The 125,004-nt window shown below is 37.1% G+C and overlaps 6 protein-coding genes across 13 annotated transcripts in view; 2 read left to right on the top strand and 4 right to left on the bottom strand.

Annotated features, from left to right (window-relative positions):
• LOC113046023 (uncharacterized oxidoreductase ZK1290.5) overlaps positions 1–1,845 on the bottom strand; it is a 3,490-nt gene extending 1,645 nt beyond the window's left edge. Inside the window, exons 1-5 of one of the 2 annotated variants that reach the window (XM_026206848.1) lie at positions 1,414–1,845; positions 1,025–1,273; positions 820–921; positions 651–742; positions 1–91 (exon numbers count right to left, since the gene is read on the bottom strand). The exon at positions 1–91 is cut by the window's left edge and continues 92 nt beyond it. In XM_026206848.1, the coding sequence (XP_026062633.1) occupies positions 1–91; positions 651–742; positions 820–921; positions 1,025–1,273; positions 1,414–1,486 (607 nt within the window). In that variant the 5' untranslated portion in view covers positions 1,487–1,845. The remainder of the gene's footprint in view (positions 92–650; positions 743–819; positions 922–1,024; positions 1,274–1,413) is intronic. The other variant, XM_026206849.1, reaches the window with a different exon arrangement.
• A 203-nt stretch (positions 1,846–2,048) lies between these two features.
• extl2 (exostosin-like glycosyltransferase 2) lies at positions 2,049–10,553 on the top strand. The gene is made up of 5 exons (XM_026206851.1): positions 2,049–2,279; positions 2,959–3,386; positions 7,348–7,418; positions 7,533–7,648; positions 9,898–10,553. The coding sequence occupies exons 1-5, from the start codon at positions 2,275–2,277 to the stop codon at positions 10,289–10,291; spliced, it is 1,014 nt and encodes a 337-aa protein (XP_026062636.1). The 5' UTR covers positions 2,049–2,274; the 3' UTR covers positions 10,292–10,553.
• An 18,050-nt stretch (positions 10,554–28,603) lies between these two features.
• Positions 28,604–54,957, bottom strand: LOC113046027 (dual specificity protein phosphatase CDC14AB-like). 6 transcript variants are annotated; one of them, XM_026206857.1, is made up of 16 exons: positions 53,502–53,737; positions 53,303–53,422; positions 52,821–52,911; positions 52,631–52,706; positions 46,035–46,127; positions 45,766–45,845; positions 45,058–45,124; positions 44,417–44,479; positions 43,603–43,690; positions 43,242–43,472; positions 42,225–42,363; positions 41,970–42,135; positions 41,783–41,880; positions 31,089–31,217; positions 30,611–30,992; positions 28,604–29,544 (listed from the first exon to the last, which is right to left on the bottom strand). In XM_026206857.1, the coding sequence occupies exons 2-16, from the start codon at positions 53,346–53,348 to the stop codon at positions 29,515–29,517; spliced, it is 1,779 nt and encodes a 592-aa protein (XP_026062642.1). In that variant the 5' UTR covers positions 53,349–53,422; positions 53,502–53,737; the 3' UTR covers positions 28,604–29,514. The 6 variants fall into 6 exon arrangements, with proteins under 6 accessions (XP_026062642.1, XP_026062640.1, XP_026062639.1 ...); XM_026206855.1 differs by having other exon boundaries at positions 41,970–42,156; XM_026206854.1 differs by lacking the exons at positions 53,303–53,422; positions 53,502–53,737 and adding an exon at positions 54,726–54,957.
• Positions 54,958–57,226: 2,269 nt separating this feature from the next.
• On the top strand, positions 57,227–67,481 carry LOC113046028 (lipoamide acyltransferase component of branched-chain alpha-keto acid dehydrogenase complex, mitochondrial). The gene is made up of 11 exons (XM_026206859.1): positions 57,227–57,530; positions 57,867–57,990; positions 58,093–58,168; positions 62,871–63,052; positions 63,138–63,262; positions 63,366–63,591; positions 64,154–64,320; positions 64,946–65,023; positions 65,136–65,327; positions 65,717–65,788; positions 66,779–67,481. The coding sequence occupies exons 1-11, from the start codon at positions 57,480–57,482 to the stop codon at positions 66,944–66,946; spliced, it is 1,461 nt and encodes a 486-aa protein (XP_026062644.1). The 5' UTR covers positions 57,227–57,479; the 3' UTR covers positions 66,947–67,481.
• Positions 67,482–69,159: 1,678 nt separating this feature from the next.
• Positions 69,160–104,993, bottom strand: LOC113046031 (xenotropic and polytropic retrovirus receptor 1 homolog). The gene is made up of 15 exons (XM_026206862.1): positions 104,451–104,993; positions 95,357–95,408; positions 79,042–79,143; positions 77,966–78,186; positions 77,551–77,700; positions 77,358–77,441; positions 77,185–77,266; positions 76,790–76,986; positions 76,239–76,418; positions 75,947–76,115; positions 75,650–75,844; positions 75,215–75,375; positions 72,193–72,332; positions 71,573–71,794; positions 69,160–69,849 (listed from the first exon to the last, which is right to left on the bottom strand). The coding sequence occupies exons 1-15, from the start codon at positions 104,517–104,519 to the stop codon at positions 69,795–69,797; spliced, it is 2,079 nt and encodes a 692-aa protein (XP_026062647.1). The 5' UTR covers positions 104,520–104,993; the 3' UTR covers positions 69,160–69,794.
• A 371-nt stretch (positions 104,994–105,364) lies between these two features.
• On the bottom strand, positions 105,365–118,273 carry ddr2b (discoidin domain receptor tyrosine kinase 2b). Of its 2 annotated transcripts, XM_026206861.1 has the most exons (17): positions 118,157–118,273; positions 117,181–117,271; positions 113,562–113,664; positions 113,237–113,474; positions 112,432–112,579; positions 112,153–112,255; positions 111,890–112,073; positions 111,073–111,313; positions 110,847–110,912; positions 110,265–110,401; positions 109,580–109,784; positions 108,161–108,387; positions 107,961–108,082; positions 107,625–107,822; positions 106,781–107,015; positions 106,551–106,700; positions 105,366–105,819 (listed from the first exon to the last, which is right to left on the bottom strand). In XM_026206861.1, exons 2-17 carry the CDS (start codon positions 117,248–117,250, stop codon positions 105,694–105,696), a joined length of 2,553 nt encoding a protein of 850 aa, XP_026062646.1. In that variant the 5' UTR covers positions 117,251–117,271; positions 118,157–118,273; the 3' UTR covers positions 105,366–105,693. The 2 variants fall into 2 exon arrangements, with proteins under 2 accessions (XP_026062645.1, XP_026062646.1); XM_026206860.1 differs by lacking the exon at positions 118,157–118,273 and having other exon boundaries at positions 105,365–105,819; positions 117,181–117,250.
• Between the last annotated feature and the right edge of the window lie 6,731 nt (positions 118,274–125,004).

Genomic DNA, 125,004 nt, shown 5'->3' on the forward strand with positions numbered 1-125,004 from the left:
TGGCCAAAGGACAGTAGCCTTCAAAAACAATATTCTCCTTCCGGCAATATTCAACCAGCTCCAGTGGCTGCTGGAAGGGATGAAACTCCACCTCCAAATAAATCACACACAGCCACACGTTTTCATTTATATATACCCTTCTTTTCTGTAATTAATGTTTCATTTGGACTTAAAGAAACTACTTTATTTGTAGTAATGGCATTGAGAAATAAAATATACGAAAATATTTTTGGAATTTAGAAAATAAATGTATTGTTTAGGTTTTATCATGGTGAGTGAGATCAAATTCTACATAACTGTTTATGACCAAACTTTTATTTATTTATTTTTTAATGAAGTGAGATTATTGTTTTATTGCATATGTTTTACAAATAAAATGTCTAAATTTCTTTAATTTTGTTAACTTTAGATCAGGGAACACATTCACTATTAACTGAACATTTTCTCTCAATCTTATGAATCATAAACTCATTTATGAGTTGTTGCTTTTTGCTAGTAGTTATGAATAGGTATTGAGTAGGTGAAAGGGATCTAGAATATGTTCATGCAGAATAAGAAAAGCTAATTAACAGCCGACATGCTAGTAATACGCATCATAATAAGCAAGTAGTAAATAGTAATTACTGTTCTCTAAAATAATTTTACGATACCTGGTTAACATGAGGCACAATTCCAGAACGATCCTTTAACTCGTCTAAGTGGTGTATGAGAAAGTTACTCACTCCGATGGCACGACACAAACCTGTAACAAAGGAGAGGGGTCGTCACCTACAAACTATCACTTCTAAACTGTAGAATGAACGTAAAAAGAGTGTGAACCTTCATCATAAAGCTCCTCTAGAGCTCTCCACGTCTCTGCTCGAACCTCACGGCTGGAGACGCCTGGAACCATGCAGTCCGGCCAGTGCATCAGATAAAGGTCTGTGAAAAGAAGCCAATTCATCTCAAAAGGCTCTTTACAAAGAAATATGACACTTTCAGAGCCATAAAACTATACCTTTGACTTAACAAGTCACGCATTTACCTAAATAATCAACCCCCAGCCTGGCACACGAGTCCTGGCAGGCTTTTCTGGTGCTCTGGTAGCCGTAATCTCCAGGCCATAGTTTGGTGGTGATCCAGAGCTCCTCTCGTGGTACTCCACTATCAACCACAGCTTTCCCCAAAGCCTCTTCACAACCATAACGCTTGGCTGTATCTATATGCCTTATGCCACACTCCTGTAGAGCACAGAGCACTGCTTCATGGCTGTAACCTCCATCATGAGATGTTCCTGTAGTAAGGAAAGTAATTAAAAGACAGTAACTGTTACACTGTGTACAACTGTGGCCAAAACTGCCATGACGTGCAATGAGTAGAAACACTTAAGTTAGTTGTTGCAGCATGCGAGTGTCAGGATGAGCTTGTTCTCACCTAAACCCAGAATGGGAATGTTGCGTCCATTGGACAGCGGTACAGTAGGGCAGTTGCTTGGAACTGTCACCATATTACAGTCTTCAGCTCATGTGCTCTTCTGGAGAAGATTATTACATGACACAAAAGAAGGGACACATCTGGTGCTACTGCGCATGCGCACAACAATATAGTTTCTGTGATGCAGCTCGGTAGCTGGCTCACTACCGCTCTCTACTGGACTGAAGGCATGCGTTTCTGTAATATCGTGAAGGGGATACATTAAAAACCACCTCAAAGGATCCACCTACCAAACTTTTCTCTGCTTTAAAGGGTAACATAAGCGACGTTAACGAATCGTTCTTTTGAGTCGAATCTCGTTCATTCTTTGCCACGAAACGAACAGAAGGGTATCATTCGGACATTGTTGTTGACTCGCTGAATCAATGAACCGACAATAAACATAATTATTTATTATAAACTCGTCGAAATAGTAAATAAAAGCTATATTTCCTCTACCCTCAGTCTTTTGAATCGCGTTTTGAACCGGTTATTAGGGCTGTTTTTGGAATCGATTCCTCACTGTTGTTTTCGAATCTTTTCCAACTCTGTATCAACATTAAAAGGAACCTAATCTCACCATGATGACTGCAGGATATGTCGTATAATGTATCCTTCCTATAATATGAAGCTGAAAAAAATAAATAAATTGAAGATACGAAAATTTAACTCCCGACTCTCGATTCCCAAACGCCTCTTTTTTTAATCGATTCCCAGCCCTAGTTCTTTACAACGAACCGACTCACAGCTGTTCACTATTATAGGCTCAGTGCGCTTGCGCGAGAACATAAACTTCCTTCTGGGATCCCGTAAAATTGGAAAATGAGGTACTACTTGCTGCTTTGTCTCGTTTCAGAATGTTAATCTACTCATACGTGTTTGTCATGACAGATCTAGTGAGATTATTTACTAAATGCATGCGTTAAATCGTTGCATGCAGTGTTTGCTAAGTATTCCAGCTGTCAAGCATGAATCAGAATGTTTATGAGTCACACAATAATTTAAGTTACAGTTACTTCAAACTTTTATCATGCATGTATTAGCACATTACTCTTTGTTTGACGTGTTTGCTCGATATGGAACTTTTTAATTTGGGCTATTAAACAAAAACTTTTAATGCATGTGGAAAGTTTGGGAAAAAGAACCTGCAAAGAAATGGGTACAGTGTATTGTATAAATTGTATGAGAGTGCTATCAGTTATATATCTATCTATAATAAAAATGCTTGTCCCTTTAATAAATTCCACCAACGAATCCAGACATTGATCATTCTGTTTTCCACTGTGTCTCCTCATTAGACAGAAGTCCCTTATGTTTAATTGAATTTGTGTCATATTGTGATGTATAAGTGTTCCTTTTATTATTTATTTAATTGAACTGTATATGTGTGTATATACTGCAAAAATATCTTTTTTTTTCTAATAAAGAAAGAAAATCTTAACAGGTTTGCAGGATCATGAAAGTGAGTGAGACGTCTGTTTAAACCTCTTGTCTTGTCCTCGTCAGGATTCGTTGGTGCTGCTGCAGGTCTTTGGGCCGTGTGCGGACACACTTCATCATCGCCTCTATACTGTTGCTACTTCTGGCCGGAGTCTCTCTGACCTTCTTATTACCTAATAATGAGGACCTCGGCATTCTCCTCAAGCTCCGTCAGAGCTCTAACAACTCCCTCACTCTGCTAGACCCCGAGGATAGTTTTACTATAATTATGCAAACCTATAACCGTACTGATATTCTCCTCAAGCTGCTCAACCATTATCAGGCTGTGCCTCACCTGCAGTGCATCATCATAGTGTGGAACAACCCTTTGGAGTCGCCGCCCAGGGAACTGTGGGACGCCCTCGGCCCACACCCTGTGCCTATCATCTTCAAAGAGCAGAGCTTCAACAGAATGCGCAATCGTCTGCAGCCGCACTCCGAGATCAAGACTGATGGTGAGTGTGTCATTCTCACATGAACGAGAGCTGCTTCGTCAGATCATTGACCCAAAGATTTCTTAACCTAATCACCTTTTCCATTTAGAGACAATGACATATTGCACACCAATATAAAATAAATGATCTTTTAAAATCTCAATTGAAACACGAATGTTAATTTTAATTTTTTTTTTTTTTAAAGGAACAGTGCTGATTAACAGAACTTCGGTAATTGGTAAAAGATGAAAGGTCCCATTTTGGTGTTCACATCAAATTAAATTTACAAAAGTGATTTTATATACATAAAAAAGGATAATAAATGTCTGCTTTAATGTGATCATACAAAATTGTATAATATTTTAAATGATTAAAAACGTATTGATGAAATATGGGTAAAACTAAAACCCAGTTAGTGGTTTGAAAGATATTTAAAATTACAATTCTTATTTTAGCGCTGCACTGTAATGTAACTTAAATATAATCTTTTAATATCATCAAATGATTATTGTTCTAAATAAGCCAGACATTTTAGTGGGTAAAATAAATGTATGCTGGTCACTGTATTTTGCTCAGAAAAAATTAAACAGGACACATTCTGAAGAAATATGGTAGTGCTCATGAGTTTACATACCCCTTGCAGAATATGCAAATATGTTAATAATGTTAACAAAAATATGAGGGCTCATGAAAAGTGCATGTTATTTTTTAATTAGTACTGTCCTGAATAAGCTGTTTCAACATAACAGATGTTTATATATACTCCTCAAGAAAAAAATAACTGAATTTATAGAAAGGACCCCATTCAAAAGTGTACACACCCTTGAATCTTAAAGGGATAGTTCACCCAGAAATGAAAACTTAATGTTTATCTGCTTACCCGCAGGGCATCCAAGATATAGGTGACTTTGTTGTGATATTTGCTCATGAGTCCTGTGTTGGTCCTGAAAGTTCCTGCACATTATTTGGTTTTCCAGCAGCTTCTGCATAATTTAACCTTTTCCAAAAGTCACTTTATGATTTTGAGATTCATCTTTTTACACCGAGGACGACTTCAGGACTCATGTGCAACTATTACAGAAGGTCCAAATGCTCACTGATGCTCCAGAAAGAAAAACCATGTATTAAGAGGGAAAATAGAAAGGTGGTAACCAAACACTGTTGATGGCCAGGAACTATCCTTTTATGTCTTTTATGTTCAAACAACACTTGTTTGTTTACTGTGTTGAGACGTGCTGCGTTTGGTCTCGTACTCTATCGCATACCTTGTCAGTGTTGTGCGCTTGCTTAGACCTTTGTTGTGATAAACAGTAAAGTACGTTCAGCTGAATTCAATTTCCGTTTTGTCGGGTTTAAAAAAGATTAGTATACCGCGCCAGTTAAGCCCTCCTCGTGTGAAGACCGAAGAGTGTAAAGACCATCGACTCTACCGTGCGACTCCACAGGGCAGGGACACCGGCAGGGAATATAAGTATTTTTTTGATTAATCTTTTTCCTTTTCCTTGTTTCATTTCTGTTTCAGTTGTTTTTGTTTTTTTTGTTTATAACCAAATCTTACTATGTGTTTCCAGATCCCTACTATCATTACCACTCGTAAACCATGCAACACACAATGTAGACAGCGCAATCTTAACAACCTGCATACTTTGCCTATGTCTGCTAATACACTACTTTCTTTTCCTGTTGGTCTCTGGAATTGCCAGTCTGCTGTAAACAAAACCGATTTCATTACTTCTATTATTAGTCATTCAAAGCTTAATCTCATGGCCCTAACAGAGACCTGGATCAAACCAGAGGACACTGCTACACCTGCAGCACTCTCCAATAATTTTTCATTTTCCTACCCCCCCTCGTTTGACTGGAAGAGGTGGAGGTACTGGTCTGCTCATCTCTAATGATCTAAAAATTTAATCCTTTACCATCTTTGGGTATAAACAGCTCCTTTGAATCTCATTCAGTTACTGTTACCTACCCTTTTAAAATAATTTTTTTAGATGTCTATCGACCCCCAGGACCACTGGGTAACTTTTTGGATGAATTAGATGTGTTGCTCTCAACCTTTTCTGAGGATGGTACTCCCCTAGTTATGCTTGGAGATTTCAACATCCATCTAGATAAACCTCTGTTTGCCGATTTCCACACTCTGCTTGCCTCTTTTGATCTTAACCGAGTATCAACTACTGCTACTCACAAATCAGGCAACCAACTGGACCTTATTTATACACAAAACTGCTCCACTGATCATGTTCTAGTTACTCCACTGCACACGTCGGATCACTTCCTCCTCACTCTTAACCTCAACATGATCCCAGACACATCACTTACCCCTCCACATGTCATCTTTCAACGTAACCTACGCACACTTTCACCCTCCCGGCTGTCTGCAATGGTTTCATCTTCACTTCCTTCCCCTAAACTGTTTGCATCTTTGGATTCAAAGTATCTTGGAGAGGTGAGGTGTCCAAGTCTCAACATCTAACTACTGGGGTGCCTCAGGGCTCAGTTCTTGGACCACTTCTCTTCTCTGTCTACATGGCATCATTAGGTTCTGTCATTCAAAAACATGGCTTTTCATACCACTGCTATGCTGATGACACTCAACTCTACCTCTCATTCCATCCTGATGATCCGACGGTAGCTATTCGCATCTCAGCTTGTCTAACTGACATTTCTTCCTGGATGATGGACCATCACCTTCAACTCAACCTTGCCAAGACTACTGCTTGTGATTCCAGCAAACCCATCGTTCCATCACAATCTCACCATCAATTTAGGCACATCAACCATAACTCCTTCAAAAACAGCTAGAAGCCTTGGAGTTATGATTGATGATCAGCTGACTTTCTCAGACCACATTGCTAAAACTGTCCGATCCTGCAGATTTGCTTTATTCAACATCAAGAAGATCAAGCCCTTTCTTTCGGAACATGCTTCACAACTCCTTGTTCAAGCTCTTGTTCTGTCCAGGCTGGACTATTGCAATGCCCTCTTGGCAGGTCTTCCAGCCAATTCTATCAAACCTTTACAATTAATTTATTCTATCTGTTTTCTTTTTATTTATTATATTAGTTAAAATCCCATGCTACGTGTACTGTGTTAACCTAACTGAGACTTGTTATAGCACTTATATATCATTGCTCTTTTTGTTGTTTTTGATTGCTTCCACTGTTTTCATCTGTAAGTCGCTTTGGATAAAAGCGTCTGCTAAATGAATAAATGTAAATGTAAATGTCGTTTTAGCTGTGTTTATTGTGTGCTTGTCTGTAGGCCTGTCACGATAACAAATTTTGCTGGACGATAAATTGTCCAAGAAATTATCCCGATAAACGATAATATTGTCGTTCTAAGATCAGTTTCAACCAATATATTGATAATGACATAAAAACGCAGGTACACCTTCTCAAAGATCAATAAACTTTTATTTTATGGCAGATTCAAAGCGAGAAATACCAGCATGTTGACTTTGTGTGGCTTAAAATTAAATAATTTTGTATGTTTGTATGTTATATTATGTCTATATGCCAGTTAGGGATGCTCAAATTGACCGTTTAACCGTTAACCGAAAGTAAACATTTGTGTGTGTGTTAACTCACTGGGCGCGTTGGCACATGCAACGACACGCCTACAGACATATTTAGCTGAGCAAGACAAATGAAGCGAGCTAAAAAAGTAGGCCCATTTCGTTAGATAGGGCAGCTAAGTTACTTGCAAAATATGCTACGCAGTATTAGAATAAAGTACAATAGTTGTGCAAATACAATGCAATATCACTTGCGACGCAAACATCAACAAACAAATGAAAGGCGCTTCCCAAAGCTGGTCACTCTAGCGAGACGTTATCTCTTTATTCCCAATTGCGGCCAAAAATATTATCGAGCTCAATTTTTATTTTAATCGTGCGATTAATTGATTTATCGACTATCGCGACAGGCCTACTTGTCTGTGAGACTGTACTGACCTTCACTGTCTTTCACCCGGGCAGCTGTTTTAATGCTAGACGATGACACGTTGGTCAGTGTTCCTGATATCAGCTTTGCATTTTCTGTCTGGAAGGTAATAAGAAACTTCATCTGTGCTTTACTTCAGTTTTAAATGCTCTTTCAGAAACTCTCTTCGGATTCACAGACACTAACTTATCTTTTTTTATATATATTATTTGTGTCGTAGCAATTCTCAGATCAGATTGTGGGTTTTGTTCCACGTAAGCATGTAAGCACAGCATCTGGAGTGTACAGCTACGGCAGCTTTGAGCTTCAAGATCCAGACGAAGGTGGAGGCGACAGGTGAGACTGAAAATAATGCAGCTTTTCCAGGTTAATGCGAAAGTGTTGTCAAAGTAACGTGGACTTGAAACTTTTTAAATCTACCTGAGTCTGAGTCACTGAGTCATCTGAGTCATTGGTCCATGTTATTATGAAGGAAAGAATAAATCATAACTCATTTCGCTTCTGAAACAACTTTGATTCCTTTTGCCCTTTTATTTTTCTTCCCCTTTGATTCCAACTGTCATTATAATAAATACTTAACAATCCAGTCAATTTCCGACAGATAAGGGCTAAAGTCTAAATTTTTCACTCAGAACTATGGATCCATGACATGTTCATTTTGCCCTGTCTATTAATTTATTTAGACACACAAAACATGAAATGGAAAAATACTGGCTATTGTGTGACAGTGTCAAGTCTCTTCAAATATCAAATAATTTGATATTTTTATATCGAGCTATACAGGTGCATCTCAATAAATTAGAATGTTTTGAAAAAGTTTATTTCAGTAATTCAACTCAAATTGTGAAACTAGTGTATTAAATTCAATTTACACAGACTGAAGGTTTGGTTCTTTTAATTGTGATGATTTTTGGCTCACATTTAACAAAAACTCTCCAATTAATCTCAAATTAGAATATGGTGACATGCCGATCAGTTAATCAACTCAAAACACCTGCAATGGTTTCCTGAGCCTTCAAAATGGTCTCTCAGTTTGGTTCACTAGACTACACAATCATGAGGAAGACTGGTGAACTGACAGTTGTCCAGAAGACAATCATTGATGCCTTCACAAGTAGGGTGAGCCACAAACATTCATTGCCAAAGAAACTGGCTGTTCACAGAGTGCTGTATCCAAGCATGTTAACAGAAATTTGAGTGGAAGGAAAAAGTGTTGAAGAAAAAGATGCACAACCAGAATTGAGAACTGCAGCCTTATGAGGATTGTCAAGCAAAATCGATTAAAGAATTTGAGTGAACTTCACAAGGAATGGACTGAGGCTGGGGTCAAGGTATCAAGAGCCACACAGACATGTCAAGGAATTTACTGAACCACAGACAACGTCAGAGGTGTCTTACCTGGGCTAAGGAGAAGAAGAACTGGACTGTTGCTCAGTGGTCCAAAGTCCTCTTTTCAGATGAGAGCAAGTTTTGTATTTCATCTGGAAACCAAGGTCCTAGAGTCTGGAGGAAGGTGGAGAAGCTCATAGCCCAAGTTGCTTGAAGTCCAGTGTTTAGTTTCCACAGTGTGTGATGATTTGGGATGCAATGTCATCTGCTGGTGTTGGTCCATTGTGTTTTTTGAAAACCAAAGTCTCTGCACCCATTTACCAAGGAATTTCGGAGCACTTCATCCTTCCACCTGCTGACCAGCTTTTTAAAGATGATGATTTAATTTCCCAGAAGGATTTGGCACATGCCCACACCGCCAAAAGCACTAAAAGTTTGTTAAATGACCATGATGTTGGTGTGCTTGACTGGCCAGAAAACTCACCAGACCTGAATCCTACAGAGAATCTATGGGTGATTATCAAGCGGAAGATGAGACGCAAGAGACCAAACAATACAGATGAGCTGAAGGCCACTGTCAAAGAAACCTGTGCTTCCATACCACCTCAGCAGTGCCACAAACTGATCACCTCCAAGCCACGCCGAACTGAGGCAGTAATTAAAGCAAAAGTAGCCCCTAACAAGTATTGAGTACATGTACAGTAAATCAACATACTTTCCAGTAGGCCAACAATTCACTAAACGTTTTGTATTCGTTTTAGGAAGTATTCTATTTTGTGGAGATTGGTGAGTTTTTGTTAAATGTGACCCCAAAATCATCACAATTAAAAGAACCAAAGACTTAAACTACTTCAGTCTGTGTGCATTGAACTTATGCACGAGTTTCACAATTTGAGTTGAATTAATGAAATTAATAAACCTTTCCACAACATTCTAATTTATTGAGATGCACCTGTAGTTAGTTCGGGGCGGTAAATGTCATGTGGTGTGACTCCCCAAGAATTTATAAATAAATGATATCTGCAAAGATACGTTTATCTTAAAGGTATTCAATGGACACTTGAAAATTGTACAAAGGTTTTCAAAACATATATTATAATATATTAAATTATAACATAATTATAATATATATAATATAACAATATATTTCTAGATTTTTCTGTAATTGTGGACACTCTTGCATATAATTGATCCACATATATTATGAATGTTAAATGCAATACAGCTGAATAAATGTCATTTTATGGTTCCTGTAGGTATTCGATGATCCTAGTGGGTGCTGCATTCTTCCATCGGCGCTTCCTGCAGCTGTTCCAAGAGCAGCCGGGTGAAGTGCATGCTCTGGTGGACCAAACGCAGAACTGTGACGACATTGCCATGAACTTTGCCGTGGCACGTCAACTCTCACAGGCGCCCGGACTCAAGCGGCCCTCTGGGGTGTTCGTGAAGCCCGTAGACATGAGGAATCTGGAGAAGGAAGCCAGGAGCGGGTACGTGGGCATGTGGCACAGAGCGGAGCACATGTTGCAGCGCTCCTACTGCCTCAACAAGCTGACACACATCTACGGGAGCATGCCACTCCGCTACTCCAATATCATGATCTCACAGTTTGGCTTCCCCAGCTATGCTAATCACAAGAGCAGGATATGATGTCAGCACATTCGAGAGACAGATACAATCTGAGTTCGGAGATATTAGATAAACTTTTTTGGACTCATACCATCTCAAAATGTACATCTCTCCTCCAAAACCTGTTTGACTGAATAATTTTGCAACAGTAATATCTTCGACATTTACTGCTGGTTTTATATACACTGATGGTGGATAATTATTATTATTTTTAATGTTATAATATATTTCCTTGTTATTATTTGTCTTTCATACCTCACATATGTCCAGTAGATGAGTGTGAACGTTATTGCTTCACCTTTAATGTAGATGAAGATGGATTCAAGTTTTTTTTTTTTTACACATATTAAGCTGTATTATTTTGAGTTATTATTATTATTATTATTAAAAGGGAAAATATAGAAGGAATTTACTTTTACTATATATAATTTACTACTCAGAAATGTAATTCGAAATACTACAGCATCATAATAAGTTTAACTGTGACAAAAATCTGCAAAACCTCTTTAGACCATCTACATATCTTTGTTTTTGTTGTTTAATTTAGTTTTGATATTTACTTATGAATCATTCTGAATAAAACCGTAAAATTGTAAAATTTTGTAATAATTAGTCATTTAAATGTTTGTATGTTTTTTTTTGTTTGTTTTTTTTTACACACCTGTTGTTTTACTTCAGGATCCAGATTTTTTATGGATTTACTAAGCGTCTTAATAAAAGTAAGCAAAATGAAAAATTAAAATGAATATCACTATAAACTACACAGGATCTGCTATATAAAATCATTTATTTAACGGTGGCTACATGGAGAAACAATGAATGTAAAAGAATAAACACTATAAACATTGATTACTGCAAAAATAACCCAAATAAAACATTCCCAACAATGTCTTATCAAACATGCCTTCCTGAGATGGTCTTTGATAATGATTTCTAATTTAGTCTTGTTTTTAAAGTCATTTTCAGTTCTTTTTGATAAGGATGCAGGAAGGGCGACAAAAACTAATGTGCTTTGTTTACAACTTTATAAACGCTTCAAAGCATTGTTGTTTTTGTTGCCCTTCCTGCATCCTTATCAAAATGGGGTGAAAATTGACTTAAACGAGACTTAACTAAAAGCCATCACAGACCATATCAGGAAGGCACATGAGAGATTCGCCGAGACGTTAGAGCTCAGTCAACACCTTCTTAATTCTATATACAGTCATTATAGCCATAATGACGAGAGCAAACATTAGAAAACTTTCTTTTCCTTTGTATTTGTTCAGTCAGTCCAGATTCAGCATATTGGGTTATTTAAAGCTTTTGGTATTTCCACATTAGCAATTTAAATCAAGACCTTCTGAAATGGCTTTTGTTTGGCTGTTGTTTTGGAGTACAAGATGCTTACTGTATTACATTTCAACACCTAGAGATGTAATTGTGCTTGATAGACTAAACAGAAACAGGAAGAGGATTAACAATGCCTGTAACAATTATCAGGTTGAATGAGTCCAAAAATGCAAAAAAAAAAAATATATATATATATATAAAGTACACACACATGTATATGTATATATGCGCGCGTGTGTGTGTGTATATATATATATATATATATATATATATATATATATATATATATATATAAGTTTTACAGATTAGTGTATATATATATATGTATATATATATATATATATATATATATATATATATATATATATATATATATATATATATATATTATACAAATATGTAAAAAAATACAGTAAAAGCAGTAATATTGGAAATATTATTCTAGTTGAAAATAATATATTTTAAAAATGTACTTTATTCCTGTGATATTAAAGCTGAATTTTCAGAATTATTATTCCAGTCTTCAGTTGCACATGATCTTTCAGAAATCAGTCTAATATGCTGATTTGGTGCTCAGTTATTCATTCTTATTGTTAATTTTGCAAACAGTTTTTGCTGCTAAGTATTTTTCTTAAATTTCGCTACCGTCACTTTAAAACATTTGAATGCATCTTTGCTGAATAAAATAATTCTAAATTTATATATATTTTTCAATGTTGATAAAAAAAATCATTTTTAAAATATATAATTTTTTTTTAAATATTTACAATATCTTTATTAATATCACTATTGTTACTTTTTTTTTTTTTTTATCAAATAGATGTAGCCTTTATGAACATAAGAAACATTTCAAAAATGTAAAAGTTTAGTCGAGTGGGATGTTACTGGAGACGCTCTTGGCTTGCTTTCTGCAGTGTCGGATCAGCAGTACAGCAGCGGTCAACAGCGACACTGACCCTACAGCCGGCAGGATGACCACAGGCAGGTCTGGCTTTCTCCAGAAGTCATGTTGTGCTGCTGGATAAAAAAAAAAAAACAAGATTCGAGAAACAAAAATCTAACTGGAATATTACATCCTCACAGCTATAAATTCAATATAGACACAGCAAAAGGGTTTTGTAGATGTTTTTTTTTTGTTGTTGTTGTTCATGTATTATTTATTTGCTAAAAAGCCACTGCTTCTTTGACTGCACATTTTTTGCACTAAAACTTTCTTAATGTCTGCTGTTTACAAAACTGCACATTGGAGTAAGTTTAGTCATAGGCTACTGCTAACTTCTCACTATACATTTTCAGTAGAACACTGAATTCAAGAAATATGGTAAGCTGTTTTAACAAAATGTTCCCAGCGATACTCGTTTAAGTTAAGGTAGGCTATAGAAATTGAACCAGGAACTGCGGGACCCTAACAGATTTCTTGCGACGTGGGATTACATTTCTAATTAAAATGCTGCAATGGTCTGTAATTCTGGTGTAAGTTGAGCGGGAGCGGGCGGTCTGACAATATATCCGCCTGGAACTGCTTTTGTGCACAACAGTGAATGCAAGCTACATTTGAGTGATTATTACATTTTGAATATGGATATCATTCCTACAAAAACACATTGGTTTGCTACAGGAGGCCTTAAGGCCTTTTCATTCCCAGGAGCCGTGTGAGACACTTTATTTTTATTTTTATCGATGCACACTTTGTATTTATTTTCTTTTGTCTGAAAGAAGAAAGACAAATACACCTAGGATGACTTGAGGGTGGGTAATTTATGTACTAATGGACTTCCATTTTTGGGTGAACTAACCCTTTAATGTTGGGTTTTGTCGTGTAGCGCCGCACCGTATCTAGTGTATAACATAGTCCCTTATTATAATGGGTTCTACTGAATTTTGACGCTTGAGTCAGGTGTAGGCATGGTGTTTAAAGGTGCTGTATGTAGGTGGGGGGGGGGGGTGCAGATTTTTTAATTGGTTTTAAGGGGGACGCGACAAAAAAAGTTTGAGAACCATTGCACTAGTGTAAAAGTAGCTCAATTCCATAGTATTACCATGGACTTGGCAACACTGAAAATCGAGCTAAAAGTAAAACTGAGATAAAGTTAAATTAAACCAACATATTACTATTTAAATCGAAGCAAACTTGAATGGAAAAATGACAATATTCTAATAAAAACTGAAAATATAAAAACAACACTAATTCATAATATTAATACAAACTGTATTAGTGTATAAATGGTATTAAAATATTAGGTCATGGGTGTCACTAGGCCATGTTTCGGGCGTGGGGGGCTACATATATAGAAGTCAACATTTGAAGTGGATGAAAACCTTTCATCAAAGTTGTTCTAAAAACAAAACAATACCCATTCTTGTCTTAGGACAACTCTGATTTAACTTTTTTATCCACTTCAAAAGTTGACTACTGTAGCCTATATACCTTCATGAGCCCCCTTAAAATGAAAATCCTAGAATTGCCCCTGATACAGGAATAATATTTCCTACGCATGATCTCCAGAATGTTAAAAATTTACCTTGGACTGTAATGTTGATTGTGCTTCTCTCAATGCCGAAGTCATTTTCTGCTTCACAGATGTAAATCCCTGCATCAGTTATTTGGATTGATGAGATGTTTAAAAGCACAGTTGATTTCTTCGGCTCTCCTATCACATTGCTCTGGGACTGTCTGTACAGTTTCAGTTCTGCTGGGCCACCGTCTAAAGAACAGAATATGCTTATGCTCTCTCCTTCTTTGGGCTCTTCTCTATAGCTTAACTGGATTTTGGGGATGTTTGGAGGACCTGTATTTAAAAAAAATCAATAAATAATTTAAAGATCATGGCCATGTTTAAAATGATTAGACAATGCAGCTGATTTCATCATGAGTTAATTTACCCACCTACAACAGTGACATTTACACTCCTTTGCTGGCTTCCCGCGTCATTGCTTACTTTACAAAAATAGCAGCCTGCCTGAGACCAGGTAGCATTATTTATTGTCAGCTTGTGGTTCTTGAGTTCAGGCTCAGTCTCCCCTAGTTTCCACCAAGAGATCGTTGGTTTGGGGTTTCCGTCTGCATGACACGTTATCTCTAAACGTTCGCCAAGCTTTACCGAGGTATCATTACTGGAAACTGTTATAGTCCCTGGACCATCTGGGAATAAAATGTAGAATTTTCATTGATGACACATGAAACTTGATTTAAAGGGGCCATGAGCTGAGGAACCAGATTTCCTTGTCATGTAAGACATATTTTGACACATGTGAGGTCATTGTACTAAGGTGACCAGACGTGCCACTTCCCCGGGACATGCTATGCACAGGATTTCCAAATTGCCTAAAATAACCAGTTGTTGGTTGTTTTTGCTGTGCCGATTGATTGCTGACAGCAAAGTACCATTAAAGCAGACAGCTCAATTTATGCATTTAGCAGACACTTTTATCCAAAGCAACTAACAGTTCATTCAGGCTATACAATTTGTATTTTTTATTACCAGTATATGCGTTTCCTTGGGAATCAAACCCACAACCTTTTGCGCTGCTAACATAATGCTCTATTACTAAGCCATAGTACTGCTCCATGCTTTCGAATCATTCTCAGCAGTACTTTGATGTCATAGAACAAGCGATCTACACCTACACAAGGTTATTTTAGGCAATTTAGAAATCCTGTGCAGAACATGTCCCCGGGAAGTGGCATGTCTGGACACCTTACTGTACTATAAAAACATCCTGTAAGTTTCAGAACTCAAAACTTTCTTTGTTTTTATGTAAAAATGGCTTATAATGAAGCCAGTCTACTAATACGGCAGATTGAGGCATGGTTTACTGCTCCAAAGAAGAAGATCAATGCCTGCTTCTACATCGCTGCCTGTTTAGCCTCTCCCACCAATTCATGCATGTACAGTAGTGTAAATAACATGAGAGGAGAGCTCTATGCAGAACCCTGCATTCGCCGGAATGATAAATGATAAAAGCACACCTGTTGTAATTCCATCAGAGCTGGTGCAAGTGAAAATGGCAAACGAACAGCCAAAAGAAAAACGGCAGTATTATTATTGTCATAAAGTGTGTCACATAACTGCCGATCATTGTGTTGTAACGTAAACAACTTCTTCTTTTTCTGTTCTTCACAGCAGAAACATGTTGATGTATCTCTAAGGATATCAGAGAAATGTATGAATTTAAATGCTCTGATACCAAGTATATTAACTCAGGGCATTAGTATGGATGTTGTGACAGTACCTTGGCATTGCATACATTTGCAGTCTGATCTAATCATTGGATTTGTGAACATGGGGGTGATCAGAGGTCCAGAGGTTTTCCTTGATTTTAGGAAATTATTTGGCTGGGGAAAGGGTTTTACCTACATAAGAAGATGTTTATCATTTGTCTCCAGCAAAGGAAAGGAATGATGAGATTGTATTGGATGATACTATTTGTGTGTGTAGTGAAGAGACCGAAGAAGATCCAGCACTGAGTGTTTCTGTTGATAAAGATTCTGGAGTTTTATGAAGGTTCGTTTCCCTTTGTCTCTGCCTGTCACTCGTGAGAAAATTGAGTAGGATTGGAGTGAGGATGAATCCTTGGTTAAATGTTTTGCTATGGGTGGAGATTGCAAAGACAAAGGAGCTTATTATACTGTATAAGATGACTTGCTGATACAAAATGGCAGCTGAAAAGTTTGGGGCAACTAGACCAGACCGAAAAGGCACATTAGCGTTGGCGATAAACGGGGCAGGGGCTATGAGCCAGCTACTCTATACCAACCTTGCACACCACTGCTCTTGTTCAAGATACATTTTTATCAGGACATTTAGGGTTTACCAAAATGTATAACCACGTTTTGCACCATTTTTATTAATTTTTTGGCCTGGACTTAAAATGTAGCAAATTATTGCCATACAAGTCTTATCTGTCAATATATATGGGGAATCTGAATGAGGTAATTTCCTCAGCTCTGCTAATTCCAATTCCTGCATTGGGTGAACTGTTTGAACATGTAATTGTCGATTGCATGGGACCTCTAGATTAAATTTGTTAATCAGTTTATTCTTATTATAAAGACCCCCATCCCATCCATTTCCCATCTCGAGGACCTTTGCTGATCCCTCTCTCCACCCAATGCTTTCCTGTGTGCTCTCCACTGTATGCATAAAAACCCATCAATATAATAACAATAGCTTATTACTTCTAAATTATATATTTTGTTCATGTTAAAATCTTGTTAACATGATAAGTGGACTTCAGAGAACAGTACAAAATAAAAAATGCAGTTCATGACCCCTATAATTCTTGCAAATTGTCTAAAGGAATATTCTGGGGCCAATACTAGTTAAGCTCAGTCGACAACTCTTGTGCCATAATGTTGATTACTACTAAAATAATTAAAAAAAATTAATCAGTCTGGGTCACACTGAGTAAGTAGTAATTATTTAAATATGAAAGTTAAGATTATTTAAATGTGAAAAATCATTTAATAGCTTTTTCTGTGTAAAGTTGAAGCTTATATTAAAACGTTGCTACTGTGACAATGTAATGCCTAAAACGATTAGGAAGAAAAGGATTTTCGTTAAGGCTGCGATTATTAATTATAAATTAATGAAATCTCAGAAATTTGAAATCTTGAAATGAATGTTTTTCATGCAAAAATTGGCTGTATTTACTTCCATTGTAATTGCCTCACCATAATCTTTATTTTTGTGGCAACATTATGCCATAAATGCTGTTGTTTAGTTTAACCTGTTAACTGTCACGTTTTGAAGATAGACTTGAATGTGCATGATACAAACCTAAATTTTTATAATTCATGACTGAAAACATTTTGTAACATGATTTTGATGTGCCATTTACATGGTAATGCAATGTCTGATTTTAAAATGGGTTTTGAAGGATGAATTTTGAGATTTTATGTTTTCAAGTGATATATAACTTCTGATGATTTCTAAAATGTGATAGAGAAAAAGGCAACGAGGAAGTCTTTTTTTTAAACAAAGGTCAAAGCTCCTTTTGTAATGTAGATTTCTGAAGGTGCACTCTTGTCATAAATTCATCTATTACTTTTCCTACATAATTTTTTACAAAAAATATTGGTAAAATATATATTTGGGAGTCTTAGACCTTTCCAACGATATATAGTTTGTCAAGATTAGATTAGATTTGATTGTAATATAGTATAGTCAACGTAGGCGTCCCGTATACGGGACGGGGTGACATTTAACAGGTTAAAAGGTTAGTTCAAATAAAAATTTAATTATGCCATCATGTACACCCCCTCAAATTGTTTTAAACCCATTTGAGTTTCTTTCTTCTTTTATGTTCAACAAGTAAAGAATTTTGAAACCAGTTGAGGATGGGTAAATGATGATAGAATTTTTGGGTGACATATTCCATTAACTGGTATTGAATGCAGAATATTCCTTTAATAAACGTTTGTGTGAATTACCAAACAACTTACATTCACCAGTTGTTGTTCTCTCCTGATGTATGGTATCGAGTTTCAGTGTTGCCTTGCAACTAATATTCTTGCCCAGATCATCGACAGAAGGTGTGTAACTGAACATGGAGGAATAGCTCTGAACATGGTCTGAAGTTGGATCATCAGGTTCTTCCTCATGGAGGATCATATCTCCACGAAGCCACTGAATTTGAAAGCTTTTCAAAGGGTAAATGTTGTGGACTGTGCAGTTAAGCTTCTGTTCTTGGTTTGCTATCAAACTCTTTATTTTGGGCAAGATGGGATCTTCTGGAAAAGCTGCAGAAAATACAATTCATCATAACAGCATCCAAATCATTTACACAATAAATACGGTAATGGTTTACTTTTTTTACACTCTGTTTAGATCATCATAGAAGTAAACCAAATTAATAATAATAACAATAATAGCCTAAATATAATTACATAGAGACAGTGTTATTGTTAGTTTTAAGGAAACATAATCATTAATGTTTTTACGAAACAACATCGTCGGTTTGCCAACATTTTTCTGCAAATACTCACAAACGAACCTGGCTGGGACATGATCATATAATTCCTTAGTTTTATGGATATTATTAGCCTAAATAAGCAGGTGAAATACACAATTACTATAACTGTGAAACTTTATGTAAGCTGGCTAACTTAATTTGATCTTGTTAAACTAATGAATGTGTTTTCTTAAAGGGGTCATATGATGCTTTTTTTAAAGATCATTATTTTGTGTATTTGGTATAACAGAATATGTTGAAATAGTTTAATTTTAAAAAACACAATATTTTTGAAATCCAGTAGATCATTGTTGGTCCTCTATGCTATGTCCCTTTCAAGCACGTCATTTTCAACAAAGTCCCTCCTTCTGACGAGCAGTCTGCTCTGATTGGCCAACTGACCCAGTGCATAGTGATTGGCTGAACACCGAAAGCACTTGTCGGAAATGTAATAGCCCTCTCCCTAATCACAAGCTTCATCTTTCAAAATAAATGTAAAGACTTTTAATAATGAGTTAATGAGTTAATAATGTCCTTAGTTTTACCATCAGTTCAAGCCTGAAAGAGGAACAGAGTCGCGTAACAGACAGTGATGAAGCTCGTATGTGTTTGCAGAACACAAGCCACAGAGGGTAAAGACAGCTGACTCCACTGTGTGACCATCTCTCTCTCTCTTTCTCTCTCTCACACACGTCTAAAACTCCGCATTTGAACATTCAATAGCAAATACTTAAACTAATAACAAAACATACTTCCAGTAGCTGATTCAGAAGCGCCAGATTGTCGTATCATTGTCAGAATGACCTCCTCTCCAAGATTCACGAAACGGTCGGACATAAAATGCATTGCTGTTCTGTTGTAAGTAATCTTAAAGATTTCTAAATGCATCTACTTTCAGAAGGCCAACTAAAGTGCTTTTGCTTTCTTCTAGATACCCACAGCATCTCTCTGACATGACTGCTTCAACACTAACTGTGGTTACTGAAACCATGCCTTCTTTCTTTGCATATACATTCGGGTGGTATTATTAAAATATTACCACATAGTGACGTAGACATATGGGGAGTGTTTGAATAATCTGTTTTAGGGGGGCATAGCAGAGTCTTAATTTTGATAAAGAATATCTCTGATTTGAGACTTTAGTCTTTGCAACTTTACAGATCTTCACTATGCACCAAGCAGTACCGCCACTCCCTATACGCAGAGTATCAACTCCCAGGGGGGCACACTCCCGGATGTGAAAAACACAGAAAAAAAATCGCGAATGCTCACTCCTCATGTTTGCGGATTGATGGATGACATCTATGCCCGGTTAAAAGACAACAGCAATCTGACGCAGAGGAAAGAAAATGGAAAAAACAGACATAAAGTTCGCTTGAAGTTGAACGTTCAATATTCGCAAATTTAGGGACCATTTGTATATGCGATATGTTACTTTTCTAAAGTAATTAGCATTTGAGGAGAATTACTTACAGTCATAAAAACAACTGTAATTGTTCATCTAGGTGTCAACTATAATGCACACATTTAAAATGTTTTATATGTATTGAAGTAAATTGTAAATCATTTAGGTAAAAACGAAGCCCGTGCATTACTTTCATGCACATTCCTATCAATGTTTTTTACATTTATTTATATTTTTTGGCTGTTGAAGTTAATAACGAGTTTTAATGTCGGAAATAATTTCACAACCACCAACGCATAAAAACACATGTAGACATCACAGTCCTTACAGAAATTAACCATGGTCTCATCATAGTAAAAGTACTTAATCTGAATCCTTGAGACTATAATTGTAATTTGTAAATAATACAATTTATTCATTTATTTATTCATTTTTTATTTTATTTTATTAAAGTTCGATTTTGACCCCTATAGTAGGTGCTTTTTGTTGTTGTTGTTTTTTTCATAATATTTGAGGAAGGAGGGCACAACAATACAATCCTACTTAGGGCACCCATTTGACCAGCAGCGGCTCTGGCACCAAGAGCTTGTAACACCCCCCCCCCCCCAAAAAAAAAATGCAAAATTTAAATTGCATCATATAACCCCTATCATTATTATTATTTTTTTTTTTTTTCATTTTAAAATTCTCTTGCTCTATCATTTACGTCCCAGCTGAATATGACTATCTTTCTTCAGGAGAACATGGAGATTTTAGAAAAATAATCCAGATTTTTTGATTTTAAAAGATTTTCTAATCCATATAAAGCAAGAGTATGTTCCCCTCAAAATGGACTTTATGCACTGAGCGTTCTTTACCACTTATGCATAAAGATAAGCAAGCTCATAAACAGCCATTTCTTCAGCTGTGCAGTGAAATTTACTTTTAAAGATTTACTTTTCATGAAGCTGATATAAAAAATGTGCCTCCTGGTGTCCTGGTGGAGAACAAAGACTTTAAAGATGAATTACATTACCAATTACTATGTCTAGCTTTTGGATTTATTAGACAATGTATATTATAAGAAACTTTAGTCATTTACTGTACTGAAGTATGAAATGCAAGTGCAGAAAAGTAAAAAAATATCATGTTATTTTTAAAAATAAACCCAGACAATAAACAACCTAGAAGAGTTATTTAAATACTTCACTTGTTAACAACAATTAAAATAAGACCTAATTATTAATTATATATAAATTAAAGAATGCATTACATTGAAACCTGGGAAAACTTGAGATTTTTTTGAGTTGATCTGAATGAAAATGCAAAATCATTCATTGTCAGTAAGTGCAGCTTTTGGAGCGGCAAAAATAGCAGTTTCCCTGGCAAAGGTTTTACACAAAGCAGCAGTGCGCTTTATCAGGCATGATGAAATGTAATTGAAACTGATCAGAATGATCACAGCAGATTAGCAACATGCAAAGGAGGGGTTTAGAAAAATAAATCATTGAGTGAATTGTCTGGGAGTCGTTGAGCAAATAAGGAAAAAAATAATTCTCCCAATCCAAAATATGAACCCTTCCCTACCATAATAGAGGCACTTTCATTTAAAAACAATTTTTTTTAATCTTTGCCTTTAAAAGCTGCTAAATTTATTCAGCCAACACAAGACTTGTCGCTGCAGTAGGTTTATTACTCTGAATTCACTCTGCATCACTTATGCAAAGCTCTATTATGACACTGGTTTGTCTGATGTTTTGTTTCATCCATCGCTACAGTTATCACTGTCAATCATAGCAATTACAATTTAGTAGATTCACTCTCTGAATAATTTACACTCGTGTTTGTCAATCCTGAAATGTGGACATTAGGAAATGTGGAAATGTGTATATGTGGACATTTGGTCTTCTTTGACCAACAAGACAAATCGAGCAAAGGGTGCTCCCCTCCCCTTAAAGCGCAACTTTTGGGGGTCCACTGTATAGAGCAATACTCTAATGGAATTAGTGGGCTAAAGTCAATCACACCTCAACTTTCAAAGCCATCAGGTGCCCTATTTAGAAAAAAAAGAAAGGAAGAAGAGAAGGAACAAGCAAAAGATAAAGGTACGCAACTATGTTCTCTTTGTATGATTATTATGGTATCCATGTCATGAATTAAGGGCTAATGTTAATTTATGGGGATTGTGCACCTTGAAAAGTGTGTTTCCTGTTATAATTGCAATAGTTAAGTAACTGGATTCTCTTAAGTGTGTTTTTCAAATGTTCTAATGAAGGATTTGTAAAAATTGAGAAATATAATTTTCTCTTTCACTTAGATTGTTATAAGTTAAAATATAATTGCGATCGAAGTGGGTCTCGCCCAGGGTGTAATTCAATGTAGTACCACCACTGGAAAGTCATACACTTGTGCTCAATTACTCTTGCTAAATACGAACAGAGAATGCTGTAAAAATAAATTGCATTGTTTATCCATTTGATCTTTTATTGAAAAATCTAACGTTTAAATGAAGTAATATATATATACACAGGTGCATCTCAATAAATTAGAATGTTGTGGAAAAGTTCATTTATTTCAGTAATTTAACTCAAAACACGTGTGTTAAACTTTCCAGTGGGGAAGTTGGTTGTTACTCCTTTGTTTCACTCCTAGGCTTAAGGCTGTGGGTTCAAGTCTTGAGCCAGCAGTATCACGAGTGAGATGCCCTTGAACAAGTCACAGAACCCCCCAGCATAAATGGTTTAATTGTGATGATTTTGTTTCACATTTAACAAAAACCCACCAATTCACCATCTCAACAAATTAGGATACTTAATAAAACCAATGATAATAATAATAATAATAATAATACAAATTATTGTATTGCTGGCCTTCTGGAAAGTATGTTCATTTACTGTACATGTACTCAATACTTGTTAGGGGCTACTTTTGCTTTAATTACTGCCTCAGTTCGGCGTGGCTTGGAGGTGATCAGTTTGTGGCACTGCTGAGGTGATATGGAAGCACAGGTTTCTTTGACAGTGGCTTTCAGCTCATCTGCATTGTTTGATCTCTTGCATCTCATCTTCCGCTTGATAATCACCCGTAGATTCTCATTAGGATTCAGGTCTGGTGAGTTTGCTGGCAAGTCAAGCACACCAACACCATGGTCATTGAATCAACTTTTAGTGCTTTTGGCAGTGTGTACAGGTGACAAATCCTGCTGGAAAATCAAATCAGCATCTTCAAAAAGCTGGTCAGCAGAAGGAAGCATGAAGTGCTCCAGAATTTCTTGGTAAACAGGTGCAGTGACTTTGGTTTTCAAAAAACACAATGGACCAACAACAGCAGATGACATTGCACCCCAAATCATCACAGACTGTGGAAACTTAACACTGGGTTTCAAGCACTTTGGGCTATGAGCTTCTCCACCTTCCTCCAGACTCTAGGACCTTGGTTTCCAGATGAAATACAAAACTTGCTCTCATCTGAAAAGATAAATTTGGACCACTGAGCAACAGTCCAGTTCTTCTTCTCCTTAGCCCAGGTAAGACTCCTCTGACGTTGTCTGTGGTTCAGTAAATTCCTTGACATGTCTGTGTGGCTCTTGATGCCTTGACCCCAGCCTCAGTCCATTCCTTGTAAATTTCACTCATATTCTTTAATCGATTTTGCTTGACAATCCTCACAAGGCTGCAGTTCTCTCTGTTGGTTGTGATTTGAGTTGATTAGCTGATTGGCATGTCACCAGTGTTGTGGGTAACGCGTTACAAAGTAACGCGTTAGAGTACTCTAATTACTTTTTCCCTGAAATGTGTAACTTAACGCGTTAGTTTCGTGCGTAAGTAATCAGTAACTTCGTTATTTTTTTAAAAAAAGTAATCCGTTATTTTAAGGAAAGGAAAATCCCGACTGCAGCCTGCTTTTTGTCAGACAGTAGGCCTAGGTCTACTCTGCCACCTGCGGATGTATCAGCGGAGCCGAAGCTCTGTGATCGTAAAGTCAATGGCTGTGATGCGTCTGTGACCTGCGCCTGACCCTGTGTGTGTGTGTGCGGTTTTTTTTTTTTCGAACTCCCGGCAAGATAGCAGAGAGGACAGCGTTTGGTTTATGGAAGTACGCACATTATTTTCAATTTGTCAACGAAAAAGAAAAGAACATAACGGTAAAATGCACACTCTGCTTTGGTGAAAAGCTTCTGTCGACTGCCAAAAATTATACCTCAAATTTAAAGCTACGTTTTAATCACTACTTTGAAGAGTAAATGTAAAAGGACTGTGTTAAAGCGAATTTAGGCTTGTGACTGTGAGTGACACTTTAATAATAATTAGTTCGGCTATCAAGCGATTTGTCATTTGCCTGTGTGGCAGTGAAGGATTTAATTCGGTTTGTTATGATTTTTGTTTGACAGGCAGCTGTTAATTTCTGTTAGATCATTGGCTTGCTGGTGTTCATCATTTCTAAATGGATTTAAATCTGCAAGCCTGTTTAAGGTTGTGTTTACAAGTAAGCATACTTGTACTTTGATAACTGCATTATTTAAAGTTAAAGAAAAATCAGGAGTTATCTTGTGGTGCTCATAATATACAGTAGCCTAGGCTACCCGGGCTGGGTAACGTTAGGTGCGAATTTTTATTAATAATATGTTCTGTGATAATAAATAAATAAAACGCCATGTGGAATAGCCTATTGCTGACTGTCTTTCCTGTTATTGTTATCCTGAAGTGTTAATTTAGTCGGATGACTGACGTTATTCATTGTCGGGAGTCACGACTTCTAGGTGCATTTAAAGGGGCCGGGGGCTGTGTCTGTCATGTGTGAGCCGCTGCAAACGGCTTTTATTTTTTGGTAACGCATGAGTACTCTAACGCGTTACTTTTATGAATAGGTAACGCTGTATCATAACTGATTACTTTTAATTGATGGTAACGTTGTAACCTAACTAACTACTTTCCAAAGTAACTATACCCAACACTGCATGTCACCATATTCTAATTTGTTAAGATTGAGAATTGGTGGGTTTTTGTTAAATGTGAGCCAAAAATCATCACAATTAAAAGAACCAAAGACATAAACTACTTTAGTCTGTGTGCACTGAAATTATCTAATTCACGAGTTTCACAATTTTAATTGAATTACTAATTTTACATTCTAATTTATTAAGATGCCCCTATATATATATATATATATATTCTCTAATACACAATGACTACAATTATTTGGAGCACTTTTCTATGGAAGCTCGTTTTCCGCCACTGAATAACAAAATAAAAGCTTATTACGACTTTTTTTCTCACAATTCCACCATTTTTCTTAGAATTGCAATACCTCGCAATCATGACATAAGAACATGCAATTTCTAAAAAGTCTGAATTGTGAGTTTATATCTCGCAGTTCTAGCTGTATTTCTCACAATTATGACTTTTTAACTCACAAGTATCATGCAATTCTTTGTATCACACAATTATAAGAAAAAAAGTCAGAATTGTGAGATAAAAAGTCGCAATTACCCTTTTATATTCAATGGTGGAAATGGGCTTCTATACTTTTCATACTCTTCAAACTGGCTAAAGCGCATTTGTTTCCATCTATAAGCCTGCACTACCAGTCAAAAGTTTTTGAACAGTAAGATTTAAACAATTTTTTAAATTATCTTATGCTTACCAAGCATGCATTTATTTGATCCAAATTACAGTAAAAACAGTACAATTCTGAAAACATTTTATTATTTAAAATAACTGCTTTGTATTTGAATAAATTTTAAAATGTAATTTATTCCTGTGATCAAAGCTGAATGTTCAGCACCATTGCAGGATCATGATCCAGAAATGATCACGAAATCAATCTAATATGCCGATTTGCTGATTATTACAGTTGAGTACTGTGACGAGTGGGGCGGGGCGAGGGATGTGGGAACACGAGCGAGGCCGGTGGAGTGATTGGGAAATCAGCGACACCTGCGACCCACCGCCGGTCTCGAGTCCCACAGAGGAGATGGAAGGATATAAAACTGGAGCGACGACAGTGAAGGACAAGAGAGGACCAGGCCTGGGCTTTATTTTGTTTTGGTTTTCATTTGTGCGCATCAGTCGTCTGTGAGGGGCTGGTGCGCTGTTTTGTGTTTATATTGAATTACTAAAGTTTCAGTTGATTGTCCCGCCTCCTTCTTCCCGATGATTATGAAGGTTTTATTATTACAAGTAAATGTTTTTCAGGATCCTTTGATGAGTAGAAAGATCCAAAGTTCAGCATTAATCTGTAATGAAAAGCTTTTGTAACATTCTATTCATCAAAGAAACCTAAAAAAAATTCTGCTGTTTTCAACATAATAATAAATGATATTTGAGCAGCAAATCATAAACATTAATTCATGTATGCCATATTCTTTTCAAAAATATTATATTGTTTTATATGAGGTGTCATAGACTAGGCAAATTCATTTTTCATAAGTTTGTATGAACAGACATCTGTTCTGGGCATTCTTGGTAGTTTTTACAAAGCTTTTTTTAATAGTGTTCATATCGATATTCTAATTATATTGTATCAACTAAAATTAAGACTATAATTAAATACCCTCCATAAGTATTGGAACAGTAAAGACAAAATCGCTCTGTTTGCTGTGGAGTCAAGAAATCTGTAAATATGATTAAAATATGAATACGAGACAAACTACAGAATGTCACATTTTAGTATTGGTTGATTCAACACAAAGATGTTTTACTAGCTAAGAAGATCAGCACTTTTAGAGTTTCATCTCCCTATCTGATGTGAGCATAAGTATTGGAACAGTTTCCTCACAGGTTTTTCTAAGTGTTCGGCTGTCTCCTGTTGCATTAATTCTTCAGATATTAAAATCAGGGAATGTGTCTTATCAGTTATATCCATAGCTTCTGCATTCTGAGTCTTGCTTTTGGGATGAAGACGAGGAAGCTGACTCTGAAAGAAAAGCAAGCAATGTGGATGCTAAAATAAAAGAAGAAGTCAATTAGAACTATAGGAAAAACAAAGGGCATAGAGAAATCAAGGGTTTGGAAACTACTGGCGACATCAGCGACCAACAATGACCTGATTGGCTGAGAAAACTACAACAGTAGTTGATGACAGATAAATCATAAAAGCTGTTAAAATGAACCCTAAAATGCATGTCTGTAAAATCACCAACAACCTCCAGAAAGCTGGGGTGATGCTCTGTCAGTCTGCAGAAGAATTTGACACAGAATTACAGAAGCTACACAGCAAGATGCATACCTCTGATCAGCACCAAAAATAGAAAGGCAAGATTCTTTAAAAAAGGTAAGCCAGTAGAGTTTTGGGACTGAGTTGATAGACCGATGAGACAAAGATGAACCTTTATCTCAATGATAACTTATGGAGGGCACTGTACATTTTGGCCATATTGTTCAGCCCTAATAACAACAAAAAGCTTCTGCAATGGCTGTCCCAGATATCCCATATAACCTTATAGAAAATGAGTGGGGTGAACTGAAGAAGCACCAACATGGATCTGGAAATCTGAAGGGTCTGGAGTGATTCTGTCTCTAATACAGAATAAGGAATAGTCTCTAAACTCTTGTCAGATGTTCTCCAAAGTCTTCAGGCATGAGAGACTCAGATCTGTTATCTTGGCCAAAAGGCATTAAATAAAAGGGTATGATTAATTGTGGCCAATGTGTATTAGAGAATTTTTTTTAATTATTATTATTCATTAATTAATATTTCATAATGAGACCCCGAGCCACCCATTTTAAATTCCTATTCCCCAATGAAAGATCAGATTTTTGTTAATAAAAATAAAATAAAAATACAAATAATAAATAAATAAATAAATAAATAAATGTAAAGGATTAACGATTTATTTCACAGATTGCTTTGATAATAATTTACCAAGGGTATGATTAATTTAAAACATAACTGTCCATCTGGGAAAGCAATGTGGACAGGGAAATTATGAAAGAATTTTAATTTTTGGGTGGAGTATTCCTTTACAGTAATCATGTGTCATTACACTCAAAAAGTGAATCCACTGGTATAAAACTGCTATTTGTAAGGACAGCAATCGTTAACTCGTAACAGAAAAATAATCAATTGAATATTAATTAAAAGCAACACAGGTAACAGGTAGATAAAAAAAAAAAAAAAAAAAAAAAAAATACATTATTGGAATATTTATCTATCAATCAGCATAGTCAGTTCAGGAGTAGGTTAGTGGATAAATAAATGCTAGAGATGTTTAAAAGTACTTATTAATGTTAAAACTATGGCCTGCTTTATCCATAAAATTAATAACAGTCTAATTAGTAGTTAGGAGTACAGCTGAAATATTACTCACAGAACATATTTATCTTTGTCGTTTTCTGTAGATTATTTCCCTGACAAGTAGCTTTGCACGCAACTGTATCACTGTGTTTGAAAGAGATGTTCCTGATCAGCAGGCGGGAAACATTCTTCTCAGATACAGACTCTCCACCGAGAAATTTATCCAGTGCTGCTTCCCAGACGAAGGTCACATCACCCTGACAATTGTTCACTTCACAGGTCAGCTCCAGATCCTTACCAACATGAATCACTGGATTTAACGGAGTTAAATTCAGTTTAAAATAGTTTTCTCCTGTGAAAAAAAAAAGTGTACAAATCGATCAAATCGATTACAGTTCAAATCGATTAAACGGCTGTCTGAGGTCTTCTTACCTGTTATTACGCTAAGAATATTAATCCACAGCGCAAAGCTGATGCATTTCACTCCACACATTTTGCCTCTGTTCTGTTTCACTCATTCAACATGCGACTTGAGAAATAAGACGATAATGTTTTTGGATATTCCCACCTTGGCTGTATTCCAACCAAGATAATGATCAAACATCCGCCTTTTCCTTTTTACTTTTGGTTTCTCCAAACAAACATTATCCATTAGGCTCACTTATCAGACTCCAAGCCACACCTACTCAACGTTTTCTCATATCCTCTAATTTGTGAATATAAATAAATACTTGATTATTTCCCTCTGATTTACTGTTTGGAGTGTATTTAATTTCAATTAAGTATTATGTACATCACAAATCACCATGTCACAGTCTTTAAAAGATCTGTTTAAGGACAGTGGTTTAATGCATCTAAAGTATATTCCACTTAAAGTACATTCCAGTTAAAATTACAACTATCTGTACAAAATGTTTTAAAAATCATGATTTCTGTACAATCATAGAACTAAACATAATTGAATCAGCATCACGTGATCATACATACATGTATATTTTTTGTAAACACCCATACTGTCACACACTCATGCACAACTGCTGAGATTTTCTTTCGAATTGTGACTTTCTTAAAAACTAAAAAGTGAGACGATGCTGTCTTATGTAAAATTAGTCACAAACAAATGCCAGCAGTTACGTTCCATTTTGGATGTAGAAAACAATGAATACATTTGTGAATAATACATCAGACTTACAGAGATGTTGTCAATTAAAACACTATAAATATGTTATAAACACTTTAAACCCAGTGTGATTTTTCTGAATGGTTTATCAGCTTTTAGGAATGATTTGTCCATGGTCGAATGGTCAGCTATGATGGCCATCAGTGTGTAAGCATAGCCTTAGTACTGAACATATCCAGACTGAAGGGACTGTGGAGAGAAAGAGAAAATTAATTTAATAAATTGATATGAAAGGATGTGTGCAAAGTATACTAAAATACGGAATACACTAAACCCGTTTCACAGACAAGGATTAAGCCTAGTCCTAAAATGCATGTTTGCATTCATACAGTATTAAAATACATCACTCTGCCAATGATGTACATGAAGATGCACACCAGTAATGTATCTTCTAAGGTAAAACTACTTATATGTCCTAATTGATCTAAAGCCTTATCCTTGCTTAATCTATGCGCAGTCAGTATATATATATATATATATATATATATATATATATATATATATATATATATATATATATATATATATATATATATATATATTACATTTGCATTCAGATATCAAACATATTTGTTATTCTTGGACTGGATGGAATAGAATTAGGAACTAAATAATTCACTTTATTTACCCCCAACTGACCCAACGATAAAAAAAAATGTTCTGTAAATGTACTCAAAAAATGAAAATACTGTAATAACTTTAGGGGCGGTCACATTAGCGAAACTGAGGCAAAAGTTTATGGGCAAAAAAGTGCTGTGAATCTGTTAATATTGTAGCAGATGAAGCATAGCTCACACGGAAGTCACTTTCAAACTAAGCATCTTGTTGTTGATCAATGCCATGAATTCACATGAAAATCTGCCCTCGCACAAAATATACAACCCCTTCTATTCCTATTGAAATGACAGAACAGCTGCAAATTACCACACCTTTAATCAGTTTTACATTTTATGTGAGGACCATCCCAAAATTGGTTATAATTTGCTATAAATATGTGCTTCTGATACAACTTGTATTTTATTTGTATTTACATCACCTTTTTGTTCCAAAAAAGAAAACACATTCATGTTTGGAATGACATAGCGGTGGTAAAATGATGACGATTTAAACTTTTTAAATTATGAAAACCCAGATTATAAGAATCTCACATTAAGATCACAATTATACCATAGCCAGAAAGAAACTGGAGGAAAACTACAAGTGAAGGGAAGTTAGTGAAACAGCAGAATCGTGAGTGAAAATCATGGTCACTCACTGGAATGGATCTGCTGAGGTAGCGCCCTGGAAGCCTGTTTAGTCCACCTCGCAACGGACCTCTACGGGGGTTCGGCGGGCCGCTGGAGAACAGACTATAGCCGGTTCTATTCATAGGCCTGACTGTGCGATTAGCGCTAACCGTATTAGCTTCAGTAAGGCTGTTGAGGTTGGTGTTGGCCTCTTGATTGATGTTTAAATGTGAGGGAGGAAGTCGGGACTCAGTAGAGGTGTACCCAAAGCTGAAGCCAGGTGGAGGTGCAGGGGTTAGAGCAGGGGATGAGGAGGGTGCGAAGGAGGAAGGAGGTGTGCTGTTGTCATCGTCACTGAAGTTGTCTTCATCGTAAAGGTTGCTGAGGGAATGGGCTAAACGGGGACTGAAGTTGTGTGGGCCGCATAAAGCGGGGTTAGCAATGTATAAACAGGATCTGGGATAAAATAACAAAACACTCAGACAGTGTATCTAAACATTAATGTACCTTTTTAGATTGCCGGCAGAGGAGGAAGGGCTTCTTGTTAGTCTTCGTGGTGCACTGGAAGAGGAAATGAAGAGGGGAGCTTTGGAAGACTTGGGAGGGGAAATGGTGCTTGGAGCTAGGTTTATCCCACTGCCAAAAAAATGACAAAAAGCAGAGCAAGTTTATTAAAAGTTAATCATTTATTTGCGATTGTCCTCCAGAATCTCCTCAAGGAAGGAAGCTTTTTTGTTTCTTTTCAGTGCAGTTCTTCAGTATAAGTAATGATTTTGGTACCGGTCACTGCCATTGTTGTGCAAAACCTAGTCCCTCTTAGACCCCCAAGTGATTTTACTGACTGAAAGAATTGTTCATGGGTACTTTATTTGCTGATACTACAAACCATGAACCAACCTATTAAAATGTTGAGCAGCAAGCTCATTGGCTACAGATGCAAAGGAGACCAATAGAATGCTATATAGTGATTGGTGTAATTGCTGGCAGATTGCCGGCAGCCATATCACACTGTAGCCCAAGACTGGTCGCCCACTGAAGCTAAGCAGGGTTGAGCCTGGTCAGTACCTGGATGGGATTTAATCTTTTAGAAATTAAAAAGCTGCCGCTTGCTTTAGTTCAAAATAACAGTGTTCTGTGAATGTTAATGAATTAATAACAAATATTTATCAGGTGCTTGTATGCTGGGATTTCATAAATTTCATAGAGAAAAAAAATTAATGTAACTAATTACTAATTTCTTTTGAAATAAAGTAATTAGAACAGTAACATGATTACTTTTAAAAGGAGTAATCAGTAATAAGTAATTTGATTACATTTTCAGAGTAACTTGCCCAACACTGGTGAGTGGGACACTGTACTGTGAGATGTTAAACTGAGGTCCTGACTCCTAACTGTGGTCATTAAAAATACCAGGATGTCTTTCATCTAATCATCCCCATATCTTCTAATTGGCTTCATTTCGGTTTCCTCTCCACCAACAGGGTGGTGTGTGGTGGGTGTTCCAAGTGTATGGTGCACACTGATAGTGGATGAGGAGATCAGATAATCAGAAAGAAAGGATATCATGATGATGCATTTGGTTCCTGAGCAGGATACCTTTGGGTACTAAGTGGGACTAGATTTCAATGGTTAGGGATTCTCAATGCTGTAACTCAGTGGTTCCCAATCCTGGTCCTAGAGAACCCCCCACACTGCACATTTTAGACGTTTCCTTATTCAAACACACCTGATTCAACTCATCAGCTAATTAGTGAAGGATCAAAGACCTCAAATGTGTCTGTCAGATAAGAGAGACACCAAAAACGTGCAGTGTTGGATGTTCTGCAGGACCAGGATTGGGAACCACTGCTGTAACTGATGCTTAATCATGTTCTTGCTTCACTATCTATCATCCAGCCCGCGAGCCAGAAATGTGTATGCACAATTTAAGAAAGGAGAAGCACTATGAATAACGTCAAAATGAACTGAAAGTACCACTGGTCCACTGGCCTACAGGTCAAAAGCTATAAAGCTCAAAATAATGGTAAATCTAAGGGCCCTATCATACACCGGGCACAATGCGACGCAAGGCGCAGCACAAGTGTGTTTGCTAGTTTCAGTCCAGCAACGTTCACATTTTCCCGTCCAGCACCACATCGTTTAATTAGCAAATGCATTTGTGCGCCCATGGGCATGCTGGTCTAAAAAAGAGTGTGTTCAGGTGCATTGCTGGTGCATTGCTATTTTAAGGAGCTGAAAACAGACTGTGCCACAGACCAACTCAAACTTGGTCTACAGTCTAAAGTCAATGGCCCAATATTTTTTTTGTTATTTAAAGAGTGTGGTCCACAGTGCGCGTTTGCTTATTACACACAGGGATGCTCATCACACAAATATGCCAAATATTGAAAACAAAAGGATTACGAATCCTTTTCGTAATCCTTGTAAACAAATATTATTGTGAAGGCTACATAAATATAAAAATGTAATAACGGATAGTCATTGCGTGTATTAGAATTAGGCTACCTATTTGCAATTCAGCCTATTACTACTGATCATGAAATTGGTGAATTAACAGAACAATCGTGCCAGTACACACACATATGACTCATTGCGCTGAGCTTTGGTGGATTCCTGCTTGTCCCATAAATGATCTGCTCGTGTGCTTTAACTTTGCACATGAGAAGATCTGTTTCTTTGCTTGAGAAGTGTTAAGCTTTTCCGCCAACAAATTCCGCAATGTAAATAGCAATCCGCCATGGCGCGAGTGCATCTCCTCTTAAAGGGAATGCGAGATGACAATCTGATTGGTCTATAGAACGTTATGCCTATTACTCATTAAGAGAATTTCCAAAAAATGCCCCCTGGCGCAAGGACCGTTTTTTCCGTCATTAAAGTGAGTGCACCTGCACCGTGCGCTTAACCCTTTGTGTTTAGATTGTTAAAATAACCCTAAAAGGGTAGATTTACTGTCAATAAATTGGTAAATCTACTGTCAATATTAACTTGACAATAACTTGGTTTGACCTCTTGATTCTTCTCTATATGTATACCTGGGGTAGAGATGTAATGGTATGAAAAGATCTCATCATGATTAAAGTGACCAAAAAGTACTAACACATAAATCATTTACCAATTTTTCTATTTAAAATCATCAAACAATAAATAGAATTACTTAAAGCTGCAGTAGGTAACTTTTGTAAAAAATATATTTTTTACATATTTGTTAAACCTGTCATCATGTCCCCACAGTAGAATAAGAGACAGATAATCTGTGAACAAATCAAGCTCCTCTGGCTCCTCCCAGTGGTCCTATTGCCATTTGCAGTTACGGACCACTCCCGGTAAGAAAACAACCAATCAGAGCTGCGGTCCGTAACTTTGTTTGTGTTCAAAATGTAGAAAAATGTATATAATAAGCGTGTACACCATGAATCCATTTTCCAAACCGTGTTTTTAGCTTGTCCTGAATCACTAGGGTGCACCTATAATAAGTGTTTATATTCGGACTATTTTAGATTGCTTCGGGGGTACCGCAGCGGAGTAACCCAGTACCTTTGTGATTCTTCATAGACATAAACAGAGAGAAGTAGTTCCGGCTACGATGTTCTTCCGCAAGACGCAAGCAGTTCTGTTTATTAACCGCTAGAGCGTCAAAAGTTCCCTGCTGCAGCTAATATAAGATTTTTTTTATTAAAACATCCAAAAACCAATAGAACAGTGTTATATATTTTGCTGACTTGCGTACTTATCACATTATCCCAAATGTTTCAAAGAATGTTTATATCCAGAGAAATAAGCAATTTTAACTAGTGACACCGTGTCCATAATGTGATTGTGTCGCCTGCCAATGAAGTCATAACCCCCCTTCTGGTTTTGTTTTGAAGAATGGCAACACCAAAGACGCTTTAATATGTTATGCGTTTTATTAGACCAGTACAGATATAACAGAACTTTCAAACATATCCAGTAAATAAAACAGTGGTGCTTTTTTTCCCCACATACCTCCGAAAGGAGAGGAAGCGGTCGACTGTGGCATAATAAAAGTTCTGCTGCTTTCCAGTTCAGCGACCTCGTTTCACTTCGATGGCTTTCAACCTCACCCTGCTTCATTCTACTACGTTAATAAATCATTAGCTCATCCATGAACATGATTTCTGCCCCGTCAAATATCATTGGTAGTGGGGATGAAGACCACAACTCCTATGATCCCACACTCAGTCACAGCTTCTTGTGCTGCTACTTGGTCTTTGTTTTTTTTTTTTGAAGATGAGCCCTCTAGCGGCGAAAATATTCAGTTTGTGCCTTAAGGCCCGGTCACACCAAGAACGATAACTATAAAGATAACTATAAAGATAACTATATTAGTATTCACACCAGTGAACGATATTATCTGTGTATTCTAAGCAGACGCGCCTCTGCTGCTTTAAATTCTCGAGCTCATTAGAGCAGGATTAATTCTGATTGGTTAGGAATGTTTTTATCATTCATCAGAAAAAAATCACTCTGAAAGTGATTCCAACGATATAATTTCTCTGTTCCTTTATCGTTATATCTGTGGTGTGGATTCCGCTATTCTTTAATATTGAGAATGATTTTTAGAACTATATCTTTATAGGCTCTAGAATCTTTATCTTACTATCACTCTCTGTTTTTTAAAGTAATAAAATATAACTTAATTCACACCATATTTCTGATATTATCTATCAATCTTATCAGATAAATTTTTATCGTTCACTTTTATTTTATATCCTTGAGTGCAGTACACCTACAAAGTGTTAGCACTCGTTAGCTTGTCATTAGCGGTTTCATTCGAACCTATTGCTGTTTTCTTTTCTCCTCTCCTCTCTCTCGCTCCAGTTTTTCACAAGTTCATCAAACAACAGCAGTAAGAATATTTCATCAAGCACGGTGAGTAATGGCTTCTCCTGCTATTGTCATTTGCTCCTCTTGCCACATGTACAGTTTATCTATCTCTGTCGAAGATGAGGAATTCACATGTGATAAATGCAGGGAAATAGTTAGGCTGACAGAGAAGATTTCAGATTTAGAGACACGCATCCAAACTGTAATTGAGGACAGTAAGAATGTTAGGGCTCTAGATACAGCTTTGGATGCGTCTAGCTCAGGGACTCCTGTACATAGTTCGGTTCTGGCAACAGAGCCCCAGCAGCAGGGCAACTGGTTGACAGTGAGACAGCGCAGTCGTGGGTCAAAACACCGCTCTTCTGTTCCGATCAAAACATTAAACAGGTTCTCCCCACTCAGTGATGCACCCACTGATTTATACTTGATTTATACTGTGTTTATACTTGACTAACTGGGGCCCAGGTCAGGAAGCAGACAGACTGGCTAAACCGACTGTCTGCTAGCTGCCTCATGTCACAGAGGTCAGCTAATTCTCAGCACATAGAGACTCTTTCACCTAGATATCACCCTATAGAGACTGTGTCTGTTCCCCGAACTAGAAAATACAAAAAACGTCCAAACCAAGTTAAGATTAACAATTTAAGGTTCAACAAATAAAAACAGATGCAATATGGATAAATAAATGATAAAGCTTGGCTTATTGAATATCAGATCCCTTTCTACGAAAACACTTTTTGTAAATAATATGATCACTGATCATAATATAGATGTGCTCTGTTTGACAGAAACCTGGCTAAAACCTGATGATTACGTTATTTTAAATGAGTCCACCCCCCAAGATTACTGTTATAAACATGAGCCATGTCTAAAAGGCAAATGGGGAGGTGTGGCTTCAATTTATAACAATGTTTTTAGGATTTCTCAGAGGGCAGGCTTCAAGTATAACTCGTTTGAGTTGGTGCTTCATATAACATTACCCAGAGTAACAAATGTTAATGATAAATCCCCTGTTATGTTTGTACTGGCTACTGTATACATGTCACCAGGGCACCATAAAGACTTTATTAAAAGTTTGGTGATTTTACATCTGAGTTAGTTCTGGCTGCAGATAAAGTTTTAATAGTTGGTGATTTTAATATCCATGTTGATAATGAAAAAGATGCATTGGGATCAGCATTTATAGACATTCTGAACTCCATTGGGGTTCGTTTCCAAAGAACTAGTTAATTATAGACCAATCTCGAATCTCCCTTTTCTGTCTGAGATACTAGAAAAGGTGGTATCCTCACAATTATATATAGAGAAAATGTGAGGATTTCCAGTCAGGATTTAGACAATATCATAGTACTGAGACTGCTCTCCTTAGAGTTACAAATGATCTGCTCTTATCATCTGATCGTGGGTGTATCTCTCTATTAGTTTTATTGGATCTTAGTGCTGCGTTTGACACAATTTACTACAACATTCTTTTGCATAGACTTGAACACTTTGTTGGCATTAATGGAAGTGCATTAGCATGGTTTAAATCATACTTATATGACCGCCATCAGTTCGTAGCAGTGAATGAAGATGTATCATATCGATCACAAGTGCAGTATGGAGTACCTCAAGGCTCAGAACTAGGGCCGCTACTCTTCACGCTTTATATGTTACCCTTGGGAGATATCATCAGGAAACATGATGTTAGCTTTCACTGTTATGCTGATGATACTCAGCTCTATATTTCTTCGCAGCCCGGTGAAACACTCCAATTTGAAAAACTAATGGAATCTATAGTCGATATAAAAAACTGGATAACGAGTAATTTCTTACTGCTAAATTCTGAAAAAAAAAACAGGTGTTAATTATAGGACCTAAAAACTCTGCTTGTAATAACCTAGAACACTGTCTAAGACTTGATGGTTGCTCTGTAAATTTTTCGTCATCAGTTAGGAACCTAGGTGTGCGATTTGATCGCAATCTTTCCTTAGAAAGCCATGTTTCTAGCATTTGTAAAACTGCATTTTTCCATCTCAAAAATATATCTAAATTACGGCCTATGCTCTCAATGTCAAATGCAGAAATGTTAATCCATGCATTTATGACCTCAAGGTTAGATTATTGTAATGCTTTATTTGGTGGTTGTTCTGCATATTAGTAAACAAACTACAGCTAGTCCAAAATGCAGCAGCAAGAGTTCTTACTAGAACCAGGAAGTATGACCATATTAGCCCGGTCCTGTCAACACTGCACTGGCTCCCTATCAAACATCATATAGATTTAAAAATATTGCTTATTACTTATAAAGCCCTGAATGGTTTAGCACCTCAGTATTTGAATGAGCTCCTTTTACATTATAATCCTCTATGTCCGCTACGTTCTCAAAATCAACTGCGGGCAGCAGATCCTTTTTCTATTTGGCGCCTAAACTGGAATAACCTACCTAACATTGTTCGGGAGGCAGACACACTCTTGCAGTTTAAATCTAGATTAAAGACCCATCTCTTTAACTTGTCTTACACATAACATACTAATATGCTTTTAATATCCAAACCCGTTAAAGGATTTTTAGGCTACATTAATTAGGTAAACCAGTAAATTAATTAGGTAAATTAATTAGGTAAAACAGTAAAAATTCCACTGTTTTCCTAATGAATGTTGTTCAGTTGCTTTCACACAATGTATTTTGTTTAAAGTGCTATATAAATAAAGGTGACTTGACTTGAGAGTTATCATGCTTGGTGTGAACGGGCCTTTAACCTAAACACTAAATAATAATAGTTCAAGTTATGTCTGGAATTTAAATGACAACATGTTTGACACAGATTATCTAATAACATGTATGAAATGTTCAAATAAAGCTTTGAAAAGGTTTCATCAAATGGTAAATCTCACATTTCATCCTTTAAATAAAAATGATAATTGAATAATGATTATATGTATTTTTTTTTTCTCCATAATTTTTTGTATATACCTTATACACAAACTTGTTTTTCATCAACTAGTCAAAATTTACAGCAGGGCATGCTAATTCAGTCTGTATTTTGGCCAGACATAAACTGCAGGCTGAATGGAAATGTAACTCTCTGTATGTCCACTCTCTGACAGGGGGTGGCGCTTATGGAAAAGCAAAATTACAGCTGTTTCCAGTGATCTCGGTGGACAAAGCAGAATTGTGTTTAAAACACTACTTTATTAGGTATTACATGGAGTGGAGATGAAAACAAAATCCCATTAAAGGGAGGGGGTGAAATGCTATTTCATGCATACTGAGTTTTTTTACACTGTTAAAGAGTTGGATTCCCATGCTAACATGGACAAAGTTAAAAAAATTAAGTTGTACGTTTGAAGGGGTATTTCTGTTCCAAAAATACTCCTTCTGGTTTGTCACAAGTTTCGGAAAGTTTTTTTCGAGTATGGCTATGTGTGACGTTAGATGGAGCGGAATTTCCTTATATGGGTCCTAAGGGCACGTCTGCCGGAAGAGCGCACGCTCCCGTATAGCAGAGCAATGAGAGGCTGAGCACAGACAATCACTGATCAGAGCGAGAGCGTCGCGAAATATCACAAAAGGAGTGTGTTTTTGGTTGCCAGGGCAAGACAACCCTGCACAGATTACCAAAGAAAAAACAGCATTAAGGGACCAGTGGATGGAGTTTTTTTTTACAGATCATCAACGGAGTTGTGCAAGTGTTTTAGTTTGTTCCCTGCATTTCGAAGATGCTTGTTTTACAAACAAGGCCCAGTTTGACGCCGGATTTGCGTATCGTTTATTTCTTAAGGATAATGCAGTCCTAACGAAAAAGGGTCACGATCGTGTCTTGGAACCGCAGGCGGTGAGTAAAACTGCTTAAAATATCTCTGCCTCCTTGTTAGTGCGTCCGCCTCCTATGCCGGAGACCCGGGTTCGAGCCCTGCTCGGAGCGAGTCGTTGCTGCTGCTGCTCTCGTTCAGTTTCAGCCTCGGGATATGATTCTGGATCATAAATAAACGACTGAATCTGACTGTTAGCCATGGTTTGTTTTGGATGATGGTTTTTTCCTCAAGGTAATGTCACAACTTCCAAAAGCTCTCAACGCAAAAGCCTACTGGCGCTCGTGATTCTTTAGCTCCAGTCGGTCGTGTTTTTCCGGGAAAAATCGGTACAGACTATCTTTCTCTTATATATATATATATATATATATATAAAATATTTTTTAACTAGATGTACTATTAGGGCTGAAATGATTCCTCCAGTAACTCGAGTAACTCGATTACAAAAAATGATCGAGGCAAATTCCTCTGCCTCAAAGTCTCTTTTAATTTATTTTAAATCTCACGTCAGGTTCTTTCGCAATTATTTTTTTAATGTGACACAACGCGTTTACGTCACCCACAAAGCGGAAGGAGACACAAGCACTGCGTCCGACATCGCAGACTGCAAGGAGTCAGCAGTGTTTTGATTTGAGGACGCGGGCAAACGTAAAGAGAACGTCGTGGCGTGTGTCCATTGCAAGATAGAGCTGGCATACCACAACTAGGGCCCTATGATTTCCGCGATGCAGAAAAAGCAGAGGGAATCACGGAATCCAGTCATAAAAATTGAATTTACAGTTAAATGTGGAGTGGCATGGTATTTGCCAAATTTTTTATGAATTAATCAAAAATAGGTCATTGCACTTACATCAAATCACAATATGGATTAATATCTGCAAATATTAACCCGGAACAGTCTATTTAAATATGAATCCTGCATGTTCTGAATGTCTGTGTAAATGAATGGAGCAGAAGCGCGTCTTCCTTTATTAACACACTGAAGCGCGTGTGACGCTATCGGTGATTTCAGGGTCTGCTCTCTCACTAAATAAGGACGTGAACACATGAACAACATTTCCAGAATTGCACTGACAGTCACTTCATGAGCATCTGACCGTTTGATTTGAGTAAAACTAGCGTTACATCACATACACAGAAGTTTAGTTTAGTTATTGCGGGTTTGTACCAAAAAGTTAAGTTAATGTTCAATAATTAAAAGATAAATTAAATTAATGTTTTATGTGTTTAATGTGCATCTCAGAAAATGCTTTATTTAAAACCCCAACTGAATGGCACTTAAATGCACTTAATTCAACTGTCAACTTTATTGTCATTGTTCACAGTACAAGTACAGACAGAGAAACAATGGGTAATAATTAAATGTTTATTTTGATCTATGCATTGCATTCTATGCATTTAAAAAAGAAAAAAAATTCCAAAAAAAAAGAAACTTAGTTGTTCATTTTAAGAGACCCAGGAGTCTTATTTTATCTTGCATTATTAATATTGCATTTTAATTAAGCAAAAACACATTTTATCCGATTACTCAATTAATTGATGGAATTTTTGGTAGAATACTCGATTACTAAAATATTCGATAGCTACAGCCCTATGTACTATACCACTCAGCTTTACGTTTCATTACAATGATCCTCAGTCTCCTTCAGAAAAATCAATGTATTGATTTTTATTGCTAGACCACTAATGGGTAAATTACCCATCTATATTTCAAATTTGCTTATTTATCAAAATGGTGTTTACGGAATAAGGTCGTCAAAGACAATACTATTAATTACTCCATCAACAAAAACAGCCATTAGTTAAAAAGCTTTCTCATCATATGCACCAAATGCCTGGAATGAGCTCTATAACACTTAAAATTTAGTATCACTTCCATCTACTAATACTTTTAAAAATCTTTTAAAGTCCACCCTGACTGAACAGTGCAATTGTTTTTAATTAGGTATCTTATACAATTGTATGTTTGTATTTGCTGACGTTAATGTCTTGTTTTGTTTTCTAGTATGTATATTGTATAGAGATTTGTGGTGTATTATGTAATTTATGTCCTGTCTTTTATGTATTGAAACTTTTGGCTGTCAGTCTTGGCCAGGACTCCCTGGGAGAAGAGTTATTGTAACTCAATGGGACCTTTCCTGTTTAAATAAAGGTTAAATATATTCATTTCTATAATTCCCTTAGCACTCGTTTAAAACCTCCCAGCGTTTCTGCCATATTTTCACACAAAACAAAGCTACTTTTATTTAAAAGTGTGCTTTATGCTGGATAGTATTTATATATCCTATAACTGTTCATTAATTCATCTTCATAAAATGTTTTCAAACCAAGCATAAAAAAATAAATGCATTTTTAACATAGTTTAAAAAACTAAACTAAAAAACTATATATCCAAAGTTAGCAAATAGAAAGCAAAACATTATCAAGGCAATGGTTTTGTATATTGACCCAAAACTTTTGATTTAACTGCCACAATATTTTGATTTGGCGTCACGGCTGAGACTTTTGAGACCATATTAATGACAATTATATAATTTTATTTAGTATAACTGAAGGTCTACCTAAGCACTGTGGCAGTAGGTCTGGGGTTGCGTTGGACCTTTAGAGCTAGTAGTTTGTCTCCTTGAGTTGGGATCATGTCCTCTTCCCTGAACTGATTCTGTAGAGTAACAAAACAGTGTCAATAACAGTGGAACTGTATTGTGCACTCAGATATGATTGGTAGATTCAGTTCCTCACATGTCTCACCTCATCCACACTTGGTGGCTTCAGAATGGTGCTGTTGATGGACATGTCATTCACGCTGGATATGAGATGGGCCATGTTTCTCTCCTGTTGTCGGCTTTGCCTCAACTGCTGTTGCTTCTGCATGGACCGATGGAGATCACCTTGAACCCACATACTGTGCTGCTTCCTTAAGAAAAAGAAAGCGCTTCTAAAAAGACCTCTAGACCATGTTATGACCTTATGTGCCTTGATCTGTCTGTAGAATTTTAGACTTACTGTTCAAGAAAGTGCTGCTGTGGTCCAATGACGGAGCCCGGTCTGCAGATTCGTGTCCAGGCAATGGCCTCAGGTGCTGTGAAGCGATAATGCTTCATCAGGTAGCAGCCTATCAGAGTGCCTGTCCTGCCAAGGCCAGCTGTGAAAGGAAGTGGGAAAATAATAATTAAAAAAATCTAAATATATTATAAAAATAAAAAAAATAATCATTTTAATCAGAAAATGCTCCCCATCGAAGAATATGCACGCAATCAAACTATTATGTTCAAAGTGTTTAGGCATTAATTCATCAGTAACAGTCATGGACGGGCTGCATGACTTACCATCATCCTCGAAATCTAAAAACCAAACTTGTGACTTAACAAATAAAATAAATAAGGATGCACTGATTTTAAACACAGATAAGCAATGATTGTTGTCATATTATGGCTGTTTACAGACTATATTTATACTATTTTGTTAAAAATGTCATTTAAACAAAATAAACTACTAAAATCAAGCACTTTAATCACAAAAAAATTATTCAGCCATCACCTTACGAAGGTGTTTAAAGATGTACTTGTGGTAGGAGATGGGTTAAATGTAAAATAGGGGGAAATAATCATGAACAAATAAAATGCAATATAGATTGATACCAATCAATTAAAATCAGCAGATGACCAGTATGTTATATATATAAGATATATTCATTCATTTTAATGACTGGAACTTGACAGAATTGTGCTGATTAAATCCATTAACATCAGTCAGAATAAGACAAGTTTTACATGAGGGCAAAAAAGTTTTAAGTTGGTAATGCAAATTTGTCACACTGACCAACAGAAATCTGCTGGGTTTTAAAGGGACATCAAATGCATCACATTTGAAACAGACTGCATTAAATACAGGTTCACTAGCAACATAAAGTCTTGGTTCTGCATTACACTTTCCCAGAAGTTGCAGGATCATACAATGTCTCCTTTCCATGTTTTGTTTATACAATAGTGCAGTTCTTCATGATTCTGGAAAGTGTCTCACCCTTGCAGTGGACAGCTACGGCACCCTTGGCGCTCTCACAAATGTGCAGGAAGCGTCTCGTGAGGAGATCACTAGGTGTGGTGCCGTCTACAAAGAACAAGTCGTGATGTTCAAACCCGGCATCTGTGAAGCGCCGACCTTCATAAATCTTCCTGTTCAGTCGCACAACATCTGTGACATTGTGCTGGCGGAAGTAGGAGAAGTACGCTTCTGGAGCGTGGAGAGGATAACCTGAAAGAGCCAAAACAGTCATCAGCTCAAAAGTAAAGAACAATTACCAAAACACTGATCCAATAACCACTAGAATCTAGTATTTGCTGGTGCAGAATCTTTTAGCTCTGAATCTAATGTGCCAGCTCACCGTTTTCTATTTTGCTCTTGGGATGAGGTCCACTGAAGGCCAACAGTTTTCCTGGCACAATCCAGTTAAAATCACCGTTTTCTACACGCTTGTAATGCAAAAGGTGAGAAGACATGCTAAAACATCTGAATTCATCAAAAACATACCGTACATGTTAAAAACTAATGAAAATAAGTTACAGTTATTGAGTTTTATAGATGCTTTATTGCTTTAAAAAATTTACAATAGGACAGCACTCTTTTTCCTAGCGAGTGTCCTGCATTTCAAATTATGGGAAGCATATCCGGATTGAGGAAGCTCCACAAATATGTCAAATCATAAGGCTGCACTACAAACAATCCTTATCCATTGGTTTGACTAAATGAACAACATTTTCCTTCATGTTCTATTTTCAGAATGCAGGAGAATAAGATAACAACTGGTATTTTAGAGTGGCATGGTATAACTCAAATATCAATGACAAGAGCTCTTTTCAGTCTCTTTTCTGTTTTCTTTTGTAACAATATGAAAAAATAAAATATATACTGCACATTTGTGGCTTTCCTGATTTAATTTTTGATATGTTCCATGGATCATTCACTGAATGCATTAAGAATTTTTTTCTCTTGCCACATTCTCACATCTCTTTCCAGATTTGTTTTCACATGGATGCTCCCCTTTTCACTTCTAATCCCTATTAGCAGTATTTACTGGAATGTTTCTATTTATCATCTGTCAAAATGACAGAAATCACACTGAAATATTACCACTTGTGAGAATTATTATTAAGAATATTAATACTGACAAATAATTTTTATATATAAAAAGGTGATACCTCATAATGTTCATATTCTTCGACATCAAAATTCTCAAAGTCAAAGAACCAGTGCTGCAAGGCCTGAAGAGAAAATGTATTAAAAATGATTAGTTATAAGATTTGACATTTCATGAAAAAAAAAAAAAAAATGAATTTTAATAACTTTACCAACATAACAGAAAAGTGAATGGTTCTTAAGGAAAAATCTTCAGTTAATGAATCAATTAATTTTAGAGGAATCCTGTATGCTTAAAAGGACAAACTGTCAAGGTTTTCTTCAACCCCACATACGCAACATGTTTCATTTACAAGAAGAGTCATTTAACTTGCATCATATCTCACTGATCTTCACATGTATATATTTCCTAAACCTCTCCGCCCACACCAACTATTTTCTTTGTTTTGTGCTTCCTCTTACACAGTTATCACATTGTGTTAATGTCCTTGATATAATATGTCAGATAGTGCCAGTGCCAGATTGAAAAAACAGATAAGTGGACTAATGTTTTTGATATGGGACGAAAGTGCATTATGTGGCTACACTGTGCAGCCTTGATCACAAAAAAGTTTAAGAGTGTCACAAACTTTAACATTCGTAAATATTAATAGTTGAAATGGTTTGTGCTTTTATAACAAATGCTTTACTTCAATACACATACCTTCCGGATTCCTTGTAAACAGTCTAATATGGTTAAATCATATGTGCAGTTCCCAAAAGCAGCATCTCTGTATGGTAAGAAAAAAGTAAATAAAAGATAAAGAATGTTCATTACAAAAACATTATTATATATATATATTTTGTGAACGTATTATTAAATATTTGTGTGTGTGTGTGTGTGCACTACCATTCAAAAGTTTGGTGTCAGTAAGACCATTTGTTTAATGCAACAGTTATTTCTGGTCCTCGAATCTGATTGGCTGAGAGCCTTTTCCAGCAGTGCAACATTCTAGTGATAACAGAACTCCAACCATTTCAATGTTGTATCACTCTGCTTGCAGCATTTCTCACCTTTCAAAACTTATTTGTTTACTGTAATTTTGATCAAATAAATCCAGTCTTGATGAGATATATCAATGTGGAAAACCGTTTTTGTTGTGTAGTATTTATGTGGAGTCTATATAACTCTTTCAGGATCCTTTGATGAACAAAAAGATTAAATGAACAGCATTTTGAAGTAGTTTTTTTATTTTTAACAGTCACTTTTGATTAGTTTAATGCATCCTTTCTGAATAAAGGTTTTAATTTCTCTAAAATCTGACACAAACTATTGAACAGTAGTGTTGCAGTGATATATAAAGCTGTAGTTATGAGGCATGAGTAGCATGATGACACGTGATCAGATCAGATTGTGATCCTTGTGTCATACCTGAAGGGCAGGTATGACACATTGTTTTCAGAGATCAGGGCCCGGTACACCTCCTCTGGAGTTCTTTTTAAGTAGATTACCTGAATACAGAAATGAGACGTCATGACTAGAAATTTCTCTCAGAGGCTCTAAAAGTAGGTCAGCTGGGTCTACAATAGCTCTTGATTTTCACTGTTCATAATTATGGGGCCTCTCAAATACTAGAACGTGATGGTCAAAATCAACAAAATGATAATCTTCTAAGGGGACAGAAACAGAGCTGGGCTCACCGCATAAGCACCGATGAGGAAGGCCGCATTGGCTCTCTTTCGCTGGTCGTAGCTGGTGTAATGGATGATGCGCTTTCTGGACAGAGTGAAAGACTGCAGACATACAAAACACAAATTTATTTTCAGAGCTGAGCTGGTTAAAGAAAATTTTCTTATCTTCAGTCATTTGCCCTCACTTGTTCTAGAACTTTTCTATGAAACACAAAAGGAGAATGCTGCTTTTCATCCAATAATGTGCAAAGTTTTAACATACACAAATTTAAATTGAATAAATGAAAAACAGATGTTTGGTGAAATTTTAATTCTGTCCCTCACAGAAAATGTTATATTATTTGAGAAATCTATACCACTCTGTTTAAAAAAGGTAAAATAATATAGTGCATGATGCATATGAGACGTTGGTGTGTTTCTTTCATGGTGTTTTTTTCACTTTCTATCACTTTTTCTGTATGGAAATGTGTAGTTCCCTGTCGATATTACAATCATACTGCATCTGGTAGACACATATGGGAAAAAGCCTTTTTTCTCCTGAACTGAAGCCTTTTTTTGTTCAGACAGTGAAAACTGCATGGCCATTGGTTCGTGCAGTGTATTGAAAATGAACCGGAGCTGCACAAGCCTATGGTGGCGAAACCCGCCAAGCTTTGCCGAAGCCCGCCAAAATGGGTTGGGGCATCTGGCATCACCACAGGATTCTCAGATTTCTTCTCTTTCAGCGACAACTACTGTACATATCTACGATCATCCAAAGCCACTAGCTATTCGCCTTCGCAGCTGGAAGACTGCGAAGAGACCTCGCAGCACAGTTGACCTGTTTCTCTGCCGCTTCAGCAATCAAGCAGTTCCGGACCATTTCACCTGCTCGGCGTGCCACCAAGACCACTGCTCAGGCGATCTGGACATTAATGGCCAGCCTCGTGGTGCACGGTCCCCATTTGTGGCTGACATTAACTAAGATCAAGGACACGGATAAAGTCCCCTTCCTCGATGCTCCAGTCTCTCCCAAAGGGCTCTTCAGTCCGACGGTCGAAGGATTCACTGAGCGCTTCAAGGATGCACAGAAATCGTCCCAGGCTATGCGACTTTTCCACCTCAGAAGACAACTGTCATTGCTCAATTTACATAAAAGAGCAGGGAACGTACTCATAAACTAAATGTAACCTTGGTTCCCTTTCAGTCATTCACATTCGATGCAACCTCCTCGGGCCACACCCCCCTCATATATGCCGCAGCTGGTTGAGTTTCCGGATGAGTTAGCTGGACCCTCTCAGGCTCCTGACATCTCATTCGGGGCTCGCGAAGAGGACCGTATGTCGATCGCCGCATCACAAGGCGGGCTTGAGTCCTCGGGAGATGAGGATTCGGCTGTGTTGCTTCCCTCGGGAGTGCCAGCGTTGTCCGAGTTCGATCCCGAGCTGACGGCTGGGCTTTCCCGGGCAGCGGAGAGCATCGGGCTTGAGTGGAATCCTCCGCCCTGTCCCGAGCGCACGAGGCTGGATGATTGGTTCCTGGGGGCTGCTCATGTGGATCGCCAGCACCCCTCTCTGGTTCCTTTCTTCCTGGAAGTGCACCAGGAAGTAACCAGTTCATGGAAGGCACCTTTAACTGCCCAAAACTGTTCTGGTACTCGATGGTGGGGTGGCCAAGGGGTATTCTCCGGTGGAGCGTTCTGTTGCGAGGCAACTGTGTCCACAGAGCACCTCCGCATGGCATGGTATTCCTAAGCTGCCCTCCAAGGCCTGTAAGTTCTCATCCACGCTTGTGGCCAAGGCTTACTGAGCTGCAGGTCAGGCCGCTTCTGCCCTGCATGCCATGGCCTCACTTCAGGTCTATCAGGCCAAGCTACTCCGGCAGCTGCACGAATGCAGTGCTGACCCAGGGGTTTTGCAGGAGGTGCGCACTGCTACGGACCTCGGACCCACAGCAGCAGGAGATGGCCGCAGGAGGGCGGCGCAACCCGTCTCTGCCCCTAAGCCTGCCAAACGCCAGGCCAAGCAGAGAACGCTTCGCCTTCTCATGCCCTCTTTGCTACTTGGAGTCAGACGAGTGCCCACACTCCGCCCCCGCTAAGGGGAACCTAAGTCTTCTCCACCACGCTGCCCCACCGTGGGTACGCCTGTAGTCCCCTTGACCCCGCTGGTTCAGTTTCTGGGAGCCTGGCTAAAGCTTCCCAGGCTTTCCCACTGGCTCATCCGGATGCTCAGGCTCGGCTACGCGATTCAGTTCGCCCGGCGTCCCCCCAGGTTTCGGGGTGTCCATGCGACGATGGTGGGCAAAGATGCCCGTGTAATGCGCGTGGAGGTCATGACCCTACTGGCAAAGGGTGCGATAGAGCCGGTCCCTCCAGCCGACAAGAAGTTCGACTTTTACAGCCTTTACTTCATAGTACCCAAGAAGACAGGTGGGTTACGGCCAATCCTGGACTTGCATGCCTTGAACCGAGCTCTGCACAGACTCATGCTTACGCCCAAGCACATTTTCGAATGCGTTCATCCAATGAATTGGTTTGCAGCAATCGACCTGAAGGATGTGTACTTAAATGTCTTTATTCTTCCTCGGCACAGACCATAGAGCCCTGGCTCCTCTCAGGGAACAAGGTGTCCGCATCCTCAACTACCTTGAGGACTGGCTGATCCTAGCTCACTCTCGAGAGCGGTTGTGCGAGCACAGGGATCTGGTGCTCAGACACCTCGCCCGACTGGGTCTTCAGGTCAACTGGGAAAAGAGCAAGCTCTCCCCTGTGCAGAGGATCTCTTTTCTCGGTATAGAAATAGACTCGGTCACCATGTTCGCACGGCTTACGAACAAGCGCGCAGAGTCACTGCTGAATTTCCTGAGACAATTTGAGGGCACGAGAGCGGTTCCAAGAGGCTCCTGGGGCATATGGTGTCCGCGGCGACTGTCATACCACTCGGGTTACTCCATATGAGTACGCTTCAGCACTGGCTTCATGACCGAGTCCCGAGATGGGCATGGCAAAAGGCCAGTGTGCCCAGACATGTTGTTTTGTCAACATATGCCTTTACCACAGGCTGGGGTGCCATGTGCAACGGGCATGCTGCGTCGGACTCCTGGATGGGACCCTGACTTCAGTGGCATGTCAATTGCCTCGAGTTGCTAGCAGTACGGCTTTCTCTGCACCGCTTCAAGGCCCTGCTGAAGGACAAGCATGTTCTGGTCCTTATGGACAACACTGCGACAGTACTGTACATCAACCATCAGGGTGGTCTACGCTCCCACCGCATGTATACCCACAAGTATCTGAGGTCGCTTCATGCCATTCACATTCTGGGCAGGCTCAATCGTTCAGCCGACGAGCTCTCACGGCAGCAGCCTCGCTCCGGGGAATGGAGACTCCACCTCCAGTTGGATCAGCTGATTTGGTAACGCTTCAGAGACGCTCAGGTAGACCTGTATGCCTCTCCAGAAAATTCCCACTGCCAGTTGTTTTACTCCCTGACCAAAGGCATTCTCGGCATGGACGCCCTGGCACACAGCTGGCCGCTGGGCCTGCGCAGGTATGCGTTTCCCCCAGTGAGCCTTCTTGCACAGACATTGTGCAAAATCAGGGAGGACGAGGGCCGGACCTGGTTCCCTGAACTTGTACTCCTCGCGACAGCCCCTCCCTGGCCAATTCCTCTGAGGAGGTTACGTCCCCATGCCAAATCACTGTTCTGCTGAACGGCGGGTCACTGGCTCGGCTCCTCAGCGAAGACTTGAAAGCGAGTTGCTCGCGCTGCTCCTTATATACCCGCTCTGCGGGGCGGAGCTCGGGATGCAAATCCCGCAGACCAAGGTACTTTGTGTACCATTGGCTCGTTTTGTACCACTTGAAGGTGTTTGGGCTCTCGGGCGAGATCCCATTCGTAATGTCTCCCATTCGTAGATACGGGAACGAGTACTGCATTGCTAGCCATTACAACTACCCTATATATACTGTGTTTGGACTCTCAATGATTGTAAGTCATGTATAGTTCTGTCTGGCATTTCTGAGCGTTTTCCCTGTGTTTGTTCCTTCTGTGTTTGATCTTGGAATGTGTATACCAACTGTGATTCTCTGCTGCCTGCCCCGACCTCTGCCTGGTATTGTTACTGATTTCTGGACATCCCTTAACATACCTGATGCTGTTTCCTGATCTCTGCCTGTTTGACCACTCTCTTAATAAAATACTGCAAATGAATCCGAACGTCTCTGACTCCCTGTTACAGTTGCCATAGGCTTATGCAGCTCCGCTGCCTAGCCATTGGTTCATTTTTGATACACTGCACAAACCAATGGCCGTGCAGTTTTCGCTTCATAAATGAAAAAGACTTCAAGAGACAAAAGGCTTTTTCCCGTATGCGTCTAGCAGACGCAGTACTTGTTCCCTGTATCTCAGGGAACTGAGGTTACGTTTAGTAACCGAGTACGACATTCTTTCTGTAGAGTGCTGTAAAAAAAAACAGCCAAAACAGTTTAAATCATCTTGATGTCAAATGGGTTTTTGAATTGCTTTTTGGTCATTTAGTTTAAAGTTTGAAAAGAACATGTTCAGATTGCCCAACCAATCAGCTTCAGTTATCCTGAAGTCAATGGGCTTTTTGACTGCATGGGCTAGTTTATTTTAACCAAATTTGGAAGGACCATGTTCAGATTGTCCAACCAATACATAGCTGTTTTTCACCTTCATTCCAAATTGCTCCTACCCAGCCAAGGAAGTTTGGAGGAGTACTTTGGGTTTGGGTCTAGGGCTGGGAGAACGCGTCGAGGTCATCAATGACGTCAACGCAAAAAATAAGTTGATGCTAAATATGCCCATCGATTCGCCGACCTGTTTTAATTTTTCTAAAAAACGTTTGCAAAACGTTTACCTTATGTGCGCTGAAGATACGCGATGGCCGTATCAACATTCTGTCCAACGTTATATAATCAATTCAGGGTTTTTTCTGCATTTATCTTTTTTTTTTGGCGGCTGTCAAAGCCTTGTTTGATCGGTGAGTGATGTAGAATAGAATGACTGCTGGGCCTGACAGGGCGCGTACAAGAGAGAGCTGCGCGGGGCTTTCTCCATGACAGGCTGCTGCCTCCCACTGTTAATTTTTTTTTTTTTTTTTTTTTTGGAAAAACACTCTATGTATTAGCTTAAAGCCCTCAAGTTTACATTGGTTACTGCTAGTAAGCTATGTGTTTTCAAGGCTTCAAGGTTTTATTGAATGCTATCTCTATACAAGTGCAAAGTAATGCATTCTTAGTCAGTCTTTTATTTTGTAATTTTAAGAGCAATAAACATATTTTGCAATGTTAAGGAATTCATGTTTTTTTTTTTCATTCAGATATGTAAATCAACATGTATAAATTGTTAGTAGTCAATTAATGGGGAGATAATCAAAATCGAATCGGTCTGAAAAATTAATCGTTAGATTAATCGATGCATCGAAAAAATAATTGATATATTAATCGTTTAAAAAATAATCGTTTATCCCAGCCCTATTTGGGTCATATCTCAGCTTGACCTTTCCCTAAACATGCCTAATCTTTACCACACCTGATTTACAGTATGTACATGTAAACTTGTTAAATGCCTGAAATTACGTCTGTGGTTAATTCAAGTTCAATATATTTTCATGTTTTATTACAAAAAATAAATTATGTATGAAAAAAGCTTTTACTATTTCTTGTCTCTTTTAACTAAAATTTTATAAATACTTTTTAAAATAAAATCTGAAAATTTTGTTGTTTGTATTTATGGTCTACATTTAGCTTCAAAATTCATAAAATTTGTGAAGATTATCGTGATGAACAAAACATGTAAGAATCCAACTTTTGTTGGTAACAGAGTTTGTTTTCTGCAATTATCCAAAAGCTAATGGAAAAATACTGTTGGGTTTTTGCGGAGGGTGCCAGGTAAACACACGTAGAGTACACTGCAGAGAAACATCTTGAACATATGTCATACCCCCTAATCTGTCAGCTCCAGACAAACAGACATTCACTGAAGTTCAATCATTCATGCCAGAAACTTCTGTCCCGTATTATTCAGACGTATTATACAGACGTGAATTGAGCGCTCTCTACTGCTCACTGCATGAACTCTGTGTGCCTCATTATAAAGCCTAGCAAACAAATCTTTGTACATGAGCATTATAAATATGAAGACTACGGCTGCTGATGGTGGACAGTTGTAAACACATATTAAGGTTTTACAAAACTGAACAATTAAGGGTAATTTAAATTCACTTTGTAATGCTGGGCCCGGACTTAACCTAACTTTATTTGCAAAGGATTTCCCAGGAAAGGTATTTTCAATTATCTAAGATTCTTATATTGTTATTCTGTATATATAAATAATTATTATAGCGAATATAAACATTCTTGTGTATACATATCAATGTTTGTTTCAATGTATGTTTTTTTTTTTTTTAACTAAAAATTGGTTCAGTAAATAATTTCTATGTTTTTATGCAACTAAATTACTTTACTAAGTAAGTTTCACTTTTCTGAGTGATTAAGAATCAATTTAAAGATAAACTTAAAACACACAAGTCGTATATTTAATCAGTAAGTTAGATGAACATTGCAAACATGGAGCCATTTGATTCATAGAAGATGAACTTACCTTTAGTTTTTTGTTCAGTTTGCAGCAGTATCTGTACAGCATTGCCAGATTGAGAGGCCCAAAATCTGCATAAAAGCTTGTGACAGAAATGCGCCATAAAATCACCACTTGTCATGAAGCACAACAATAAAATGATATATAACAATCCAAAATTGAACAGTTAAGTGTGCCAAAACCTTTAAAAACTCACTTTTCATAAATAAATTCATCATCAGTGCAGAAGAAATGTGTGTTTGCTGTGCTTTTGGGTTTGCTTCTAAGAGTTGCAAAATACAGACGATCTGAAAGAAAATACAACAGTATACAGAGTGAGTCATAAAATAGCTAAATGATGGTAAATCACAAGAAACACAGTCTCTCTATTTTAGATAACTGGACTACATACCGAAGACAAATATAAGGTACAATTAATTTCATTTGTAACATTAACAAATTTATTATTTTAACATAGCCTATTAGTTAATGTAACGTTACATTCAAAATGGCAAGACACTTTTAACGATATACTGTATTTTATTCCATTGAATGTACAGGATCTGTTAAGAGTTTAGTGTTTAGGCCTACAGAGTGCAACATATGTCTAGGACATGCTGTAATAAGACATTTAAACACATTGATTTTATTTTACACAAACTAAACTATTTTTCATGTATTTAGTTTATTTAATATTACCTTTAATAAACTCTGATGCTCCGAGCAGCTCACTGTCATCTCCCATTTTATAAAATACTGAAACTTAAAGGAAGTTGAAATATTTCCACGTGTTTCGTTCCAAAGGGTTTAATTATGATCCTGAATTTGGAAAAATAAATGTATTTAAGAGTAAATCCGTTATTAACACAGAAGTAAGCACAGTCTTGCTATAACCCACTTCTGTGTCCCATAAGCTCTCGTGTGTCGAATATAGACGGTAAATCCTCTAAACCTCTTCCGAGCGCAGAGTGACTTAAAAACATGGTCATTTCCACCAGCTGAAGCTCACGAATATTCGTGTCCTTCAGTTTTCCTTTATATTTTGCAATTATAGTGTGCTAGAGCTACCGTGCACATTGTACCATCGCTAAAAACTTGCAAACAGGGTAAAAGTTAAAGGGACATTGCCTAGTAACCAGGCACCACACAAATGCGCGTTGCTAAGGAGGGGTTAAATTCGACCAATCAGAGTTCGAGACGCAGTGCCTGTTTTGATATTTTGGATTACTTGTGTTACACATCCAGCGAGAGAAATGGACAGAAATAAATCATTTAATTTTTTTTGGCATCCAACGTTGTTGAAAAGTATTGCGCACGTTACCCAGATAATGTTTATTAGCCTACCTTTGAAATGATTTGTATTTTGTATAAGTGTTTGTGTCATAGACAGGTAAGATCGATATATAATTATACGCATATTCTTCATTTATAAAGTTAACATTACAGTCTATTTTAAAAATGGGTCATAAACATTTATGTCGCATAAACTATTAATTGGATTATTAATAATGCGGGATTGCTATTTGTGGTGAATATTTGTTATGATGCAGTCAATCAGATATTGCTTTCCCTTATCACTGCCATACTGTGAAATGAAACATTTATGGATTTTTAATTATTATTTCAAGTTAAAAAGGTGTTTTCTGTGGCATCAGTGGCCACACGTGCAGCTAAACTGTTTAGACTAGTTTTAAGAAGTTAGTCACCTCATTTTTTCTTCAAGACTGGTCAAAACTTTTTTTTATTTTTTTTATTTTTTTTATTCAATTACGAAAATGTAGATTGGTCTTATTTAGTTTGGAAAAGTAGGACTGTTTTCCCTTTGGCAACTGCTAGTTGGTCAAACTCGTTCTGAAGACACAGTCTTAACTTGGTGGCTAAGTTTATGTAACTGGCCCCAGACAAGCATCCCTCTGTGCATCAGGAACCAGCTTCATTTATCATGCAGACCAACATCTACAAACATACAACGTGTCCAGTACATCGTTTATGATTTAATGTTGATTAATAGATATTACAGACAGCCAAATGGATGTATAGCTGTATAGATTGATGTATAGATGTATAGATAGATAGATAGATAGATAGATAGATAGATAGATAGATAGATGAATAGATTTACCTGAGATGTGTGTTATCCAGGCTGTTGGTGGCACCATGACCGGGCGTCTGCGCTTGAAGCGCCAGTGTCCCCCCCAGGCTGACACATGGGACATGCCTTCATTGAGGTCTGTAAAGGGAGGATGATGATATTGCTGATGAAGAATCACGTCCTCCGGTTCTCCTCCATATAAACCAGAGGAATGTCACAGAACTGAAGAAAGAAGCTGCGTTTCTCCAGAACGCCTCGCAGCTCCAGCTGCCAAAGAGCTAAGAAACACAGGTAAGAGCGGCTCAAGTGACGGCCTCGGGTTACAGCTCAACGGCTCCGGTGCTGGCAGAGGGGTCTGGTTACAAACATCCACAAAGAGCTGGGAATGTCACTCCTGAATTCTTGTTCTGATTGAGTTCCCGATACGAGCTTTATGACAAATTAATATTGTTCTGGGTCAATCTCTACAGTTACAGTAAAGTGGCGTGGGATTCTGAGCACTGCAGCAGTCTGGATTATTGAAGCGTCAGGGCTGTGAGGCAGCACTGAGGTAACACCTGAGACGAGGACATGCTCAGAGGCCGGAGGCCAAACGGAGCAGGGTTTCTAATAACAGGCGAGGTCACCCACAACGTTACAGGAGAGCTTATCAGCACTGTAGATATTTGAGAAACGCTCTGCCCCACAGGACAGGGATGGATTAAAAAAAGCAGCAAGAAATCTTAAGTGCCACTTGATATGAGATGCTTTGGACTTGTACAGCGTGTCAAAGAGAGAAGTACAATGGCATCTGTGATTATGACATGGCTGACTGGAATGTCTGATTCTAACTGTCAATCAGAGCAAACACACAGATATTTCTGTTTAATGATAAACTGGATTTGACCATTGCACCATGCATTTCCAGGCAGTGTTGTTGTTAAATAAGTTACACTATTAAAAATGATTTCTGTTAATTGAAATAAAGCTGAAGTAAATTACAATTAAAATATAAATATTAGATGGCAAAACTGTAAACTTGTTGTTCTTACTGTAAAATGTTGTTCTTACTAAACATAAAACTGTATTAAAATAAATTAAAGTTAAATATAAATAAAAAAACAGCACAACACAATTCCAAAGTAAAATATAAAACTATTTTCAGAAAAACAGGAAAAAATGTTATTACATAAATAATATTAAAATATAACTGCATCAGTTTCCATTAGTGTGTTCTTTTTTTTTAAATAATGAAATAATTTAAAATATAATTATTAATAAGTGCAATAAGCTGACAGTGTGTCTAGTTATCACAAAATAAACCCAGTGTATTAATATTTAAAATTTGATCAGCATTTTAACAGCACAATTTGCATAATTAGAAAGTTAGTCAAAATGTATATATATATATAAAAAAAAGATGAAATAGGTGCCATAAGTTGTTATAAACACGATGATGGTCTAATAATGATTACATTTTAGTACTCTAATTACTTATGTGTTCTTTAGGCAAAATGTCATAGGTGCCATAAGTTGTTATAAACACGATGATGGTCTAATAATGATTACATTTTAGTACTCTAATTACTTATGTGTTCTTTAGGCAAAATGTCATTGAGCAGAAATAAAGAAAAGTGATATTAAATGAGTAATGGGTCAAACAATGTTCTAAGTATCCGGACCAAACACAACACATGAGTGAAGATCCATGAACATATAATCCATAACCCGTCCCGTGCTTCATCTCACACAGTCAGACCTCATCACCTACTGTCGTCTTAACCCATTCATTTGAAGCAGCCAGTTAAGCAGCAGCTTAAAGGTTTTGTGGAAAAGTTCAGGGTCAAGGCCGCTGTGCTACTCTCAGCATCAGAGGAATGATTGCTTAACTGAGGGACAGAGACCTCAAGTTGGTGTAAAATGATACATTTTTCATTATTTCAAATATGACACAAAACCATAAATCCCTGTGGGTTCCATCATGAATCTGCTGTTTTGGCTAAGAGTTTTATTATTGTACTGAATGTGCACTTGTAGAGTACTACAAATCTTAAAAGCATATTTAAAAAAAACTGTACTTGTGAATAATATAACACTAATGAACTAAAATACCACTTGTACTTAAAGAGAGTACACATTTTTAACTATGTTTGTTAACACAGGTACGCTTTTAAAATGTGCATTATAATATTGTCAAGTTAGTTCGCACAGCATATGCTTTTGAAGGATTCTCTTTTAAAGTATGCTTGGCTTGCTAAAGTGTACTTTGTCACAAGAGTCTGTAAACATGTTACTGACTTTCAGTTTGGTTCTGCAACAAAATGACACATTTAAAGCTTTAAGAATTAAGGTACTTAAATAAAAATAATAATAAAACTTGAAAATCTAATGTCGTTAACATTGTAATGACAGCACAAAATTATTCATTTTTAATTTTAAGTCATTTTAAGACAGCCAAACCATATTTACGTGCTTGAGAGAACTAAACGTCCATTGGCTGGTCAAGGCAGGCCTGAGCATGACGTCAGCAGAGCGTAACCAAACAAGAGAATTCAGAGATGAGTGATGGTCAACTCGACATCACATCGGGCTCGCGATTACAGGAAGTCGTGCTTCAGTTCTTCTCCACGAAAACGTTTTCTGTTAAATAATAGGTGGTTGCAGCATTATAGTATGGTTGTTTTGTACTAAAAACGGTTGTTTTGAGCTAAGTGAGGTTGTTATTCACATCGCGGGGTTCCAGAATGTTGGTATGAAGCGAGAGATCTCCAGCGTTTATCATCTCTGTGAGAGTCTCTGGCAAACATGGCGGCGGTGACACCAGTGCGGTGTTCTCTGACATTACTGAGACGTCTGGTGAGTTTATAAACAATTATGCTTTCTATAAAAGGATATCGCATATACAAGTGTCAGAGTTACCTTGTGAAATAATTTTAGCGAACATGCACAACTTATAACATAATAATGTACTGCTGAGGTGCTCAGTCCAGTCCTCTGTTAAAGCCAGTTACATTACTGCATACACTATTCAAACAAAACAGAACTAGTGTTATGAATGCCATGAAATGTTATGCAACTTGTGTGTACATATACTGATCTTTTTTTATTTGAAAACCTGGGTTTATTGTATTAGTTAAAGCAGTAATTGGCATGAGCAGAAAGTGTTAATAGTCTTGTTTGTGTGCATCACAGCCGTGGGTTGTGTCCCATCGTCTCCAGCAGTGTCCCAGGCTCCAGGCTCTTGGACCGAGCACTGTATTTCACATCTCCACACCCCACACTTCAGTCCACTGGAGAGGCTTCAGATGCAGCCATGGTATGTGCTGCTAGCATGAAATATTGGCTTGTAAAACACATTATCACAAACACGGATCTTTTTGTGTGTATGTAATTGCTATACATTTGTTTGTACTTCCAGTGGCCTCTGGACAGGTGCTGCCGTTCAGACTCTCAGACATCGGAGAGGGAATAATGGAAGTGACAGTAAAAGAATGGTAAGCTGAGGGCACATTTGTCTTGTAAAATGCTGCAACAGATTTTAAACGGGTAGTTCACCCAGAATTGAAAATTTGGTAATAATTTACTTATCCTTATGTCATTTGTTTTCTACCAATGAACACAAAAGAAGAATGTTGATAAGCAGGCCGTTTCATGACCCATTGGTGTGTGTATATATATTAGGGCTGTCAAAATTGCTCAAAAATGACGTTCGAATATTCCCTAAAAAAAAAAACACAAATATTTGAACTATTCGAACATCTGGTTGCGCATGTTGTAAATGACGCGCAATGAGCGAGCTGTGCTAAACATAGAACTTTTCCTTGACATGAAACGATAAATAATCAAATCTCGGTTCCATTGCTTGACCGAACTCCCCGAAGCGTGCCCCATCCGAGATACTGATTGGTCTCATGTCCTTACAAATGAACGAAATGTATTTATCCGTTATGGCCTCTTGTCGTGTTGCAGACAAAGAGCTTGTTGCAGGTGATGCAAAGTAACCTTAAGTGTCAAGACGTGACTGTTTAGCTGGAGTTCCACACATTATGCCATGCTCATTTGGGTGTGCATTTTTGAGATGTGACCTCATGTTGCTAGTGGTCGAATGGTATGCTAACTGTATCTTAAATAGCTTGCATAAAACCTTATCTCGAGGGTCAACAATTTTACCTCACTTTCTCTGCTGCAGTCGAGCTGAGCTCTGCACTTGCTGCCATCTTCCATGAAGACGCTTCAACTTTCAGCAGTGATTCTGTGCCAGACAGTGCTACTCGTTTGACCCGTCCCTGAACCCTCAGGCCGCTAGCGCGCCCACTCGCAAAGCAAACAACCACGCGGATGTTTTTTTTTCCACTTTTTTTTTTATTCGAATATTAATTTTCACCTTCAAAATTCGTTTTTTAAAAACCTATTCGAATATATATTCGAATTTAGAATATCTGTTGACAGCTAATACCTAATTAGAGGCCCTAATATGTATATATATATATACAGTCTTGTTCAAAATAATAGCAGTACAATGTGACTAACCAGAATAATCAAGGTTTTTCGTATATTTTTTATTGCTACGTGGCAAACAAGTTACCAGTAGGTTCAGTAGATTCTCAGAAAACAAATGAGACCCAGCATTCATGATATGCACGCTCTTAAGGCTGTGCAATTGGGCAATTAGTTGAATTAGTTGAAAGGGGAGTGTTCAAAAAAATAGCAGTGTGGCATTCAATCACTGAGGTCATCAATTTTGTGAAGAAACAGGTGTGAATCAGGTGGCCCCTATTTAAGGATGAAGCCAACACTTGTTGAACATGCATTTGAAAGCTGAGGAAAATGGGTCGTTCAAGACATTGTTCAGAAGAACAGCGTACTTTGATTAAAAAGTTGATTAGAGAGGGGAAAACCTATAAAGAGGTGCAAAAAATGATAGGCTGTTCAGCTAAAATGATCTCCAATGCCTTAAAATGGAGAGCAAAACCAGAGAGACGTGGAAGAAAACGGAAGACAACCATCAAAATGGATAGAAGAATAACCAGAATGGCAAAGGCTCAGCCAATGATCACCTCCAGGATGATCAAAGACAGTCTGGAGTTACCTGTAAGTACTGTGACCGTTAGAAGACGTCTGTGTGAAGCTAATCTATTTTCAAGAATCCCCCGCAAAGTCCCTCTGTTAAAAAAAAGGCATGTGCAGAAGAGGTTACAATTTGCCAAAGAACACATCAACTGGCCTAAAGAGAAATGGAGGAACATTTTGTGGACTGATGAGAGTAAAATTGTTCTTTTTGGGTCCAAGGGCCACAGGCAGTTTGTGAGACGACCCCCAAACTCTGAATTCAAGCCACAGTACACCGTGAAGACAGTGAAGCATAGAGGTGCAAGCATCATGATATGGGCATGTTTCTCCTACTATGGTGTTGGGCCTATTTATCGCATACCAGGGATCATGGATCAGTTTGCATATGTTAAAATACTTGAAGAGGTCATGTTGCCCTATGCTGAAGAGGACATGCCCTTGAAATGGTTGTTTCAACAAGACAATGACCCAAAACACACTAGTAAACGGGCAAAGTCTTGGTTCCAAACCAACAAAATTAATGTTATGGAGTGGCCAGCCCAATCTCCAGACCTTAATCCAATTGAGAACTTGTGGGGTGATATCAAAAATGCTGTTTCTGAAGCAAAACCAAGAAATGTGAATATGTTGTTAAAGAATCATGGAGTGGAATAACAGCTGAGAGGTGCCACAAGTTGGTTGACTCCATGCCACACAGATGTCAAGCAGTTTTAAAAAACTGTGGTCATACAACTAAATATTAGTTTAGTGATTCACAGGATTGCTAAATCCCAGAAAAAAAAAATGTTTGTACAAAATAGTTTTGAGTTTGTACAGTCAAAGGTAGACACTGCTATTTTTTTGAACACACCCCTTTCAACTAATTGCCCAATTGCACAGCCTTAAGAGCGTGCATATCATGAATGCTGGGTCTTGTTTGTTTTCTGACAATCTACTGAACCTACTGGTAACTTGTTTGCCACATAGCAATAAAAAATATACTAAAAACCTTGATTATTCTGGTTAGTCACATTGTACTGCTATTATTTTGAACAAGACTGTATATATATATATATATGCGAGTGTATAAATGCATAACATTTATATTATAAATAAATGTATTTAATATACAAACCCGATTCCAAAAAAGTTGGGACACTGTATAAATTGTGAATAAAAACACAATGCAATTTTGTGTAAGTTTAAAAATATGCTCCACTATTTTTCGCCGCAGCATTGGGGGAATTGGTGATCCTCTGCCCATCTTGACTTCTGATAGACACTGCCACTCTGAGAGGCTCTTTTTATCCCCAATCATGTTGCCAATTGACCTAATAAGTTGAAAATCGGTCCTCCAGCTGTTCCTTAGATGTACATTTAACTTTTCTGGCCTCTTATTGCTACCTCTCCCAACTTATTTGGAATGTGTAGCTCTCGTGAGATTCAAAATGAGCCAATATTTGGCATGACATTTCAAAATGTCTCCCTTTCAACATTTGATATGTTATCTATATTCTATTGTGAATATTGTGAGATCTGTAAATTATTCCATTCCTTTTTTACTCACAACTTGTACACTGTCCCGACTTTTTGGAATCGGGTTTGTATAAACATAACATTTAAAATATATACATGCATGTGTTTGTATTTATATACTGTGACGGTCACGGAAAGACCGCACATTCAACATGGACTTTAATACACACACATACTCACAAACACACACAGAGACTGTTTAGTGATAAGAGTTTATTGTAATTATTGATCAGAGTGAATGGAATACCTGTAAATGATGTGTATTGCTCCCGTGTAGCATTTGTCCCGTGATTTTTAGAGTCCCGGTAGGAAACAATGGCAGGAATTATTGGTTCCGCTTAGAGTGGGAATCTACCATGTATTAATTGAGCGTGGGGGTTTCAGGGGCAACGCGGCCGAGTTGTTGCTGTTATTTCCTGTTTAATGTGAATGACTTAATAACATTAAAGTAGATTTATTAATTAGAACATCATGCCAATATGTTTCTTTTAGACTCTGTATATTTAGGTGAACATGTGTAAAGTGTTGTATGTGAGTTTGTCCCTCCCCATGGGGTAATGGTGCTGGCCACCAGTATAAATGTGAATGACTTTGTAATGGAAGGTAGTGTGTGTTTGTTGCTGCAGTGGAGAGTGTGGCCTGAGGGTTGTAGTTATTGTGGGTATTTTGTTTAGTTATTTTGAAATTGACCTTGTTGTTAAGGAAGTTATTTTTGTAAACTTTATTTTGCATTTGAAATTAATTTGGATGTTTCTTTTTGGTTAAGACTTTGTTCCTTCTATCTTTTTTGTCATGTTTAATTATATTATTGGGCTTGGATGATTGCCCTTTTGTAAGTTTAAATAAATATTTGTTTACATTTCAAAGTTGTGTATTCATACTGCCTCTGTTTAATTTGGCTACAAAATTTGTGGTGCCTATTATTAGGGTAGGACCATTACATATACACAAAATAAATATGCACAGTATACGCACACATTATGTAAACAAAAACTTTTATTTTTTTATGCAATTAATCATTTGACAGCACTAAATATTACATAATATTATAATATAATGACATGTTTTGCACCGTTTTAAAGTCACAATGAAATGGAAGTAGCAACAGATATTTGTGAAATTTTTGTGACAGGTTGATTACTGTTAACTAATACCATAATCAATTCTTTCAGCTAATTACAAAGACAACATGTCCCTTTTTTGTTTAGTTTAAAATAACTAAAATATAATAAAAACAGATAAACGTGAGTTTGTAGGGTTGAGTTTAAGCATATGTATATGTCAGAAGTTTATGTTACTAGTATGTCCAGTTATGACCTTTTTGCTTAAATATAAAAAGAGGTACATGAAAAAAAAAAAACATATATGGATGAATTGTTTACAGTTCTATGTAACAAGAGATATAACTTTTATTTAAAAAAAATATATAGAGAAAATTTTCATTTCATGCTGAATAAACATTACAGGTGTAAAATATTTAAGGGCTTTGTCAATTAGCATAGGAATCAGTAAATTGTAATACATTTTACCAATTGACCCATATAATATACTGAGTAAATAATATTCCAAAATAAATGTATTCTGTTGTTTTGCTTCTCTGTCTTTATGCAGGTATGTCAAAGAAGGGGACCGAGTCTCCCAGTTTGACAGCATTTGTGAAGTCCAGAGCGACAAAGCATCCGTCACCATCACGAGCCGTTATGACGGCATCGTCCGTAAACTGTATTATGACGTAGATGCTATCGCACAAGTTGGTTCACCTCTGGTGGACATCGAAACGGACAAAGTACTGGGTCAGTCACTGCTGTGGATCATAGTCTTTGAAATGTCCTTCCAGTTCAGTCATTGTGTAGTGAAGTTTGTCCTGTTGTCCTGCAGAGGGCGCCCCAGAGGAAGATGTGGTAGAGACTCCAGCAATATCCCATGAGCAATCACATCAGGAACTCGAGGGCCAAAAAACCCAGGCCACACCAGCGGTGCGCCGTCTGGCCATGGAGAACAATGTAATTTTGACTTGCATCAGGCTGTAACCACCTATAACACCCTGTCATTGTGGCTTTATCGTCGTCTTGGTCATTTCTGATTTCCAAATCTGTTCTCTACTAGATTAAACTGAGTGAGGTGGTCGGCACAGGAAAAGACGGCCGTATTTTGAAAGAGGACATTATCAGTTTCTTAGCCAAGCAGACAGGAGCTATCCTCCCGTATGAAGTCCAGAAAACCCCATCACCCACAGCAGATACCCCACCAAAAGAAAAGACACCCATCATGGCTCCTCCGGCCATCCTGAGACCCGTCTTCACTGGGAAAGACAGGACAGAGCCTCTGAACGGTGAGCGTTTATGCTGTTTCACATGGGTCATGCATATAATAATAATAATAATAATAATAATAATAAATAAAACACCTCTTCTGTGTTTAGTATATTTTTAATTGCTGATCTTTTTAATATTGAAATTATATGTGGGGAGATATTAGAAAAAAGATGATCTTATTAAGTAGTTGTCTTTTATTTATTTTCTTTTATTATCTACTATTATTTTTTAAATGTCGTGTGGTGCGACTCCCAAACAAATGTAATGATGTAATGACAAATGTACTGTGATTTTCAGTACTTTGAAAAATATATTAATACACTATTTTGCAAAATATACATATAATTGATGTGTCAAAAAAATTTTTTTACTGGGTTGCCACATATGATGTTTTCAGAGTCCATATGAAACAAACACGGATACAAAAAGCATCTGTATAAAACTTTTATAGTTATCGTTCTTGGGGAGAATGGGCCTTAAGAACTTGCTGCATGTTTTTAAAAGATATCTCCCTTTTTTGAAATGGTGACACTGTAATGTCATTGATTGGCTGTCTCTTCCATATGGCCATGAACGCAGGTTTCCAGAAGGCCATGGTGAAGACCATGTCTGCTGCTCTGAAGATTCCTCACTTCGGTTACTGTGATGAGGTGGACCTGACGCAGCTAGTGCGGTTACGCTCCGAGCTGAAGGCCCTGGCCGAGTCTAGCGGGGTCAAACTCAGCTACATGCCTTTCTTCATCAAGGTGCTCTCCTGTTACCTTCCACAACTGCCACCTGTTTCTGTTCAGAATAACACATTAAACATTCAAGGACCATCACGGTATCCGATCAAATACTTTTCCAGACATGGAAATCTAAATAAAAAATAAATTGATAAAATTATATTACAATATGATTAAACTAAAACTACTATTTTGTGTGTGTGTGTGTGTGTGTGTGTGTATATATATATACATACATACAATATAATTATATATAAAAACAAATCCATGAAAAGCAGGGAGTGTCTGAGAGGGCGAGAGAGTTTAAATGTGTACACTGTGAATATTAAAGGGATAGTTCACCCCAAAAATAATAATTCTGTCATCATTTACTCACCCTCAAGTTGTTTCAAATCTGTTTGGAGTTTGTTTCTTCCATTTGAAGAAGATATTTTGAAGAATGCAACCAAACAGTTTCTGGTACCCATTGACTTCCATAGTTAGTTTTTTTTCAAACATGCCATAGGACTTAACAGCGACCTGTGACCAACATTCTTAAAAATTTCTTCTTTTATGTTTAGCTGTTTTTTTTTTTTTGGGGTGAATTATTCCTTTAACTCCGATGTCAGATTATAATTCTATCTTGTATTTGTACTGTTTTGTTCAGGCCGCGTCACTCGGACTCTTGCAGTTCCCTGTTCTCAACGCCTGTGTGGATGAAGGCTGCCAGAACATCACATTCAAGGCAAGACCAGCCCCAAAACACTTCAGTAACATCACAGCCTTTCAGTTTGAGGCCACAGTTTGCTTAAAAGCCTTAAACAGCCTGAGTTGAGTAACAGTTTGATTGTTGTCAGGCGTCTCTTAACATCGGCGTGGCGATGGACACTCCTCAGGGCCTACTGGTGCCCAATGTGAAGAGCGTTCAGGCTCTCAGTGTTTATGAGATTGCTGTGGAGCTCAACCGTCTGCAGGCTCTGGGTTCAGCCGGACAGCTGGGCACCGCTGACCTCACTGGAGGAACTTTCACACTCTCCAACATCGGCTCGGTGAGACTCCACTCGCCTGGTTTTAGACCAAGTGTGCTGTTTTAACAGCTCTAGTGGCACCAAACTGAATTGCAACAATAACTGTTATCAAACAGGTTTCTGAACAATCTCTGTATTTCATAACGTCATTAGATGCTCGAACAGATTGCAGTTCTTTTTCATGCCACTAGTGGTGCATAAATGACGCTGTATTTGGTCTGGAGCGCTGTATCAACTTGTTTTGGGCCTCATGATGCTGTCAATTTTGAAGGTCATATATGAGAGTCTAAGAGCTTCGTTTATGAGCGAAGCACTCAAACAACAGCAGGCTTTCAATGAGCTTCTGTTTGCTATCAGCGATGATCAGATCTCTCATCACAAGGAAATTAAAATGGTATTTTTTTGTTTAGATTGGCGGGACGTATGCCAAGCCGGTGATTCTGCCACCGGAGGTGGCCATCGGAGCTTTGGGAAAGATCCAGGTGAGCTGCTTGTTAATAAAAACATTTCTTTGTATTTAAGGAGGTGATTATATTGAATAATTTGATCTACAATAAATAAGTTGATTTGATGTGTTCTTTAGTGTAGACTGTCATTATAGTAACGCATAGAACATTTGACTGGGCATAAACTCGTAAAAAACTTAAATAAACAAAAAAATGTCAAGGTGATGCAACTGTCCGGATGTCATGGGGAAAAAAAGGTTAGTTTGGCATAACCTATGTAATTATATTATTATAATTATTAATAATTATTTGTATTTATTTTATTGTTTAAATTATAGTATGGCTTTGTATTTGCATTTGAACATTATAATTTTTTCCCACTAAATTAAAGTCATGTGACGCAACCATCATGCAAAAGTGAACACACAAACAGAAAATGATATCATAGAGTGGACTCTCTTCAAATATCAGATAATTTGATCTTTTTATGACAAGGTGAGATTAGCTCAGGTTTTAAAATGTCATGTGGCACGACTCCCTAAAAACACTTCTGATAAATGCATTTAAAAAAAAAATATATGTATATATATATATTAAAAAAAAAAAAAAAAAAAATATATATATATATATATATATATATATATATATATATATATATATATTAAAAAAAATATATATATATATATATTTTACTACAATATGTACACTACGATGTATGCAAGGTTTTATTAAAATATGTATTTACTTGTGTTTACTTCATGGCTACACCAGATGAGATTTTAGAATCATTAAATTGGCACATCTCTTGAAATGGTGTAAAAGTTTACCAGAACTGTATGAAACCAACATAAATACAGTTCATGTTTTTTTTTTTTATAAATCACCTTTTTTACTGTTGTTCATCAAATTTCAGTAGGATTTCATTAGGACTCCTTGTGCTTGTCAAAGTTTTCCCTGCAGATTTTCACAGAAATTTAGCTCATTCCACACCTTTTAGCTAAAAGTCTTTTCTCTGCTTTATCCCAGGAGCTGCCCAGGTTTAACTCCTGTGACGAGGTCGTGAAGGCGTACATCATGAACGTCAGCTGGTCTGCCGATCATCGCATCATTGACGGCGCCACCATGTCCCGCTTTTCCAACCTGTGGCGCTCTTACCTGGAGAACCCAGCTTCCATGGTCCTGGACCTCAAATGAAATCAGATCTCACTGTCCATTACTTCCTGGAATGTCTTTAGGTTACTGATAGCTGCAAGACTATGTCATGTGAACACTCAAGCTTCTGCATTCACAGTCATTTGTGAGCAAAAACAACTTTAAGTTCTTTCTCTAGTTGCCTTGATTCAGATTAAACCCTGTTAATGTAACTTGACCTCACAAAACACTCGTTTTATGTTATTGAAAATGCTTTTAAGGAGCAGGCGCTGTGCATCATGCATGGTCTGAAATCCCCTGCAGGTTTTCTGATGCCCTGTTTATTGAGGACTGAGGCTGACACCAAATGGCTCTTGGACAGACATCTCATTGTCTGCTGTCTTTCTCTGAAACTTCATTCACACAAGCCTCTGTTGAGCTAACAGACAGCCACTTCATCTAAAACCACTCGTGTGTCAATGTGTCTGGATGTCTTTGTGAAAAAAGGACCATCATTTAACTGTTAAAAGAACAAACGGACCACACGTGTTTAGATTACTGAAATGTGAGGGGAATAAAGATTTTATGGCAAGCTGTATTGCTTTTTGCATAGTAAAATTCATTAAATACTGAAGGATTCAATTGGTTAATATGATGAACAGATTTCATTTAAGGCTTTTGAGATGCAAGATCTTGACGCTCAATTACATGAAACATATTTGAGCACGTTTAAGCTTCCGCTTATTAGATTTGATCAAAGTTCATACATAAAAGCTTAAATAAAAACCGTTTATCAAAGCGAACATGTCTCTTCAGAAGGCTTGGATTAAGTATGGATTAGTTTTATCTCTTCAGATAGTTTTGAAGCTTCAAAGTTTTCGTGGAATAGACTTTCAATGGAGAGACATCTTGGTCCCACTTTATATTAGGTGGTCTTAAGTACTACCGTATGTAAAAAACCTAACAAGACTTCTTCAAAATATTATCTTTTGTGTTCAGCAAAAGAATCAACAACTAAAGGGTGAGTAAAAGACAATTTTTTTTTGGTTGAAATATCCCTGTAACTAATATATATTTAACCATTGGTTACAGTATCATTTATAGTATTGCAGCATAGTTTGAAATCAGGAGTTTTGTTGATGGTGCGTCTCGAGTGAAGCTGCCGAGGACATGAGACCATGCAGGATACAAATGCACACTTCTCACTGCTGGATACAACTAACATTTGTGATAATTAATTGGTAGGCAGCATCACAACTTATATATTCAGCGTTCGGCTGAAATCAAAGAACTTTTAAGTTTGATATTACACTACAAAAGCTGTGAGAAGTTGAATGAGACAATCTTGTCTATTTTTCTGATTTAGAAATATAAATCTTAAACGCCAGTCAAAAATGAGTACAAATGCCATGAGAAAACATCAACATAGAAAGCTTGTTTTTTTTTTGGGGTCCAAGCATTTACTTGGGACAGTAGTACATGACATAGTATGTGAGGTGTAGCCGGTGAGTCTTTTGAGTATTGCATGAATGTGCGCCTGCAGTACCTCCTGTCTCATATCCATCTCATTCACAGACAGCTCTGCTTTCAGAGGTACAAATACAGAATTTTGATTGGAATGGATTAGAAACCATCATATGCAAACTACCTGGGAATAATCGTTCAGAAACCCATCCTCACATAATTTATCACACCGAATTGAAAATGGTGACTTATGCAACACGTTTAACGAATGATTCGCACAGGAACTCATTGTGCTCATGTCAGCCAAAGACTCCGCTGAAAAGAAAAGGTGTTATTTCCCCCAGAACCTCTGAAACCCCTCAGGTGGTCTAAGAATTAATAAAACTCTGGAAGACACTGGATGAAAATTCAACATAAAAACAAGATCGCAGACATGGAATGCTACTTCAGTGGAATGTGATTGCTGAATAAGATTTGTGTGTGTTTAACAAGCTTTAGGATACAACAAATTGTGCTTTCGGGATGACTGTAGGAAAAAAAATGACCGCTAAGTTGAAGTTCTCAAGGAATGCTTCTGATATTAGGCATGAGCCTGACACTTTAAAGCAAAGGGCGTTATTCTCTCTTTCTGGGTCTCCAATGTAGTACCTCTTCAACCTGGATTGACTTTAAGACACATGAAACAAACATAAGCAGAAACTCTCATTTGGCACTTCAGAGCAGGTAACTACACTGGTGGTTTGTGTTTAAACCAACTGGCAAACTATTTCAACAAATATGAATCAAATCAGTATTTTTTCTTCAGAGCCACCTGAGGGTTGGTCAAAAGCATGCAGAGGTCCTGGGTAAAGGTTCAAGGTAAATCCTTACTAAATTTAAAAGATTTCCTTTAAAGCAACGTTGAAGGCATCTCTCCTTCACATAAATAACAATGAAATGTCCATTCAAAAAAAAAAAAAAAAAAAAGAAAGAAAATTGTCATTTTCATGAATGAGGGTAAACCAGTCCATATGTCTGCTACATGAATTTCTTCATACCCTCATCATAAAAGTCTTTAAAAACAAGGTAACCAAAACGATTGATTAATCAAGACTGCTGCGATGACTTGTCCATGGTTTATATGAGCGCGGTCCCATCAAGCAGTAAGTGAACTGACGTAAATGAACACTGTCCATTGGATTCAATTTTTGTTTCTTCCACATACTGGATCTTCACAAAAATGAACAAGGCAGTAACAAATGAATCATAGAAAGTACAGTAACTAAGAAATGGCTGCTCCTGTTGCATGTGTGAGTCAGTGAGTTCTCGGTGTGAAATGTGTGTGTGTGTGTGTGTGTGTGGTCAGGCAGCTTTGTGATGGATTGATTGGATAGCTTCTGAAGTCAAGTCTCACTGAGTTCTATGGTCCTGTAAAAAACAATTTCCCAAGCCACTGTGGACGCAAGGGTCAGGTGTCATCATCAGTGTCCTCTATCAGGACTTTGGTGTCTCGGACCTTCAACCTGAAAATAACAAATAAAAATGGTTGAGTTTAATCAAACTCAATGAAATATCATATGGACATTTGTATGATGGCGCTTGAAGGCTTACAAAGGCACTTTCCACAAACCAATGTCTTTTTACTTTTTAATTTAAAGACACCAACCCTTAATTAAAAATTTTATTTTTAATAAAGAGAGAACTACTAATTCTTGTTAAATTAAATATAAAAAACCTTTACCTTAACTCATGTAAGTCAACACACAAACATTTGATTATTTTCTCAACAATTTAACTTCATTTTCAAAGCTGCTTTAAGAAAGAAAATCCGCCCCCCGCCCCAAATTAAGCAAAATACACATTTACTGTAGCAATAACAATAAACCACCATTTGGTTCGAAACTGCTTGCCACCTATTATTTATGGCTTAATCTGCAACCATGTCCCTCATTCTGATGTTAGCCATTACAATTTTTTTTTCAACAGAAAATGTTCATTGCTTCAAAAAAATAAAATGTAAAATGTTCAAATGTTCGGACAGTTAAGTGGACCATTTTTTTGGAGACAAAATAAAAAATACATTTATAATAATTTTGTGTGGTTTCAAGACCAATTTTTTTTTATTTTTAACTTTTCTTTGGACAATGCCACTAGAACAGTTAAGGTCTTTGTTAAAAAAAAAAAACAACTAGGACGGACCTAGTGCCACTATTCTTTATTAGCATTTCTGATGGAAATTGCAAGGATAATAAGCTTTTTGATCTTTGATATTTAAACCAGTGGTTCTCAAACAGGAGGCTGGGACCCATTAAGTACACTGTGTGATTTTTGCTGTCGTACGAGTTCGCATGCGATTTCTTTCAATCGTGTGGAAATCGTGTATGCTCGTATGGTCGCTGCTCGTATCATGTGTGAGGAATTACGAGCCGAGCAGAGTGCCTTACGAGCACTTTCCCGAACTCCCAATCATTTTTAAACATGTAAAAAAGTTTGTGAGCTATCGGTTTGAATTCATGACGTGTGCGGTTGAACGAGCCAATTGTTGATCTATCTGAAGTTGACCAATCACGAACTAGGAAAACCACAGAAGAAGAAAGACGAAGACGGCAACGCCATGGTGAATGTACTGATCAAGAAGAGGATAAACTCGCTGAACTCTGGCAGGATCAGCGCGCTGTATGAGGTTTCTAGCAGCGTGTACCATGCTTTCTATTTCTCTCTCTCTCTCTCTCTCTCTCTCTCTCTCTCTCTCACACTCACACACATAGTTTACGGGGACTCTCCATAAACGTAATGCCACTTCCTCTTGAAGAAACATGTGGTAACTTAATTTAAAATATTAATTTAATCATTTCCACAAAAGTCATGTCTAGTAATAAACCTTTAAACACCATATGCATTTTTATAAGGAATATACATTTTCCAGTAGACTCTAAAACATTTTATCAAATAGAAAAGAGTAAAAAAAAAATTTCTTATTTTTTATCCAGTACATCACAAGTAACTGGAAAAGCCAGGTGAATTCATTGGTTAAAAAGACTAGGATTCCTAAAAAACCCCATTCATTTCCTAAAATGTTTGGACACCAGAAATGTAACTGTAATAGAAACTAGGCATGTCAGCCATTGAATATTGTTGTGGCCAAAGGGGGGGGGGTTCAAAAAATTGAGAACCACTAATTTAAATCAATATTGCTGAACAAATCTCATTCTTATGTATTTTGTGTGTGTGTGAGGCTGAGCGTACTGGGAGGAGAGGAGTGGTCTTCTCAAGGACATGCTGTAGCTTCTCTTCCAGTTCTTCTTTCCCTGTCTGTTCCTGACACCATCCTCCTGGTCCATCATCTGCTCCAGCAGCGTCTGGTCATCAGCATTTAGAGGCGCTACGGAGATGTCCCGCACAGCTCTGAACTCACCACAGTTATTCAGGTGCTCGTTTTCCAGACGGAAGAAGTTCCAAACAAAGCGCCTAAAACAGATAACAGATTATAAGGATGGTTTACTTTACAGTTTCCTGCTGAAAATTCATATGCAATTACTTCAAGCAGACACTGATGGGGATGGAGGCATACTAAATATAAACTGAGTGGATGAATAGATTAAGTCATGTTTTCTGACTGGTCAGTAAAGTATTCCTGTAATGTTAAAACAGAAAACAGCTGAACTGGAAAACCTGTCCATCATTTCAAAGCAGAGGATTCACTGGTGAGTGATGTAATGCTAAATTAATGCTAAACAAACTCAAACGTCTTGGGTGGCTTAAGTGTGAGGAAACATATTATAATTGTTTGGGGAAACCATTCTTTTCACCACAGGTGGTTGGTAGAAAAGGTCAATCAATGTTTGGATATATGCTGATGTGCTTACCTGAAGACCTCCAGTGGTGCAAGGACAGTTGCTAAAATATCCGAAATGTATTGGAATGGAGTCAAAATCCCAAGAGAAAGTGAAATGGTCCATGCAAAACGTAAGATCACATCTTCTATTATGGCACAGTAGTAGTAAGCCTGTTCAAAGAGAGTACACAAATCAACACAATGTCTGTAAAGTGAACTGTTCTTTTAAATAGCATTCCCACACCATGCTTAACTTCAAATTCAAGGACTTTCCAGGTCCAATAATGTGGGGACACATTTCAAGTGAGAGCGAGGTTACATCGTATTATCTTGTAAGATACATTGATACAGTTTTCATGTGTCAAACACAACTATGCAAACTATTTTTATTTTTTTTTATTTTTTGCCACATGACAGAGATCTGATATTCTATTTGTTGTATTTCTATTTTGCATAAAACTGAAGAATATTTGATAAATCCTATACTGTATTCTTCAATGATCTGATATTAATTTTTGCATGGATTTTATTAACCAGAAGTTTTTCTTGCCTCATGGGTTTACATTATCTGAACAAGCAAAGCAATTCAACATTAATTTCATGGCGTGTCTGTGAAACATAGAGATAACATTCTAGTAGTTTTGTGCACGTATGAACGTGTAGGGTGACCATATTTTAGTTTTCCAAAAAGAGGACAGTGGGTGTGGGCAACTGGTGGTTAAAGTAGTGCCCAAAGTAGTGCAATGACCATATCCCAAATATCAAAACTGAAAATGGCATTTCCATACCTGAAATACAGATTTTACAGTCACTGTAATGCATATAGAGCAACTAATCGATTTAATCGATTAAAATCGATTATTAAAATAGTTGACAACTAATTTAGTCATCGATTAGTTGCTAAACAACTTTTATTTGCCGTATGCGGGTCATTTTGTGCATATTTTAAATCTGCGGTCACCAAAGTGTGGCAGTAATGAGCCACCGCAGGTTTTATTCAGCCAGTACAGCAGGAGAAGTAGCGAATAGCCAATAGCTGGCCTCGTTTGTCACAAGCTTCCCGAACTGCGTCTGCAGTATTCAGCGAGATGGTGGAGACAGACGGCAGTGGAGTAAGCTTGAGAAAGAAAAAGAAAGAAAAGGAAAAACGCGGAAGATAAAACTAATCGAACGAAGTCACCCAGAGTGTGGGAGTACTTTACTTTGAGCCTTCAAAACAGAAGAGTAACCTGTAAACTCTGCACTACTGAACTGTTGAACTGTTTAAGACTTTTATTTGTGCAGATTCTCCAGTACAATGTTGTTTGCAAATGTTTAGTCGCAAATAACATTGCTTTTTATCCGTTAACATTTAAAGATTTACAAACATGTTCTGTGATCAGTTTGTCGTTTACCAGTTCATAATTAAGTCTTGCAGCCTAATTATGACTGAATGAGGTAAATGTATTTGAAATGCACTTGTTTTCCTAAGTATTCACTGCTCTTTTTTACACAGCGGGTTTTTTGTGTATGTCAATATATATATTTTTTTTTTTTCTGGAAAACCTTCTGATGGATTTTACTTTAAATTGTGAGTTCCATTCAGGTTTCATGCCACTGGCACTTAATTCAAAGGATTGTTTACAGTTTCACAGCATAAGCTATAAAGCTGTTTCCCAGGTATAAGTTGTGTGTTTACAGGAAAAAATAAAAAAAATAAAATGCAATATACTGCAAATGTATTCTGTTTTATTCTTATTCTTCGTGAAAATATTTTCTGAAGGATTCCTTAAGCTTTGTTCGGGATGTTAAACTACTTTAGGAGCCCTAAGGACTGACATGGTGAAAACATTATTTGAAATCTCCTTGTGAAATTTGCTAGAGTATGAGTTAGTGTTTTGATTGCAGAAGAGTTTGACAAAGGATTACTAACACATATTAAAACAAAACTCCAGGTATATTTTTGATGAGGATATGACCATGCAAAATTGTTAAAATCTCTAAAAAGTCTATTTTGAATAAAAAAATTGTCAAAACTAAAATATAAGTACATAAAGATTAATCGATTAATCGTAAAAATAATCGACAGATTAATCGATTATCAAAATAATCGTTAGTTGCAGCCCTAAATGCATATTGATCAAACACAGCTGAAAGGTTTCCTACAAGTGGCCCTCCTTCAGAAAACTTAACATCTAGCACAGTTTTATCATAGGCAGAATGCAAAATGTTTCAATACAAGCAGTTTAGTCAAATGTAATTAAGCAACATTTCAAACCTTTAACCCACAGGGGGAAATCAACCCATTAACAGTTTAAAAGTAGTAAAAAATGCGGACGAGCTGCAGGAGTCAGATTTGACTGATCACGGGTTGAGGAGAGAGAGAGATGGCCGATTCAAAATAGATTTAAATACTCTGCGTATTGATAGCGGCTCCCTGATGCAATATTATCATGTTTGCAGGGAGCGGGCGGGATTGGACACAAATATCACGGGAGCGGGCAATAATGGTCAGAAATTCAGTGGGAGCGTGATTAAGAAAACAGACCTAAGCTGCGCTCTAATACAAAAACGCACTTGCGACTGTAGAAAAAAAAAAAAAAAACGAATTCCCGACACTTTGAGCAATTCAGAAATCCTGGCCAAATGCATTTTTTTAGGTCCAAAAGAGGACATGTCCAGGAAAAAGAGGAAATATGATCACTCTAAAGTCATGGCAACATACAACACAAAGTACCTCACCTGCGAAACACTTAACGTAATGCATAAATGCACATTAACTAATGTAAATCAAGCAAGTTTGTATGCATAGGCCACAAATTGTTTGTGAAATAACACATTAGTGGACCAGAGGGAATAACACAGATTTTTTCCCAGAAAATTTCTTGCACAAAATAAATTCAAGCACTTTCAAGGACCTGCAACAGTGTATGTTTATTTTCAAAGACTTTCCAGGGCCTTTATTTAATTTTTTTTTCAGATTCAAAAACTTTCAAGGATTTCAAGGACCCGTGGGAACCCGGTTTAAAAAAAATATTTAAAAGATAAAACATGAAAACTGTATAGTTTCTTACTTTCTGTGGATATACAATCTCCTCTCTGAGGAGGGTGTTCTCCCCTGCATTACGGTCAAAAAGTCCCCAATCCATCTTCAGGTCCCACAATAAGGTGTAGCATGAGTTAATGATCCTGGAGGCAATTAGCAGGTAAAAGAAGACCTGACCTTCTTGAAGAGCTAATGAAAACAGAGAGGAAGTGACATAACAGAACATTAGAGATAATGGAAAACATAGGACTGTAAGCTTAGATGCATGGTGTTCCTCAAGTTTTGGTGTGCGGTCCACTTTTACTTTGTACCTACACCATCAACCACATTCTACCTGACAAAGAATGTCTTTTAGACTTGTTTTGAATGCAAACAAAATGTCATGTTGGCTAAACAAAGCATTTCAAACAGTATTCAAAGCATCTCATGTTTAGTTAAAAAATGTAACAGCTCATGTACTTACTTTCATGCGTCTTATAGAGCGCAGAAAATATGACCACAAAGAAGGTAGTGGAGTATTTGCCAGCATTGGCCAGGTGAGGGAAGGCACGCTTTGTGTCCCGATAACGTCTCAGACACTGCACAAACCGGAACCAGGCAGGTAAACAATGGATAACAGCTCGTACTCCATATGAATACGAGTTACATATCCCTGCATCTGATTAAAAAACCAGAAAAACACATCAACCTGTTGTTATCAATAACTGCCCCATAAAAAAACATTTTATATCTGCAAAGACAATAATGTGCATCTGCATACCCTCTTTAATCCAGTGATCCCCCTCAGATTTGAACCAATTCAATTCCATGCTGTAGAAGCAGATCATGTACTCCAGGTCCATCAGAACCATAGCTAGAGAGTTGAGCTGGTCAGCCAGCCAGAAATCAGCAAACCCCACTCTGTGAAACGGTGCTGTGACCACTCGAAACTAAGAAAAGAAAAAGGTTGAAAAGAGGAGATGACTAACTTAATCAATGACATACAAATTAAATATTAATGTCACATAAAAGTGACAAATGCTTGTGTGTTATGAAATTCTCCTGGCTCTTACCAGTAATTTGAGTAGCCAAAAGCGAGATTTGTAGTAGCACGTTTTGAAAGGGTTGATAAGGAAGAAGAAGAAGAACCCATAAAGAGCTAGAGGGTTCGCTTGTACAGGGATCATTGTGTACTCAGCAAAGAGGCAGGACAGAATACTAACACACCAAAGAACTCCAAGGAAACCAGCAATCTGCACAGAAACAGAGAGAAATACATGATTATTTTACATTGTTTTAAACTAGCAGGAAATTTGACAGGAACTCTGCACTGCTAAATCTCTAAATGTATAAAGTAGCTGTCAAAATAAATCTGGAGGAAAGGGATCTGTGATTATTTTAAACACTCATACAGCTGTTCTTTTTTCAAAAAAGAAAAAAAAAAAGAAAAAAGACATCTATAAATTAATAAAGTCAAATGGAATCAAAGACTAAAAAAAAAATGAATCAACAGTATTATATTTAACCATCTTTTGCATATGTAAAATTGACCTTTCAATGGATTTAAAATAAAAAGTAACATTCATTTTATTATTCAGAACCTCAGTCACAGATTTCTAATTACCTCAAAGAGATGCTGGTGGGACAGGTTATTGCGGGGGTTGAGCTCAAATATTAAGACATGGTTGACTCCAGCCTGCCTCCATCCATATGTGTTGATGCCCAATAAAAAAAGGAACTCGATGAGCAGGAAACCACCTCGATAAATTCTCACTAGGGGCCAAACATGCTTCTCCTCATTGCTAACAAGTTTCACCACACCTGCAGTTATGCAAAACATATAATTGTCAAAATAACCAAATCCCTAAAGATTCTGATGGCAGGGTTACATTAACATTGTTTTATATCTTTGATTTGGTAAATTAACTTTAGAGACAGGTGAAATATTAGACATTATGAAGTAACTAAAAGCTTCATTAAAATAGCAGTTTTCAAAAAGGCATATGAGAGGTTATATACCCGTGATGATGACGGTGACTGTTAGAGCAACAAAGACACCACAGTAGAGTCCTACTCTAAAAGTGGTCCATCCTGGTGCAGGCTAAGACAAAGAGCACAGGATGGTGAGATGTTCATGTCCTTTAAACAGCATAAATGATAAGTATTTTCATAAAAGTCACAGAGTGTCCTACTTGAGCTGCTCCCAATGGGGGAACTCGGAGCCTCTTCATGGCTTTCTGTCGGTCTCCTCCTTCTAACTCTGTGGTAACAAGGGTCTGGGGATTTGAGAAAATACTGTCAGAATAACAAACCACTTTGCTGGTTCGACCAGACAGTTACAGTTCTTCTACTTAAAGTGGTAAGAGTCATTTGAGTGTATGATACCTCGGTTTCAGAGATGAGCTGAGTGATCTTCTTACAGGTATAAAAAGGAGCCACTTCAACATGGGCCACACGCCAATCAGCGCCACGGGCAGTCTCAAAAATCTTGTCATGTTTCTTTAAAATCTTCCGAAAGCCTGTGAAGTTTAGGTTCTGACAGAGAGAAAGCATTTACACTTTAAATGAGTTTGATCTCAAAGAACGGTCAATCGGAAACGAATACAAAACTTTCTTTAGCTTGATCTCATACTCAAATGGGAATCAGTAAAAAAGCAACAAATGAGGGAATAAGAAAGTTATCATGTGCACATGTCCAAACCAGAAAATGTCTTGTCAATTTTCAACATTAAATCACTTTTTAAAACATCCAATCAGAACTGTAAAGCACAGTCTAATAGAGTTTTGCACACTTTCAGACCTGGTAGTTCTGCAGCAGGATGAGGCTGAGGTAGAACTCGCTGAAGGCCAGCTGCAGGTCTTTGATATTGCGATGTTTACAGCGCTCCTGCTGTGACAGGTGGAAGACAGCGCGACGGCGGCGCAGACCCGCGGCTCGACTGCTCTCTCGCTGAGCATCCAGAGAAGACTGCAGCTCATTCTGCAGCGTGGCGAATCGCCGCTGTGCTTCTGCAAGCTTCTCTGTGTCACAAGAGAATGGAAACATCATCAGTATGTGATGCAGCTGGAAAGATGGAATGCATATTTCTGGTCTAACTGTTAATGTAATGTCATGTCCAGGGCTCCGTACAAATAACCCTTACATGTGTTACCTTGTCTAACAAGCACAAACTATGATAATATTGAATTTGATTAGCTATAAAGACAAAATAAATCCCTTGTTACATAGAATGATATTTACAGAAAGAAAAAAACATTATATAACAAAGCTTTCTGTAACAATCGGGAGTAACTAACACACATAAACGCTTATGATTTAATTCCAATTTATGGGCTCATACAACTCTCTCATTTGGCATGAATCCAAATGTTTCCACGGCCACAATGTAACACCTGACTGATAACCATTTTTCTTTTTGGTAAACAAAGCCTTGTCTTTTACTCATGTCCAAATATTACTGTAAAAGACAGTGGTTCAGTGTTTTGCTGTACCACTGCGGTGGTGTGGTTATCAAGATAACCCACAAAGCCCTATTTTTATTTTTATTTTTTTTTTAAAAAAAGAATCATAATTTATTAAGAATATGAATAATCTCTGAGCCATTGGTTAGACAATAAACAAGTGGTCAAGGGCCAAAATGAGAGTAAGAGAATTGTTTGAGTGAGAGAAAGAGAAAGAGAAAGCAGGTGGTTATTTATTGGGATATAAACAATAACAGCAGTCCTGGTTTAATGCCAGCCCTGGCTTTGGCTCAGGAGCTTTAATGTCTGTTTTCGCAGAGTTAAATCTCTGTGTGATGGGTAATCTGTCACTAGATATTAAAGCAGACAGAAACCGTGAGCTTCACATTAAACAAGTATAATGTTCACACTTACCTGAATAGAATGTGTTGATTTTGGCCAGCTCCTTCTCACACGTTTGGAAGAACTTCTCCTCAAACTTGGCATAGTATCTCTTGACAGTGTCTTCATCTGTGACTAAAGGATGAAGCAAACGTGAAAAAGTTCTTCAAGAAAACACACACACACACACACACACACACGCGCGCATACTTTTATACTGACTAAATGATATCACACAACACACAAACAAATGCACACACACAAACAAATAAATGAGACAAGTAATATACTGAACAGAAAATGAGGAAAAGAGACTTGTAGAAAACTTTGTTCTCTCTAACAGCTTAAAGACCTTAAGTTGTGTGTATATTTGTGGGAAAGAGGAAAAAGCGGAGCAGTACATTAGATTAATTTGCTGGAGCTGGTAAATATGACTTCTTGGTCTGAAAATTCACTGGCTAAAGAGTAGCAGAATCACACACTGTCCACAGATGATGTTATTCTTGTTTATTTCTGTGAAGAAATCTTTAGGATGGGAGTTTGGATATCTCAAGAAAAGGTCATTACAAATTTTTTTTTTAAAGAATTAAAAGAAACTTTTTGCAAGCGAAATCTGATTAAAATAAGGGTCAAAAACAGCATGAATAAAATGAAGTCCATCCAGGTTGACACTGGAACACACTCTATTGAGGCAACTGAGGATACCTTTTGGATCAACAATCAATTGATCTGATAATCTTGTTGCATTAATTGCAGAAGGAAACATTGGTCTCAATTGCAAAGAAATCATCATCTGCACTAGCAGAGCTCCACATAAAACTACACATATTTCTGCAGAATTGTAAAGACCCATTTAAATGTTCTGAAATCTAGCCTTACACTGTGACTACACCTGATGGGAGCAGTGTGATGCAATGAAAGAACCCAAAGCTTTTTTCAGAATTCTTTGTTGAAAAGAAAGTTAAAAAGAGCAGCATTTGTTCAAATAAGATTTTTTCCTAACAATCAACTTAATGTGTCCTTGTTGAATAAAAATCTTAATAAAAACTTTGAACAGTAGGGTATCTTTTTTTTTTGCAATCTGCACAAAAATGACGGCCGTACAGGTTTGGAATGACATGAGGGCGAGTCAAAATAAATGACAACAAAATGTTGATTTTTGGTTGAAGTATCACTTTAAGGAATCCCTGTATAATTATTCTGCGTCATGTCTTTCCGAGATCCTTAGTCTGAGAACCGAGAGTCAAGACTGGTCTTAAATCACAATAATCATAACAGTTCACAGGTCATGACTTCAAACATTTACAGTTAGGGGGCATGTGAAGTTTCTGTTGACTGTAAATACTTTTGACACCATAGAGACGTAACAGCATGATATTCCCCTTTGAGGAAAAAATAAAAAAACCACAGAGCGCAATGACAGTAAGTCTGGCTGATACGGTCCAGACAGACAGACAATGAATCACTACCTCAGGACTCATAGACTCGGGAAAATGACTCATGCCTTGAAATACCTGCATCACTTTATCCTAAGAACATTTTAAGATCACTGCCTTCTAAATTAGGAGTTTCACATTGGTGTATAGGTGCATTTAAGAGTAACTCTTAAAAAAAAAAAAAAAAAAAAAAAAAGAGGCCAGAGAGGAAAATATTGTTACACGAGTGTGTGAAATCCAATGAAGAGGGAGGAAATAAAGCGAGGTTTACTTTAAGCACATTATTTCTTATTACTCATATTTCATCTACCAAAGCTCAAGTAATGTGGTCTCTATGTGGTTGAAAAACACGTGTCATCTGACGAAACTAAAACAAGACTCTCAGCTGTGATCTTTGAAACACTAGACTCACAAAACCACCCACAATCCTACACTTCCACAACAAACACTGTTAGTCTATTAGGCTTTGGTCACAAATTAGCCAGGTGTTTAAATCTGCCAAGAAGAATCATTAATGTGCACGTTCTATTAGGTATATTAGATTTACAAGGAACTGCTTCCTTGTTCAAAGTACTAAACCAAAGCTGTCACCAACAGAGAGTTCAAAAATCCCTTATGGGTCAAAAATCTCTCTGAGTAAGCAGTTGGCTTATCACATGATAAGTCACATATCAGTTAGTATAAAACCCTCAGGTAAACATGTATGAAATATTTTGGGTTAAGATGGCCATTTGAGGTTCAGGGGGTTCGTTATTCTGTAAAAACACTTCACAGTGAAAGGGTTGAGATGATTCTGGGATATTCTCACAGTAAACTGTTTGATCTGGTCTGATCCTGTGTTAATACTGGATTACTCCAGCTCTACAGCAGGGAGTCCCTCTCTGCACTGGTTTAGGTAACCTTCAGCTGGGTCAATGTGTCTGGCCTGCTATGAAAGCACACAGCTCAGTTTCATATCAGCTTGGCAGGCATGAACATCCACAGCTCTCTCTCTCAGCTGAAGCTCCTGAGAGAGAAAATAAACTACTTGAGAACTTGTGAACTGAAATCTTCCAGAGAAAATGCATGACCTCATAGAAGTACCCTCTGTGTTTATTTAAATGTAACACACAGCAGTTCTGGACTTGCTGCTTTCTGTACTTTTGACCACTGATTGATCAATGTATCAGCTATCAGGTCATTTTTACATTACTGGCCAATAACAGTATCTCCTTTGCATCAGTCACTGAAAAGCTCTTATCAGGGAGCTTTTTACAATCCAGGTCAGTGATTTAATTCACACAAAACTATTATTAAAAAACTATTTTAAAAAAGGCTGCAAGACCTAATCAATAAAATTGACAATGTCACTATTAATTAGTTGGGTGTGTGCCCTGTGCATGTCTTCTTAAATTACACAACTTTACAGTAGTGAAAAAGGCATTAATACAAAAAAACAACCCAATTGAGAGCAACAGTGCGAGGGTTCCGTATTTGGTCCAAAATACACTAATGATTTAATTAACATTAATTACATTAAGGCCTAAAATTGACCATTTTGTAAGTATTTATATTTTTATAGGAACAGTAACTGTTATGGAATAAAAATGTGAAGCATAGCATACATGATATGTATACAATGCTGTTCAAAAGTGACACTAAAAACATTTAAATAAAATAAATATCAAACGCACAATTATTCCCAACAACGATGGTAATTAAAAATGCTGAAAACTCAGCCTTGCGTCACAGGAATAAATACAATTTGAAAGTACATTAAAATAGGAAACAGTTTAAAAATAAATTTAATTGTTATACTATTTCAAAATATTTAATTTATATCTTCCATTTGTAATTTAATTTCTAAACAAATAAGTGCAGCCTTAGTGAGAATAAAAGACGAAAAACAAAAACACTCAAAAAAATTCTTATCAAGTCCAGATTTTCGACAATATATTAGGGTACACTTATTTATTTTTTTATTATATATATATATATATATATATATATATATATATATATATATATATATATATATATATATATATATATATATATATATATATATATATTTTTTTTTTTTTTTTTTTTTTTTTTTTTTTTTTTTTGAAAGAGGAAAACATGGAGCAGTACGAAGAATCATGATTTCTTTGATGAAGTCAGGAAATAAAAATAAATATTTTAATAATAATAAAAAAGACCTCTCACTTTATCATTGTCAATTCTCTTTTACTCTATACCTTGTTTTAGTATTGTATGTCTTTATTGTTATCTTTAGTAGTCCTGACTGTTCAGAATATATTACTCCAGTATACATTTTCTGAAGGGACTGTGTTCTGCAACCACTCCCATGCATTATGCTAAAATGACAATACAGCTGACAATGAATAAATGTTATTTGCAGCTTTAAGTAAAACACACTTTGATATTACTGAGCTTTGAAAGAACTGTGTCCCTGGATGAAATCTCAATTAAGAAATATAGGGACTATGATCTCATTCTTAAGACTGCCAAGTAAAGACGGTCATAACTACTCATGTAACTTTGTACGCAAACACTTAAAATGAGATGTTTATGACTTCAAACACCTGCACCATCAGCCCTTTCCGATATCCGTCATCAAGAATAATCAGCATCTTATTAACGAAAAACCCTCGTCATGCAGGTTCCCCTCCAAAATAATAGCTTTACTTAAACAATCCCATTAGCTACACTTATCACCACCCATAAAAACCGCAAACTTCGACAGAAGATTACAGTTATTTCTGGATAATCACAACTACCATCATCCCACAGCTTAGAAAAACACTCAGTGTGCAGCTTCATGGCTCTCTGGGAATTTTAGCAGTGTTGTAGGAAAAAATTTTAAAATCTGGACATGTGTTTGTTTGTGTTAGTTTGTTTGTGTGTGTGTGTGTGTGTGTGTGTATACGCGCTTTAACCTTTGGATGCAAATCACTGCTTATCTGAGCACTAGAACAGTCCTCCATAAGTTTTCATCAGCCGTGGGTTGAGCTGAACCCCGGGAACTAACAGATAGCATGACATTACAACAGAGACAAAGGTTTTCCTTATCACCCACATTTAGACATTATAATCTGACAAAGCAATTCAATTACACACTGTGCTAAGGATAACTACACTTCACATGTTCACTGTGGTGAAGTAACCTTACACTGATTTTAGGTCAGGAGTTGTCATTTCCAGTTACTGCCATTAAGGCAGGATGGAACAAACCAAAAAAAGACACAAAAACTGAATTTTTTAGCTCTTTGATAAGTACTTTGGACTGTGAACATGAAAAATGGCGGATGGTAGTCAAGTATAACGGGACAGAAGGTCCAATGGCATGTTGTGATGCCACTGGGAGTTTTACTGTTGTTTACTGTTTTTTTTATTTAATTTTTTGATTGAATCTCTAATCTGAAAGTTGAATCCGCTACGTATAGAGAACACCAGGCACAGGCACTAATAAGCATTTGTATCTACAATGTAAAATGTTACTGTAAACATACAGGTACAGTCTAACAGTATTATACTGTATTTTTATAAAACAGTAACATGTCGTATAGTTAACAATGCCTATAAATGTACAGTAGTATTGTGTTTTCACCCTGCTTCATTTGTAAATCAGTATCATACTGTAGAGACATTGCATTGTGAGATTATTATTATTATTTTTTTACTTCTGGATCTAACAAATAGCCTACATTTTACCTGCTCTGCTTTATGTCTACTTTTCAGGGTTTATTACTGACATGTAAGAAAAAGAAAGCAAATTATTACGACATTGAAAAACATGTTGTATCTGCTGAAACAGCACAAGTTGCACCCAAAACAGGTTTTTCTGAAAACATGTGGGTGAGGTCAAACACAGAAGCTCATTTAACAAAGACACTAACAGATGTTTGTTTTTGTACAAACACCAGAGAATTGCAAGCAAAGCAATTTCAGAATTTAATGGTTGATGGCAGGCCCAGACTGGCAGTCGGGAGCAGCGGGAGAATTCCCAGTGGCCTACAGGCTGATTTGGCCCGCTGTCACATGATCCTTCAGAAATCATGGTATAGTGCATGTATAATGTTACAAAAGCTTTTTATTTCAGATAAATGGTCATCTTTGGATGTTTCCATTCATAAAACAATTCTGATGTACTCAACTGTTTTAAATATTGACAATAATAACAACAACAACAACAACTATTTTTTCTTGAACGGCAATTCAGCCTATTAGAATGATTTCTGAAGGATCATGTGAGACTAAAGGCTAGAGTAAATTACCAGAAGTACCTTCAGGCTACAAATAACTACTCAAAGGTACTAAGATGTTCCTATTAGGGGTAATAAAAATGTGTCTTTTTAAGAGTATTGCTCCAGTGACAAGCTGTTCTACCCCAAAAAAGGGCTGTGCGATATGGGGAAAATATCTAATTGCAAATTTTTTGACAAATATTACAATTGCGATTTGATTTGCGAATCAAAATTTGCAAAGTCAAGCTTCAGCTCAATACTGTCAATAATGTGCAGCACAGTATGAGTATTATTACCCTGCTGAAAAAAAAAAAAAAATTCTTACAGTTTCCATGAAACCATTACAAAATTCCTTTTTGTTTTTTACATTATTCCAATAGGAATTAATATTGTTCTATCCAGTACATTTCCCATTATAACCCTGAAATCTTTAAATTTTCCATTGTGTTTTGGGAAAACTTGTCTCCTGAAAAAAAAAAAAAAAAAAAAATTATATATATATATATATATATATATATATATATATATATATATATATATATATATATATATATTAAAAATATATATATTTTTTTTCAGCAGACAAGATTTTAATGGTATAACTAATTTTATAGAATTAACTTAGTTACTGAATTTCACTGAAAATATAAATTTTTTTATATAAATGAAGAACTGTATTTCTTTAGTCAATTATTAAAGTATTAGCCTACATGTTACACTGTATTTGGGATTTTAAGAACAAGTGCTGAAAATGTGCTGAATGTTTCATTTCATTCAAGTGAAATTAGCTAGCAGTTACACTGAAAGTACATTTGTTTAACGCGAACTGACGCAGATTGCGCGCTTGCATCAAGCCATCCATACTGCCATAATGCGCTCGTGGAGATTTGTGGTGCAGGGCCACGCGAGAATATAACAGTGCGTTACGAAATGGGCTGCGTGAGTGCGGCGAGTGTGAACGGCTCGTCCGTGACAAGGGATTCGCGCTGCGTGGAGAAGAAAGGAGTGAGTATGAGAGACATTCAGAGACAGGCTGTATGTGCGATCTTCTAAATGGGGAATAGCGAACATGCAATAAGAGATGCTCTTGATATGCATTGTGACGCAGCTCTTGTAAATTATCTTTTTTGTTCGTTGTCTGTCTTTTCAAAGCTTAAGTTACATAATGTTTTTCTTTAGTTTTAATTTGCCTAACTATTGACCTGACCCTGTATAATCCCACTCTGCCTCTCTCATGCTTTTTTATTTTTATTTTTTTTAATGGTGGGCGTTTACACTGTTGGCTAGAGCAGTCTGTCATGGTAAGTCTGTCACTCAAGGCTGGCAGTCACGCAAATGCTCTGGAACAGAGGAATATAGCGTCCACATCGCAGGCTTTTGCGATTAGCAAATCACAGCGTCTCAAATCACAATTTCGATTCGATTTCGATTAATCGCACAGCCCTACCCCAAAAGGTAAAGTTTTGGACCCTTTTTTTCTGTGAGGCCTGGATGAATGTGAATGTGAAATTGCATCCTAGTCCAGCCCTGGTTGATAGGAAAATTTCATACGCAGCTTGAAGGAACTTGAACTGACAACAATGAGGCTTTACAATGAAGTTCAATTTGGTAACACAAGTTTATGTTTACGAACAGTGGTAAAAACTGAACAATGAACAAATGTGTTACATCATTAATTCAGGATCATTTTTAAATATAACAGTTGGTAATAAACATTAAATTATAAATAGTTAAATAAATAGTTAATAATAATAGTTAATATAATAATTAACTAATATTACTACTGAACCTTATTGTATATTGTTTCCTAACGGTAATCAGAGATGCAAATGCAAACTCAGCTCTGTGCTCTGTTGTGATCTGATGTGATCTATGACACCTTAAATTAGCAAAAACGTAAATTTACTGAGGTATAATGTTGCACTTACTCTTTTAATAATTACACCCTGTTGAAGTGAGGGTTTTCAATAAAATCAAGTAATTCTAACAAATAAATGTGAAGTGTTTATTTAGAAAAACATAACTCAATGTTTCTAAAACCATGTTTTATTATTGTGTTATGTTAAGTTAGTATTTATTAGTTATTTTTTACCTAATCAAAATTACACAACTGCAGTTTGCCTGAGATTAACTGGACTGTACAATGAAAAAACACGATTTGTAAATATAGTTAAAAACTATCAAGTCAAATGAACTCTTCATATACATAAGATATCAGAGCTGTAGACCACTCATCTATATTTCTGGATTGCTTATTGCATTTTAACCTGCCATCCTACTGACAGGGAGCATCGTTGACTAGCAGCTAGAACACTGACCTTAAATCACCCAGATTTGAAGCATATCAGTCACACAGGATTCGTTTTAATATTATGTGTAAGCAACTTAATTGTTGCTTCAGATGTTATCTGCAATGTTTATGGCCTTTTTGGGAAGGATAAGCGATATATTGAAATTGTTAAGTTAGGTGTGTCTGCTGCGCACTTGCAGACACATGTAGCTGATCCAACACAAAACATAGTTCTTTACATACGAACTATGCAGGAAATATTAAACAAACATGTTTATGAAATTAGTATCAGAAACTTATTGGTATATACAATAAATATTACAATGAAAGACTGTTAATATTGCTAGAAATATGTTCATATTGCTTGAAAATAAAGTCCATACCATACGTAGTCAGAGTGATATATCTAAATAACTAAATAGCATGCACAGGTGGTGGTCATATAATTAGAATATCATCAAAAAGTTGATTTCACTAATTCCATTAAAAAAGTGAGATTTGTATATTATATTCATTCAGTATACACAGACTGATATATTTCAAATGTTTATTTCTTTTAATTTTGATGATTATAACTGACAACTGAGGAAAATCCAAAATTCAGTATCTCAGAAAATTAGAATATCAATCATGTAACGTGACATTTGCAAAAAGGGACGTGCTTGAATTTTGAAATATATTTATTCATGTTTTTAAAAGCGTGAAAGAGAACTTTGCGCTGCTCCTCAGGAAGATAAGCACTCAGAGACAGAACAAGGACATTTAAAGTCATCTTTTAGCTCAAGGTGCATGCCTAATCAGTCAAGTACATGCAAAAATGTGTCAAAATGCTGCACTTGGTGATTATTCATGCATAAATTCGTCAGTCATGTAACAAATGAACGTAACGAGTTGAGAATTAAAATACGCGTGTAACACTAATTTGGATCCGTGCAGCTCTTAAAGTGACAGCAAGCTATATTTTATTTTACATTTGATTATTAATTTCCGCAGTAGGCTGTACATGAACCTTTTCATATAAACTGCAATAAATACAAAACTAAAGCCAAACTTAAACTGTAATGAGACATTAATAATAAATGGTATAGTGAATAAATGAAATAATCATACTGCTTGAGACTTGCATAAAAAAATTAAAGCACAGTTAGTTTAATTTGTATCTTTTTATTCAATTGTATTTGTTCCTTTGCTTTTTTATTACTGACAGTTTAATTATTTTCAATAATCTTGGGGACTTTTTGTTTGTTTGGAATTCCGCTGGTCTCTACAATGTAGATGTCATTGCAAGTCAAGTCTAGTCTGCTTTATTGTCAATTCTTCCACATGTACAGTACATACACACAGAGAATTGAAATTGCGTTACTCTCAGACTCCTGGTGCATACAGATAACACTTACATTAGAACATTAAATACAGATAATAAAATATAAAGTACAACTATACAAATAGGTCATGTAAAAGGAAAGAAAGTAAAGCGGCACATGGTAGATAGAGTGCAAACCAGTGAAGTTAACAGTGCAGATATAATGACTGTAGCAACCTTATTTACAGGAAATACATATTTGATATGTATCACTATCTTTAAATAAATAACTCATAAAGTTTTGGTTATATGGCCCCCTCATGATCGTGTTAAATAATCGTGATTAGAATATTGACCAAAATAATCGTGATTATGATTTTTGCCATAATCGAGCAGCCCTATGTCAATGGTCGTCAAGTCAGCAGTCTTCCCCATCATTGTGTAGTCTACAGAACTAGACTGAGACCATTTAAAGGCTTTTTCAGGTGTTCTGAGTTAATTAGCTGATTAGAGTGTGGCACCAGGTGTCTTTAATATTGAACCTTTGGAACGTTTTGCTCTCTCCGCCATCGTCACTCTTTGTATTAAGCGGGAGTTTTTTCGTACTGTTACGTGTGTACCGCGCTCGTTCTTGTTGTGTGTGTGTGACTGACAGACAGCCTCCGCGGCGCTCATGCGAGTTCTTGCAGATCTCACAGACAAACGTCTTAATAATATCGCAAATTAGAAATGTTTGGTGAGATAAAATGTGCACGATAAAATTAAGCAAATCTCTTCGCCATCGTCACTATTATTAAGCAGGAGTTTACGTACAGTTAATGCATTGTGGTGTGTGTGTGTGTGTGTGTGTGACTGACAGCGCGGCGTGCATGAGAGTTCACGCAGATCTCATGGACAAACGTCTTAATATGATCGCACATTAGAAATGTTTGGCGAGATTAAATGTGCACGACAACATTATTAAGCAAAAATACATAGTACATTATTTTTTTTTCCTCCAGTATCGAAAGCAGAACCGATACCGTCAGATCTTACTGATACTACGGTTTTTCATAATTTAGCCCCGGGGCCAGTTTAATACTGGGTTTCGGTACCCATCCCTAGTGACAACATCTAATTTGAACTCACATTCTCAAAAAATGTTTGCATATGCGACTACTTTGGTCAGAGTATACAGCTCTGGAGATTAGGTATATGATTATATCTAAGATCAACTATGATCAAACTAGGGAAGCGCAACAGTGATCCAGTATTCCGCTATGCACAGGTGACCGCTATGATTGATCATGAAAACAACTATGAAAAAACAAAACAAAAAAAAAACTAACTGTTATAGCAGCACCCTGAGCTCTGATTTTTTAGCTTGCCACAGCATGCGGTCCAAAGAACAGATGCGAGTAGAAAGAGAAGCATGGCTTTGAAAACACGTAGTGATGTCTAAAATAGCTACATAAACATTTGATTATTTTAATAGAGGATGCATTGGCATATTAACATATATTTACATGCTGAATGCTCAGCAGTGCTTTTTTCGTCATATTTATTTTAGGGACGCATCGATCCAATACACATTTTCTGAGGGTATCGGTCAGACGAGACCAATCCAAATCCGATATTGTACTAATACTATTCTGTGTTATTGTTGACATGTTTATTTAAATGTTTTTGTATAGTATATTTCAAGTGTTTTGAAGCTGTTCCATAGTTCAATGTGATGTACAGATTAATATTTAATGCGCAGCCTGCACACTGTGACTCTGTGTTGTTTTGAGCGCATCATTCTGTGCACGGGACGCGCATAAGCACTCGGTGATCCTCTATATTGGAGCCTTTAGTATTATAATACTTTTCTGCAAAAACAATAGTCTTTCTTGTTCTGTCTCATCTATAATATGTTGCTGCCTTTGTTACTTTATTACTATACATTAGAGCTGAAACAACTAATCGATTTAATCGATTAAAATCGATTATTAAAATAGTTGTCAACTAATTTAGTCATCGATTAGTTGCTAAACAACTTTTATTCGCCGTAAGCAGCTCATTTTGTGCATATTTTAATGTGCCATTGTATTTTTTAAACGGTGGTATCATCATTACGGTTCTACCGTAAGTACTGTTGTATATGGCTTGTGGGGCAGTTGCTAAAATGTTCGAACACTTGTGTTGTAGATAAACAATATAACGTCTTTTGTCTTCCTGTCTTCTTTCTGCAGTGCCCTTTAAGCGCGCAAAAAAACCTTTGTAGAATTTGCTCCTTAAATACCATATATGGTATTGTTTTTTTTCCCCCAACACGCATCTGATTCTGTTCATTTCATTTTAATTTGCAATGGTATGTCCTGTAAATACAATAAATTTAAATACAACGTTTGACCGCGACAGTCTCTTGAAAAAGAGCAACTCACATAGTGAAATATGGAATTACTTCAGATTTGTATCTGATGATGAAGGAAAACCAAACTGCCGTGAAAACACAAGCAGACTCAATAAGCATCTTCGGACACATCCCATATCTTTTGGAGAGTACACAAAGGTTAGTGTAACTTATTTACCTTTAATAATTTATCTTCACTTTTGATGATGTCTTGTTTAACATTACAGTAAGGTGTTGCATATTATTCACGCTATCTAGAGAGAGGGACTGAAACGTTTTAAAAATAACAGTTTAAACACTGCGTTTTAAAATAAGAACTTTGTATATAGTATGTATATATTTTTGTTGCGCTTTTGTCCACTTTCTGGATGAATGGATTTCATTCTTTACAACAATCTTTGCAACGAAGAATGTTGTTATATTCATTAACATGACGACATCTGCAGTCTGTTCTTGTCAGCCCTTTATTGATTTATGTTAAAATCAGCTTAGTTTCTAAAAAATATTAGTGTTTTGAACGAATCCGGTGAGTAAATTGTTAAATGAGCCATTCACGAAGTTTCGTGAGAGTAATCACTTGCTTTATTCCTGAAGTGACCAGACGTTTCTTTTGAATGGCTCTGTCGATAAATAATTTAGAAAGACTGCCACCTACTGGATCCATTAAATAATATTTTCTCAGCATTTCATATATTTCATGTATTTGGCATTTCATACTTAAAACGTATATAAAATAAATACTCATTATTTATTCAGTTGTAATTGCAGTGTCACTTAAAGTGCAGCTTCAGTGCCAATTCTGCCATTCTAAAATGTATTTTGCTTACACTGATTTCATTTGATTAATAAAAATAAAAAAATTTGTTTCACACTGTTTTTATTTTATTAAATGTACAGTACTAACATACAACATAAATGTAAAATTTTTCTGTATTCTATTGTATTGAAAAAAAAATTTAATGGGCAATTGAATATATACATTATTTTTTATATTCTGATTTTTACAGAATACAATTAGCGTATTTTTCTGACTATAAGTCCCATCTAAGTATAAGTCGCATCAGCCTAAAAATAGGTCATGACGAGAAAAAAAAACAAATAAATCGCACTGGACTATAAGTCACATTTATTTAGAACCTCTATGATTTCAGTGTAGACTACAGGAGAACTGAGCAGCACAGAGCGCCCTCTCGCGGCTGTAGACGATAATGTTTTACCTTGGTTCATGTCAAATTAATTTTGTTAAATAAGTCACACCTGTATATAAATCGCAGGACCATCCAAACTATGAAAATAAGTTTGACTTATAGTCCGGAAAATATGGTAATTAATTTCATATTTTTTCTTATTGTTTTTTTGTTGTTGTTGTTTTCAAAATCAGAACCATGCAGCCCTAACTGGTGCCCAAGGCCACAGTTAACCCTGCCACCAGCAAGTCGCAGCCCACCATCAACAGCCTCTGAGAAATACAAGAAATTAAATTCTTAATGCAGTGTTAATGCTTAGAAGACACTGAGAAGAGTTTCAATTTGCATTACTTCATTACTGTACAGATGGAGTACATGCATGACACATTTTAATTAGTTGCTTCATGACAGTTCTTGAGTTTTTCAAAGAGCCAGTTATTCAATCTCATTAAAAAAGAATTCTGAGGAAAATTTGGTTTGTTTTCATTTATATCTTAGTATTTCTGACATTTTGCTTCATTTTGTAGAAATGAATTTTGAATTAATAAAATATGGCATGGTATCGTGATACTACTTGGTATCGTGATACTTCAGCTGGTATAGTATCGTAACATTTGTTTATGGTATCGTGACAACCCTAGTAATGAGCCACCGGAGGTTTTATTCAGCCAGTACAGCAGGAGAAGTAGCGAATAGCCAATAGCTGGCCTCGTTTTATGTCACGTGCTTCCCGAACTGCGTCTGCAGCAGCTAGATGGTGGAGACAGATGGCAGTGGACTAAGCTTGAGAAAGAAAGTGTGGGAAAACTTTACTTTGAGCCTTCAAAAAAGAAGAGTAACCTCTAAACTCTGCACTACTGAACTAACGGTTTAAGACTTTTACTGTGCAGATTCTCCAGTACAATGTTGTTTGCAAATGTTAAGTCATTAAAGCTGATAACATTGCTTTTTAACAGTTAACATTTAAAGATTTACAAACATGTTCTGTGATCAGTTTTTTCATTTACCAGTTCATAATTCAGTCTTGCAGCCTAATTATGACTGAATGAGAAGTAAATGTTTAAATGTATTTGAAATGCACTTTTTGCTCTTTTTCACACAGCAGGTTTTTTGTGTGTGTCATTTTTTTTTCTTTTTTCTGAACAACCTTCTGATGGATTTTATTTTAAATTTGTGAGTTCCATTCAGGTTTCATGCCACTGGCACTTCGAAGGATTATTTACAATTTCACAGCATAAGCTATAAAGCTGTTTCTCAGGTATAAGTTGTGTGTTTACAGGAAAAAAATAATAAAATGCAATGTACTGCAAATTTATTCTGTTTTATTCTTATTCTTGAATAAGATTCCTTAATAAGCTTTGTTCGGGATGTTAAACTACTTTAGGAGCCCTAAGGACTGCCATGGTGAAAACATTATTTGAAATCTTGTGAAATTTGCTAGAGTATGGGTCAGTGTTTTGATTGCAGAAGAGTTTGACAAAGAATTACTAACACATAATAAAACAAAACTCCAGGTATACTTTTGATGAGGATATGACGATGTAAAATGGTTAAAATATAAGTACATAAAGATTAATCGATTAATCGTAAAAATAATCGACAGATTAATCGATTATCAAAATAATCATTAGTTGCAGCCCTACTATACATTTATATAGAAATGTAAAAGACATTTATTTTAAATGTATTTACTTGTTTTTTCATGAATGTATTTTACAACAATACAAACAGCGTTAAATGTGTAACATTTTAACAGATTTTCGATTTATTCATTTTTATTTGTAAATAAAAATGTTTTAGTAGATTTTATTAAATTATTGTGCACCTGTGATTTTTCTAGAATATAGAGTACATTTTGCTGCTGAATAATCCACTAACCTAGCTTATAATAGTATTTTTGAGATTATGATTTTTTTTTTCATTTGTTATTTTTAATTACAATGAAGTTGTGTATATGTAGTAGATTGTGATTAATGATAAGGTCAACACAGAGAAATGTACAAATTCTACATTTATTAAATAAATAATAATAAAAAAAAACCTTCACTGGTATCTCATTTGGATCAGTATCGGCAGATACTCCGTTTTTTCTATATTGGATCAGATCGGTTCAGAAAAAAAATTATATTGTTGCATTCCAAGCAATTACATTTTGTCAGCAGTTTGATTATCAGTTTTAAAAAAAAAAACCTATTATGCTGTCTACACTGGATGTGGTGCACGCGCAAGGGATGATAAATTCTGACAGTAAACTGCTGCTGCGTTCTATTTATGATGTACTGACACAAATGTCAAATGGTTTTCAACGGTAACTTTGTGGCGTCCAGTGTAAACAGACTTCAGCTGTCGCGACGCAGACCAACCTTATATGGGAGCATCCAGTGTCATCACTGTGTGATAAAGGCAGGAATCTCTGTGTGTGTGTCTTTCTGTCTGTTGCATTTTTATTATGTCCAAAACCGATCATCCAATTGACTGCACATGTGGCGGGTGTGTTGCTGCAGACCCAAGGGAGTGCAGTGTCACATTTTGGTGCAGAATGGACACTCGACATGGTCAAAATTAATAAACTTTTAATAAACTACAGGACAGCGTGGGGGTGCGTCCGATAAGCTAGTTATCTAATCAGCGGTAAATTCCATCAGGTGTGTTTACTAGCCAATGGCGATTCAATTGCCAAGGTGTCCATAGAGGGATGATTAATATGTTTTAATTTTAAAAGGTCAAAAGCTATAGCTTACATGAAAAAATAAAATCACAAACATGATACTGGTAAACTAAATAATTTTATTGATTTATTCAATGTGTAATATGTTATATATTTTAAACAAATTATGAGCTCTCAAAGATTTTGAGAATTTTTTCAACTCCTTGCTATAAATAGAACTTATATTAAAACCAATCCAGTCCTGCTCATATTTAAAAAGTAATGCGAAAGTAAAGCAAAAGTAATGTAACGCATTACTTTCCACAAAAAGTAACTAAGTAAAGTAATTATTTACTTTTTAGGGAGTAATGGAATATTGTATTGAATTACTTTTAAAAGTAGTTTCCCCAACATTGATTATTGTTTAATTCTAACAAATAAGCTCTTGTAAAAAAAAACAACCGAAATGAAAAATAATTAGCTTAAAATTTCCACATAGGAGAGACTTGGTGTTGTTTCCAAACAAAAGGATATATATTTATCATCCAAAAGGAGTTTAAAAATAAATAAATAAAAATAACAGCATATCGAATATCGGCAAAAATATCGGGCATCCCTACTTTTTATGTCATATTTTATTTTTAACATTCATTTTCATAACAGTCTTCAGATATTTTCATTATCTCCATTATGGCCATGCCCCGCCCCCGAGTGCTCAAGTACTCATTTTTGTAACCTAACGAAATTTCCCAAAATGCCCATCCCTAGATCAAACAAATTTTTCACTTTAAACAACTTGGTTTATTTAAACCAAACAGTAAATTGGTATCCATACTGTATTTTTTATGGGCTGATTTCCAGAGTATGTTTGCATGTATTTACCTTCGATTGATGGGGCCTGATCCTGGGCCGAGTACAACATTTCTTTAAAAGCCTGTGGAGAAGAAAATAACATGAAACTCCATTTCCAGAGGTCAGACAATTGGCTTTAATATTACACAGCAGCATGTGACTGGCACAGCGCCCGTGACAAGGGAAGCCCTGCCAGGATACAGACGGAGACAGAATGACATGAGTTCTTGAGTGCAGAACAGGAAGTAATAAAACTAAAAGACAGAGGAAATGGCCGTTTTTAACTTTGTCCAAATCTAGAATTGGATATCCCCTCTGTAAGAAACACATAGTGTCCTTGAATCAGAAAGAAAATGAGGACAAAGCATTGGTTACAATAGATACAAGCATAGGAGACTTTGCAGCATTTCCATAGGGATGCACCATTCGACTGACCAATATTAATTTTAAACCGGTGACCGTAGATTGACAAATAATGCTACAATTCTGGACCAATATATTTTATAAATTATAACACTCCAACTCTAGTAAGAGATTTTTTGGCTGATACGATACCAATTTTAACAAAAACTATTGGCCGATTCCAGTACTGATATTGGTAAATTGTATAATGCAGGGGTTAAAAACAATCAAATAAAATTGATCATTATTATTATTTTATTATTATCATTCAGAAATAATGTAGGCCAAAACACTGGTAAATAAAGCAAAATATTAACCAACACAATTAGGCTATTTTAGTTCCCTTCTCTCCACAACACTCCTCTAAAGTTGTAAAGCTTTTGCGAAATAAAGAAAGTGGCTTTCCTTTTCATGAACTTCAAAGCACGTTACAATGATCCAAACTTGGCACAATTTTTATTTTGTTTTGTTAATCTGTTAATGATTTAAGTTTATAGGCCTTATATATTCCTTTTAATGTAACCAATATAGTTTTATTCAATTTTCTCTGTTCACAGAAACGCTGCAGGTGCGTGATGTGAACTTGTGTGAATCAGTGTTCTACTACAGGGGTTCCCAAACTTTTTAGCCCGCGACCCCCATAATAAATGTGCTGCTGCCCCGCGACCTTGCACCTCCCCCACCCCACCTCAACAACCCCTCCCGTTGCATGACAATGTACAGCAAATCGATTTTATGCCCAGTCTCAAAGCACACAAAGTTATATTTTATTGTTCTACGTACAAAATTAGTGTTACAATTCTGCATGAGCCGCTCGATATCCACCTGTTCTCTCTCGGAAAGTAACTGTGCAGCCATGTTGGGTTGAACTCGTTCATTATTCTGCAATCAGGAACCAGTCGAATAGGTCTGAGCGGCTCACACACACACACGCTCATGCTTATCCGACGGCCAACGTGTCAGAAACACTAATTTCTCGGTAAAGCATTTCTGTGTCATGCTGAATAATTCTTCCTCATTTCTCTCAGGGTCACACAGATAATGCAATATCAATGTCAGGTTTGCACATTGAAAGGATGGCGTTCATTTACAACAAACATTTTAATGTCTTAATGTCACAATATCTTGAAGCTACTTGTGTTTGTGTGCATTTATAACACTACAATAAAATATAAAATAATATAAATGTGCTTGCATTAGATATTAAGTGTGCATAAAGCTGAAAATTGCTATGCCAAAGATTTATCAAGTTAAAGCTTTGAAAATATGAGTGGTTCATAAAATGCAAACTAGGCTTGGGCGGTATCCAAATTTTGATACCGTCAAACCTCCTCCCTATTTTACCTCGGTATACGGTATTACCGTGAATAATTAAAAAAATATGACGTAAGGATGAGACAGCATCACCAAACTGTTGGCTTGTGCCTAAACCATTCAGAAACTGAATACCAAACACTAATACTGAAACAATAACAAAATGACATGCACAACAATATTAACAACTTTTATTAGCAACAAATAGCAATAGTCAAACATAATTAAATTAACATAAACATACAGAACAGTTTTTTGCGCACACAAATCAATAAAATCACTAGGGTTGTGCACAGATATTATATTATAATATTCGTTTGGCTCTAATTATTCGATAAATAAATATGATATTCGAATTTCGACATAATTTTGCTTGCCACAAAGAAAAGAAAAAAGGGAAAAAGGTCCACAATAAAATCTAATTCGGTCACTTTCTGTGATTCTCCACGGCATATTTGAAGATGTATGAAAGCAAAAAATAATAAATGAATGAATAAGAACTGCGGTCTTCTACAGTACTTCAAATATGCCGTGGAGAATCACAGAAAGTGACCGCATTCAAGAACATTGTTCCGGCGTCTCTCAAGCAACGAATAAACACCGCTAACTTGGAGAATGCAGTGAAAACTCCTCTTCTCGCATCTGCCCTAGACCCTCGGCCCAAAGATCTCAGGTTTCTCGATGAAAACATGAGAGAAGTAAGAAAAAAAACTTTTTTGAACATTATCAGAACATTTTCCTTGATGCGAGTGGTGCGTCACCAACGATGAAGAGGATGCAATGCCCACTCGTCGGAAAAGATCTTCTTCTTCTCCAGTTCTTCAGCGATGATTACAGAGAGTCCAGCCGATACGAGTGGGAACAGTTCTTGCTGGAGCCATGTATTCCACCAGATGAGGATCCCATTTAGTGGTGAAACGAAAACACGAAGCGCTTCACAAAACTTAGTCTCTTAGCACACCGTTATTTGTGAGTCCCGCCAACGTCTGTGCCGTCAGAGCGCGTTTTCTCCGCGGGCGGCCTTATTTTTAACAGACTAAGGAGCCGACTTTCCCCCGATCATGTTTACATGCCAGTGTTTCTTAACAAGAACATGTAAAACAATAGAAAAAAAAGCAAAAAAGATTTGCAGACAGTTTCAAAGTTAAGTGTAAGCTACATTCTGTACAATGGCATAATTGCTGCAGGCTGCTTTACGTTTTTTCTTTGTTCATTTTTATTTATTTTTATTTTATTTTTTAATCTGTAGGCTACTTTTGTTTGTTTGCGTTGGTCAAGTTTTTCAGCTACAAACACGATGTGTAATGTTCAAGCTTATTGTGTGTAAGCTTGTTCCAAAATGACAGAAACAATAAATGTTGCTGAAAAATAACGTCTGTCTCATTAAACTTAATTTAAATAAACGAATATTCGAATATTCGTTTTTTGTGAGCTCAAAATTATTCGAATGTGATATTTGCGGAAAAACACCCATCCATAAAAATCACACTGCACGAACAACTTTTAGAATAACAAAGAGCAGCTTATAAAAAAAAAGAGCGAATAGACCCACAACACTCAACCAGAGTTGAGTTAAAAAAAAAAAAAAAAAAAAATAATATATATATATATATATATATATATATATATATATATATATATATATATATAATCAATTTTTTTTGAAAAGCAATATGTTTAAATAAAAACAACTTCTTTCCAGTCTTCTTTCCAAAATAGTTTTTAATGAAAACCAAATAAAAATACCCGAATCCATTAAATAAATAAAAAATAAACCGTGCCAATAGGAACGAATGGCAATTGGCATACAATCTAGTCAAGATTTTTCGCTAGGGCACGTTGTGAACCGACAACTTTACCTGCGGTGCTGAAAACCTGCTTCGCTGGTGTGCTTGTGGCACAGACGCACAGGTACTTTCGTTCCACTCACGACATCTGGGGAAAACTCCAGTCTGCATTTTTCCATGAATGAAGTGGGTCCTCGTCTCCTTGAGTAACTGGCTCTAAACAGTAGGCTGTTATTTCAGCTCCGACTCGGTCATCTACGTTGCCGATGCCGACAGAACCTGACATTGCATCGGCTTTTTTTTTTTTTTTTTTTTCAGCATATTCCCAGAGTCATCTTTTTTCGTGAGGGCACAGTTTGCAAATAGCCTCGTCCTTATTTACCACCTCTCCCTTCTCGTTCGGTCGAAACCCGAAATACTGGCAAACTGCAGAATGTATGTTCTTTTTTTGAGACCAGGTCACTCGGTGCGCAACTCGCCATCTTTTCCCCTCCTCTCTCTTTCTCCTCATCTCGTTGTCACGCGATGACAACCACGCATACACATTTTTAGGCATTAAATAAATTATATTCAATATTTAATCCTTGTCTCCTATATAAGTGCATTGTTTTTTTTTTGTTTTTTTTTTATTAACGGTATGACGGTATTGGAACTGATACCGTTGCTATTTTTAGATCCCGCGGTATACCATATTACCGTATTACCGCCCAAGCCTAATGCAAACTTATCTGCAATGCACCCATCCAGATTCAGTATTTATGTGTACAATAAATGCTAAACTGGAATACACAAATGTAATGTGTAAGACGATTTTAATAACTCAGCAGCTTGAGAAAATAAGTCAAGATCACTGTTTAGCGTGAGTTTTTCAAGGCGACCGTTATTTAGATGTGTCACTTTATGGTTTCCATGGTAATGCGTCACTGCTTGTCACGTGACATATCGCATCAACAACAGAGCTGAATGAATGATAATCTGCTTTTATGTCATTTTTCCTTTTTTATTTAAAATATTCACAAATTTGTTAGATATGGCATGAAATAGATGATATTCCGATTGTCAAATATATTCAAGTGGAAGTTTTTGTTGTTTAAACACCTTTATAAAGATCGTGTTAGTTGAGCTGTATGCGCGATGGGCGCCATCATCTTAGTTTGTGCCGCAGACGCAGTTCAGAGAATCGGACCTGTTGGATTTACAAGACGTGAATTCATCCACTTCTCCCGAAATACATAAAATTAAGTGGCTAGTGAACTGGGAGAATAACAGAGTAAACTTTAAAGTTACTTACACAATGTGTCTAGATATAATGGAAAGGATTATTATTGCTTCTTCCTTTGACATCAATGTGTATTTTACAAACTCTAAATGCATATATGATTAAAATTTTTTTTTTTACTTATATGTCTGAAGCCTAAAATTAACATGATGTGGTTAAAAACACTTAAAAGTTTTGATGACAGCTCTGAGCACGCCTGTCTCTGGCTCGGCGCCAGCCAACACGCAAGAGCACATTTGATTTTTACGTCATGCACTGGCCGGTGTGATCGTACACTCCAGGGACCAGCCTAGACGGATCACTAGACTGATCACACTGATGTGATCATAAGTGCGAAAGGGTTAAATTAATTTCAAAAAAAAATATTAAAATATATGCACTTTTTATAGAAATCATCTTGCGACTCCTGCGCCGGGAACCACTGTTCTACACGTCCTGACATTTTTGCTTCTTTCAAACACAAAAAGGTGCATATTTCCAGTCATTCATTTTCAATTAAATGTAGGCCTAATGCTTAATTAACGGTTCGTGGCATATCCTCAGATAAACTAACTCCGGGGCATTGCCTTTGACAGTTAAAGGAACACACCACTAATTTTCCAACTCCCCTAGAGTTAACCAGTTGAGTTTCACCATTTTCGAATCAATTCTGCCGATCTCTGGATCTGAATCTGATTAGACTGTTAGTATCTTGCCCAAACATGACCAAAGAGTTTTGATATTTTTCCTATTTAAAACTTGACTCTTCTGTAGTTACATAATTTACTAAGACCGGCGGAAAATGAATTGACTTGTAGGGTGATATGGCTAGGAACAATACTCTCATTCAAGCGAAATAATGAAGGAACTTTGCTGCCGTACCATGCGTAATGCTATTACGCAGTGCCTGAAAATAACAACATCTTTGCACCTGCTGCACCCATTGTCTCCATTCAGTTAATTAATGAACCATCGGTATCTGCCCTTTTCATTCGATTTCTGATGGTTTTAAAATAATAAAAAATGGGCCGATAAATATCAACATTGGTACATACCTACTAACTGTGTAAATAACATATGTTAAATTTGTGTGAATTGTAATGTGCCCATTTTCAATAATAATCACTGCACAGATAGAGGCTGAAGAAAAAGAAAAAGAAATAATAAATTAAGACAGTGACGTTGCCATTGTTATCACTGTTAACTGTCGCAATTTTAGGAGTGAATCATGGTGTTATATGGATCTATAATTTAAGGGATTCACAACTGCATTTAGATGTGGTTTTCACTCAGAAAATGTTGCAGTGTCTGTGTGGATACTGAGCTCTTACCAGCATGAAAAATATAATATTCGCAATAGATGACATGCAGAATGCGTCCAAAGTGAGCAAAGAATGAGCTCAGTGATGTCTGTTTTATCACAAAAACTCCTACTATAATAAATGTAGCCTTCTACACTACATGATGAATCCCTTATTTACACTGGATCTCTGGTTTCTGTTATGGTATTTGGCAGTGAAAACAAAGCTACTCATAACAGTTTTCTGCATATGTATAAATAGTCATATTTCACAAAATGTATTTTTTTGTAATATACAGCTTTATAGAACCATGTATTTATTTTTTTTGTTTACATATAGCTTATAAAAGTAGCAAGGTGCTGAGCTCAGTCTTTGCGGTGTTAGCGTCAAATTTCCTGATAGATATATAATATATATATATATATATATATATATATATATATATATATATATATATATATATATATTATTTAAAATATAAAACTGCAATGATATTGTGGAAAGAAGGGTATTTTACTCGCTTTATGCATCTCGCTAGGTGAAAGGTCATACACATCCAGTGGAGAAGCACTGAGGATTGAGAGAGGGAGGAACTTTGCCTGTGGAACTCAAATCAATAACAACCCATCAATATTTAGCTTGCCCTCTATCAGTTATCATGCCTCGCAGTTACATCACAGAGAAAGAGAACACCCCCAACCACCCTGAAATTCCTTACAGTGGGAATCCTCCACGTTCAGCACAGTATTTGACACTGACCTCAGCATCAACCTTAATGTTATTATTACTGAACTACAGCATTGTAATCAGACCATGTGAGAAATGTCAGTGTTTTCTCTCACTCCAAGATCATTCTGAAATTTTATTGGTAAATGCTATTAAATGTCAGTGCAAAAAATTATCACAGAGAAAAAAAATCTAAACAAACCAAAAATCTCATGTAACAAATATTTTCATTCCTTTCACATAGAAAAATCTAAAGATGGGCAATACACTCTTTGTCCTCTTCGAGATGACAGAAGATCATGATATCAAAAATAAATATCAAATTTTATTTTTAAGTGAATTAAGTGCAGCATCTGGGTATTTAGGTTTATCCTTGTGCATTCTGTGTTCTATTTTTAGGATAGGTGTTAAAAAGTACAGTGTGAATGTGAAGCGAATCAGGACTAAATGCATGATTAAATTTTTCCTCCAGACTAAAAGAACCAAACTACAAGTGTAAACACATCCTAGGGGAAGAAAATAAAATGAAATACCTCGAGTGGAGCTGGAACAAAACAACTATAGAATGCTTTGACTGGTCAAATATTGCAAAAAAAAAAAAAAAAAAAAAAAAAAAAAAAAAATGATGTTCAACAAATGATGACAAATTCACACGCTAATACAGTTCTGCAGGAAATGTTACAACACAGATTCTGAAGAAGCCTGTTGCAAAAACAGAATCCTGTAAGAAAACATGAGCTCAGAGGGGACGTGGCCTTGACAGCTGCATCAGGGATGTTTACTTGTTCTAGCAGCACGCCTGCACAGATCCAGCATACACCACATTCCCATGACTAAGAAAAAGGTCTTTAACTCTGAGGCAGGCTAGACTTTAGTCTTGACTTCAGCATGCTTTTTTTGAGACAGTGAAACATTTTTCTTCTCTTTCTGAGCAGGAATCATGTGATTGCCCACTCAGAACACAACAATCAGCAGAAACGCTCATATCTCTAAATAAGCTGACATCAGCTTGGTCACGGCTGTGACACAATAGAAAGGTCACAGAACATAAATCAACACATTCATAGAGCCCAGTCACAGCAGGCAAAAATAAATGTGCTACCAAAAAAATTCTCCTTGAGATCAGATCTGATCTCTCTCCTCAACGCAGCTCAGAGGGAATTTTAAAGCCTAAGTGTGACAGAGAAAGCAAATCTGTCACCGGTTTATTTTCTGCTATCCTTTATATTTGATTCAGGAATCCCTTACAAACACAATCAGCTGTGTACTACTCTCAAAAAGAGAGGATGACTAATTAATTAGCAAATGTCCAAGGAGAAGGCAATAATCTCATTATGTGTAGGCCATTAAACCCTGAAGGAGCTGCAGTACACTAAAGCCCTGTCAACTCTAACCCAGTGCACTGTCTGAAAGACAAAGAGAACTGCCTTGTATGCGCTCATGTGAAATAATGCAATCATGTAGTCTGCGAAGCACTGCATTTTAAAGCTCTGTATCACCATCATATATGTTTGTTTTGAAGAAATAACCCCCTGCAGGTAATAACAGACCTGAAAAACAATGCAGATAACAAATGCATGGCAATGTGAAAAAAATTATAATAATACAATTGTATCGTACTGCCATCCTAAATGTTCTATGTACAAAATAAGTAACTTAGAGATTAAAAAAATTAGTGTGCTTGATTTTGGTCACTTTTATAAGCCAGATAAACTTGTTCACCCTGTAAATTCTCAAATATTAAGTTTACCTACTCCTAAATCCTAAAATTGAGGATACACTATTTGTTATCTAGATATGAATTAGAATTTAATATTCAAACTGTTTAGAGATTTCAGTTCTCTAAACTGCATCCTGGAATTTATTGAAAACAGGTAACTTAACGTTAAGTTACTGTCCTTTGAGTCACACACACACACACACACACACACATACAAACATATACATATACATACATATATACATGTTGAATTTGACATTTTAATTTAGTCTTCTTATTGGTTTATAATTTGTATTTAATAAACATATTAACAAAGCTGATGATGAGCAGCACGAAGCATCTGGACTGATTCACCTGCATCCCTGATGTTCATATAACGTTACGTTAGACTCAAACTAGCTTTAAAGCTATCAGCTGTTAGCTTTCAGTTACAGACTAACCCTGAACAGATACGACAGACATTTTAAATCACACAAATACAGATACAGGTGTCTTTCGTTCATAGATTGCAGTAAAACGACAGATGGCTGGTTTTAGACAGGTTTTAGACAGAGCTGAATGGAAGCTGTCTGAGGTAAAATAGCGCAAGGTTGCGTTTCTTCGGCTCTTAACTTACCTCATATTGAATGTATTGTTTCCTCCACTCCGGGGTGATGTGGGCAGACAAGTGCTCGGTGAATTTCATTTTTATGAGTATTTCGGGGTGCTTTTGTCTGAGGAGAGTGTCACGCTGCTGGAAAATTACCAGTGAATCATCGCGAGCTGAAAATCACCCTCAGATTAACGGCTGTTTTTCGTTGCTCCGCGACACACAGTTTCAGGGCAATTATTGCGATATTTTTAAACAGCCGTCCCCGGTGTTCCTCCTCATCCCTTCAGTTGTTTTTTCAAATGCTTCGGGACGCTGGCAAAGGTGGTTTAGAGGGCTGAAGGAGCTCTTGACAGAGTGTTTCTCTGCCTGATATCTGAACCTGAGGCTACAGCGGCCGCCATCATTGTCGGAGAATGACGTCACGGGTGCGTCACCGCAGAGGATGTTTTCCAGCTCGCAGTGTGACCGACCGCTCGTACCTCTTAAAATAATTACTGTGAATTATAGACATGTGAAGTCAAGGGCAGGTTATTCTTAACCCAACAAGCCTAAAGGTAAAACGTTTCTCGTAGCTCAAATGTGCATTTGAATTTGTGTCCCTTGCATCAGCTTGTTTATCATTCAGTCACAGCTTATCTAGGCTGAGTGACATGTTTCTCAATTGGGTCCAAGGCTGAAGTCTTCATCTACAAAGCAGTGCTAGTGTCTGTTTTTCACCCACCCTTTTCTCAGTTAAATCTGTGTTAAAACGTATGTATGCATATATGTATAATTTTATCAATGCAATTCATTATGCTTAAATAATGTACATTAAATATTGGTAAAAAGGGATCAAATAATACGGGACATGGAACACAGTTTCCATCATATTCCAATGTACTTTGACACTTCCCAGATTCCCTTCAGTGTTTATCAACATAAAGACAACACAAATATTTGGCAATAAGATTATTCTTTCTTCCCAAATGAAGAATCATTTTGCTCCATTAAGTCAGCAAATTTGTACATTTAATAAACAGCAAAATGAAGAGAAAGTACATCACTTTACATACAAAAAAAGGAAAAGGGAGTATATTTAACAAAACATAATAACAAAATACCCATTTAATTTTAAGGACATAATATTTCATATTTATATAGGTCAACATTTATGGCTTTCTTATTTTTAAGATACACTGAAAAAGAAGGCTATTGCTATCACATTTAGCTGGGCTTCCCTTACACGTCTGGGAATAGCTGAATGTGTGTGTGGGGAAAAGCTACATCTTCAGTTAGTCATCAGGGTGCTGTGGATCTCCAGGAACGTGGGTCTTTCTTTGGCATTTCTCTTCCAGCAGCTTAGCATGAGGCTGTACACTGAATCAGGACAGCAGTGCGGCTTCGGCAGATACACCTGAGGGGTTCAAAATACAGCTCAGCACTGACACCTTTAGAGTTTTCCAAGTTATTACATGGATTTTTCCCTGACTCATCTTGCAGTGCCAGCTATTCTTAGGCACAAGGGGGAAAAAAGCATAGATTTGTCTGCAGAAATAATCTTTTTCAAACAGGAGTCACATTTAAATGTCAATTTTTTTTTTTGATATTTATATCTAAATAATAAAATTGCATTTCAATTAACATGTTATTTAATAATAAAATACAAAATATAATACATATAAAAAAAAAAAACAATGAATGCAAAATGTATTTTCTTTTCCATTTCCATATATATATATATAAAACAAGACAATGCACAATTAACATGACTACTTAAGACCATCATGTTAATTTGCCAGATTTAACCACAGGCTAATTTTCATCTCTAGTCCCTGGCAGGTTGATGGTAAAAAGCATTAATTATATAAACATGTTCTTAAACTAGTCATTTACAATGCACAAATACAGATATTTAGTACATCAATTAATATTCAAATCTAATCAAGTGTAAAATTAAATATTTAAGCATTAAAGATGGAATACTTTTATTAAATAAGTAAGTTAAATATAATGTTACTGATATTTTTTATTCATTCTGGAGGTCTCTGATGATTTCCTAGATGTTGTACAGTTTGAAAAGTAAAAATGATTTACACAGATACTGGCAGAGGTGAAGGTTGTAACTGTTGCATGCTCAAGTCTCACCTGTTTGTTTTGGTCTCTAAAGAACTCGCCCGTGTTTTCGATCACCTGTTCATCTGTGAACTGGGCATACGGCTGCTCTTTACACAGGGTCAGAATCTCCCACAGGGTGACACCAAATGCCCACACGTCACTGGCCATGGTGAACTTGCCCTGTAGAGACACAGATGATCAAAAAGATTGAGCAGCATGTGAGTTTGTGGCTTTACAAATTTGACTGCGGAAAGACTCACCAGTAGGATGCTTTCCCAGGACATCCAGCGGATGGGAAGCACTGCTCGTCCCTGTATACGGTAGTAATCTCCACGATACAGGTTCCGGCTCATGCCAAAGTCAGCGATCTTGATGGTGTTATTTGTGCCCACTAAACAGTTGCGTGTAGCAAGATCACGGTGAACAAAATTCAGGGAGGACAGATACTTCATTCCCGAGGAAATCTGAGAGGCCATGTGGATCAGTATAGTGTAGCTGAAGAGAAAAAAATATTTCATCCTAAAGTTTGGTCTGTTCATTAGAAGTTTCATGTGGCTTTAGAAGAAACTGAATATAGGACTAAAGTAAAAGAAACAAACTTTTAAGTGGATTGTGTGCTTTTTTTTTTATTGGTCTCTAAGTAAAAATTAAGGTTTCCTCTTTAAACCTGTTCTGTGCAGTTTGTGTAAAAGCAAGTAACACTCCCCATAGAAAAGAGTGTTAATTTGCAGACACATATTGGCTGCAGAAATTATTTTGGGTTTAATTCATTTTTCATACTTAAAAAAAAAAATTGTTATATTAGAAAATATGATGCACTATATTGCAGGGTAAAATGTCACCAAAATTAACAAAAATGGCCTACAAATTCAAGATAAATGGGGCAAAAAATTAAAAGAATTGTGAAAATTAATGAAAAGTGTCTATTTTTGGAATTACATTTTGATTCACTCACACTGCAGCAGATTGCTTTTCACACTTATTTCAATTACTTTGTATGAAATAAATTAATGTCTGAATTAAACCATAAATATAATTTATAATTTAAGAAATTAAATTATGTTCCAAAGGATTTTCTTTTTTTCATATTTCATTGTGACATACCTGATGGCAGCTGAGTTGCCAGCCGGAAGTCCTTCTTCCTGCAGCTCATGGCGGGACAGGAACTGATTGAGGTCTCCGTTTTCCATGTACTCCGTGATCATGCACAGCGGATCGCTCTCAACGCACACCGCCAACAGGCGAATGATGTTCGGGTCTCTTAATCGTGAGATGATCCTGATCTCTTTCAAGAAGTCGTTCCTGAAAATGTAGATTTCCTTGAGGAAAATGTAAATTGTCCTAAAATGGCTGGACACCATCTGTAAAGCAAAAGGCAGTGCTTCTCAGCAACAACAGGCATGTAACATCGATTGCGGGACACCTGCACCTATGTGTCACCTTGCATTTTTGTTTGCATCCTCTCTTAGTGTCTTGACTGCTACGAGTATTGGCTCATCGCTGATGTCGCCACTATGGTCCTTCTTGAACTCCTGTATTCCCTCAGCTTCACACAGATGAACCTGTGGCAGGAATGAACACATAAAACAAACAGCTTGAGCAAGAGTAACTTTTTTTAGTGAAGAGAATTGTTCACTGACTTCTCCAAACTGTCCTTCGCCAAGTTTCTCTTTAAAAGTCAGTCTCTCCCTCGGAAACTCCTCCAGAGCTCCGTCTCTTCCCGGGGATAGGGGCATGTTGACCACTGTGACGCGGTAACTGTGGGCACCAGCGGCTTCCTGCTGGCTCACGATATCTGCCTCTGCGTAGTGTGGGGCTTCATTTGTAGGATGGGTCATAGAGGGTTCGGAAGGGGCATCGATCACTGCTGTAACACAACCATATTAACATTGATATGTTATGTTGTTAAAGATATAGGTCACCCAAAAATAAAAATTCTATCATCATGTCAAACTTAATTTCAGTTATTTTTTGTTAATATGTATTTACTTGGAAAATACAGAAGGATGCATCACTGGGCTGATAAGAGTTTTAAATGTCTCTTATGCTTACCAAGACGTGCTTATGCTTATTTGATAAAAATACAGTGAAAACAGCAAAAATATGAAATATTATTACAATTGAAAGTAACGTTTATATTACAGTTTTTTTTATGTAATTAATTCTGCTGTCAGTCATCTGCTGGAGTGCCCATGACAGCCACCAGAGGGCACTCCTCCCAGATCATCGCCCTGTGCTTGTGGACTTCAGTTCCCATCATCCACCCATATATTTATACATATACTCTTTGTGTGACAGAGACAGCAATTTAAGTTGTTATTCATTGATAAAACCAATATGGTGATAGGATTGAGAAAAAAATTAAGTCCAGTTCGATATCCAATGTCACGTGATACATTGAAAGGAGACGTATTTGAAATTAAAGCTGCGGTAGGTAACTTTTGACGCTCTAGCGGTTAATAAACATAACTGCTTGCGTCTTGCGGAAGAACATCGTAGCCGGAACTACTTCTCTCTGTTTATGTCTATGAAGAATCACAAAGGTACTGGGTTACTCCGCCGCGGTACCCCCGAAGCAATCTAAAATAGTCCCAATATAAACACTTATTATAGGTGCACCCTAGTGATTCAGGACAAGCTAAAAACACGGTTTGGAAAATGGATTCATGGTGTACTCGCTTATTATATACATTTTTCTACATTTTGAACACAAACAAAGTTACGGACCACAGCTCTGATTGGTTGTTTCTTACCGGGAGCGATGGATTTCTGCAAATGGCAATAGGACACTGGGAGGAGCCAGAGGAGCTTGATTTGTTCACAGATTATCTGTCTCATATTCTACTGTCAGGACATAATGACAGGTTTAACAAATATGTAAAAAATATATATTTTTACAAAAGTTACTTACTGCAGCTTTAAAGTTGCTCTTAATTTCAGGCTGTTCATCAAACAGGGCTATTTTGGTGTTATTTTTTCCAGACAGATGTAGCTACTATAAACTCCTATAAACTGGGTTTGGAATGACATGACGATGGGTAAATATTGAGCAGTCCTACCAAGGTTTTCCGTAGCCTGGAACTCCGGTAGTTTCCGTAAAAGTTGGGATGGTTCCTGATAGTCAGATGATCCCATGGGGAAAATTCGTTCATACGTGGAAGTGGACTCAACATCGCTGGACAGAGAGGAGTGACGGTGGGTGAAGGCTTCTCTCTGAACAGACAGACGCACGGTCAGCTCATCATTCAACATACGCCGAGAGGCCTTCAACAAAATGTGATACATAACATGCTACATTGATAACCACAAACTGACAGCAAGGTTATTATAGTAAATAAAAAATAAAACCATTAAAAAAACTAGCATTACTTGAAATAAAATAAACTTTAACTGAAAATAAAACATAAAACCTTTAAATTAGCCAATTACCAATGCAATGTTTCCCTTTTTCATTTAGTTTAACTTGATGTACTGTACTAAAACAACGGAAACTTAATCAATATTAACGTTAAAAAAATTAATTACATTACAAAAACACAAAAAATGACTAAAGCTTTAATTAAAATCCAAACGTAAAACACACACACACACACACACACACACACACAGACATATATATATATATATATATATATATATATATATATATATATATATATATATATATATATATAAAATAACATTTGCTGATGGGGTGAATGTTATTGCCATGATATACAGCAAGCTTCAAACTAATAATCTTACCTTCTCAATCATCTTCTGCCAGACCTGTCGCCACAGTATGATTATTATGATGGCAAACAAAATGACAATAATGGCCACCAAACAGCCTATCAGGATCCTTGTGTTGCTGTCATCGATTTTGTGGGTGGGATCATCACCTGCCGAAAGTTCAGAGTAGGAAATACAATTTTTATATTTTACAGAATCAAAATCTTTGCTAAATTACATCCTTTCAATGCGATATTGAGCAGTGCAATGCTTCTATCAAAAGTTAGCACTTTTAACTGTGGATGGAACTGCAGTCACCATAACCATTGTTTTTTTTTTTTTTTTTTTTTACATTTTATGTTGCAGCATAATAAAAAAATAATAATATTAAAAAAGTATTATTTTGAATAAAACTCTAAAAGCCATACCGATCTATTACTCTATAAAAATATAATTTATTTGTAAAACCGCCGCATGAAGCACTGAACAACAGGTGGCACTGTTGGCTGCAAATTTACACTGTAAAACTGGATAGCAACCATTTGGCACTGTGTGAGAGCAGATATTTATTCACAGAGAATTCTTTATTGTATCTAAAATAAATATAACGTTCACCTGGGAGAATCCCTGGAGTCTGATTACGTTTACGGGGAACAAGAGAGGTGTTGTACACTGCTGTATCTGAAAGGTGAATATGGGTAAAAGGCATTTTGAACTGCAGAGGTACTGTATTTTTAGTAAGCTATTAATATGCTAAAATTAATTATTAAAAAAAAGTGAACAGATAAGAAAAGGAGCGCTGGAGATGAAAGAAAGAACAGCGTGATTAAACCACTATTACCTGACTGGAAAGCAATTTCACTGAACATCATCCAGATGTCATTGAATGCAAAACGGCACCTAATTGTGCTGGCCATGCGGTTGCCAAGGGCAACTGTGACAAACCGAGCACTTGGACTGATGTTGTCTGCTTTCAGCTTGAAAACCACAGGACTGGGCTCCCAGTCTGAATCCGAACGGAAGTAACAAACGGCCCGACGAAACATTTTTACTCCCCATGTGTACATGTTGTTACAGTGGACCTATCAAACAAAAGGTTATCCAGCAATACAAATGTATTAATTAATAATTATAATAATAACATATATGTTACCCCATGTGAAAAAAGTAGTAGACCTACAATTTACTGTATTTAAGTACAGTATATTTTCAAATACAAATTTGTAATGATAAAGTTGCAATTTTGTTCAGTTAAAATATAATTTTAAATGTTATAAGAAAGAACACTAAGTTAAAATGATATTATACATTAAATTATATTATTATTAAGCTGATATTACACTATTATCAAGAACTTCACATGTTTAGTTTAAACACATCAAAATAAATGTACAAAAGATGATTAAACAATTATTTAAAATGTACCTTAAATTTGACATTATTACAAATCACAATTTTTAACTGTCTACATAATATATTAAATTTCATATATATATATAATCTCCAAGTAATTTTTAATATATAATATAATATTTACGTTTTTTATATATTTAATATTATTTAATATATAAAATGTTAGGAACACTACAAGTGCACATTCAATACAATTAAGCACACTTATTTTCCACAAGGGCCATGTAGACGTATTTCAGACAAACCTTCATTGATGTGAAATTTCTGACCCGGTCAAACTCAAATGTCATCTCCACCGAACCACCAGGGAAACTAGCATTGGTCCAGCCCACATAGTCATAGCCAGGCCAGACCCCATACACCTGGCTTCTGGTGAAGTCATCTAAACCCCAGCTTCCATCAGTGAGCTGTCCAAGGCCTTCTGTCATGCTTCGAGAAAACCTTGTTGTTTCATTTAAGTGAATAAGGTGGTCATATTTACTGTAGTGTTGAGTGTGTGATGCTTTACCTGTAACGAATGGCTCCATCATACACAGTGTCATTTAAGTAGATTTTTTGGCCTCTGAAAGTCATCTGCTGGCCAGCAGGGGCGCTGTAGGACACAAGACCATCTGCAGCAACGATGAAAGGTAAAGTCACCCAAAAATGAACATTTTTGTACCAAATCTATCTATCTATCTATATAGGAAACAAAGTCAATGAAATGACATAAGGCTAAGTAAGGTGAGGTTTGTTAATGCTGCACTCTGCATTTAAGCAGTTGCACGAAATATGTTTTATAGTTTACCAAGCCATTCACAGCCGTAGAGCTCCACCCTCATGCACACAATCATAGAGGGGTCAGTCACAGGCATGAAACGCACAAAACGAGCAATAATTGGAGGCTCCAGGTCCTTAAGCACAACATCATAGGCGTTACTGTTCCCTTCAATGATCTAAAAAGATGAAAAAGGATGAGAACACACAAACAATGAACTCCCATTTCACAATCCTCATCACTCTTAGAGGCCTAAAGGTAAAGTTTCCACCAAAATTAAAGTTCCGTCACCATTCGCTCACCCACATGTCATTCAAAACCCTAAAGGCCCTAAATGGAGACAGATGTGTGAAAAAAGTATTGCATGGCCACAAGAAACGATATAGTCATCCTCAAACCTTTGAGTTCTCTTGCAAAACGACTGCATTTTCTTGAGAAACTTTTTCTTCCAACTTCATTTTATTTATACCACAAAAGTGTTGTGAGTGAACGCAAAGATTCTTGGGGGATTGCGAAAGCATTGAAATAAAATTCTTCCTTCAATCTAACCCCCCCAACCCCCATCATCCTGTCCCCTCAGGGGCTCAATACAAACCGGTTTGACTTTCTTTCTCCTGCATAACACAAAAGATGAGATTCTGAGGAAAGCTGGGGTCTCGATGATTTTTATTGCATGGAAAGAAAATCAACTGAAACATTTTTTTAAAGAAAGTCACACAGGTTTGAAACATCATGATGGTGGTAAAGTGATGACAGAATTGAAAATTATCAACTAATCAGAACAAAGATCTCAGTCTCAGTATAACTGATAAGAATAACATTGGCATCACCTCACCTGTCGACCTTGCCGGTCACGCCAGGAGACCCAGCGTGTGCCGTCCCGGCTGTATTTAACCTTGTATCGCTGGGCAAACTCTTTGCCCGCTCCATCTGCGTGCCGTCCCTGCGTGCCGACGAGAGTGACAAAATGAAGGGTGCGAAGGTCAATCTGCAGAAATTCCTTTAGATTATTTGGTTCAGCCATGACATCTGGACACCACGCTCCATCTCCATCTCCATCATCAAAATCCAATCTGAAAAATAGAGGGATATGGTGGAGAAAATATGTTTTATTAGTAGTATAATATGATCAGTTAGTGTGATCAGTGTGTTAGATGTACCTGCCATATCGAGCTGCGGTGGACTCTGACCACTGGCTGGAAGCAGAAATATCTTCATCCTGAATTTGGCCTCCAGTCATCCCCAGTGGGTACCTACACACAGCTATCACATGAAGAAATTAAGGAAGGTTATATGACACACATTGACAGCGCAGTCGATATTAAAATTATGTGCACTGGCACAAAACTGAAAGTATTTATCATCTGTTAGTGAGTCTGTAAATTGTAGGGATGGATATGGATATGGATATTATGTCACAGTGTCTGGTTTGTGTTCCCCGGGTAACCACTAGATGTCCTCTTTCCCCACGATCTCTGTCTATCATTGCACTCAGCTGTCACTGGTTATTAATCATTGCACTCAGCCAATTCCCCATTAGCATTGTCATTTCCCTGTGTATTTATACCCTGTCTGTGTTAGTATGTGTCACAGAGTCCTTGTAGTTTTCACGCTACTTCTAGTCCTGTCCTTGCCTGATTGTTTTGTGTTTGTTTTTGTTTGGATTGCTACTCTGGTTTTGACCCCTGCCTGGACTGGATAACGATTTGGATTACCCCAATAAAAGACATACCTGCACTTTGATCTCTCTCTGTGTTTTCATGTGTCCCGATCGTGACATGTCACTCATTTGCCATTTAACAAATTGAGCAATAACATGACCAATTTTTTTTTTCAGATCAATTTATTTATTAAAAAATTTATTAAAAGAAATTCAATTAATGTAATGACTTGAATTAATTTAAATCATTTTCTATATTTTTTTTCACAATTTTCTATAATTAACATGTTTTTAATTTCTGAATTAAAATAGGGGGAATAAAAGATGATACAGGGTGATACAACGATCCTGTAATCACAATTAAAAATGTAACCATATGATAAAAAGATGCAATAAAAAATAATAATAAACAAAAATACCCTAAGAAGTCTGGTGTAATCTTTTAGTACACACACAAACTAGTGTTCCAAAGTTTGGGGTCAGTAAAAGCATTTATGTATTTAATTTGAAAGAAATTAATACTTTTTTTTCATCAAGAATGCATTTAATTGATAATGATATTAAAGGGGTCATATGATGTTGCTAAAAAGAACATTATTTGGTGTAATGAAATGTGTTTATGTGGTTTAAGGTTTAAAAAAACCACATTATTTTCCACATACTGTACATTATCGTTTCTCCTCTATGTCCTGCCTTCTGAAACACATACATTTTTACAAAGCTCATCAGTCTGAAAAGTGAGGTGTGCTCTGATTGGCCAGCTGTCCAGTCCATTGTGATTGGCTGAATACCTCAAGCCGGTCCAGCCGGAGCGATGAGACATAAACATAAAACCAATTATACACGTGATATAAACATGATTTCTAGCCATGTCCTCTTTTGGAAGGCAAAACCAAAGTTTCGTTTTCTCAACGATACAGCGTCACACCGCTGCCTAGAGTGAGCGGAGGCTGATGATCACAGGCTGGACTCTGCTTCGTCCACGGTGAAAGCCAATCCAGTGATCCACAGTGCAAAGTTGATGTACTTCCTCAGCGACCAGCACGGATCAGCTCCAGACATAACGAAGCTCTTTTGGAAGACCAAACAAAGTAGTTTCCCTTTCACAGTGAAACACACAGTGTCTATACAACATGGCAGCGGTGGCAACGCTTTCTTTCTTTGCATGAACATCTGGGCGGTGTTATGCAAATCTTCCCACATAGTGACATAGAGATGTGGGGGCGTGTTTAAATGAGCCATTTGGGGGGGGGAGTCTTAACTTGAATAAAGAATATCTCTTTGGATTTGAGACTTAAGTCTTTGCAACTTTACAGATCTTCTTTATTCACCAAGAGCTTGTAACACTCCAAAGAGAAAGGATAAATTTAAATTGCATCATATGACACCTTTAAGAAATGTTTCTTGAGCAGCAATCCGAATAATAGAATGATATCTGGATCATGTGACACTGAAGACTGGAGTAATGATGCTGAAAAATTCAGCTTTAGGTATAATTACTTTTTAGAATATATTAAAATGGAAAACAGTTTTAAATGGTAATAACATTTCACACTCCCATTTTTACTGTATTTTTTTTTATCAAATAAATTCAGCATTGGTGAGCATAAGAGACAGATTTCTGCCACAGTAATATAATAGCAGACATCCGCTGAGTGAAACTGCATCTTCCTAGAAGGTGAAATGATCCTAGGTTCTCGGTTTCTAGGTTTTTGGGACTGAACCGATAATCTGTGTATCCTAGCTGCCACCACTCCAGAAACTGAAAAACCAGACCAAGATTCACTACACAGTAGGTGGCATTGTGCTGCAGGAGCAAGACTCCATATTTCTGCTCCAGGGAGGTTGTGCGAATAGGTGGAATCCACACCCCATGAGCAAATATCCAAAATACCACTAAACCCCCATCCGTTAGGCCTCAGCAGAAAACAGACAGACTTTTATGTTCGTTCCAGGTCATGCTCACCAGGAACCGCAGGACATTCTCAGCTTTGTGATATTTTTCTTCTCAGTTACTTCTCTTTAAAAAGTAGGTAGAAAACTAGTTGCTGCAAAGTTAATGCAAGATCCATCGTTATTATTTGTCACATATTTACCAGAAAACACAGAACATTCTCCAATTCCTAACATTATGGAAACTTTCTCTTTAGATTCAGTTTTCTGTAAACAGAGTCAAAACAGATTCCATAAACTATCAATCTCAGAATGTTCTGGGATTAAAAACATTTTAAAGACAAATGCGTCTTTGTTTTATTTTCTTTCCCTGGCAGTAACTTTACAGCAGTGCAAGGATAAATAGACTCCACTGTAGAGGAGTACAAACTGAGTCTCAGTCACCCAGTGAATAAATACTTCCCATCTCTCTAAATTTGATTTGTTAGCCTTGGCAAATGAAACAGACACTGGACCCCAAGCATAGTTTCCTCTATGACGCTACCTAGTGTCAATGACATGCCTGTTTTTAGCCGTCTGCTCAAGTGATCACCATTTACAAAGACGTCAGTAAAAGACATTAATTTGTTACTGATGATTTCCCTTAGTATGTACATTGAAAAACTATAATAGATCTAATAGGACACTTCATGTTATGATACTGTTACATTGATCATTTTGAAAGTAAAAAAGAAAAAAGCATCTTATAATTTGCGATGAAAAACCTGTTTGACAGCTCACATTGGTTTTCATTGAAATAACTAATTTTCTTGTCATCTTCACCTTTGTCGTCTGTTATGTATAATGGGGCTTTATGTTACATTTTACACTGTTATTTAATATTTATTGCATTATTTTAGCTGACGCTTTTATGCAAAGCGACTTAGAATTGCTATATATGTCAGAGGTCACACGCCTCTGGAGCAACTAGGGGTCAATTGTCTTGCTCAGGGACACATTGGTGTCTCACAGTGGATTCGAACCCAGGTCTCTCACACCAAAGGCGTGTGTCTTATCCACTGTGCCAACCCGTGAGGCTAAATGCAGTGAACCTAATGCTGAACCAACATTTCCTAAAGGCTATGTGACAAAATTACTTGACATATATTTGCACTATATAATATTATGAATCAAAAGCTGTTCCTCGTGATTTGTGAATTATTTTAATTCTGCTTCATTACTCTCACCTGGGTTGACCTGTGACTTCACGGCTCCAACCAGGAGAAGGACAATAAGATATTGTCTCATTTGGAACATCTTATTTTGTGACCTTAATTCCTGTAAAAAAAAAAAATAAATAAAAAAATACAATATATATTTATATATATTTCAACGTAGTTTAATAAATGATCTGTTAACTTACATATTTTTTTCTCTTGCAGTATTTAAAATGATCAGTTAAACACTTCACATTCAAAATCAAAACAACTGAAAGGGAATATTTGTTCAATATTGGACAAATATGAATTTATAATATAATTCAATAATGTTGTTAATAATAACCAATAATAATTTATTAATGTCATACATATAATGATATTAAATAACACTGAAATGTATTTGCATTACAATGAACACATTCATAATGCTTTAAAGAAAAAATATGGAGAAAAAAAGCTTGCCAAACCACATACCCAAAAGATGAGGAACAAAGTGGCCCTTGTAGGTGCATTTGCCCTCAGGTAAGTAAGTTTTCCCTGTATACAAAGTCCACTATGTGACTGGTGTTTATTTATATTGCCTATGGCTCCACAGCTGCCTGTGGGAGAGCAGTACTGTATGTACAGTGACCAATAGAATCCCACTCTTTATGGAGCACAACCATCTACTACAATCATAAACAACAATGTGTAATCAACTGTTCTCTGGTGTAAGCAACTATATGCTTTACTTAATTATTTTAAACCATAATTTATGAGTATTATTGAATGAAAAGTTTGCGTAACAGAAATGTACCTAGGAACATTTATTTGGATTTAACTTGGATAAAATATGTTGATATACGTTTTTCTTAACACTGCCAAGGATTATTAGTATTATGGAAAAATGATTTCCAGCAGAGACTCAATCATTCATGCCTGATTTGTTGGCCATATGCAACAAAATCATAATCACATATAAAGAGGCAATTGAAACATTCTACAAAATACAAATGACACTTACCGCTTTCTTCAATCATAAACTCAAAGATTACTGCCTCAAAGTATTAACCTCTGAGCAAAACACAATCCACCTCATCTTCACGATCCATCCTGAGGGAAAATGAGCAGCTGGGGCAAGTGACCCTCTTACAGGAGCAGAAATAAACAGAGAGAAGAAAAAAAAAAAGATACAGTCAGCACCATTCTGGGGAAAGTCCAAAAGCCCAGATTTCAACCTGAGAAACAGAAGGTTTTAATTATACACACAATAGTTGTATATGTCTCATTCAGTTTAAAGTGCTTCGTAGGCATCATTATTCCAAGTGTAAATTGCACAAAATATTTCCAGAAGTGTCTCCGCTGTGTGACAAATGAAATTAAACCACTTAAATTGTGGCTGACAGAGTTGACGAGTACTCTACATTTGGAAAGAATCAGGTATACCCTAATAGACAAGATTGTGTTATTTGAAAAAATGTGGTCCCCTCATACATGTGATTAATATGTTTATAATGCCTTCAGTACCTACTTTTACCACTGGATAGCACTTAAGGGTCTGTATTTTTTGGGGGGTGGGATGGGGGGCGGATGTTTATTTGTTTAAATGTAAGTTATATATGTTTGTATTTAAAAAAGTGTAATTACAAGTGATTATCAGCTAACATTTCGAATAATAAAAATATTTAAACCACAATAGTTCTATATAATTTTCACACAATAGTTTTTCAAAGTAAAACTAATATATATTTACACATGAAAAATCAGTGTTTGCTGAACAAGTCCTATATTTAAGGAAATTTGCATGTGCACAGGTATATATTATTTAACCATAGTTTAACCATGGTATTTCGTAGTAAAACACTGGTTATACAAATTGTAATCAATAAGCCAAAAGACCATGGTTACTGCACTTTTACTATAATAAAACCATGGGGGATTTTTGTAAGGGCAGTTGGTCAGTTTACTAATTAGAAAAGATCACTTAGAACTAGTAACTAAGTAACTTTGAGTTGTACTGAAAGCTTATTGTATTATTGTATTAAAAGCTCACTGTATAGAGTAATGCGAGAGAGAGAGAGAGAGGGAGAGAGAGGTAAAGAGAGAGAGAAAGATAGACCAAGTGAATGTAATTACCTGCATCTAATTACCAGCATTCATTCTTCAGCCTCAATCTTATATTCACATTAACATTAGTTAGAATGGAAAACGATATCTTTGTCATACCATCCTTTCCTGTTTCCTCTGTTAAAGGTGATTTCCAATGAAAGCACTGCTCAGTGCAATTGAAGTCTTAAGGTGTGGTTGAAAGTAAAAAATAACTTCCTTGTTTGTACCGTTACAGTCTCTTTCAATATAAATGTCTTTAATGCTGAATTACTCATAAAAGTATCTTGTCACCATCTAATGGTGGAATAATGTAACTAATCACTATCACAAATGCGTTTCTCAATAATAAATAGCCCTGCATGCCATGGCTATCCTGCAAGTACATCAAGCCAAGGCACTGAAACGAATGCACAAGAGTAGTATCACCTAAGGTTGATGCTGGAACTGCGCTCGGCAACTGACTTCACCCTCCCGGATTACGAAAGTCATGGTGCGATCCCTCGGGATGGCGATGTCCAATAGCGCCATCTATGGCTCAGCCTTGCTTAGATGAGTGACGTTGACAAAGTGATCTTTCTTGACGCTCCCCTCTCCCAGGCTGGGTTATTTAGTGACCATGTTGAGGACTCATGCAGACTGTGGCTATCCAGCAAGTCCTGCCCGGTGTGATCCTCCATCTGCCACCGTTTCACTGTGGGCCACACCTCAGCCTGCCCTTCGCCAAAGGCGCTCTCCTGTAGTTGCTCCAGCCCCGTGCTGACACCCGTGTACCTGCTGGCCCCTAAGTCCCCAGGAAGGCGACGAGGTGGCCCTGACACAGATAGCTAGAAGATGCCAGGAACTGCTTCTCTTCCGGAGATGGTGAGAACAGCGCCACTCTTTCCCTGGAGGAGGGCCAGGTGTATAATTTTTGCTGTTTTCTATTCCACTGTTGGCTAAGGGCTGACTATGATTAATTCCTCATTGTCATTAGGATATGTCCCCAAAACCTTCAAACTGGCTGTTATTAAGCCTCTCATAAAAAAACCACAACTTGACCCCAGAGAACTTGTTAATTATAGACCAATCTCGAATCTCCCTTTTCTGTCCAAGATACTAGAAAAGGTGGTATCCTCACAATTATATTCCTTCTTAGAGAAAAATGGTATATGTGAGGATTTCCAATCAGGATTTAGACCGTATCATAGTACTGAGACTGCTCTCCTTAGAGTTACAAATGATCTGCTCTTATCATCTGATCGTGGGTGTATCTCTCTATTAGTTTTATTGGATCTTAGTGCTGCGTTTGACACAATTGACCACAACATTCTTTTGCATAGACTTGAACACTTTGTTGGCATCAGTGGAAGTGCACTAGCATGGTTTAAATCGTACTTATTTGGCCGCCATCAGTTCGTAGCAGTGAATGAAGATGTATCATATCGATCACAAGTGCAGTATGGAGTACCTCAAGGCTCAGTACTAGGGCTGCTACTCTTCACGCTTTATATGTTACCCTTGGGAGATATCATCAGGAAACATGGTGTTAGCTTTCACTGTTATGCTGATGATACTCAGCTCTATATTTCCTCGCAGCCCGGTGAAACACACCAATTTGAAAAACTAATGGAATGCATAGTCGATATAAAAAATTGGATGACGAGTAATTTCTTACTGCTAAATTCAGAAAAAACAGAGGTGTTAATCATAGGGCCTAAAAACTCTGCTTGTAATAACCTAGAACACTGTCTAAGACTTGATGGTTGCTCTGTCAATTCTTCGTCATCAGTTAGGAACCTAGGTGTGCTACTTGATCGCAATCTTTCCTTAGAAAGCCACGTTTCTAGCATTTGTAAAACTGCATTTTTCCATCTCAAAAATATATCTAAATTATGGCCGATGCTCTCAATGTCAAATGCAGAAATGTTAATCCATGCATTTATGACTTCAAGGTTAGACTATTGTAATGCGTTATTGGGTGGTTGTTCTGCAGGCTTGGTAAACAAACTACAGCTAGTCCAAAATGCAGCAGCTAGAGTTCTTACTAGAACCAGGAAGTATGACCATATTAGCCCGGTCCTGTCCACACTGCACTGGCTCCCTCTCAAACATCGTATAGATTTTAAAATATTGCTTATTACTTATAAAGCCCTGAATGGTGTAGCACCTCAGTATTTGAATGAGCTCCTTTTACATTATACTCCTCTACGTCCGCTACGTTCTCAAAACTCAGGCAATTTGATAATACCTAGAATATCAAAATCAACTGCGGGCGGCAGATCCTTTTCCTATTTGGCGCCTAAACTCTGGAATAACCTACCTAACATTGTTCGGGAGGCAGACACAATCTTGCAGTTTAAATCTAGATTAAAGACCCATCTCTTTAACCTGGCTTACACATAACATACTAATATGCTTTTAATATCCAAATCCGTTAAAGGATTTTTAGGCTGCATTAATTAGGTAAACCGGAACCGGAAACACTTCACATAAAACCTGATGTACTTGCTACATCATTAGAAGAATGGCATCTACGCTAATATTTGTCTGTTTCTCTCTTGTTCCGAGGTCACCGTGGCCACCAGATCCAGTCTGTATCCAGATCAGAGGGTCACTGCAGTCACCCGGATCCAGTACGTATCCAGACCAGATGGTGGATCAGCACCTAGAAAGGACCTCTACTGCCCTGAAAGACAGCGGAGACCAGGACAACTAGAGCCCCAGATACAGATCCCCTGTAAAGACCTTGTCTCAGAGGACCACCAGGACAAGACCACAGGAAACAGATGATTCTTCTGCACAATCTGACTTTGCTGCAGCCTGGAATTGAACTACTGGTTTCGTCTGGTCAGAGGAGAACTGGCCCCCCAACTGAGCCTGGTTTCTCCCAAGGTTTTATTCTCCATTCTGTCACCGATGGAGTTTCGGTTCCTTGCCGCTGTCGCCTCTGGCTTGCTTAGTTGGGGTCACTTCATCTACAGCGATTACATTGACTTGATTGCAAATAAATGCACAGACACTATTTAAACTGAACAGAGATGACATAACTGAATTCAATGATGAACTGCCTTTAACTATCATTTTGCATTATTGAGACACTGTTTTCCAAATGAATGTTGTTCAGTGCTTTGACGCAATGTATTTTGTTTAAAGCACTATATAAATAAAGGTGATTGATTGATTGATTAAGGGCCAGGGGTAACCATATTCTCAAAGAAAGAGCAGTTTACTTTTCCTCTGGGCCATCAGGTTTGTGGTTTGACAGTGAGCTACAATCTGCCTTCTCACTCTCACCCACGACACCCACTAGCGTCAGTGGCCAAAAGATTGTGGTTTGGGGACACAATGCCTTCCCCTGCATCTCTAGCTGGTCCCTCCGGGGACACGGGGAGTCCTGCCATGATGGGCCAGAACGCAGTGCTTCCTGGGCCATCTAGCATGACTTCCTGCCACTGCACCACTGTGGGTATGTCAATTGTCCCTTTGGCACTACTCACACAGAGTTTGGCAGTGTGGCTTGCACATCCCCAACTATCTTGAGCTTGACCAACTGGCGAGAAAAGTTGTGTGATCACAGGGACCACATCCATTTGGGGCTTTGGGTCAACTGGGAAAAGGGTCAGCTCTCCCCCAGTCAGAGAATCTCTTTTCTCAGTATGGAGTTAGACTCTGTGAGTATGATGGCACATCTCACCAACGAGCATACCCAGTGCATGCTGAACATCCTGAGTTTCTTCAGAGGCAACCGCAGTCATGCCGCTCCAATTGCTACATAGGAGACCAATTCAGCACTGTTTAAACTTCCAGAGTTCCAAGATGTGTGTGGGCTTCGGTACAGTATTAGCTGTACAGTGTTAATGATCATTCAACCCCTGGACAGACCTTGTCTTTCTACGGGCCGGAGTACCCCTAGAATAAGTGTCTCAAAATGTTGTTGTCAATCCAGTGTGGGCTGTTGCATTTAATGCAACGGGCAGGCAGCCTCTGGCTGCTGGACAGCACCTTGCCTGCTTTGGCACATCGATTGCCTTGAGTTGCTGACAGTGCTACTAGCCTTGCAGCGGCTCCATACACAAGTCACTGTGTGCCACCCACTTCCCGGTAGAGCTCTATCATGCAGCTGATGTGCTCTCAAGACAGCTCACATTCCCCGGAGAATGGTGACTCCATCTCGACATGATCCGGCTGATATGGAGTCAATTCAGAGAGCTCAGGTAAACAAACAGGTATGTTTCCTTTGAGTCCTCCCACTTCCAGGTCTTGGCCTGGATGCATTGGCACACGGCTGGCCTTGGGCTTTACACAAGTGTACATTTTCCACAATGAGCCTTTTCGCACAGACACTGTGCAAGGTCAGGAAGGATGAGGAACAGGTCCTGTTGGAAGGAAGGATGAGGAACAGGTCCTGTTGGTTGCGCAACCCTGGTCCCCTCATGAGATCTCTCTACCATCCTGGCTGGCCTTCAGAGGGATCCCTTTGAGCCATTAGACTCAGTTTAGCTTAATTACTTTTGACCATGCTCACCTCCATCAAGATCGGGGACCTCCAAACATGAGAGAATAGTGCCTTGTGTTTGGGTCGGCCTACTCTCATGTTGTCCTGAGATCCCAGCTTGGATACGTGTCCCATGGTCCCACCACACCTTTTTGTGATCAGGTGGTGAACCTGCAAGCACAGCCCTCAGAGGAGGCAGATCCAGCCTTGGCATTGCTGTGTCCTGTAAGAGTGCTGCACATATACGTGGACCGCACCCAGAGCTTCATAAGCTCTGAGCAGCTCTGCGTCTGCTACGGAGTTTAGCAGGAATGGAAGGCTGCCTCCAAGCAGAGGTTGGCCCACGAGATAGTGGATGGCATCGTCTTGGTGAACAAATCCTGAGGCGAGCTATGCCCCTTGGGGTGAGGGCTTACTCCATTCGCGGGATCCCATATGTGTATTCTTTCATGGTAAGTTGGTGAACCTGTGTCTTGCCTTTGACAGATTAGTTGTTCCATTCCCAATCAGGTAGGACCTGCCTCAGAGTTTCTTTCCATATGTAGTACTGCCCCAAGCCTGGGTCAGTCTATATCAGTGTCTCCACATGATACCTGGCAGGATGTGACCTCCATAGTGCCTTTCGTTTGGCTCTGCATGCAAAATCCACTAGCCAAATTTCATTGGCATGTTCTCTTAATCAGAGAGGATTTGGGCTACCAAGTAAGACCTCTAATGTCGACTTCGATACATCTCCATTCCCTCCTTCAGGAATTGAGGGTTACGTATTAGTGCCAATTAGATTCTATAACCAGAAATAATTGATTGATAGATATATAGACAGATCATTTGCAAATAATATTTTTAAATATGTTTTCATACCCCTTCCCTAGTAACATGAGACACAAAGAAAGGTAAAATCTTGAATGACTTACATTTATTCAGTATCATTCACTCCAAATGGTAAAGTTAACTAAATTACACAAACACTGGATTATTTAAACAAAAATGATTTCTACAACACAGCAGCCTTTATACAAGACTTTAGCACAAAATATGCAGTGTTAGTATTACAGAACTTGCTACATTCTTCCTAAGAAATAAAAAATGACAGTAATAGAGAAAGAATGCTGATGTATACCATATGACATTATTGCACAAATACTTTTATTTTGACATTGGTATCACCGTGTAACAGTTCAAGCTGCTCAGTTGCAAAATTGACAGTGAGGGACAAACATGCTTACACTAAATTTAACATGTTCTTTATCATTTATTTTCTTTCACTTTAGTAGTGCTGCATTTTATAT

The sequence above is a fragment of the Carassius auratus genome, chromosome 27, assembly GCF_003368295.1.
Source record: "Carassius auratus strain Wakin chromosome 27, ASM336829v1, whole genome shotgun sequence".
In the NCBI taxonomy this organism is placed as follows: domain Eukaryota; kingdom Metazoa; phylum Chordata; class Actinopteri; order Cypriniformes; family Cyprinidae; genus Carassius; species Carassius auratus.

Coding starts and splice junctions, on each gene's coding strand:
- LOC113046027 (XM_026206853.1), bottom strand. CDS start 54,819: ATGTCCCATGTGTCAGCCTGGGGGGGACACTGGCGCTTCAAGCGCAGA. Junction 44,480..45,057: donor GTTTACAAGGAATCCGGAAG/GTATGTGTATTG, acceptor TTTTCTCTTCAG/GCCTTGCAGCACTGGTTCTT. Junction 29,545..30,610: donor ACCTCAGCAGATCCATTCCA/GTGAGTGACCAT, acceptor TTCTCTCCACAG/TCCCTTCAGTCTGGATATGT.
- extl2 (XM_026206851.1), top strand. Junction 3,387..7,347: donor CTCCGAGATCAAGACTGATG/GTGAGTGTGTCA, acceptor TCACCCGGGCAG/CTGTTTTAATGCTAGACGAT. Junction 7,649..9,897: donor GACGAAGGTGGAGGCGACAG/GTGAGACTGAAA, acceptor TGGTTCCTGTAG/GTATTCGATGATCCTAGTGG.
- LOC113046028 (XM_026206859.1), top strand. CDS start 57,480: ATGGCGGCGGTGACACCAGTGCGGTGTTCTCTGACATTACTGAGACGT. Junction 63,592..64,153: donor CAGGACAGAGCCTCTGAACG/GTGAGCGTTTAT, acceptor CCATGAACGCAG/GTTTCCAGAAGGCCATGGTG. Junction 65,789..66,778: donor GAGCTTTGGGAAAGATCCAG/GTGAGCTGCTTG, acceptor GCTTTATCCCAG/GAGCTGCCCAGGTTTAACTC.
- ddr2b (XM_026206860.1), bottom strand. CDS start 117,250: ATGTTCCAAATGAGACAATATCTTATTGTCCTTCTCCTGGTTGGAGCC. Junction 108,083..108,160: donor GCGAAGGACAGTTTGGAGAA/GTCAGTGAACAA, acceptor TTCCTGCCACAG/GTTCATCTGTGTGAAGCTGA. Junction 107,823..107,960: donor GATGCAAACAAAAATGCAAG/GTGACACATAGG, acceptor CTACATTTTCAG/GAACGACTTCTTGAAAGAGA.
- LOC113046031 (XM_026206862.1), bottom strand. CDS start 104,519: ATGAAATTCACCGAGCACTTGTCTGCCCACATCACCCCGGAGTGGAGG. Junction 95,409..104,450: donor AACAATACATTCAATATGAG/GTAAGTTAAGAG, acceptor TCTTCTCCACAG/GCTTTTAAAGAAATGTTGTA. Junction 75,376..75,649: donor GCTCTATAAGACGCATGAAA/GTAAGTACATGA, acceptor TGTTTTCATTAG/CTCTTCAAGAAGGTCAGGTC.